Source organism: Adiantum capillus-veneris, chromosome 12 (genome assembly GCF_014529385.1).
Source record: "Adiantum capillus-veneris isolate H3 chromosome 12, ASM1452938v2, whole genome shotgun sequence".
NCBI classification, from domain to species: Eukaryota; Viridiplantae; Streptophyta; class Polypodiopsida; order Polypodiales; family Pteridaceae; genus Adiantum; species Adiantum capillus-veneris.
In genome coordinates, this window is record NC_140942.1 from 161722019 (window position 1) to 161866197 (window position 144179).

General features: G+C 40.6%; 1 pseudogene; it reads left to right on the top strand.

Moving 5' to 3' along the window:
• The first annotated feature begins 65101 nt into the window (after nt 1–65101).
• LOC147446782 (uncharacterized) lies at nt 65102–65927 on the top strand (annotated as a pseudogene).
• Nucleotides 65928–144179: the final 78252 nt, after the last annotated feature.

A 144179-nucleotide genomic window follows, 5' to 3' on the forward strand; every position in this document is an offset into this window, starting at 1 on the left:
TGGTTGCACTTTCAACAAGGGCCAAGGAGGTGCCCATCATCGCCATGTTTGCTTCGAATGTAATGATCCAAACCATGTGATGAGTGGATGTCCTTTCATGCATGAGCATGAGACAACTCAGCAAGCTACAATAGCCAATTGATTATAACAAAATTAAAAAAGAAACAATAATCAACTAGCATGAGTGAATGATGTCACCCTTGTGGAACTAAAAGAACCTGACATTGTTATCTACTGTTAGCTACAACACAAAGCCCAACCTTAGTCACTTGGGCACTCGAGTTACCACAAACGAGGTTTTCCAAATGAACTATTGTCAAGTGGACAAAGTAGAAGGTAGTGAGAACTAAAGTCACCTAGATGGTATGCAATGCTCAAGAAGAAGAAGCAAGAAAAGTGCATACCATCTAGTGCACATCATCAATCTCTCTTTTCCATAAACCAAAGGAGGCAAATGAATTGCTCTGTCTTTTCCATAAACCACATGTACAGGTTATATAGTTGCTTTGATTTGCAACTAAGAGTGCCACACGACAAGGAACCATTTCCAACACTCTTGAACTTGAGAGAAATACCAAAAATCATGCTTGAGAGTTTTTGATTTCTTGCACCTCACACATTTACCGTTAGATAAGTGCTTCTTATTCACGGAGAAACCTAGAGGCAAAGCTCCAACAAGGAGTCTCCATAAGAAAACCTTATGCTTAAACATACATTGTTGTTGCCATAAATGAGCCAGTATATCTTGCCATCATTTAATAGATCGAGAATATCCCTAAGCAGAGTTACATTTGTCCTAGATAGAGGATTGAGGAAGCAAAAACTCATAAAATTGATTTGTCCTTGATGTCCACCAGTTACCAACATAATGAGGGAGAATCCAGTCCCTAAATGTTACCAGTTACCAGCATAATGAGGGAGAATCCAGTCCCTAAATGTGTCATGTAGGTTTACATTAATGGGCACCTCCAGCTTGAAGGTAAGCATACATAATGTGTACCAAGAATTCCGGTATGCTAAAGTAAGCCCATAACATATTCTAGCTGCAAAAAAGAACCAAACAAACCTTGAGAGTCCAACAATTGTTGGATAGAGTGCACCCCCTTCTTGAAAAAAAGCAAGGTTGCTTTTCTACCAATGACTCTGGCAGGTGGAACTCTAAATATAAAATTCCAAAATACATTTTGCAAGAGAATTTCCTATGTATCTCACCCTTCCATTCCATATTAACCATGCACAAGTAAGCTTCCATGAACCAATCAAACATTGTGTGGTTGCAAAATAAAGCTTAAGAGGTGCATGCGAGAATAATGTATCCTAGTCAGACATCAGCCATGCACCCTTAAAGAAGACCAAAACTTTAGAGATACAATACCAAATACACTCCGACCACAAGGTGCTACTATCAAACATGTGCTTCAACAATGTGGCTCTCCTGGCATGCATGTGAGAGACCAAGTTCTAAGACACCCAAGCCCCCTCTCTTTCTATGTTGTGCAATCAAGTCCCACTTTATAGTGGCACAAGGCTTATGGGTAGTTCCCTAGTAGAATCTAAGAAAATTTGTTTGAAAGGTTGACAATTGCTTCTCTTTCCAATCCAAAAGGGGTAGAAAATAGAGCAAATAGGGCACAAGAATGACATGTATGACTTTGAGCCTAACATGTAGAGGCCAGTCATGACAACGCCAAGCAGTGAATTTTGTTTGCATTCTATTAGACCAGCTATTTTTGTGTTACATCTACCTCTAGGGGATACCCTAGATGCCAAAAAACATGACCCTTCAAAAGTATTTTCCCATGCCAAATAATAGTATGGAATTCAAAAGCGGATACATCAATCAATGTTTACTTTTGTATATTCATACCAATACCAACAACCAGTGAGTAAACACCAATACAAGTCAAACATTTTTGTACATTCAAATCATTAACTTTCAAGAAAAGGACAGTATTGTTAGCAAAACCCAGTGCCGGACACAAAATCCCAGTTGACATTATCAAAACCTTTGGCATAATCTAATTGCAGCAACACCATATCCTCTTTAGAGTTTTTAGCATGAGTGATCCCCAATTGCACTGCCAATATATTATCAAAAATTGATATGCATTTAAGGAATCTAAATTGATGAGGATGTATAAACTTGCAAAGCAATGGCTGGACTCTCTTTGCAATTGCTTTGGCCAACAGATTATAAATAAATCCCATATAATAATAGGTCTCTAGTGTTTGAAATTAGTAGAGAACATTTCCTTTGGAATCAATTCAATAATCCCTTGCTTCAAGTATGGATCCATGCATTGAGATAGCCAAATAGCATTGAGAAGTTTAAGAACAATCGGCTTTAATAGTGTCCAAAAGTGCATCATGAATTCTTTGATAATCCCACAAATGCCAAAAGTCTTTTCATTTGCCACACATTTCAGAGGCCAAAAGATTTTTGATTGAAAGACATCCTCAAGCCTACTGGCATCTGCTATCCCAATGCATGGATTCACATGATCCAACATTAGATCCATAACTCTTGCTATTTCAATTGATGTATCCATATGTTTATTCAAATACCCTCAAAGTGTTGGGTATATATATCCATAACTTGTTGGCCATAAGCAATGACAAAGACACCTTCCATTACAAGCTTAGTCCTACTATCCCTTTTTGCTTTGGATTTAAGATTTTAAAAGAAAGCCTTTGAGAAGTCATTAGGATCAGAGAGTCCCCTTTGCCTAGCTAGAAATATTCATTTACACATCTTAAGAACCTCATCTTCTTTAAGAGTACATCTTGATTTTTTCAAGATATTAGACTCCTCTTTTGTGAAATTTTCCCTAGGTTCCTTATGCATAATACTGTGTATGTCATTTTGAGCATCCAACACATATTGTCTTTGCTAAGATGCACCCTCCATGCTACACAGTCTAATACATGTTTGAAGACTATAACAAAATGCAATCCACTACTATAAAGGATTAGAAAATTGACTATAGACATTAACATATAGTTCTTGAACCGGGGAGTTGAACAAAGTGTTAGCAAGCAATAGATTATTAACCATGAGAGGTCTTTTGAATCCAAAAGATGCCATATTGGGAATAGAACAATCATGAAGATCAAGAATAACAAGCCAGTGGTTAGAGAGTGTGGCAATATAATTCATAGACTTATCAGCTTGAGTAGGTAACCAATAACTACCAATGTAATAAATTTGATCCAATCTAGACATTGACTACTTATATGCAGTAGAATAAAATGTTTCCATAGGATCCATAATCCCCCATTTTCCAAGCACCAGACAAATAAAGTTGTTATCTCATTGCACTCCACAATATATGCTCATTTGCTGAATATACAATAGCAGTAGAGGTGGGATGAGTACAATCAGTCTTAAAGTCTCTAGCTACAAAGGCTTGAGTGAGATGTGGAGTGGAAAGCCAATCCCATAATAGACATCTATTCCTACTACTTAATAGACATCTATCCCTACTGTCATTAGGAGCATAGACATAAACAAGACGCAATCTCCCCCGAGAAGTACATTGAATAATATGACATTGGCCAGAGTCATGCTCTTTCAATAGGGAGGGTTGTACTGAGATCTAAGAAGAGTACGCACTCCAAAATAAGCAAAGCTTTCTTGTCCCTCATAGAAACATCAAAAACCTTTAAAGTACATACATTGACCAGACCATTTATGGAGCTTATGCTCTTGCACAAAGCAAACATCTTTTTTTTTGGTCCAAAAGCCATCTATTAAATGCTAAAAGTTTGTTCGGGTCACCCAAACCCTGCCCATTGATAGTAATTACTTTCATTGAGGAGTAGACATAACCACTTGTGTACCTTTAGTTGTGTCATAACATCTAATATCTAACCAACCCAAATGACTTTCTCATAGTAAACCGATCATTAAATGTGGGAGAATAAACAGGAACAAGGGTTAGGATATAGACATGTGCTTGTAGACCTATCTCAACACGGAGCCAATGGTAAAGGGGCCCAAATGAGAGATGGTATATCAAAGAGCAAGGATAACCAATGGAGCATAAAGACCTTAGGGTGAGCTTCATTGAATACCTCCAATACTTGGTGTTAAAAGTCCTTTGACCTTAGGTAAGCTAGCTAGGGCTGTGCTTGAGACAGGAACCCGGCCCAAGCTTGAGGTGCTTGTCATGCCCGATGACTGAGATGCTTGAAGTGCTTGATGATTGATATGCTTGAGGTGCTTGTCATGCTTGAGATGCTAGGGCTGTACTTGAGGTGGGAACCTAGCCCAAGCTTGAGGGGCTTAAGGACCAAGCTTGTGGTGAGAACTAGGCCCAAGGTCGAGGGGGCTTGAGGTGGCACAGAAGTCAAAGAAAATCCCTACAAGGAGGGGGCAAGCCATGCAAGAAGGGGAGGGTGGTTTCTTGACTACTCTCTCTCTCCCAAAGGGCACCCCTTGCCCAAGTGGCAAGTAGGACACATGTCAAGCCCCTAGCTAGGTTACCCTCATAGTGTGCCTAAAGCCTATTGGTTGCCCACCCAAGGGGTCCAATGATAATTTAGTGGATTTAATAAATTGTTTTAGCATTTATCAAGACCTCACACTCAAAGGGGAAAGGGGGACACTTGTCCCAAGGCTACCCTTGTTGCTTGGTATGACTATTGCTTGTGATTGGCTAGTCTTGGAAGGGTCCAATGACCTTCAAGCATGAGCTACAAGGGGGTGTCAATCAAAGATAGTAGGGGGCCTACTTGAGGGGTATACTCCCCCCCCCCCCCCCCCCCCCCACACACACACACACACACACTCATTGTGTGAAGTGCAAAGTGCAAGAGCTCCCTCTCCTTCTCCAAGCAAGTAGAGAGGTTGAGAGCCTACACCAACTCTCTTGGTTATGGAATGGAAATCCAACCAAGAGCCATGATTCAATGCTTAATCTTTCCATCTTCTCCATGTTCATTACTATGCTATTATGTATGCTAGCAAGAAGAGTGATGATAAGTGCGAACTAGTTCTTTCTCCTATGAAATGTATCTTCTTCCTCTTCCCTATCCTCATTCCCTGCTAGCTCTCTCCACCTTCGAAGGTGTTTGAGGGCTTGGGACTGAGACTTGGAATAGTTAATGCTTTCCACAAAGTTTATGTTATGCTCATGATGCATGAAGATTTCCATCTTCATTGCATCACCTAGGTCACAAGGAACACAAAAGATTATATTGTAACAAGTCTCTCTTGATGGGAGAAACTATAATACAAATGCCTATTGGAGGGCGGACCGGCTCCACATAAATCCATTCCTCAACTATTTTCATGTTCTCTAAACTCTCTCTCTTGCAAAAGTATTGTTCATGCCAAGTTAACTAAATGCTATGTTTATGTTGCTACCATCAATTATGTTCACCTGCTATGCTCACAAAGTAATTTCTCAAAATACTCTCTCTAATTTCCGCTACTCTCAAGTTAATAGGCTAATTCCATTACATCGGTTTGAGAGAATTTGGTTTCTCTTTTCTTGCTTAAGAAGAGAGGTCCTTAAGTAGCCTATAAATGGTTGATTTTGTTAATTATATTAGGACAAGTGGGACTGGGATCTATTATCGGTTTTTTTGAGTCCACTATGTGGGATATGGTGCACTCCTCGAGAGCTTTGGACTTAATAATGGAGTCTTTTTAGACTCCATTGCAAGTCTTTTTAGTCGTAGGCAAGTATTTTTAGACTTGCCTACGACTTTACCATTATTGAGCCAAAAGAAGTCCAAAAGGAGCTAGCTCTCGGCAATTCTGCAATATTAGACCCACTCCACTACTCTCTATAATTAACCACTTCAAGCCGTGGGTGTAGATACTTAAGAGCCAATTTTCAAAGGCTAAGAGGAGTGGCAACTAAGGTTTTGAATTGCCAAAGCATACACTAAGTACGTACAAAAATTTTGTTAACATGGATGAAAATAACCAAGAGAGTAGAATGAACATTGATAGCTTTGATTTAATTTGCACATGGAGGTGCTAATGATAATGATCCCATGTTTGTTAATTATCTCATTACTAGGTTGCAGCAAGCTATGGGCAACTCTGCTTTGCAAGCCGAAGTTACTCAACAACTTCGCGCTTATGGGATTTTCCTTCCTCTCCAAGAGGAGAGAGAGATTAGGAGGCCTCTTGAAGACCCCCCCAAAAGAAGACTCTCCCCCATATGAGAGGAGGAATCCCAAAGAGCAAGAAAGCAATGAAACTTTAGGTTCCTCTGAAGATGTGGCTCCACGAAGACAGTGGTCTAGACGATTGCCAACTCCTCCCAAGAGGAAAAGATCAACACACAGTCCTTCTCCTCGTCATTTCAAAAGGAAAGATAGGAAACAAAGGAAGAAAAGGACAAAAAAGAGGTCACCCTCTTCTCCTTATTCTTCACCTTCATCTTCTTCTGATGAAAGCTATGGCTATTCTCCTAGAGAATACAAGAGGGGAGGACATCGTAAATCATACCGTGCATGGTGAAGGTCACAAAAGCTAAAGAAGTTCAAGGAGGGAGGAAAGAGTATCTCTTTTCTCACCTATGATGGCACCTTTGGTGCTACCGACAAAGTGTTGGCCTTCGTCCATCAATTTGATCTGGCCTTTGGAAATGAGGGCTTCACAGAGTCCTCCAAGATATGTCATATAGCTATGCACTTCCAAAGATCGTCTCATCAATGGTGGGCTAGCCTTCATGGAAACAACGAAGCCCCAAAAACATGGAAAACTCTATGGTTTCCATCATGAAGGAACTCCTTTCAAGCAATGCAAAGGACAAAGTGCTTACCGAATGGCGCATCTTGAAGCTTCTCTCTCGTGAGTCTATCCACAAGTATGTAAAAAAGTTTTGGGATTTACATCTCAAGACTACTATCTTCCAAAAGATAGACTTTGCCGAGAAAAAGCAAGAGTTTTGTGTGGGATTACCTGAAGAGATGACCGAGTATGTCAACTCTCAATGACCTGGTTCTATCACTGAAGTAATCCACCACACCATGGTTGCTTCGCGCATCGACTTCCAAAAAGGGGCTAGATAGAATTTCAAGCCCATGGAAAATAAAGACAAAGGTGATGCCAAGAGAACAACCAATGCCCAAATATTCTTCCCAAGGCACTTCCAACAACAACAACAACAACAACAACCGGTCCAAGGAGAAGGGAGTTTATAAAGGTAAAAAGAAACTCTCTCCTGAAGAGCTTGAAGCTTTTTGCAAGGACTATAAGTGCTTTAAGTGTGGGGAGCAAGGACATGGTTATCGCTCTTGCCCCAACAAGAATGTTCACAATGAGACTCTTAGAGCTTCCACCATCGAAGCTCCAAAAGAGGATGCTCATTGCAAAGGTGCACCTCTCTCCTATGCTTGGGGAAAGTTAAGAGAGCATGATGCCTTCATCTTGTTTGACCCTGTCTCTACTCATAACTTCATATCAATGGAGTTGGCCACCAAGTTGGGCATTCAAGCTTTCAAGATGGGAGATGCTGTAATGACTAACACTGCTTTCAAGGGATAGCGAACCTCCATTACTCCCTTGATTGGGAGTTGAGGCTCCATGTCCAAAGCTATGTTGACAAAGAAGACTTTTTTATCTCTCCTCTCCAACATGAGGATGTTATCCTAGGGGCGCCATGATTTGATGTGATGGCTGCCAACCTGAACTGAAAGGAGAATCTACTTCACCTGCTGAGGAAAGAACATGTATATAGATAGATGCCAGTGAGTATGGTCGTACTATACCACTTGTAAATCCTCCTGCTTTTGATAAGGCAATGAAGAGCTCTGTTTCTGCGTACATGATTTTTGTCCAAGAGTCTCTAAAAGATCCTAATGTTTTATCAAATGTAAATGATAGGAATCAAGAAGACTTAGACTTGTCTAATTTTCAAAAAGGATTCCAAGATGTATTCATCGATGATATCCCTATGGAATTACCTCCAAAACAAGGGAATGATGACCATAGCATTGAGCTCCTTCCAGGAAGCTCACTGCCTAACAAGCCTCCCTATCGGGTTTCTCAAGATCAATAAGAGGAGATCATGAGGCAAGTACAAGAATTGGTTGACAAAGGGATGGTGAGACCTAGATCTTCTCCCTTTTGTTCTTCAGTCCTTAGTGAAAAAGAAAGATGATACATACTGTATGTGTGTGGACTATCGAGCACTAAATTATATCACTATCAAAAACATATTTCCCGTGCCTCGGGTAGAAGATATGTTTGATAAGCTACAAGGCTCTACCTACTTCAGTAGAATTGACCTTAAAGGTGGCTATCATCAAATAAGGATAGTGAATGAAGATATCCTAAAGACCGCGTTTCGCACAACGTTTGGACCTTATGAATATCTAGTCATTCCTTTTGGCTTGACTAATGCACCGGCCACGTTCAATCGTCTAATGGAGAAAATTTGTAGACCCTACCACAGATTCACTGGAGTGTTCTTTGATGATATCATTATCTACTCCAGGACTTTGGAGGAACATAAGCAACATCTCCAAGTGATTTTTCAAGCATTGAGGGAGAACAAGCTTTTCGTCAAAAAGAAAATTTTTCCTTCAAGAGATTCAATACCTAGGTCATATTATCCCGCAAGATGGTATCCATATGGATCCATCGAAGTTAGAGGTGATAAAAGCATGGCCTAATCCAAGGAATCTACATGAGCTAAGAAGCTTTATTGGTATGTGCGCATACTATAGACGCTTCATAGCAAAATTCTCTCAAGTCATAGGACCACTACATGACTTAACTAAGAAGAACGTTAAGTATATATGGACTGCTAAGGAGAAAAATGCTTTTGATAATCTCAAAGAGAAGCTTACTTCCCAACCCGTCCTCATGCTTCCAGATCTCTCAAATCCATTTGAGGTCCAATGTGATGCTTGTGGTGATGGCCTTGGAGCAGTTTTGCTTCAAGAAGGGCATGCCCTAGCATATGAGAGCCTAAGGCTCAATACGGATGAACGAGTCTTGGGAATTTATGAGAAAGAGATTTTAGCTGTTCTACATGCCCTAGACACATGGATGCACTACTTATTGGGGACTCCATTTATCTCACGAACTGATCACCAAAGTCCCAAGTATTTTATGATGCAAACCAAGCTTTCCAACAAACAATTGAGGTGGGAAAATTTTCTTTCGCAATTTAGTTTCCATATTGCTCACATTGCTAGTAAGCACAATCAAGTGGCCGATGCACTTTCACGATGACTAAAAGTTAATGTGGTGTCTATAGCTACTCACAATAATTTATCTTCTATGATAGATGAGTATGCTACTGACCCTAACTTGAGAGACATAATGTCAGCCCTTGCTTTGGGAAAGAAAGAGGAACCATTCACCTTGCCGGATGGTTATCTTCTCCATGGAATCAGGCTATGTGTTCGCCATTCCCTTCGTGAGAAGGTTATGTATGAATCCCATGCTCCTCTCTATGTGGGGCATAGAGACATTCAACCTACTCTCAAAGGAGTAGAGACGTATTTCAATTGACCTACCATGAAAGTGGACATACAAGAGTATGATTCAAAATGTGTAGTATGCCAAAAGATCAAGTATGATAGAGGGAAGCAACCTGGATTACTCCAGCCATTGCCTATCTCAAATTTACCATGGGAGAGTATATCCATGGATTTCATCTTTGCATTATCCAAGTCTATCCATGGGAATACGGGAATATGGAAAATAGTCGACAGGTTTAGCAAGCAAGCACACTTTATTCATGTCAAAAAGACTATTAAGACACACCAAATGGCAACTCTCTTCATATCACATATTTTCAAACACCATGGATTACCAACATCCAGTGTGTCAGATAGAGATCCTAGAATGATCAGTAATTTTTGGAAAGATCTCTTTGAAAATCTAGGAACAAGGTTGAATTTGTCTTCCACGTATCACCCACAAACGGATGGCCAAAGTGAGATAGCCAATCTTACGATACTTGATCTACTAAAGACTCAGGTCACAAAAGTAGATAAACGCTCACAATAGGAAAAGTAATTACCTCTTGTAGAGTATGCCTACAATAATACTGTACATACGTATATGGGAAAGACACCTTTTAAGGTCATTGAGGGAAGTCCTAAAAGTCCCTTGCTACTCAAAGTACATGGGAAGATCTTCGCTGTTGCCGATGAGTATAGCCTTGACTTACAAAAATCTTTTCAAAAGTTAAGGAGGCTATATCCATCTCTCAAACAAAGGCAAAAAGCTATTGGGCTGACAAGCACAAAAGGGCCTTAACATTCAAAGAAAATGATTGGGTCTTACTTAAGTTTCCTAAGGCTCAATTAAGGTAACGACGGGCAAAATTCATATGGGCCATCAAAAGTATTATGCTAAGCTACCAAAAAGATACTTATGTCCTTTCCAGATTTTGAAGCCTATCAATAAGATGGCTTACCAACTCAAGTTGCCCAATCATTGACTCATACACAATGCTTTTCATGTGAGCCTACTCAAGCCCTACTAAGGAGAGCCACCACGTGAACCAATTATTGAGGTGCTACAATCCGAAGCTATTCTTTGGCATGAAGACAATGTACTGCGACATGGTAAGATTATCCGACGGTATCATATTAAGTTCAAAAATTATCCTTTGAAAATGCTAGATGGATGCAAGGAATACAACTTAAGGATAGTATGAACCTTGTCAATGCTTACAATGCCACATTAGAGTAAGCACATGTACAAATTTCTTTTAAATGACCAATGTTTTTGTCTTATAAGACTAGCTTTCCTTTTATTGTGCACAAATTTAAATACTATGCATTCTTAGAATCGTGTTTGTGATGAGGACGTCTCTCAAAACCAAGTAGAACTGCATAAAGACCTTAGGGTTAGCTTCATTGAAGACCTCCAATAGTTAGTGTTAAAAGTCCTTTGACCTTAGGTAAGCTAGGGCTGTGCTTGAGGTGGGAACCCGGCCCAAGCTTGAGGTGCTTGTCATGCCTGATGACTGAGATGCTTGAAGTGCTTGATGATTGAGATGCTTGAGGTTCTTGTCATGCTTGAGATGCTAGGACTGTACTTGAGGTGGTAACTTAACCCAAGCTTTATGGGCTTAAGGACCAAGCTTGTGGTGAGAACTAGGCCCAAGGTTGAGGGCCTTGAGGTGGCACAAAAGTCAAAGCAAACCCCTACAAGGAGGGGGCAGGCCATGCAAGAAGGGGGGATAGTTACTTGACCATTCTCTCTCCCAAAGGACACCCCTTATCCAAGAGACAAGTAGGACACATGTCAAGCCCCTAGCTAGGTTACCCTCATAGTGTGCCGAAGCCTATTGGTTGCCCACCCAAGGGGTCCAATGATAATTTAGTGTATTTAATCAATTATTTTAGTATTTATCAAGCCCTCTCTCTCAAAGGGAAAAGGGGGACACTTGTCCCAAGGCTACCCTTGTTGCTTGGTATGACTCTTGATTGTGATTGGCTAGGCCTCGAGGGGTCCAATGAGCTTCAAGCATGATCTATAAGGGGGGTTGATCAAAGCTAGTAGGGGGCCTACTTGAGGGGTATACTCTCCCCCTCCCACAAACACACTCTCTCTCATGGTGTGAAGTGCAAAGTGCAAGAGCTCCCTCTCCTTCTCCAAGCAAGTAGAGAGGTTGAGAGCCTACACCAACACTCTTGGCTATCGAATGCAAATCCAACCAAGAGCCATGCTTCAATGCTTAAGCTTGCCATATTCTCCATCTTCATTACTATGCTATTATGTATGCCAGCAAGAAGAGTGATGATAATTGAGGAACTAGTTCTTTCTCCTATGAAACGTTTCTTCTTCCTCTTCCCTATCCTCATTCCCGACTAGCTCTCTCCACCTTCGAAGGTGTTTGACGTCTTGGGACTGAGGCTTGGGATAATGAATGCTTTCCACAAAGTTTATGTTATGCTTGTGATGCATGAAGCTTTCCATCTTCATTGCATCACCTAGGTCACAAGGAACACAAAGATTGTATTGTAACACTAGGGGATTCACTCTCTATAGAAAAGGACATGCCACCTACAAGTGGAGAGTCTTGGAAAACCCCCTATTTACAACTCATGTGAAGTAAAAATGCCCTCTTTCTACACTTATATGACATGTAGTTACTAAAATTAATATGCCCCTAACTTATATATAAGGTTTGGTGGCGTCCTAATACAATCACTCACAGTTGTGAGTTTTTTTTAATAAAAAAACCAAACTTGACGCCATACAAGCTACATTTTTAAAGTCAATATACCTTAATCATGTTTGGTTGCTTTATCTTTATAAAGGGCATGTAATGGGGTAACCACATGTAATTCACTAGAAATAGTTGACTTGTTTACTATTTAAAAGCCTTGATTTGTATGTCTATACGTATATTATCAATCTCTTCCACTATCCCCAAACACCCCTTATTCCCCCTTTGAAGTATATATCAAAACCACCTCCTTTATGTTTTAGTAATGAAAGATAAGTTTTTAGGGGCCTATCCTAATCTATACACTTATCTAAACTCCTAAAGAACCCCCTTCCCTTGTACTTACGTGGTACAATAAGTTTCTCATGATGAATCTACCGGGATTGTAACAAGTCTCTCTTGATGGGAGAAACTATAATACAAATGCCTATTTGCGGCTCCACATAAATCCAGTCCTCAACTATTGTCATGTTCTCTAAACTCTCTCTCTTGCAAAAGTATTGTTCATGCCAAGTTAACTAAGTGATATGTTTATATATGTTGCTACCATCAATTATGTTCACCCGCTATGCTCACAAAGTAATTTCTTAAAATTTCTCTCTCTAATTTTAGCTACTCTCATGTTAATAGACCAATTCCATTACAAGTTGCATGCTCAACATCATTCATTTGCACCTCCAAGTTGATTGCATCAGGATTGCGCTGATATTGAGTTTGCTTAGCCCTATTTAAAGCCTCATCCAATGCTGCAATGGTTTCAGGACACGAAGGGTTATGAAGTACATCAAACATGTAAGGTCTGATGTACCCCCACGATTGGATTTGAGGTTTAAAAGAATTTTGTGCACTAACTTGTTGAAACCCGTCGGCATCCATGGGCCACTTGTCTTTGTCTTGAGGTCTAGGAGATGACCAAGAAGAAGATGCCCCATTGTGGTGATTTGCCTGAGCAAGCAAAGCCTGTCAATCCAAAGGTTTTGAGGGGTAGAAGATGCAGGAGGCCGTGCATATTTTGGAGTTATCAAATTATGGGTATTCTGTGGTACCGCATGAGCATTGGTCTATGGGCTTTGAGGAGTCTTTTCTCCAATAGATCTACCAAAAACTTATTCTTTAGGAACCAAGAATTGGCTACCAGGTGAAAGAGGGATCAAAATGATCTCATTTTGGATGAGAGTAGGGAAAGCTCTAGAGAATTGCACAACTTTTCCATAGTTTAACACTAGAATGGTAACCTAATAGGACATAAAAGTGTCCTTTCAGGGTTTTGGGAAAAAATTCCAAAACCATAGTAAATCCACTCATTTTGAAAAATCCTTTCATGAGCTTATAGTTCAATAGCTACTACATATGGAAAAGATGAGAAACTTGTAATTTTTCTCATCCCTTGGTCACTACAAGCCTCCAAAGTTGATGGACCAGTGCATTTTGCCCAAAACAACAATTTCTTACGGTTGATTGCATATAAATAAGAGTGGAGATTTTTGTAGGACATGAGATAAAATGCCCCGTTAACTTCAATGGGTTGGTGACCAAAACATATGATTGCTTTTACCTCACTAAATTTTTTTGGGCAAAAAAATAGGTACAAAAAAGTTGCATTTTTGCCACTCTCCGGACCTATTATCAAAGTTTCTATAGTCACGCTCAATACAGATACTATATACATGTTTTCTTAGTTCCCTTTGGGCCTCTGGATTCAAAAGGAGCCATGGAGCATGTCAAAAGGATAATGGATCTCTTACAATTGGAACCTTGGGGGCAATGATAAAGTGCTAAATACAGCAAACATGAAAAAACTGGGTTTAGCATTATGACCTCTAGAAACCCATAGAAACTACTCAATATCTAACCAAGTTTGTAGTCTATGATCAGATATGATCACTACCTACAAAATACACACAATTGGCCTAAGAAACTAGCAATATTGAGAAAGTTATACTTGCTACTCTAAAATGTATCATATTCTTCAGCAAATCAAAAAACTCAACCATCATCATATACTATGCTATATAGCATATTAGGTCCCCCAAAACTCAAGGAAGATTAGCTTTATGTTATACATTACACTTACACAATCAAAATTGAATTTGGATATCAAGAAAGCCACCAAAAAAATCATAAAAGTGCTAATTTTGGCCAAAAAACAGGATTATGCAATTCTTGTAAATTGGTCATATAACTTTCAATTTTAACACTTAGCTCTCCCTACAAGCATCAAAACATGTTGAGAACTATGAAGGCCTAACCTCTAGCCATCTAAACCTCACAAACATGAAGTTTAGAGTGGTATAGTTGCCAAAAATTTAAAAAAAGCCAAAAACAGGACCCGTTTTTTCACACAGTTTAGGTTCAAAAATGTTGTGCAATTGTAAGGTTACTGGTGAGATCGATACTCAAAAAAAAATGCTAAGTTTTTTTCAGCTCATAAGGCAACTTTGTGGATATATAGCACCTAGAAATTCATTTTCACACTCTTCAAATAATTCAAGAAAAATGGTCACTTAACAGGACACAAAAGTGTCCAAGGACATAAAAGTGTCCTGTTACCATTCTAGTGTTAAGCACGCCCCTACCAATGTACCCTAGTTTAAGTATGACCCAATCTTTCCAATCTCGAGGAGATTTATTTGTAGAGTCTTAGGAAACTTCTTGTCAATACTCCACATAATGCAATATTTTTTCCTATTGGCTGAATTAATGTAAGGGATAAATAAAGGTTTGCCTAAAGAGGAATCTTGTTGCTGGATACATGGACAAAGCTAGGAAGGAAGATCAATGAACTCAACCTAGATAGGATGGTTGGAGATAAGCTCCTCCTTAATAAACTAAATGGGTTGCCACTGGAAGACATGAACTATCGGATTAAACAAAATAACAGTGGGGGAAGAAACAAAAGCTTGATGGTCCTTTTGATTCTTGAAAAATAGCTCAAAATTGCCATTACTCGAGAAAAAATCTTGTCTGTAATATGATGTTGAAAGCCAGGGTCGATGATGCGGGCAATTTCACTAATAATAGGTATTTTTCCTATGAAATACCACACCACACCCTTTCCATAATGGAGGGTAACCTTATGTGCCCCTTCCACAGCCGAGTCAATGACCACAACATCCTTCAAGGTAGCAACTATAGCCCCTTGTGCAAAAGCCACATGTTAATTTTCAGACAGAAAAGCATGCGCCTCATCCCTAGATTTTGCCTAAAAGCATTGGGCAAAAGGGGGTGGAGAGCATACATATTCTATCCAACAAGAGTGGTTCTGAGAGTGATGTGATGAAGGTCGGGAGCAAGGCATACGAATCTCCTCAAAAGCTAGCTAAAAGGGTCGCCATTGTGGGCTCAACCCACAACAAGGTCATGACATGTATTTTTCCTAAAGGGCCATTATGAGACACCAAATTCTCCTATGATTGTTGATTGCTTTAGTAAGTTTTTTATACATATTCTTTGAAGGGCTAGCAATTAGACAAAAGAAGTTACTTGATTGTCTTTCAAGCATCGACATCCTGTTTATTTAATCTATTATATTTAATTGTGATACTCACATTATTGAATATCTTACAGAAAATTATATTCTTTAAGTGAATTTTGTTCACCATGTGATGGTCACACTGATCAAAACTATAACCAATTGGTCTTTGATGTTCACAGTGTTTTTGTATGTTCAAGTTCTTAAAGAATTAAGCTTTGTCTTAGCAAGGCTCAAGAGTAAAATATATTTCTCATTCTACTACCCTATTAACAATGTTTGTGAAGCTACACTCATGATAATATCTATGTATGGAGTCTAAAAAAATATAGTATTGTCAACTATGTAAGATTATTCTCCATTAGATTAGGACTTTGTCAATCAAATTCCACTTGGCCAAATTCATTTTTATATGTGTTTGACCAATGTTGTCAAACTTTGGTGGGTATTGATATTGGAAATTATGTAAGCTTGTCTGCATCGGAAGATGTAACAACACGTAAATAAACACTCATATTCTAGTCTAATCAATAGGCCAGAGTTCATGTTTCTCTACATGCAACTTTACTATGTGCACACATTGAAGAAGAAGATACCATAGTTGTTAGAGGTAAGGGACATTTCGGCTTTAACCCTAAACTTAATTTTTCCATTGAAAGAGAGAGTTTTCATTCCATCCTTAGAAAGATTTCATCATTATTTCATAGATAGAGACTAAAAAATGGAGACGTATTTCTCTATGATTGTAACACAAAGGACAATGTTGCTGATAGATTCACTACATAGCTTGGGTAAGAAATCTTCTTCAAGCATAGAGCTTCACTTGGTATGATGAAGCTTCCCTTAAGGGGGGAGTTTGAGTAAGAAAAGGATTATCATGGAATTAGGAAAGGCTAATCATGGAATAAGGTGTTAAAGTATACAACTCCATGCCTTCTTTGGTCAAGAACTGTGAACAAGCCCTTGCGATGATGGCACAATGAAGCTATGTCAAGACAACCTTATGGTGATGCGATGAGAAGTGCCCCTACATATTCAAATAATTTTAAGGAAATACTACATCTTTCTTCTAGATTGTTTTGGTATAGTAAATTTATCTCTTTCTCTCAATGAGGCATATAAAGAAAAAGTGATATGCTAAGTATGGACTACCATATAGTAAGAGTAATCATCACTAGATGACCTCTACAATATTTGGTGAAGCCGCCAAGCTAGACACTTGGATATATAGACTACATCCACAAAGAAGACACCTACCAAAATATTGTTATTTTGTAAGATAAATAGATGGAGCTACTTTCATTATCTCAAGATAAAGTGTGAAAATAATTTGATCCTTATATCATGAAGAGCATCCATATATGGAAAATCTACCTACATTACTTGGAGTCTTGAGGTACATCTATACAAAGAAGAGCTACAAAAAAATCTATAGAAAGGATAGGGAGACAACAAGGATAGAGAGACAACAAGGCAGTGTAGTATGCACATACATTGAGTGGTGTTTGAACTTGGCCACAATTTACATTTATCAAGTGTATAGCTAATCTATGAGGGAAGATGATTAGCCTTGTATCTAGCTTGGGGATTAATCCACACATCAATCATTAATTGGATTTATTTTCTATCATACCACTTATCATTGGAGCATCCATCAAGTGTATATGCCTCATCCATTGGATGCAAGAATCCAAGATGTTTTTCTTGGTTGTCTTGTAGTTTATATCAATCATCGTCATTGGTAGCCTCACTAGTATCTCTGTGAGATACCACAATCATTCTAGTTGAACAATTTCATAAACCAGTTAATACCAATTATACCATTGTTATACTGGTAGCATATATCACCAACTCTAAACTTTTTGCTTTGTATCAAAATTCTATTTTAGCTTGGTTCATGATCCCACCTAATCTTTCCAAGCTCCAAAAATTCTAGCTTACTCTTAAAACATTAAAGAAAGGATTTTTTTTTTTGAAATTCAAAGCAACTTAGTAATTACTGGCCCTAAAACTATCAATTTTAAGGAGCAAAGTAGTTAATAAATAAGAGAACATTCTTCACCTCCTACTATTAGCTCACAAAAGAGCTGATCAGCTCACAAGTTTGTAAAAAGGGTGTACCAATAAGAAAGTCGGTAGAATATAGTGGACATATAAAAATTAATTCATGGCGAATGTAGTGAAATGAGATACACTATTTGGGAATTAGCTAGACGAGAAAGTAACATAATTGACCTGGGTGCATTGAAATTAAGTGTGAAGAAACTACACAAAAGCAAGAAAGGGATATGCAGACCAACCGTGGGATATGGCCACTTTGAATGAGTGTCCCACCACGTTTTGAGTGCTGTTATGTCTCCAGGAAGCTTGCCAGCCTGCCGCTTTCGAAGAATCTCTTCCTGCATTGCGATGATGCTCCCTTTGTAGCTCTGAATAGCAAAGATTTGCAGAGATTTAGAAGCTAATCATAAGATGAGAACAACATTAAAAGGTACTATGCTGGAAAATTGCCTCTTTGAGCTTGTGCTTGAGCTCCAGGCGAATGTGTTCAAGAAGAGCTTGGTCTATATCGCATTTAGAGTGGTCCGTCTCTCCCTCTGACAGATCGCCCATCTCATATGCAGCCACAGCTTCCTCCAGGTTGAGAGCGACTCCTGCGCCAGCGCTACCACATTAACAAATACATATATCCTCCCTTCAATTGCTGTATTAGCGACGTTATGAATAGCAGGCATGCGTATCTATACTCACCCGTCAGATCCCTAAAGGATTGCTCCATTCCTGCTAACGTAGCTAAGGCATCCATTGTTGCCGGCAGAAACCGCTTTCTCCATACCATCAGCAGCTGCAAGTAGCTTTCCTTCTCCACCCACATGCAGTCATGAAACAGCACAACAACATTAGCCTTTGTACCTAGTACCCTCGTGCCCATCATAAACAAGCTTGCCAATATTGAGGTAACCGTCTGTTACATCATTCGGGTATGTTCTCCACGCCCATCACATGCATGCACACCATCTATGCTAAAACAAACTTGCCAATATTGAGGTAACCCACTGTTACATCATTCATGTACACATAAAGACCCTCAACGTCCCTTGTTTGCATACTTTTGGGTACCTCTTTGCTATGGGATTCAAGCTTGTGGTTTCTCACCCTTGTTTGCTTTCTCCATCTAAACTCTACTTGTACTGATTTTGGGCAATGCTTACCTTGCAACTTCAAAAAGATTGAGATAGTACATTTTTGCATTAAAGGAAAAAAGAACTCTCAATGAACTCCATATGCTTCGGTAAACCTCAATCTCCATGGTGGCCATCTAAATCTCCATGGTGGCCATGTTAATCTCCATGATGGCCAAGTCCATGTGATATTCCTGCACTCCCATAGGTTAAAGTTCCTTTGTTTAGCCATATAAAATCTCCATGATGGCCAAGGCCATGTGATATGCACTCTCATAGGTCAAAGTTCACCTAGAATTGATGATATATACCATGGTTTGGTAAACCTCAATCTATTAAACCTTCTTTATCCATGAAGATCGCCATGATGGCCAATTCCATGTCATATTCATGCACTCACATACGTTAAAGTTCACCTAGAATTGATGACATATACCATGGATGTACCTTCCCATAATGTAAGAAAGAATGCCTCTACTATGCCTATATAACTGATAAGAAGCCATATTGTTATTAAGTTGCTTCACTCAAGTATGTCAATCACAATTTTCTCTTTTAACTTATAAATGGCTCATTAGGTTATCCACCATAACCATTCGCCTAATATGAAAGCTTTATTACTCATCCTCTTGTTTCTAGTTAGCCCTAATCCAATTAAAATCACAATGAATATTATCTAATTTCTCTAGCTTTGGGATATGTTCTTGGAAACTTTCTTTAACCACTATTCTTCCTTGAGCATTAGTAACTAGGAGTAAACAAGTGTGGTGATTTTCAAGAAAGTATATAGTACATATTTCTTCACTTGCACCAATATTACAATTTACTATTCTGCTCATGGTATGATGATATAATAGCCGAAAAGGTTCTTCATGCGAGATGCCTCCTCTCTAGAAACTAAGTTTTAGTATTCCCAATAATCAAGGCAAATAAAAAGCTCTATCTTTTTGAATATATTCATAGCTCCTTAGCAACTTTCAAAATATCAACATTGTCATCAAGCACAATGGAGGTTACTATAGCAACATTATCTATATGTGGTTGGATGCATGAATAGGTGGCCTAGTTTCAACTAGTGTGGTGGTCCTCATGGAGGCCTCGAATTGGAAGGAGTAGGATTCTAGTTTAGAATTGTTTTTAGGTGGGAATTGCCAATTGATGGCATTTTATAATGTGAAATTCTCTGTCTATGGTGAACTCATAATTAATTAGATAGTTGTTGTACTTTAGAATCCGACTTTGCATGTGAGGTTGAGCAAGTTGCCATTCCTACCAACTCAATGTGTGCAAAGTCGACCTTCCTCCCCCCTTTAAACTATTCTTCCTTTCAAATGCTTTGCGTCAACTACTGTGCATCCCTATTCCTTTTGTTATAGAGCCTCTTCCCACATAGAGCCCAAGGCAAAAGACAAAAGAGTCCATCGTAGTGATAGATCCGTAATCCCTCAAAAAGATATGTTTTCATGAGCTCCATCCCACTAATTGCATGGAGCACGTGTGGAGCATCTATGATTAAACTGCTATTAATAAGTCATGTAGCAAGGACAAAAAAAAATGAATCACTGAATCACCCACTTTGCTTACCTGAGAGATGTCAATCAATCACTGAAAGCTTTTTGCACTACAAAGGAGGAAGTCTAGAGGGAGTATTTACTATTGATTGAGCAGTGAAGGGATGGATGTCATGAAGTTGACTTACATAGATGCTCTCGGGTCTGGTTGGTTGCAAGTTTTCATGGAATAGAATATGAAAAATAAAGACGTTTTATTGAACATACTAAAGCTAGAGCAATGCACATCCCTCTATTAGCTCAACAAATGGGTGTATTGGTAGGGAACAACATCAAAATATCAAACAAGAGTGAAGTTTGCACATGGATATTTCTATTCCACATTACCAAGTCCTATAAACATGGTAGAATTTACAACATGGGTCATGATAAATGTTATAATGAAGGTTACTTGGACCATAAGATAGAGCATTGGAAGTTATAACCTTGTCTACTATCTAAAAGCACCAAAATTTCTTTGTTGGCTACGAGTATAGAGGATGAGTGATAGAACTAAAACTACGTACATTGAGTGATCGTGCTTGACCTCAAGGAACCTCTTTGCTGAAGACTCAAAGGTATATCACACTTTATATGCCAAGTATCGAAAGGTCAAGGATGCATCAAACACACCAACATGTGCATTGGGCAGAGGAAGCTCTTGGGCAAAATCACCTAGCTGCATGGTGATTTTTCTTTGGGAGGTTTGCTTGAGCGTCTCTAGGCAAAAGTTGACCACACGTACACAACTCACCCCCAACTCACTAATAGAAAGCACATGTATTTTAAAATGTAATTAATCAAGCTTCAAAATGATATCAAATATATGCATTATAGAACGTGCCTGGGTATTATGCTATAATAATACCTATATGATAGATATTCAATGTTCTACCTCAATGATTCTAGTGTTCTTGAGTACAAGAAGAGCCACAAAGAGGTTTGAACCTTGAGAAAAAATATAGCCCCTTGGAGCTTATGTTAGGGATGAGGGATTGACCTACATTTCCTTTAGCTTGGGTACTACTTGCAAGAGTTGCAATTGCAGGACATAGTCGTGTAATACTTGATGTATGGAATGCCTTCGGGTAAAAATTCATGAGCACAATCATGTAAGCCAAGTTGCTCTACTGCCAGCACACATGTGTATCATGCCTTTTGCTATGCAAAATTGGATTTATAATGGGAAAGTGCCTGATTAAGGTTGCACTAGCATGATCTCTAAAGACACCCAATCCTTGGCTCACCAAATCCTTGTTATGTCTACATTATACCCAAATATAGGTGACATTTTTAGAGTCAAGCTAGTGCAAATCACCCAAGTGAGTATTTTGGATAGCTTTATGCATATAATATGAAATTTCATAGCGAAAGTGGTTCAAGAAACCAAGTTGACAAAATTCAAGAGAACTAGATGTATCTCACACACCCAAGGTAGTAGCCACTGATACACCTTTGAAAGAAACCCCATGCTATTGTCAAAAAACCCTTGACCAAAGTGGATCACATATTCTCCAAGGAACAAAAGGCTTCATGATGAATAAGGATTCAATGGAACACGCCACCCTCAGAGTGTGTACTTATAAGATACCATCTATATCACATGGGTTCAAATGGTATTAAAATTATAAACCCTCTTCTTCCATATTATGGGATAGTAAGATGACCCTTTTTTCTTGTTAAAATTACTAGTTTTTTATAATTTCTAAATGAAAACACTTGTTGTAAGTAAAATAATCCAAAATAAAATAAAATTTATCAATTCAAAATACCCCACCTTTGGAACACATGTTATGCACTAATTTTTATTTGAGGTGGACCACCTGCGAGGTCATGTACCCAAGAGTGATACTGAACACATGTAGGACTGACACTAATGACGAAAGAAAAGAAGTTTCAAGGGAAAGCAAGTAAGTGAGAAGGTCTAGGAAAAGGAAGAAACTCAGTGCAAAAGGTATGTGCACTGCTTTAACTTTGTTCCGTGATTGTGATAAATTCTTGTGTATTAGTAGTATGATAATGAAGGTTTTAATATCCGATATGGTATTGGTTCATACCGATATGATATCATTAAACCCAATATGGTACCATCTAATACCAAAATGATATCATTTAATTTTAAAATGATATTGTTTCATACAATTATGATATTCTTTCATATCAATACAATTGGCTTTAATTTTGGTATGATATCATTTCTTATTGGTGCGATATCTAGTATGGTATCATATGATACCAAAGTGACACCATCTATACCTGATATGATATCCTTTAATCTCAATATGCTATTCTTTCATAGAGGCATGATATCATTTAATGTCCACATTGAACAATTTAATACCATCATGGTGCTATCTAATACCGGTATGATACGATCACTCTCACACACACACACACACACACACACACACACACACACACACACACACACAGTACTGGTACTGATTCTACTACTGATACGGTTACTGCTATATTGCTATACTAGTATTGGTAGTACTGGTACAATATATATTGGCAATTATTGGTACTACTAGACGATATTGGTACTGATACTGGCACTATACACTATTATTACTGATACTCCTATACTGCTACTAGTAGTACTGGTTGTACTAGTACAATATATACTGGTACTGATACTGGCACTATACACTACTATTACTGAGATTACTATACTCCTATTGGTAGTACTAATACAATATATACTAGTACTAGTACTGTTACTTACTGGTACTACAAGACTATATTGGTACTGATACTAGTACTAGTACTATTACTTACTGGTACTACAAGACTATATTGGTACTGATACTAGCACTATACACTACTGGTATTGATACTCCTATACTGCTACTGGTAATATTGGAGTTGTAATGGTACTGTAAACTGGTACTGATAGTGATACCTATTTGTACTACTGAATTATACTGGTACTGGTACTGTTACTTACTGGTACTACAAGACTATATTGGTACTGATACTAGCACTATACACTACTGGTATTGATACTCCTTTACTGCTACTGGTAATATTGGAGTTGTAATGGTACTGTAAACTGGTACTGATACTGATACCTATTTGTACTACTGAATTATACTGGTACTGGTACTGGTATACACACATGAATTGTTTTAGTGTGTTGCTATTTCCCTTGTTATTTTTACCAGAACTGTTGGCTTGGGGTACTTTTATTGAATAACTCTCTTAAATTCACTACGTAATTTTTGTAGGCAATCTCCTCGTGCTTGGTATGAGAAAGCTGTCACTCATTTGGTTAAACGAGGCTTTTGTAACAGTCCAACAGAAAGCACATTGTATGTAAATCGTGAAGGTGATGCACTTCTCATTGTGGTTCTTTATGTCGATGATTTGTTGATCACTGGATCAATTGAGAGACATATTGCTGAATTTAAGGCTGATTTGAATGCTACTTTCAAGATGAAAGATTTGGGGCTGTTGCATCATTACTTGGGTATACAATTTAAGCAGTGTGCTGGTGGTATTTCCTTGTGTCAAAAAAGTTACATAGAGACATTGCTATGTAAGTTTGGACTTGAGGATTTCAAACCTATTGCCACTCCCATGGAAACAGGTTTGAAGTTGAGTCTACATGATGCTGGCGATCCTGCTAATGTCATCCTTTACCAAACTGCTGTTCGATGCCTCATTATGTATGCAACACAAGGCCAGATATTCAGTTTGCAGTCTCACAAGTCAGCAGATTTATGCATAGCCCAGGGTCTAAGCATTGGCAGGCTGTCAAGAGGATTTTCCGCTATCTTAGATGGCACTTTACATCTTGGCTTGTTTTATCCCAAGGGGGGATCATTGCCGCCAGACTTACATGCTTTTTTGGACTCATATTGGGCTGGTTGTTCTGACACGTGAGTGTCCACAAGTGGTTTTTGTTTCATGCGCGCTTGGCAGTTCATGTATATCATGGTTGAGTAAGAAGCAACCTGCTATGGCCACTTCGAGTTGTGAGGCTGAGTACAGGGAAATCTTCATAGCTACGGTTGAGTGTGTATGGCTCAGACTCCTTATGGATGATTTGGGTGTTGGACAGGACACTGCCAACACTATCTACACTGACAGTCAGACCGCATTGGCAGTTGTGAGGAACCCAATTTTTCATGCTCGCACAAAGCACATTGAGGTGCATTACCACTATGTGAGGGAGAGGCTCTCAGCAGGAGAGATAAGCTTGGCTTATGTGCCAACACAGGACAACCTTGCAGATCTTTTCACAAAGGCATTGTCTCGTGAGAAGCTTGAAGCTTTCCGCAAAACTTTGGGCTTACTCCCCTTTGTGGATTGATCATGTCCTTAGGGCATGGCACTTCCCTTTATTCATGTGCCAGCTCTCGTTCACTGCATCACTCCAGGGGGGATTTGACATGCGGTAGTGATGTGTGTGAACACACTAGGACCGCGCCGGGGCATTTTTTCCCTCTTTAGGAGGTTTTTTCCCCCGTGCAGTGTATATACGCCCATCACTCTAGGGCTATCTATATTTCCATTGCACACTAAGTAATACACTCTCTATTGTGTGCCTTGAGCTTCCTTCGTCTTCTCCAAGCTGTGTGCATTTCTCTGCAACTGTAATTCCAATAAGATCTGTTTGATAAGCTACAAGGCTCTACCTACTTCAGTATTGACCTTAAAAGTGGCTATCATCAAATAAGGATAGTAGATGAAGATATCCTAAAGACCGCATTTCTCACAATGTTTGTTCTTTATGAATATCTAGTCATGCCTTTTGGCTTGACTAATGCACCAGCTATGTTCAATCGTCTAATGGAGACAATTCTTATACCTTATCGCAAATTCACTGGAGTGTTCTTTGATGATATCATCATTTATTCCAAGTCTTTGGAGGAACATAAGAAACATCTACAAGTGATTTTTCAAGCATTGAGGGAGAACAAGCTTTTTCTCAACCAAAAGAAAAGCAAATTTTTCCTTTAAGTGATTCAATACCTAGGTCCTTTAATCTCTCAAGATGGTATCCCTATGGTCCATCAAAGTTAGAGGTAATAAAAGCATGCCCTAATCCAAGGAATCTACATGAGCTAAGAAGATTTATTGGTATGTGCACATACTATAGACACTTCATAGCAAAATTCTCTCAAATAGCAGGACCACTACATGACTTAACTACGAAGAACGCTAAGTATGTATGGTCTGCTAAGGAGCAAAATGCTTTTGATAAGCTCAAAGAAATGCTTACCTCTCAACAAGTCCTCATGCCTTCGGATCTTTCAAAGCCATTTGAGGTCCAATGTGATGCTTGTGGTGATTGCGTTGGAGTAGTTTTGCTTGAAGAAGGGCATGACATAGCATATGAGAGCCGAAGGCTCAATACCAATGAACGAGCCTTGGGAATTTATGAGAAAGAGCTTTTAGATGTTCTACATGCCCTAGACACATGGAAGCACTATTTATTGGGAAGTCCATTTATTCTACAAATTGACCACCAAAGTCTCAAGTATTTCATGACGCAAACCAAGCTTTCCGACAAACAAATGAGGTGGGAAAATTTTATTTCGCAATTTAATTTCCATATTGCTCACGTTGCTGGTAAGCACAATCAAGTGGTCAATGCACTTTCACGATGACCAAAAGTTAATGCGGTGTCTATAGCTACTCACAATGATCTATCCTCTATAATAGATGTGCATCTCGGTTGTCTTTTGATATTGCCAAATTTCGTCACAATTTTGCAACAACAATGGGGTTGTCTTGGGGACACTTGCACATTTGCTAATGGACGGTGCTTGAGCTTCTTAAAAGAGTCAGATTTGTAGCAATTTACATGCTTTTCTACTAGTGGTGCCGCCTCCTTTGGCTCCTCATCGTTCTCTATCCTCTGTGACAGATGTGCATCTCTGTTGTCTTTTGATATTCCACTACAAGAGGCTCTTCATATTAGCGACGCTCACACAGCGACGCTCAAAAAAAAACGTCGCTATTCCGTCGCTATAAGCGTCGCTATGAGCGTCGCAAATTTACAAATAAATTTGCGACGCTCATAGCGACGCTTATAGCGACGCTCATAGCGACGCCGGCTGGGGTAAAAAAAATAACCGAGCGCGCCCAAAAACTCAGATCTCAGATCTGAGTTTTTCGGCGCCCTCAAGCAAGGAGCAGGTAACGCTCTCCCTCACTCTCTCTCTCTCTCTCTCTCTCTCTCTCTTTTTCTTCTCCACACACACACACACACACACACACACACACACACACGCACGAGGAGAGGAAGGAGAGCCAGGTATGCTCCTTCCCTCTCCTCATTCTCATGTTCCCTTCCCCTCTTTCTCTCTCCCTCTCTCTCTCTCTCACACACACACATACAGACACACACATAGTGTTTTTGAGAGAGAGAGAGAGAGAGAGAGAGAGAGAGAGTACAAACAAAAACAAAAACGCACACACACATACATAAACAAAGAATGCACACACACATTGAGAGAGAAAAAGAGAGAGAGAGCATGCATAAACAAAAAACGCACGCATTGAGAGAGGAAAAGAGAGAGAGAACATGCATAAACAAAAAACGCACACATTGAGAGAGGAAAAGAGAGAGAAAACATGCATACGATCCAAAAAAACGCACACACATTGAGAGAAAAGAGAGAGAAACTAATTTAACGTCGTAGGAAACTAATTAAAATTAAAAGACCTAAAGATCTAGCCGACGAGGAGTTGAACTGAAGACCTATTATTCAAGAGGGAAATGGCATAATCAATCTATCATACTTGGCATGGGTGATAGAAAGGTTATACCATTTATCTCTTTTTATTGGCACACACATCCACACACGCGCACACACACAAGAAGAAGAGAGTTATAACGTCGTAGGAAACTATCTTAAAAGACGTTAAAGATTAGGTTATATGTAGACTTACATTAAATTAGATTTAGGTTTATTTTTAACTCGATTTACGTTTATTTAAGCTAGATTTAGATTTACGTTATATTAGATTAGATTTAGGTCTCCATAGACTGCGATGCCTGCATGAAGCGGGTGAAGAAAGCCCTCAATGGAATATAGGGTATTGTTGCCTTCACTCATGGTGGGCTCCGTCGATCCAAAAGTACTGGTGAAATGTCTTCAGAAGATAGGAAAGAAGGTGGATCTTCAGGGCGGCAAGAGTCACTACATCCCCGACACAATGACCATCTAGACAACCTCTAGTCATTAGACTTACGTTAAATTAGATTTAGCTTTATTTTTAGTTAGATTTACGTTTATTTAGATTTATGCTTATTTACGTTAGATCGAGTCCACGCAAGAATTACTTACGGTTTAGGGTTTAGAGTTAGACGAACAGTGAAAAGATCTACTGTGAAAAGATGTTAAGATGAAGTGAAGTGCTACAGCTAGAGAAGAGGCAAAGGGATTTTGTCCACTACATGCAGTATCATGTAGACGTGGGTGTGTAGATTTCTTGTACCCACAAATATAGGTATTGACCAATAAAGACGAGATTATAACCCGGTGGTTCTGATCTCCGTGCACCTCTAGACCGAGGTGTGCGGGGATTGGACATGACTAGAGAATGTGAGGTAGAGAGAGAGAGAGAGAGAGAGAGAGAGAGAGAGATAAGACGAAGAATGCCAATAGAATATTAAATTTGTTGTCCAGGTTATAAGTTTTTTATCCTCATTATGAGTAGCGACGAGGATGTGGGACCGTCCAACCGAAACACCTATCTCTCAACGAGGGTCTTATGTCCTTGTAATCAATGCAAGCATGCTGTGCGACGGACAAGACGTGTTTCTTTGCAGCACGTTCGCGAATTTGGCGAGTTCGATCCATCTATTATAGATCGAGTTGTTGCCAATTATAACTCGTCGGACTCTGACGCTGGCCAACAAGCAGCAATCTTGCAACCCAATAGACGTGTTCGCAGGCGCTTTGGTCAAGCAGCATATGTGAGGCCACAAGATGTAGCCTCTGACAGCTCGGGGGATGATCATGCAGAGCACATTCCCAACGAGGCAATGTTTGAGCCCGAGATTGATGAAATGATCGAGACGATCATGGATTCAGAAAGGCTTATCTATGATGATATGAAAAGTGAAGCCGATACGTCATTGTATAATGGAGCACGTATGTCTAGATTGAAAGCACTCCTGGTTCTTCTCAACATGCAGGCAAAGTTTGGATGGAGTGACACTAGCGTCACAGCGCTTTTCAGGTGATCTATTACAATTAGTTTACTTTAATAGAACTCTAAATGTATAATGATCTGATAGATTTTTACACGACTGTATCATATTTTTATGTTGTGTAGATTGCTGAAAGAGCACATACTACCAGCTGACAATGTGATGCCAGATTCCCGAGATGAAGCAAGAAATATTTTGCAAAACTTGGGGATGGATTACAATTCTATCCACGCTTGTCCTAATGACTGCATTCTTTTCAGAGGGGAATACACAGACATGGAGAAGTGTCCGAAATGTGATTCCGAAAGATATCGAGTAGATCTCCACGGGACAAAAATTCCACAAAAGGTTTTGCGACATTTTCCTTTGCTTCCTCGCATCAAGCATTTCTTCGAATGTAAGTCCATGGCCGCCCTAGCATCATGGCATGAGGAGAATAAATCTTCGGATGGTGTGCTACGAATTCCTGCAGATTGCGCAGCCTGGAAACATATAGATGGAACATGGTCGGATTTTGCCAGGGAAGCTCGAAATTTGCGCTTAGGCCTGGCTATGGATGGCGTAAATCCATTTGGTCAAAGATCAACATCTTACAGTGTATGGCCCGTTGTCATCGTCAACTACAACATTCCCCCGTGGTTGACTACGAAGAAGGGGCACCTATGGCTAAGCTTGATTGTGCCAGGGCGATATAAAGTGGGGAATATGGATGTGTATCTTCGTCCACTATTGGAAGAGCTACAACAATTGTGGATTGGCATAGAGGTGGTGGATATGAGCCGACACACAGGACGACGGAATGCTTTGATCAGAGGTATTCTAATGTGGACCATGCATGACTATCCCGGGCTAACAGAATGCTCAGGTGATCTATTGACACTCCTCACTCAGACACTGTAAATCTTGTTTTTTCCCATAGTTGATCTATTATCATGTGTATACATGCAGGGCTTCAAACAAGCGGATACAGAGCATGTGTCACATGTGGACCTAGACTGAATGCACGTAGGGCACCCTCACTGAAGAAGCAAATCTACGAAGGTCATCAAGCGTATCTTCCAGAGAATCATGTGTTACGCGACGGCTTTTTGGGAAGAGAGCCACCAAGGATGTCTGCACAAGCATGGTTAGAGCAAAAGGAGATGTGCGATGACGGATTGCCTCCAGGGATGAAGAGACTATCTCTATGGTACGAGTTACCATACTGGCCCCGACTCGTGATCAATCACTTGCTCGATCCAATGCACATATTCAAGAATGTAGGTAATCTACTATGGGACCATTTGACCGGCAAGAAAGATACTTTGGGAGCCAGAGTTGACCTTAGAAATGTGGATCGTATGGAGCAATATTGTCCGCAAACAGCGCCTGATGGATCGATAAAACTCCCTAAAGCACCATGGATTTTCACAGGAGCCCAAGAACGCAAAGTAAAAGAGGCCATTCGATCTTTGCGGACCCCCACTGGCGTAATGCACTCGCTCCGAACGTGTTTTACTAAAGAAGGAAAGCTTACCGGTTTGAAGTCACACGATTGGTATAAAATGTGTCAGGTACGTTCATAGTGGACTTTAATATCATTGCATAAAATGTGGACTTTAATATCATTGCTACACATACTTTACAGTTTATTTTATCGGTTGCCATTGAGGGATGTTTGTCTCTCGACATCCGTAACACAATCTACAAACTTGCAAAGCTGGTGCAATGGATCTCACAAAAGGAGATCAACATAGACTCCATACCATTCGCCAAACTAAATGCTGCGGAGCTTGTGTGCATGTTTGAGAAACATTTTCCTACTACAATGCTAACCATTCAGGTGCATCTTCTTGTTCACATAGTTGATGAGGTGGAAATAGCTGGCACAGTTCATTCCAGATGGATGTTCTTCTTAGAGCGTTTCATGAAAACGCTTAAGGGATAAGTGCGTCAAAAGGCACGTCCGGAGGGTAGCATGGCAGAAGGTTGGTTGGTATCAGAGTCCCTAGTGTACATTGGAGAGTGGCTAGACGGATTTGATAAATCCCGGGACACGCTATGGCGAACCATAGATGATGAGCGCATATCTGGGATTGTCATGTGCAATCTCGGTGTTGAGAAGAAGATGACGGAAGATCTAGAGGCTAAAATCAACCGATTTTGCATGCTTCACAATCCAGTGATGCAAAAGTGGATTTCACAATATGAGGATGCAAAGCAAGAGCGAAAAAGGGCACGAATCGAGTGGAGACGGGGAAGACGACCACCGATGCACTATCCAGCGGTTCTGGAGAGCCTACCAACCTTCATGAGCTTAAGATGGTTGCACAACCAATTGAAAAGCGCACAACAATGCGGTGACGAAGTGACTGAAGAAGAGTGGGAGTACTCTCGGGGTTGCGCGACCAAGGTAAGTTTGCAATGTACGACTAGCAAGTGACTTTATTTATAAACGTTTGAACGGCCACTCATAATCTTTGTTCGTTGTAGTATAAGTCATACACAGCAGCATGGTGTAAAGGTCGACATTTTAGGGTGGAACGAATCGACAAAAAGCGTTTTACTCAAGATTGTGGAATCATGGAAAAATTTGAACAGTCTAGTCGACGACGTTCCTCTGATGCAGATCCTGTGGTGGCGGAACTCACTTACTTCGGCACGCTGCAAGAGATTTTGAGGATCGATTACAGAGGATTTTTTGTCGACTTATTCGACGTGCAATGGTTCAAGATAATCATGGAGGGTCGCAACGCTACTGTGCGTAGAGGAGAGTCTGGTTTTCTTGAGGTGGATTCTACTAAGAAATGGACTGACCTAAGAGACACTTTCGTACTACCCGAGCATTGTGAACAAGTAAGTATATAAATAGTTAACATCCCCCTTTTACAAGTTATGTGCTTGAAAGCTCTCATGTAAGTTATGTGGCTCTGGCAGGTAGTATTTCATCCTACAAAGTCTACATCAAACTGGTGGTACGTCATAGAGGTAGCCCCTCGTAGTGCAAGGACGTATGAAGGCTACCATGTGCCAATCACAACGACATCAATGGAGGAGATCAGAGAAGATGCTCAATCAGAAGCCGCTGCGGTGGTGCCAGACGAGCATCAAGATGCTACTACTCTATATGGGGTGCATGCAGAGGAGCTACAAAATGAAACAGAGGATATGTGTTTAAACGGAGAGCTCTATATAGATATAGGAAGTTATGCTGAGTTATGCGAGGATGAGAGAGAGATCTCTTAAAGCCACAAATATTGTATTTGAACAATTTTGCTCCGTGTTGTAAAAGCTCTGGCTCTCTAAGTACCTTCCATGGTGTATAACGCTCTTTTCTACTCGCGCTCACATCTTTTGATTGAAAATTCTGAGTTTTCGACTTGCCTCTTCTATCACTCGATTCATTGCGTCATTGTATTTATATGCGTCATTACGTCATTGTATTTAATGGTCTTTGCGTCATTGTCTACTCTATTCATTCAATATTAAGTTTAAATATTCGTGTGTTTAATGCAGGTATGGATGATGAGGAGTTTCTTTCTTCTTTGTCACCGCAGCAGAGACAGTGGTACGTGGAGCGTCATCGCTCTGGCGCATCATCGCGCGTTCCTACACCATCCGCATCTCCCTCTCTTTCGGAGCATTCGGCGCGCTCCGAAGCTTCGGCGTCGACGAGACGAGCGTCACACTCGTCTAGACACCGGCGCTCTAGTGGTGGCGGTGGCGGTTGTGGGGGGGATTCCGCCACCGATGCCTCCACACCGCCTCGTGTTCGACGAGGCTCTTTACCCTCCCCTTCTTTGCCCGCCCCCACACCAGCCACAGCATCGCCATCTACGCCAGGTTTTGCACGGCTGACTGTTCCTAGAAGCTACACACCTCTACCTACTCCGCCAGGAGCCACCCCACTCGACACTCCTCGCTTCGGGGCCCAGACGCCGATGGAGACACCTGACGTCCGTACCCCCATCGACACGCCGCTAGAGACCCCTGCCGAGACACCCAGGTTCACGCGTCACCGGCCAGAGGGCTTGCCTTACTCCGTCGACATCAGCGGCGGCATCATCATGGATGATGACGGCAAGAAGGTGATCTTGCGCATGCGTGGTCTTTGCTCTCAGCTGTTTAGACACTATATACTAAACAAATGGAGTGAAGTACCAAGTGATTTAAAAAACAGAGTCATCAGCATACTTCATGATGAGTTTCCCGTTCCAACACGGGATCAGCGCTTCAATGAAGACCTGATGAAGATTCGAATGCGCGAATACTGCAAACACAAGCGTTCCGAAGTGCAAAAAGCAATCAAGAATGGGTGGAATAGGCCAGATTGGCTGGCCAAAGAAGATTGGAAGAATGCGAAGAAAGCAGCGCGCAAGAATCCCGACAAGTGGAAGCAACAAAAGGATGCAGCCAGAGCACGAGTAGAGGCAGGGAGCTCGCACCACTTGGGGAGCGGTGGATGGGCATCATTTGAGGCCGATTTTGTAAGTCTTTTCACATTGCTCTTTATGCATGTTCGATAGTTTAGGGTTTATGAGATTTTTAGTTCTAACATAATGAAATCTTTGTATGTTTTGACAGTGGTCGATGACAGGACGTGATCCCACACCGTACGAGCGCGAGTACGCAGGCAGGAAGGGCTTAAACGCCCTGATGGACATTCTCAGTTCTCGCGGCGGCATGGTTAGTATTAGGGTTTACTCTTTTTTATTTTTTGTATTGTTTTATAAATGTCGTTATATGTTTATATTTACTGAAAACTGTCTTATTGTCTTTTTTTGCAGAATCCGACAGATACGCCGCTTGGACGCGATGAGACGTCTGACTAGACGACGTCAGTTTAGCCGTAGCTAGATAGCATTAGTTTAGGGTTTCTCATAGCTTATGTATCATGAGACGGATTTTATACGTCTTTTTGAACCATGTATATTATTACATTTGTCACCGCAGTTCCTTTTGCCAATCAATTCTTTATGCCTATGATGTTGTACAATTGTCATTATTACATTTGCCAATCAATTCATTTTGCCTATGATGTGTACAATTGTCAATTTTGCAAACAATGCGTCTTGTGGGTGACTATTTTGGGTCTATTATCTACCTTTGCACTTTTTTTAAAAAGTGAATCAAGTACAATATGGTTGATGGGTGGCAGGGCATTGAATGCCCTGCCACCAAAAAAATATTCTCTCGGGCGTCGCTATAAGCGTCGCTATTTATGGCTCTGTAGCGTCGCTATGAGCGTCGCTATAGTCTTCTGTGAGAGCGTCGCTATATGCGGCGCTATATAGCGACGCTGATAGCGACGCCTATAGCGACGCTCGTAGCGACGGTTTTAGCGACGCCGGGGGTTATAAAAACCCAATGTATTTCCGTCGCTAACAGCGTCACAAGAGCACACAACCTCTTGTAGTGTTCCCAAATTTCCTCACAATTTTGCAACAACAATGGGGTTGTCTTGGGGACACTTGCACATTTGCTAATGGACGGTGCTTGAGCTTCTTCAAAAAGTTAAATTTGTAGAAATTTACATGCTTTTCTACTGGTGGTGCCGCCTCCTTTGGCTCCTCATCATTCTCCTCTCTTGCTGCCTCCCAATCTTGTGTTATAGGGAGAGCTCCTTGCCCATGGGGTAGTGTCTTTCCCGTCACTAGCACCCTATGTGTGTGTGGGATCTTAGCACGCTCCCATGCATGGGGGATTTGTCTTTAACTCGTTATCTCTATGCACCACTCAAGCTTGAGACCCCATGCTTGCACTTGTTGGCATGTTGGCTACTCCCTTTCACTTGAGGATGATGATTCCTCTTCTTCTTTCTGTCATCCTTTAACGCACTACTTGAATCCTCAATGTGGTGCCTGCTATGCTTGTTGTTGTTGTGATTTTTGCTCCTATGCATGCCCCTCATCAGCCCGCAATGACCCCACTCCCCGTCTACCTTGACCAGAAGAGCGCCAAGAACAGCCAAGTGTTCGTGAGTGTTTTCTTGTGTTTTTAAGCCATGCCGGATTCTTGCAACGTTGGAGAGTGTTTTTGTTAGCACGGGGATGCTCTTTGCTGGATTTGGTGCGTGCCATGGGGTATGGTGGGAGATCACCTTGGAGAAAAACCAAGTGATAAGTGAGTGGATCTTATATTTATAATGACTCATTCTAAAAGGGCCCATTCTAGAAGGGACTTTCACACAATAATTTTCTTTAAAAGGTATCATTTTCTAACTGGATGCCCCCAAACTTTAACAAAAAAATATGTAAAGAAGAGTAGCTATTAGCTCTGAATCTACCTTGACCCTTGTAGTACCTTGCATTGGTGTGTACTTAATGGCATTGAATGCACCTCGAGCCTTGTCAAGCCCTACATTTGCACCATGCTGCATGCTTGGCAGGGCCTTGTGACGATAATAAATGGTCCTACAAAACAAGGGGAGAGAGGAGTATGCCGTGTATTTGCAACACACCCTGCTCAAACTATCCCCGCCATCGCACCTGCTCTCCCAAGCATCTCTCTCTCTCTCTCTCTCTCTCTCTCTCTCTCTCTCTCTCTCTCTCTCACATACACACGCACACACACACTAACACGCAAACACACACACAAGGACCCCTTCACACACACACACAAAATAAATAAAAAAGTGAGAGAAAGTACGCATACCTCATCCATTTGCCTGTATGATTAAATTAGGATTAGGGTTTATGGTTTTTTGTTGTAGGGTGTTTGGGTAGAGTAGATTAATCTCCCCGCAATTGTTGTAAACTTCAAACTGTTCCTTTGTTTGTAAATGGAGAGTAGAGATAGAGAGAAAAAGAGAGAATGAAATAATAATAGAGAGGGAGAGAAAAAGAGGAAAGAGAGTGGACGGGATAGAGAGGGAGAGAGGGTAGGAAGAGAGGGATAGAGAAAGAGAGGGAGAGAAAGAGAGAAAGACATAGTAGAAATAGAGAGAAAGAGCAGGAGAGAGGGGTAGAGAAAGAGGAATAGAGAGGGAGAAAAAAAGCGAAGAGAGGGAGAGAGGGAAAGGGATAGAGAGGGAGAAAAATAGAGAGGAGTGATAGAGAGAAAGAGAGAGGGAAAGAGAGATACAGAGTAGAGAGGGAGAGAAATAGATGGAAAGGGATAGAGAGGGAGAGATAGAGAGACGGAAAGAGAGGGAGAGGAAGAGAGAAAGAGGGATAGAGAGGTAGAGATAGAGAGTAGAGAGGGAGAGAAATATAGGAAAAGGGATAGAGAGGCAAAGAGAAAGAGAAATAGGAATAGATAAATCCCTTATTGCTCTCCCTTTACTCTATTGCCCGCGTCTTATCCCTCTCTACATCTCTGTGTAAAGAGAGTGTAGAGATAGATAGTTAGTGATTAAAGCTTAGGTTTCTTTCTTCTCTATTGAAGAAGAGATGCACTCTTCTAATCTATGAAAAGTTGGACTTGCTCATTGCAATAGGGTAAGTGGGATGGAGATTTATTATCTCAGTTGGCATGCCTGTTTACAGGGTGCGGGGGACACCATCATTAGACTTTCCTATGGCTTAACCATTATTGAGCTATAACCAAGCTTGATAGGAACCAGTGCCAACTGGGCACTATTAAACCCACTCCGTTTCTATTTGCAATAAAAAATAATCTAAACCACGGGTGTATGTAATGGAATTTGCCTATTCAATTTGAGAGTAGCGGAATTTAATGAGAGTACTTTCAAGAAATGATTTTGTGAGCATAGCGGGTAGACATAATTGAAGATAGCAACATAATTATAGCAATTAGTTAACTTGGCATGGACAATACTTTTGCAAGAGAGAGAATTTAGAGAACATGACAACACTTGAGGACCAGATTTATGTGGAGCCGGTCCCGCCTCCAATAGGCATTTGTATTATGATTTCTCCCATAAAGAGAGACTTGTTACAATACATTCTTTGTGTTACTTGTGACCTAGGTGAAGCAATGAAGATGGAAAGCTTCATGCATCACCATCATAGCATAACCTAAACTTGAAGAAAGCTTTAACTATACCAAGCCTCAGTCCCAAGACCTCAAACACCTTCGAAGGTGGAGAGAGCTAGCAGGGAATGAGGGTAGGGAAGAGGAAGAAGAAACATTTCATACGAGAAAGAGCTAGTTCCTCACTTATCATAACTCTTGTGCTAGCATACATAATAACATAGTAATGAAGAAGAAATATATGGCAAGCTCAAGCATTGAAGCATGGCTCTTGGATGGATTTGCACTCCATAGCCAAGAGTGTTGGTGTAGGCTCTCAACCTCTACTTGCTTGGAGAAGGAGAGGGAGTTCTTGCACTTTGCATAGTACACAATGAGAGTGTTTGTGAGTGTGTGTGGGTGAGTATACCCCCTAAGCACCCCCCTAGCTTGCTTGGGTCGACCCCCCCCTTGTAGCTCATGCTTGAAGCTCATTGGACCCCTCCAGGCCTAGCCAATCACAAGCAGGAGCCATTACAAGCAACATGGGTAGCCTTGGGACAAGTGTCCCCCTTTCCCCTTTGAGAGAGAGGACTTGATAAATGCAAAATCAATTAATTAAATATCCTAAATTATCATCGGACCCCTTGGGTGGCCAACCAATAGGCTTCAGGCACACCATGAGGGCAACATGGGGAGGAACTTGACAAGTGTCCTTGCTGCCTCTTCAAGCTGGGGCTTCCCTTGTGTGTGTGTGTGTGTGTGTGTGTGTGTGTGTGTGTGTGTGTGTGTGTGTGTGTGTGTGTGTGTGTGTGTGTGTGTGTGTGTGTGTGTGTGTGTGTGTGTGTGTGTCTTCTCTCTCATCCCCCCCCCCCTTGTAGGCTCGCCCCCCTCCTTGTAGGGATATTTTTGACTTTTGATGAGCAAGCCCCTTAGTCATCAAGCATGACTAAGCACTTGAAGTAGGAGGTGTTCCCACAAGCATCTCAGGCAAGCTTCTCAAGGCACCTCAAGCACCTTAATCATGCACCAAATCAAGGACCTCAAGCATGGAGCCAGTCAAGCACCTCAAGCAACTTAATCAAGCACCTCACGCATGACAAGCACCTCCAGCACGACAAGCACCTTGAGCTTGGGCCGGGTTCCCACCTCAAGCTCAGCCCTAGCTTACCTAAGGTCAAAGGACTTTTACACACATTATTGGAGGTCTTCAATGAAGCTAACCCTAAGGTCTTATGCTCCATTGGTTAGCCTTGCTCTTGATAGACCATCTCCCATTTGGGCCCCTTTACTATTGGCCCCGTGTTGAGATAGATCTATAAGCACATATCTATATCTTAACACTTGTTCCCATTTATTCTCCCACATTAAGTGATCAATTTAATATGAGAAAATCATTTGGGTTGGTTAGATATTAGATTTTATGACATTACCTCTCTCTTGAAATCATAGTCGTCCTCGACTATGAGGTAGAAGAGATAAAGCCTTAGTTATTAGTCAATCGCACTTAGCGGGTAGAGGATCCCTTTTTTACCATACGACATCTTTCCAAGATGGATGACTAATCCATTTGGTGCTTGGGAGACATAGCTGCCGCAAGAATGTCTGCTCTTTAGTCCATTTCATTCTCCCAAAGTAGAGTGACAAATTCTTGGTGTTTGAGAGACGTCGTCATCACAAACATGATTCTAAGCATGCATACTAGTTAAATTTGTGCACAATTAAAAAGAGGATTAGTCTTATAAGACAAAAACATGAGTCATTTAAAAGAGAGTTGTACATTTGCTTACTCTAATGTAGCATTGTAAGCATTGACAAGGTTCATACTATCCTTAAGTTGTACTCCTTGCATCCATTTAGCATCTTCAAAAGGATAATTTTTGAACTTAATAAGATACCGTCGGATTATCTTACCATGTCGTAGTACCTTGTCTTCATGCCGAAGGACAGCTTCGGGTTGTAGCACCTCTTCTTGGTCTTCAACTTCGGGAGGGTCTTCAATAATTGGTTCAGTTGGTGGCTCTCCTTTGTAGGGCTTAAGTAGGCTTACATGAAAGGCATTGTGTATAAGCCAATGGTTGGGCAACTTGAGTTGATAAGCCGTCTCATTGATGGGCTTCAAGATTTGGAAAGGACCATAGTATCTTTTTGCTAGTTTAGCATAATACTTTTGATGGCCCGTAGGATTTTTGCCCGTCGTTTGCCTTAATCGAGCCTTAGGAAACTTGATTAAGACCCAATCATTTTCTTTGAACATTAAGGCTCTTCTGTGCTTATCAGCAGCAGCTTTTTGCCTTTGTTGAGAGATGGCTATAGCCTCCCTAATCTTTTGAAAAGATTCTTGTAGGTCACGGCTATACTCATCGGCGGCGAAGATCTTCCCATGTACTTTGAGTAGCAAGGGACTTTTAGGTCTTCCCTCTATGATCTCGAAAGGTGCTTTCCCCGTAGAAGTATGTACAGTATTATTGTAGGCATACTCTACTAGAGGTAAATACTTTTCCCATTGTGAGCGTTGATCTACTTCGGTAACATAAGTCTTGAGTAGATCGAGTATCGTAAGATTGGCTATCTCCCTTTGGCCATCCGTTTGTGGATGATAGGCCGAAGAGAAATTCAATCTTGTTCCTAGATTTTCAAAGAGACCTTTCCAGAAATTACTGGTCATTCTAGGATCTCTATCTGACACGATGGATGTGGGTAATCCATGGTGCTTGAAAATCTGAGATATGAAGAGAGTTGCCATTTGATGTGCCTTAATAGTCTTTTTGACAGGAATAAAATGTGCTTGCTTGCTAAACCTGTCGACTATTGTCCATATTCCTGTATTCCCATGGATAGACTTGGGTAATCCAAAGATGAAATCCATGGATATACTCTCCCATGGTAAATTTGGAATAGGCAATGGCTGGAGTAATCCAGGTTGCTTCCCTCTATCATACTTGGTCTTTTGGCATACTACACATTTTGAAACATACTCTTGTATGTCCACTTTCATGGTAGGCCAATAGAAATACGTCTCTACTCCTCGGAGGGTAGGTTGAATACCTCTATGCCCTGCATATGGAGGAGCATGGGATTCATACATAACCTTCTCACGAAGGGAATGGGTAACACATAGCCTATTGCCATGGAGAAGATAACCATCCTGCAAGGTGAATGGTTCCTCTTTCTTCCCCAAAGCAAGGGCTGACATTATGTCTCTAAAGTCAGGGTCAGTAGCATACTCATCTATCATAGAGGATAGATCATTGTGAGTAGCTATAGACACCGCATTAACTTTTGGTCATCGTGAAAGTGCATCGGCAACTTGATTGTGCTTACCAGCTATGTGAGCAATATGGAAATTAAATTGCGAAAGAAAATTTGCCCACCTCATTTGTTTGTCGGAAAGTTTGGTTTGCGTCATGAAATACTTGAGACTTTGGTGGTCGGTTCGTAGGATAAATGGAGTTCCCAATAGGTAGTGCTTCCATGTATCTAGAGCATGTAGAACAGCTAAAAGCTCTTTCTCATAAATGCCCAAGACTCGTTCATCACTATTGAGCCTTCGGCTCTCATATGCTATGGCATGCCCTTCTTGAAGCAAAACCGCTCCAAGGCAATCACCACAAGCATCACATTGGACCTCAAATGGTTTTGAGAGATCCGGAAGCACGAGGACTGGTTGGGAAGTAAGCTTCTCTTTGAGTTTTTCAAAAGCATTTTGCTCCTTAGCAGTCCATACAAACTTAACGTTCTTCTTTGTTAAGTCGTGTAGTGGTCCTGCTACTTGAGAGAATTTTGCTATGAAGCGTCTATAGTATGCACACATACCAATAAAGCTTCTTAGCTCATGTAGATTCCTTGGGTTAGGCCATGATTTTATTACCTCTAAATTTGATGGATCCATATGAATACCATCGTGAGAGATAATATGACCTAGATATTGAATCTCTTGAAGGAAGAATTCACTTTTCTTTTGGTTGAGAAAAAGTTTGTTTTCCCTCAAGGCTTGAAAAATCACTTGGAGATGTTGCTTATGTTCCTCTAAATATTTGGAGTAGATGATGATATCATCAAAGAACACTCCAGTGAATTTACGATATGGTCTAAAAATTTTATCCATGAGACGATTGAAAGTAGCTGGTGCATTAGTCAAGCCAAAAGGCATGACTAGATATTCATAAAGACCAAATGTTGTGCGAAACGCAGTCTTTAGGATATCTTCATCCACTATCCTTATTTGATGATAGCCACTCTTAAGGTCAATCCTACTGAAGTAGGTAGAGCATTGTAGCTTATCAAACAGATCTTCTACCCGAGGCACGAGAAATCTGTTTTTGATAGTGATATGTTTTAGTGCTCGATAGTCCACACACATACGGTATGTACCATCTTTCTTTTGCACTAAAAAGACTGGAGAACAAAAGGGAGAGGAACTAGGCCTCACCATCCCTTTGTCTACCAATTCCTGTACTTGCCTCATAATCTCCTCTTGTTGAGCTTGTGAGACTCGATAAGGAGGTTTGTTAGGCGGTGAGATTCCTGGAAGGAGCTCAATACGATGGTCATCATCCCCTCATTTTGGAGGTAGGTCCATAGGGATATCATCGATGAACACATCTTGGAATCCTTTTAGAAAAGTAGACAAGTCTAACTCTTCTTGATTCCTATCATTTTCATTTGATGAAACATTATTAGCTTTTAGAGACTCTTTGACATAAATCATGTACGCAGAAACTGAGCTCTTCATTGATTTATCAAAAGAAAGATGATTTACAAGTGGAATAGTGCGACCACACTCACTAGCATCTATATACATGTTCTTTCCCCTGTAGGTGAAGTAAATTCTCCTTTCAGGGAACTTCATGTTGGCAGCCATGCGATCAAACCATGGTGCCCCTAGGATAACATCCTGATGTTGGAGAGGAGAGATGAAGAAGTCTTCTTTGTCGACATAGATTTGGACATGAAGCCTCAACTTCCCAATCAAGGGAGTAACGGAGGCTTGTTGTCCCTTGAAAGCTGCATCATCTGTTACTATATCTCCCATCTCAAAAGCTTGAATGCCCAACTTGGTGGCCAACTCTATTGATATGAAGTTGAGAGTAGAGCCAGGGTCAAACAAGATGAAGGCATCATGCTCTCTTACCTTTCCCCAAGCATAGGAGAGTGATGATCCTTTGCAATGAGCATCCTCTTTTGGAGCTTCGATGGTGGAATCCCTAGGAGTCTCATTGCGAGTATTCTTCTTGGGGCAAGAACGATAGCCATGTCCTTGCTCCCCACACTTGAAACATTTATGGTCCTTGCGAAAAGCTTCAAGCTCTTCAGGAGAGAGTTTGTTTTTACCTTTGTAAACTCCCTTCTCCTTGGACCGATTGTTGTTGTTGTTATTGTTGTTGTTGGAAGTGCCTTGGGAATTATTTTGAGCATTGGATTTCCCCTTTGCATCATTTTTATCTTTGTTTTCCATGGGCTTGACATTACGTCTAGCCCCTTGATGGAAATTGATGCGTGAAGCAACCATGGTGTGATGGATTACTTCGGTAATAGTACCAGGCCGTTGAGAGTTGATGTATTCGGCCATCTCTTCAGGTAATCCCGCACAGAATTGTTGTCTTTGCTCAGCAAAGTCTATCTTTTGAAAGACAGTAGCTTTGAGATGTAAATCCCAAAAATTGTATACATACTTGTTGATAGACTCATGAGAGAGAAGCTTCAAGCCGCGCCATTCGGTAAGAACTTTATCTTTAGTATCGCTTGGAAGAAATTGCTTCATGATGGAAACTCGTAGAGTTTTCCATGTCTTTGGGGCTTCTCCATTGCCACGAAGGCTAGCCCACCATTGACGAGCTGATTTTTGGAAGTGCATAGCTACATGGCGTAGCTTGGAGGACTCTGTGAAGCCCTCGTCCCCAAAGGCTGCATCAAATTGCTGGATGAAGGCCAACACTTTGTCGGTAGCACCAAAGGTGCCATCGTAGGTGAGAAAAGAGATACTCTTTCCTCCCTCCTTGAACTTCTTTAGCTTTTGTGACCTTCGCCATGCAGGAAATGATTTGCGATGTCCTCCCCTCTTGTATTCTCTAGGAGAATAGCCAAACCTTTCATCGGAAGAGGAGGAAGGTGAAGAAGAAGGAGAAGAGGGTGACCTCTTCCTAGCCCTTTTCTTCCTTTGTTTACTCTCTTGCCTTTCAGAGTGATGAGGAGAAGGACTATAGGTTTCTCTTTTCCTCTTGGGAGGAGTAGGCGATCGTCTAGACCGCCGTCTTCATGGAGCCACCTCTTCAGAAGAGCTTAGACTTTCATTGCTTTCTTTCTCTTTGGATTCCTCCTCTCGAATGGGAGAGAGTCTTCTTTTGGGGGTATCTTCAAGAGGCCTCCTAAGCTCTCTCTCCTCTGGGAGAGGAAGAGAAATTCCATAAGCACGAAGTTGTTGAGTAACTTCGGCTTGCAAAGCAGGGTTGCCCATAGCTTGCTGCAACCTAGCGATGAGATAGTTCACAAACATGGGAGCATCATCATTAGCACCTTCATGTGCAAAATCAAAGCTATCAATGTTCATTCTACTCTCTTGATTATTGTCAGCCATGTTAACAAAATTTATGTTTATACTTAGTGTATGCTTTGGCAGTTCAAAACCTTAGTTGCCACTCCTCTTAGCCTTTGAAAATCGGCTCTTAAGTATCTACACCCACGGCTCAAAGTGGTTAATTATAGAGAGTAGAGGAGTAGGTCTAACATAGCAGAGTTGCCAAGGGCTAGCTTCTTTCGGACTTCTTATGGCTCAATAATGGTAAAGCCGTAGGCAAGTCTAAAAAGACTCCATTATTAAGTCCAAATCTCCCGAGGTGTGCACCATCCCCCACATAGTGGGATTAACAAAACCGATATTAGATCCAAGTTCCACTTACTCTATTATAATTAACAACATCAACCATTTATAGGCTACTTAAGGACCTCTCTTCTTAAGCAAGAAAAGAGAAACCAAATGCTCTGATACCAATGTAATGGAATTTGCCTATTCAATTTGAGAGTAGCGGAATTTAATGAGAGTACTTTCAAGAAATGATTTTGTGAGCATAGCGGGTAGACATAATTGAAGATAGAAACATAATTATAGCAATTAGTTAACTTGGCATGGACAATACTTTTGCAAGAGAGAGAATTTAGAGAACATGACAACAGTTGAGGACCGGATTTATGTGGAGACGGTCCCCCCTCCAATAGGCATTTGTATTATGATTTCTCCCATAAAGAGAGACTTGTTACAATACATTCTTTGTGTTCCTTGTGACCTAGGTGAAGCAATGAAGATGGAAAGCTTCATGCATCACCATCATAGCATAACCTAAACTTGAAGAAAGCTTTAACTATACCAAGCCTCAGTCCCAAGACCTCAAACACCTTCGAAGGTGGAGAGAGCTAGCAGGGAATGAGGGTAGAGAAGAGGAAGAAGAAGCATTTCATACGAGAAAGAGCTAGTTCCTCACTTATCATAACTCTTGTGCTAGCATACATAATAGCATAGTAATGAAGAAGAAATAGATGGCAAGCTCAAGCATTGAAGCATGGCTCTTGGATGGATTTGCACTCCATAGCCAAGAGTGTTGGTGTAGGCTCTCAACCTCTACTTGCTTGGAGAAGGAGAGGGAGTTCTTGCACTTTGCATAGTACACAATGAGAGTGTTTGTGAGTGTGTGTGGGTGAGTATACCCCCTAAGCACCCCCCTAGCTTGCTTGGGTCGACCCCCCCCTTGTAGCTCATGCTTGAAGCTCATTGGACCCCTCCAGGCCTAGCCAATCACAAGCAGGAGCCATTACAAGCAACATGGGTAGCCTTGGGACAAGTGTCCCCCTTTCCCCTTTGAGAGAGAGGACTTGATAAATGCAAAATCAATTAATTAAATATCCTAAATATCATCGGACCCCTTGGGTGGCCAACCAATAGGCTTCAGGCACACCATGAGGGCAACATGGGGAGGAACTTGACAAGTGTCCTTGCTGCCTCTTCAAGCTGGGGCTTCCCTTGTGTGTGTGTGTGTGTGTGTGTGTGTGTGTGTTCTCTCTCATCCCCCCCCCCCCCCTTGTAGGCTCGCCCCCCTCCTTGTAGGGATATTTTTGACTTTGGATGAGCAAGCCCCTTAGTCATCAAGCGTGACTAAGCACTTGAAGTAGGAGGTGTTCCCACAAGTATCTCAGGCAAGCTTCTCAAGGCACCTCAAGCACCTTAATCATGCACCAAGTCAAGCACCTCAAGCATGGAGCCAGTCAAGCACCTCAAGCATCTTAATCAAGCACCTTGAGCTTGGGCCGGGTTCCCACCTCAAGCTCAGCCCTAGCTTACCTAAGGTCAAAGGACTTTTACACACATTATTGGAGGTCTTCAATGAAGCTAACCCTAAGGTCTTATGCTCCATTGGTTAGCCTTGCTCTTGATAGACCATCTCCCATTGGGCCCCTTTACTATTGGCCCCGTGTTGAGATAGATCTATAAGCACATATGTATATCTAACACTTGGTCCCATTTATTATCTCCCACATTAAGTGATCAATTTAATATGAGAAAATCATTTGGTTGTTAGATATTAGATTTTATGACAGTGTAGTTACTTGAGTGCATTTTTTTGAAGGCTAAGTTAAGTAGTAACCAAAGCTTTAATCTCTATCTATCTCTACTCTCTCTATACATTAGAGAGAGAGAGGAGGGGGGGGGGAAGGGGTGGATATAGAGAGATATATAAAGGGGTAGATATATATGTATGTTTAGGTGTAGGTATACGTATGTTTAGGTATAGAGAGAGGATTGGAATCTGATGTAGACATGTAGAGGCCTTATGCAGATTAGATATAGTGATAGGTTCTGATACTTATCAACCTTAATGTAGATGTCAAACAAGAGACCAGATGGTGGGGAGCAACCATTGCATTCTTCTTGTGGTTTGTTCACATCCCATATGGGCTTTCATCTAGGTTGGACGTCGCCTCCAGTGGACCCGAGTCTTGAGGCAGTAAGTCCAAGCATTAAAATTAAGCTTATATGTACCTAGTTTTTCATGAGCATGAGTGTAGGTTTCTCTTTGTTATTTGTAGGCATGACCCTCCTACACCTACGGATGTGTCAGTCCATCTACCCAGGTTCCTCTGATTGTGGTAGATCCACATCTCTAGTGGGCACTCTCTTTACAAGACGGGTACCTTCATTCGATGAAAAGGTTGTTTGGCTGCTACACTCACAACAACTTGTGTCTTCTGGTCTTTCTCAGCAGACCACGCCATGGGGGAGCCAGGGAGGGAACTCCCTACATCTAGGGCCTCGCACCAACAACACCTCCTTCTAGAGTCCCTTCTTACCGACCTAGCTTGCTTGGGTCGACCCCCCCCTTGTAGCTCATGCTTGAAGCTCATTGGACCCCTCCAGGCCTAGCCAATCACAAGCAGGAGCCATTACAAGCAACATGGGTAGCCTTGGGACAAGTGTCCCCCTTTCCCCTTTGAGAGAGAGGACTTGATAAATGCAAAATCAATTAATTAAATATCCTAAATTATCATCGGACCCCTTGGGTGGCCAACCAATAGGCTTCAGGCACACCATGAGGGCAACATGGGGAGGAACTTGACAAGTGTCCTTGCTGCCTCTTCAAGCTGGGGCTTCCCTTGTGTGTGTGTGTGTGTGTGTGTGTGTGTGTTCTCTCTCATCCCCCCCCCCCCCTTGTAGGCTCGCCCCCCTCCTTGTAGGGATATTTTTGACTTTGGATGAGCAAGCCCCTTAGTCATCAAGCGTGACTAAGCACTTGAAGTAGGAGGTGTTCCCACAAGTATCTCAGGCAAGCTTCTCAAGGCACCTCAAGCACCTTAATCATGCACCAAGTCAAGCACCTCAAGCATGGAGCCAGTCAAGCACCTCAAGCATCTTAATCAAGCACCTTGAGCTTGGGCCGGGTTCCCACCTCAAGCTCAGCCCTAGCTTACCTAAGGTCAAAGGACTTTTACACACATTATTGGAGGTCTTCAATGAAGCTAACCCTAAGGTCTTATGCTCCATTGGTTAGCCTTGCTCTTGATAGACCATCTCCCATTGGGCCCCTTTACTATTGGCCCCGTGTTGAGATAGATCTATAAGCACATATGTATATCTTAACACTTGGTCCCATTTATTATCTCCCACATTAAGTGATCAATTTAATATGAGAAAATCATTTGGGTTGGTTAGATATTAGATTTTATGACAGTGTAGTTACTTGAGTGCATTTTTTTGAAGGCTAAGTTAAGTAGTAACCAAAGCTTTAATCTCTATCTATCTCTACTCTCTCTATACATTAGAGAGAGAGAGAGGGGGGGGGGGAAGGGGTGGATATAGAGAGATATATAAAGGGGTAGATATATATGTATGTTTAGGTGTAGGTATACGTATGTTTAGGTATAGAGAGAGGATTGGAATCTGATGTAGACATGTAGAGGCCTTATGCAGATTAGATATAGTGATAGGTTCTGATACTTATCAACCTTTAATGTAGATGTCAAACAAGAGACCAGATGGTGGGGAGCAACCATTGCATTCTTCTTGTGGTTTGTTCACATCCCATATGGGCTTTCATCTAGGTTGGACGTCGCCTCCAGTGGACCCGAGTCTTGAGGCAGTAAGTCCAAGCATTAAAATTAAGCTTATATGTACCTAGTTTTTCATGAGCATGAGTGTAGGTTTCTCTTTGTTATTTGTAGGCATGACCCTCCTACACCTACGGATGTGTCAGTCCATCTACCCAGGTTCCTCTGATTGTGGTAGATCCACATCTCTAGTGGGCACTCTCTTTACAAGACGGGTACCTTCAAGTCAACTTCCCATCCCCTTGTCACAAAAACTTGTGGACATCGATCGGTAAAGCCGCTAATGATGTCGTAGCAAGACCATTTTTTTCCTTAGATTCAGTGGCACTCAATCGGTAACGCGGCTATTATGAGTGTACGTTTGTTAGAAGCATCTATTTTTCATAAATGTGGCATTCAGGTCGTTAACCCGACCGTATGAACGTCATATAATTTGTATGTGCATGTGCAGTTAATTTTTTAAGTATTAAGTATATGAAATACTTGGTCAGTAACGCGGTTGTGAAGAGTATTTCATATACAAAATGTATGAATTATTTGATTCTGTTTTTTTAACTGTCCGTTTGAGATTATATACTACCTAATCATATTCAAAAGAATACTTTATTCGTCAATCATCGCTATTTTAAATACTCCATTTATTAAATTATATGTAAAAAAGTATTTCCACACAAATTGCATGTTAAATATTATATTCTTTTTTTATCTTTTTAAAGGATTCTCAAGCATTATCGCTATTTTTAAATGACATTTACATAAATTCTCTGTAAATAATCTACATGCACAATTTGTATGTTAAATATTCTTTTATCTTTTTAAAGAGCATCAATTATCATCGCTTTTTTTTTCTTTCTACATCTACATAAACTCTATGTAAAAAAGTGTGCGAACACAATTTTCTAGTCCAATTTGTATACTTTCAATGTTTTAAATGTTTTTGAAGTTTTCAATTCGGTGTGTGCTTTGTTTGAATTAGTATGTGTGCACGGAGAAAAATATAAGTTAAAAATTCAATATATGCTAAAATGTGCCAGACTGTTTTAACATGTATTCTTTGATCTGAATTAAGTTCTTATAAACCACTTGTTTTATCTGCATTTTATACGTGTAACAGATTGCAATTTTAAGTGAAGATTGTTTTCAATTTTTATCAATATTTTCTTGCACATTTCTTAAAGTCTTCAAGTGGTGGTTAAGGGTTTACCTGAATAGTGTGAGAGTGTTAGTGTCATTGGCAACCATGAATTTGTATTTGATATGTTGTTTTTTATTGTCCAGTGCAAATATGATGCCAGATCAAAAGAAAAGTATTATGCGTGCCATTCGTAAGGAATGTATTTTGGCAATCTCATCATGTGCAGCTGATCGCACACAATAGATTCGTGAAAGCGATGTCTACATCAAAGACCTCACTAGCGCTATATGGGAGAACACATAGCGCACGTTGCGACTTGAATGCCAATACGAGTTGCTACTTCCAGCAGGGATTCAAGAATTTGACCCCCACCACAAGGTTAGGACAGTGTTGGGCAATATGAAAGTATGGCAGAGACTTAAAGGAAGATATCCCACCTGCCTGCGACATGCCAAAATTAGAGCTCTGGGATAAATTATGGAAAGAACAGAAGTAAAGATGAAGCATGTGAAAGCGTAGGACCAAGCAGCCTTACTCAAGAGATTGAAGATGGCCCAAGTTGTGCAAGCAACTTTGGGAGGTTGATCTCTTTGAATGCAAAGTGTGCTCATCTTGTCGGCATCCCTCATGAAGCCTTGGTAGAAGGTATGAGGATTGGAGCAGGCTCCTTCGGTGTACGTGTGCACATTGTACACCATCAAAGGCATCTCATTTTTTCCAGACCACATTACATATGTGGGAAAATGTTACAAGGGAGGGAGTGAGGTGAAATTTGATAGCTTTCAGACAGAGCAAGGAATGCAAACGCTTCACCCCTCCATTGTAAGGTGCATTGGGTTTACTACTGAAGCTCCTTGGATCACGATATTTCCATACTACAATGGGGGTACCGTGGGCGACATGATGTGGCGCTTACCATTCGCTCATGGATTTTTCAGACGACACATGCACAAGCTACAACACGGTTGGAGGTAGTTGCCTGTAGCAAATCTTCCTGTAAGGGAGATAGACAAGGTGTGGATCAAAGCAATGATTGAGCATATGCTAGCCATTTTTCATGCCTTAATCGACGATGTTGCGGTTGCCCACTCAGTCGGTATTTGCACAGTGACCTGCACTCGTTCAACATAATGTTAGACTTTACTCGTGCCAATAAACCCATGTCGACATCATTGATTGGGGTATGATACTGAGAACACGAGCTAAGGACGCAGCAATTAATTATATGCATCCAAGCACACAGTCGGATGAAGCAGTTTTGGATGCACCGAGAGTAGGGAATGCCGAGATGGCTAAGCGACCATGAATTGCTCCCAAACTATACAATCCACGGTGTGTAGATGCATACACAAAAGCGAGCAACATTTATGCATTGAGCTACCTATTCGACATGCCGGTAGATTTTTGTAGTGCAGCCAGAAAAGTTTATTTTCTAGAAGAAGTTTTTCACCAGTACCGGGACAAAGATGTTATGAGGGCTATTTCAATTAAAGTAGATTGTTTGATGAAGTTAAAAGAGCGGGAACAAAGAAGGAATGCTTCTGACATGTTGATATTTTTCAAGAACATTTAAAGACTAACCCTGTCCAACGTCCCCTTGTTGGATTTGCACCATCATTTTATCCGATTTAAACATATGTCTTGTCCAGGGTATTCTATTTTTTATTGAAGTGTATTATCTGGTTTGAAGTGGTTCACCTAATTGAGTCAATTATCTTTAGTCATTTCAAATTTATCATTTAACTATCAGTATTTCAAATTTTCCTTGTGGTTCAATTAGTCGCATTTGTTGTGGTTTGATTTAGTGGATTCCGCGCACTTTTTCTGTGAACGAGAAGTTGCTATATTTTGTATCTGTGAGACTGTTGAATCGTGAGAATATATATTTGCCAATGATATTGAATATTTGTCTATCTATTGACTATAGCTCTAAGAGAAAATGACCGATGAAGAACAAGATATTGTACCCAATCACTGCCCGATGATCAACAACAAGCGGCTATTAATGCATTTCAGCGGATGAAGTCTCTGGCACACGGCATGTTGGTACAACAAGCGACGCGTACTGCTCAACGACTCTCAAAATGGGCAAATCCAAACCACATGCAATGGAAAGAGATCAACAAAGAAGTGACAAAGGACATGATCAAGATAATATGGCCATGTGAGGACGCAAAGATCAAGAAAGGAAGGTGGAAGGTTTCGAAGTGCAACCATGATACGATCAAAGAAAACGCTGAGAGGATTTATTTGGAGGTTTATGGCCATCCCTTGAAGAATGCAGATTGTGCGCTATATTTTGCAAAAATGTTATATGTTCACTTCGTGCAATAGCAACGAGTAGAATTCTCGTCAAAGGAGACAACAGTTGCCACTCATGACTTAAGGGAGAGTTGTGTCACTTTCACCCGAGATGAGCTGGCATTGATACTGGAAGGCACCAACCTACAGTTAAAAAGAGAGAAGAATATTTACACGACACAGTTGACAGAGAAATGCAAAAATAACACGGTTTTCTATAGCCATCCAGACACCCCAACCCTCACAAGTCCGGATGGAGAAAAGCATTCACCGCTTAAGTCAGAACGTTCAAAATCTGACACAGCGACTGAATCCAACACCTCTACAAGAGACACACATCACCCACCTTGTCATGCATCCGGATTTGGTCCCCTCGTCTACTTCAAATGCATCCTCATCTTCCTAATGTCCAGTTTTCTACAAGAATTTTGATGGATGGAGTGGATATTATACATTGACGTGTGGTCATTATTATCATTTAGTTTGTCTTATTCGTTTATAATAGTCGATGTGCAATCTGTTCACACGATATTCCACAAAGAATATATATTATGTTTGGCATGGCAAACAAATATAAATTCAATCAAGCACACCAAGATACCCCTAGCACTTAGAAATCTGTTTGATGAGCAAGATGCTGCTTCAGGGCAACACGATTGAGATCGATACACTATGTACTATCGTGAATATGAAGCATTGTAATTACTCAAAACACATTTGAATACAATGTCTTTTACAATGGTTTTTAACATTTACTTGTTCTACTCTCAATCTATATTGAATCTATTGAGTTATTATTTGGTTCTAAGTCTGAGTGTTGTGGTTCTCCTTGTAATTCAACCTCCACATCTATTATCAAATTCTCTTCTATTTCATCTACAGTACATTGAGATACACCAACATTGAACTCTTCTTTATCTTCATTTTGACAATTATACAACCAAGTTGGCATTTCCTTCTCGTAGCCAACACTTTCGATGTGATTCAATATCTTTTCGCTGCAAAACATATACACTAATTTTTATGCTCTGTCTGCTAATAGTCTGTTGGTGCGAATAGTGTTGTGAACATACTTATACATACTCCAGTTTCTCTCCGAACTTGAGTTTGTTGCACATTGTGCGAATACTTTCATTGCAAGGGGACGTAAGGTAGAGTAATTCTCTCCACCATTCATCATCCACCACTTCCGTGCAGGTTGCTCTTTTGCCATTACCTGCACAAAATCATTTGCAAAAGGATCTTCTTTTAATCTAAATGCACTCATTTCTTTGATGCAATCAATTCGGTCCTGAATGTTGGAGTAGAACGTGTTGACCACGTGATAGAAATCTCTTACCACCTCTGTATTGGACATTAGATCTAAATTCCAATACTCTGGATCGAGCATGTAAGCAACGCTATGGAGTGGACTATGAGCGCTCGTCCACATTTCATGAAAATACTTAGCCAAAATTTTTGATGTTTGCCAAAGAATGATAATTACCACTCCTTCACTACTACAGACTCTTTCAGCTCTTCAGGATTTTCAAGACACTGTTGGATTGACCACCATGTCATCCACACTTTGCCCAAGTTTGGCACCCTTTGATCAAGATTGTGGATCATGAACATAACGGGCATCATTACATGGTATGCATCCATTACACTCCTCCACCAAGAAGCTTTGTTTACATTGTCACGTAGACATGCAATTTTATCTTTCACTTTTTCTTTTGCTCAAGCTGTCATTCATCAAAGGCCGCGCAATTGAATGTGTCAATCACAACGCATTTATTACAGAGAAGTGATTCCAAGGTATAAAAGTGTGTGCAGATCCAAGTTTCAGCAGGAAGTTTCAACATCACTGACATGTGCATCCTATACAAATCGAGCACTCTTTGTCCTTTCAAGATAAATTTCACAACCTGACGTGCTGTATCAACTATTTTGGCAAACCATGTGGTTTCTTCTTAGTGTACCAATCTTTCAGCACCAAGTTTAAGCTGTGCGTATTACAATCATTGGCAAAAATGTGTGGAAATTAGCACTTCTTTATTAACACCTTGCATTGCTTCCTTCAATTGTTGATTGAATAAAATGCGACCGGCTGTTGTAAGTACATACATACTAGAGATAGATCCATCCCTACATTTTCTAATTCGGCAATTTTCGTAGAAGTGAAAAGAAGTTCCTGACTGGCATTTTTACAATTCTTTGTGTTTTCCATGACTACTTGAACGACATATTCAGTACCAAATTCTTTCATTACACTAATCAGGACCTCAAAAATGTATTTTCCACTTTTAATTGCACCAGAACTAACAATCACCTTTATAAATGTTTCTCCCCTTGGACAAACTAGCATTACATTGATCAACGGTCTTCTCTGAACATTTGACCAACCATCACTAACAATCCTACATCCTGAAAGCGAAATATTCCCAAGTATTATTTTGCCAACACGCTCTTTGACTTCGATGTAACATTTGTCCAAGAAAACATTTCTTATTGTGTGATAACAAGGAGCTGAAACATCCTGGACCAAACTCACCGATTATCTTCCAAGCAGCCTTCCAATGATTGTTGTCTACCATGACCAAAGCACTTCCAGTAAAGAATATTTCTTTGGCGAGTCACAGTTTATGCTTCTTCTAGAGACTGCACTCGAAAGCTTTGATGTATTGATTTTTGACGCATTTGACAAAGTCCATCTTCATTGTGATGTTTAAAAGAAACACTGTCTGGACTTTCCTCTCCTTGCGCAGGTTGTTCTCCAAGGTTAGTTGGTGTCACTACAGAATTTTCAGAGTTAATATTTGGCTATGGGAACTCTTGACTCGAAGCCACATATCTATATATTTGTTGTCTCTTGCCACCCTTTTTGGCGAGCTCTTCTCTCAAACGCTTTGCAACTGCAGGTGCCTGAGGATGTTCACATTTCTTACAACTTTTTTAGCACTACCCAGAAAATGATTCCTAATACGTGGTGCGCCGCCTGATTTTGTTGTGTGACAAAATTTACATTGCCACTCCATATATCGGCTGCATATATTGTGAGCATAATCCCACTCTTTGCCAGGAGCCTTTTTATTCTTTGGCTTCTTCGTACCACTTGTGCCCACATTTTGCTCCATTGCTTCTAAATTAAAACTGAAGACAAAAGAAACAAGTGTTCAGTTTTTGAAACATTTTTCTTATTTTTAATATATATTAAAATTTAAAAACCATTCAATATGAAAGTAGCCATGATGCACAATATGAGATTTTTAATGCACGCTAGTCAATCCACATATCAATCACCTATATTGTGAGCAACCATACACATTGCAATGAAGTCTATGCATGGCATAATAACTATAACAATGCTATGAATCTCTCTATGCAATTATTATTATAATGATTATTTATATGTCCACTTTGATTTGCAAACAGTAAGACACATCTAATTTCAATTGTTATAAAAAAACAAACAAAAGCAATAAAATATATGATTGGTCATTTCATACACTAATAATCTATCGTAATACATAATGCACTCTCTGTATAAACCAATGCATGAACTAACGCAAATAAATATTCAATATAACCACTCAATTGAGGACTACTTGTACCCAGTGAAGGATTGTAGCCCACCCATGCAACCAAGTTAATATATAAAAGCTATGTTAACCCAATTAAAGATTATAGCTCTAATATTGTGGAGTGACAAGTGTAAATCAGCTCAAATGCAAGACTTTAAAGATCTTTATATGTCCAATACACTAGTATAGGACATCCGACCCTTGACTATCGACTCGTTATTTACATATGCTCATCTTCTAAAATTAATTACAGCCCTCATTTGGACCAATGGCTTCTTCGCAATGAGCATAATTCTCCAAGTTTTCAGTTGTTTTGGTTTTGTACCTTTATGTCGATAAAACGAATTAAAAAAATTTAGAAGTGGTTACCGAATTAAGAATTACGTTTGGCCCAAAAAAAGGACCTGTGACTTTGTAACCTTAGGTCAATTCACAAGGAGATGACTATACCCGGCACTCGGATACACTCCCCAAGGATTTGCCTAGCTAAAAGTACGCGGTTAGCACACTATTTACTATATATAATTATTCCCTCTTGGCTTTTTCATTTTCTCGGCAGGCCCGTCGGGAAATGAAAAAGCCCGACGGGCCCCGCAAGGAAAAATGGAAAACCCGGAGGGCTAACCGGCTCTATAGGTTTTTGCAGGTCATAATCAAATTCAAATTAATAATTAACGTGATCACGTGATGATTTTGTGTAAATACTAAAGTTATTGACGTAATCACCCGATCGTGATTACGTTCATGAAATCCCTGGGCAGGGGTTTTGACGCCATCTTCAGATTCTTATACACTCGACGTATAAGATTTTTTTTTTGCAAAGTTCAAAGATCTACAGTCCAATCATGTATGCTACATCGAGGAAGCATTGCATGCTTGATTCCCAAATGCCCCCAATGAGCATTTTTCAGGACAGTGGTTAGAGGGCTGCATTAAAATATTTTTAAAAATAAGCAAGCATTTGTACGGTGCACAACGGCCAACCATGTCGCAAATTCATATAGGAGCTATCAAGAAGGCAACATGGCAAATGCAGAGTGGGAGTGGGCCATGCAAGAAAAGGGCAAACAAGCTGCAACAGGCTCATCCTATAGACAACACCGCAAAGCTCGAGCCAGACAAACTCCCACACACTATGGTTCGGGAGGCAAAGAAACTTGAAAGGACAAATACGTAAGTTTTCTTACATTAGAGCCTAAAAGGTTCAAAAAAGGTTTTAGTTTATGAATCGATTTTGTTTTTGCTAACTTAGGAAAATATCACTCTGAGTCACCCGACCAGAGAGATGGTCAAGTATCGAGAGTGGCACAAAGAATTCAATACTTAGCAATGGTTGTTGGAGAATCATCACATCGCTTGTGAGAAATTGGACTCAGCAATTGGATATCTACAAGCAGTAAGTCTAAACAAACCATATTTTATTAATTGTTTTGAATTGCTAATCACTATTTAATTTGGTTTTGGTTAATGTAGAGTTAGGTGATCAAACGTATGAACCTATAGATGATGACAAGGAGGAGGAGGACTTGGACAGATAGAAAATTATTTGTAGTCCTCTCTTAAAGTCCCAATGTGGTATAAGAAAAACTCTATGATCATATGTATATACAACTGAACTAAAATCATCATCTTATTTGTAATTCTTTGAAATTATTGGTCTTTTTCATTTTAACTTGTTGGTATATTTAAACTCTATTGTTTATTTTTTATGTACATTTTTTCAAATTGCAATTGATGTTTAGATTGTTTTATGCAGGTCAAAAATAAAGGTGCTCATTTGGGCCACCCAAAATTTGATGGCCCAATTGAGCACCTTTATTTTTGAATAGGCGCATAGCGATAATATCCGTGATAATAGACGCGGTAATAAATGCGAGGGTATATATCCGTGACTATTGTTGTGCATATTTTTGAAAAATTATTGCTGCTACTATTACTGCCAATGCAATTTTTTCTCTCTCCTTTTTCATTTGTTCCACGGTAATAGCAGCGGTTCTCAATTTCTCCTCTTATAAGAAATGAAATTATATCATCAAAGGAGAGTTGTACATTAAGAGGTTTCTTTAGAGGAGAACTATAGATTGTGCAAGGTTGATTTCATTGAATCATTTACACATTAGAACATCAAAATCATGCACATAAATTGGAGGGAATAACATGATCAAGATTGACAGCTTGTGGAGGACTAGATTTTTTTAGAGTCAATCCTCCCTTCAAAAGGACTTTGCATTATAATTCCCTCAATGAGAGCTTTGATTACGATACAAGCTTGTGCTCTTGTAGAGGTTTCCTTGAACCAATACGATGATGAGCTTCATGATTCTATGGTGTAACCCTCCTTTTTGATCCCTAAGCAGCCCAGCGGAGAGAAAGAACTATCAGAATGGAGGTAGATAAAGTGAAAAGAAAAAGTAGTAACTTATTGTATTCCTACTCCATGAGCTAGCTCCTAGCATAGCTAGAATAATAGAGAAGAAAAGGATGATGAGCTCGCTTGCTTGGATTTGCATCCATCTCAGAACTTGAGCATAGGGGCCGTCTCTTGAGCTCCCATGTGTGTGTGTGTGTGTGTGTGTGTGTGTGTGTGAGAGAGAGAGAGAGAGAGGGGGGGGGGGGGGGGGGGGGGGGTTGCTTGGCCACCATGGGCACTTGTGTGTGTGTGTGTGTGTGTGTGTGTGTGTGTGAGAGAGAGAGAGAGAGAGAGAGAGAGAGAGGAGAATCATCCATGAATCCTCTCTTTTAACCTTTCTTGCACTTGCCAAAATTCCTAAATGGAATGCATTGCTTGGATCAGTCACAACTAAATACTTAAGATGTAACTAAGTGCATGCTTTGACACTTTTCCCCCTTGCTATCTGAAAAAGAACTCCCCCGTCCCCTTCTCTTTTGACTTGTCTTGACAAGTACACACACACACACACACACACACAAACTCACTTGTCCAACTTTCTATAAAGGAAATGCAAGCTACCTTAGACATGTGGCCCAACCAAAATTAGAAGAGACAAACTAAAGTCAGCTTTCTTAATAAGGAAGGGCTGATCTAACCTTAGACTTTAGCTTTAGCCTTTTATTAATTAAAATACCTAGTCTTACCTTCAATTCTACTAGCTCATGTGCAAGACCTTTGCACTATGCTTTGGAGACTCTATGAATGAGAACAGACTCTGGTAAAATCAAACTTGTCCTTGGGCTTTGAACCTTTATTTCTTGTGCAAATTCTTTAGCACAGTCCTTGCCTAAGGTTCTATATATGAAGCTGGTCTCAAAATGTGCTAAATTTAGACTATCTTTGGAAAGTTAAAATTTTATCATAAGGCTTTCAAGACTTCATACTTGGAGTCTAATGAGTAAATTTAAATACTTAAAATTTAGTCTCCTATAATTCTAATTAGTCTCCTCTGCCTTCTACCTCTGATCAAGATTCTCGACAAAGACTTATCCTTCTGTGACCTATACCTTTGACTTGGGATAATTAAATAGAAGTTATTCTTGCTTTTCTATGGACTTGTTTCCTTTGGTTCTAAGCCCAGCCTTGACCTAAATAAGTCTATAAGAACTTTAATCAATTTTGCTTGTTCTCTTTTGCTTTTTGGGGACTTAAAAAGCTAATTTAAGAAACACTTTTAGAAGGTTAGAGTTAATTTTTGTGACATAACCTCTCCCTTGACATCATGGTCATTCTTGACTATGGAGTACGGAAAATAAAGTCATAGCTAGCCTTTTACTTTGGGCGTAGAGGATCCCTTTTTACCTATGGATATCCTTTCACAGTAGGGATTAGTTCCACTTCGTGTGTGGAAGACTTTGCTATTGCAAACATGTCTTTACTTAGCTCTTATTATCTTCCATAGTAGATTGGCAAGTATTATTCATTGCATGCATACATTTGAAAACTTATGAATATCTAAAAGAAATCTTAGCGTCAAGAGAAGAAAATGTTTGTTCATACCTCATTCTTACCTTTGACATGAGTCATTGTAAGCGTTTACAAGGTTTACGTTAGCCTTTAACTCGATGTCTTGCATCCAACTTGCATCTTCAAAAGGATAATTTTTAAACTTAATAAGTTATCGTCAGATAGTCTTACCACTTCTTGAAACTATCATAATAATTAATATCTAATTCTCCTAAATGATTTTCTCATGTTAAACTTATCATTTAATATGGGGAAGTGCCAGGGGAGAAAAAGCTAGAATATTGGTTAAGCTGGCAAATCGGCCACAGTAGGGATCCAAAGGAGGGAAAATAGAGATCCAAAGGGGGGTCCATCTGCAAAAGAGCAATGTGCAACAATGGGCTTCAAAGACCCTAAGGCTCATCCCATTAAGACTTCCAAAATACTAAGGTTCCAAAATTCAAAGCTTATGTCAAATGGTCACCATGGGCACTTGTGTGTGTGTGTGTGTGTGTGTGTGTGTGTGTGAGAGAGAGAGAGAGAGAGAGAGAGAGAGAGGAGAATCATCCATGAATCCTCTCTTTTAACCTTTCTTGCACTTGCCAAAATTCCTAAATGGAATGCATTGCTTGGATCAGTCACAACTAAATACTTAAGATGTAACTAAGTGCATGCTTTGACACTTTTCCCCCTTGCTATCTGAAAAAGAACTCCCCCGTCCCCTTCTCTTTTGACTTGTCTTGACAAGTACACACACACACACACACACACACACAAACTCACTTGTCCAACTTTCTATAAAGGAAATGCAAGCTACCTTAGACATGTGGCCCAACCAAAATTAGAAGAGACAAACTAAAGTCAGCTTTCTTAATAAGGAAGGGCTGATCTAACCTTAGACTTTAGCTTTAGCCTTTTATTAATTAAAATACCTAGTCTTACCTTCAATTCTACTAGCTCATGTGCAAGACCTTTGCACTATGCTTTGGAGACTCTATGAATGAGAACAGACTCTGGTAAAATCAAACTTGTCCTTGGGCTTTGAACCTTTATTTCTTGTGCAAATTCTTTAGCACAGTCCTTGCCTAAGGTTCTATATATGAAGCTGGTCTCAAAATGTGCTAAATTTAGACTATCTTTGGAAAGTTAAAATTTTATCATAAGGCTTTCAAGACTTCATACTTGGAGTCTAATGAGTAAATTTAAATACTTAAAATTTAGTCTCCTATAATTCTAATTAGTCTCCTCTGCCTTCTACCTCTGATCAAGATTTCTCGACAAAGACTTATCCTTCTGTGACCTATACCTTTGACTTGGGATAATTAAATAGAAGTTATTCTTGCTTTTCTATGGACTTGTTTCCTTTGGTTCTAAGCCCAGCCTTGACCTAAATAAGTCTATAAGAACTTTAATCAATTTTGCTTGTTCTCTTTTGCTTTTTGGGGACTTAAAAAGCTAATTTAAGAAACACTTTTAGAAGGTTAGAGTTAATTTTTGTGACATAACCTCTCCCTTGACATCATGGTCATTCTTGACTATGGAGTACGGAAAATAAAGTCATAGCTAGCCTTTTACTTTGGGCGTAGAGGATCCCTTTTTACCTATGGATATCCTTTCACAGTAGGGATTAGTTCCACTTCGTGTGTGGAAGACTTTGCTATTGCAAACATGTCTTTACTTAGCTCTTATTATCTTCCATAGTAGATTGGCAAGTATTATTCATTGCATGCATACATTTGAAAACTTATGAATATCTAAAAGAAATCTTAGCGTCAAGAGAAGAAAATGTTTGTTCATACCTCATTCTTACCTTTGACATGAGTCATTGTAAGCGTTTACAAGGTTTACGTTAGCCTTTAACTCGATGTCTTGCATCCAACTTGCATCTTCAAAAGGATAATTTTTAAACTTAATAAGTTATCGTCAGATAGTCTTACCACTTCTTGAAACTATCATAATAATTAATATCTAATTCTCCTAAATGATTTTCTCATGTTAAACTTATCATTTAATATGGGGAAGTGCCAGGGGAGAAAAAGCTAGAATATTGGTTAAGCTGGCAAATCGGCCACAGTAGGGATCCAAAGGAGGGAAAATAGAGATCCAAAGGGGGGTCCATCTGCAAAAGAGCAATGTGCAACAATGGGCTTCAAAGACCCTAAGGCTCATCCCATTAAGACTTCCAAAATACTAAGGTTCCAAAATTCAAAGCTTATGTCAAATGGTCCAACCTTAGGGAAATTTGGATGCTTTGAGTGTACACAAAAGTCTTTGCAAGCTCCTACATAGGAGGAGGCAAGCCCTTTTAGTAGGGGATGGGAGAGAAACACACACACACACACACTCATGCAAGCCCCTCTACACAAAGGGCATAGTCGACACATATCAGCTCCCTAGGCAAATTGCCCACAAGGTGCACTCAAATCCTATTGGATGGCCATAGAGGTGGACCAATGAGAATTAGGCTAGGGTAAATCTAGTTTAATTCATTTAAAAACACTTGATAAAAGAACCAATAAGAATTAAACTCTCTAGAGGACTATTGGACAGTCTCCCAAGGGGTCCAATGAGCATTCAGGAGCCCAATGGCTTGCCTGCTTCCTATTGGCCAAAAGAAAAAGGGATCCAATGAGAGATTACTTTATTAATTTAATTACCTAAAGCTCTCACAAAAGGGGAAAGGGGGACATATGTCACAAGGCTATCACTTATGCTTCTCAATTTTCATATATTGGCTAAGCTTTGCAGGGTCCAACGAGGTGCCAGCAAGAGTATTTTGCAAGAGGGGTCGACCAAGAGGGAGAGGGGGTTGATTTTGGCAAGGAATTATCACACACACACTCACACAATCTCATGTGTGAAGCAAGAAGACTCTCTCTCTCTCTCCTTCTCAAGCTGTAATGGAAAGCTCATCATCTACTCCAAGCTTGTGAGAAGGGAGGCCTACACCAACAACTCTTGGCTTTGTGATGCAAATCCAACCAAGATCCAAGCTTCAATGCATGCTCATCTCCTCTACCATACTAATTACTAAGCTATTCTAATCTATTATGAGTGATTATGTGAGTAGATATACTTCTTTCTCGTACGACTACTCCTTCCTCTCAATCTACCCTCATACCCCGCTAGCTCTCACCATCTTCGAAGGTGTGTGAGGTCTTGGGTCTGACACAATGAGGGACTTGGTGTTGTGTTTTATAAGTGTTTTCTTAGTGCTTGAAGATTCCATCTTCATTGCAATAGCTAGTTATCGAAGGATCACAAAGAAAAGTATTGTAGAATGTCTCTCTTGATGGGGGAAACCTATAATACAAAGCCTTTTGGAGGGGGATCGGCTCCATATAAATCCGATTCTCAACTATTATCAATAGCTTAATTTCTCTCTCTTTTGAAGTATTGTTCATGCCTATCTAACTAGGTGTTATGCTTTTTGTTGCTCTCTCCATCCAAGCACTCGATCTTGCTATGCTCATTAGGAATCTATTCTAATGAAATGCTCACTATGTTTATGCTATTTTCCGCTACACACAAGTTACTAGGCCATTAAATGTTACAGAAACATTCTCTTAATGTTGCAGGATACTATCGGACTGCAGGATATCTTCTTGACCTTCAAACTCGAGTGGATCTTAAATCACTAGGTCTTTTGGCGGCTCGCACTTATAAGTTTTAAAAGGCTCACATGAGAGGCATTTTGAATGAGCCAAGTGCTAGGTAAGCTTAACTTATTACACAATTCATTGTTTAGCTTAAGAATCTAAAATGGACCATATTAATATATTTTTTCTAGCTTAGCATAATTTTTCTCATGACCCGTTGGGCATCTATGAACTTCCCTTTTCCTATTGTATGGTTTAAACATGCTTTGTGAAATATGAGCAATACCGAATCATTCTCTTTGAAGGTCAGTACTCTTTTATGCTTGTAAGCATTAGCCTTTTGCTTCTGTTATGTGATGAATATAGCTTTCTTAATCTTATCAAAAGATTCTTTAAGGTCTCTAGTATAGTCATTAGCATCAACAAAGATCAATGGAATCTTGGGTCTTCCTTCAATTACTTTGAAGGGTGCCTTTCCTATACAAATATGGAGAATGTTATTGTACGCATACTCTACAAAGGGTAGATACTTTTTCAATCGATCTCTTTGATCTATCTATATAACATAGGCTTTGAGTAGATCAATAATAGTTCAATTTCCTATTTCACTTTGGCCATCTGTTTGAGGATGATAGGCCGAGGAGAAATTCACTTAGTATCTAGATTTTCAAAAAGACCTTTCCAAAAATTACTAATCATTCTTGGGTCTCTGTCAAATACTATGGATGCTGGTAAGCCATGATACTGAAAGAATTGGGATATGAAGAGGATTGCAATATGGTGTGCTTTAATGGAATTTCTAATCGATATAAAATATGCAAGAAATAGCCAAAGCATAGCAATTTGAGACATAAGATGCATGGCAAGAACCTGAATGAGTATGACTAGACAAAGATGCATCCTAAATCGGTCTACTACTGTCCATGTTCTCGTACTTTCGTGAATAGATCTTGACAAGATAAAATCCATGGATTAACTCTCCCACTGGAAATTGGGTATAGGCAATATTTGAAGCAAGCCATGCTACTTCCCTCTATCCTACTTTGTCTTTTGACATACAATGCATTTGGAAACATAGTCCTTTATGTTTTCCTTCATTGTTGGCCTACGTACCAAATTAGGACAGATGCTGGTGAAATTAAACTTATCCTTGGGCTTTGGAGCTTTCCCTCTTGTGTAAAATCATCAACACAATCCTTGGAAGGGTCTATAAAGTTGGTTTTGAAACTTGCTAAATTTAAACTATCTCTGGCAAGTCAAAATTCATACTTGGAGTCTAATGAGCAAATTTAATTACTTAAATTTAACATAGCTAGTTTCTATTTTTGAACTTCTATAATTTCTCTAATTAGCCCCCTTTGCCGTGTACCTTTGATAAAGGTTGCTCGAGATAGATTTATTCTTCCTTGATATATACCTTTGACTTGTGATAATTAAATAGCAATCATCCTTGCTCTTTTATAGACTTGTTTCTTTTGGTCCCAAGCTCTTAACTTAAATAAGTATATAAGCACTTTAATCAATTTCACTTGTTTTCTTTTATTTATCCTAGACTTAAGTGGTCAATTTAAGATGGAAAATATTAGGAGATTTCGGAGGTCTTTTAGAGGGCCTTTTAGAAGAGAGAGAAAAAGCGCTCCTCCCATGAAAGAAGAGCTTACATTACGTAGAAAAATAGATTGATATTAAGAAAATAAATAAAAAGTGTCAATGGTCCTTGAAAACGGGTGCCTTTTCATTCAATGCGAATGTCTTTTTCATGAGGTAGGCGACGCTCATTTAATATGGCTTTCGTCATCATTGAAATTTAAAAAAATCACAAAACTGTCAATTGATGTTAGAATTTGAAACTTTTGACACCGTCAATGCGTCCAGAACGTCCAAAAAAACCTAAAAAACATCTATCTATTTGCCTCAATCTGAAACCCGGAGAGGGAGAAATCACAAAAAACTCCTAAAAAGGGGATTTTGGATCTGCATGGCGCGCGAGGGACCATCTAGAGAATTTTAGATGACCCTCTACGTGTCGTGATCCAAATTTTTTTATTTTTTGCCTCACAGCGTGCGGAGGGCCATTTGGAATTTTCCAGATGGCCCTCCGCGCGTCGTGAGGCAAAATCTCCTTTTTAGGGGTATTTTGACAATTTCTCCCTCTCTGGGTGTCAGATTGAGGCAAGTAGATAGATGTTTTTAAAATTTTTGGTCATTTTAAACGCATTGGCAATGTCAAAAATTTTAAATTCTAACACCAACTGATAATTTTGTGATTTTTTTAATTTCAATGATGACGAAAGCTATATTGAATGAACGTCGTGTAATTCATGAAAACGACACATGCATTGAATGAAAAACGGACCGTTTTCAAGGATTTTTGGAAAGCTTTTCAGAGTGTTAAGTTGTCTTTTTGAATGTACGCAACAAGTGCAAGTATATTTTAAGAACATTTTCTAGAGAGAGAAATAGAATTTCTTAGAAGGCCCTCCAAATGACTTCCGAAATCTCATAATGCTTTTAAAATGTTAGAAATTAATTTTCGTGACATATAGTGATGTGACTAACAATGTTAAAGAGGAAAGTGGATATGTGTTGTGAGCATGATGGGAAAACAGAGAGTGGGTTCGATTAGATTCTTGTCCAAGTTGGAGCTCCACTGCTTATAGGTTCACGCCATATTTGAGCTCATTATGGTGGCCTAGTAAGGCTCGAAATTGCTCTAAGTAGGCTTTCATAGAGGTGATCTGCGATTAGCCTAGAAGCATCCAAGTTGTTTTCCCTGCTAATCGCAAATCACCTCTCTCAAAGCCTACTTAGGCCCGTGTCAGATGCATCCGGATGGACATGCTTCCTCCTGAGATTGGTGGATCAACCTCGGTGCATCGGGCCTTGCCTATCACACCCATCCGATAGACACAAGAGCAGTGTCCAAGCTGGCTACTAGGTCATGGCCATCTAGCTCTTGTCCGTGGGGGGCCTCTACAAGCCTCCCTTCCCTCGCCCGTATGAAGAAAATAGCACGTGATTGGTTGAGGGCATTGCAGATGACCAGACGGATACCACCCTCTATGAAGTGTGTGCGATTGTGTTGATCAGAAATGGCTTGAGTAGTAAAAAATGTATCCGTCCATAATTAGCAGCCATCTCACTTGTCCGCACCGCCTGTAAGACGTGTGTGATAGGGGCCTTAGGCTTTCCACCCCTCTCTAAACTACAGGAAGAAGACCATGTTCACCAGGTCAAAATATCCATCTTGCCGTCTGAACCGGTCTGAACGCCATTGTGTGAGGAATAATAGTGTAGGTACTACGAATTTACACCATTGAGGAGATCAAAGTACCAACAGACAGCCAAACTGCAAACCCAACCCTCTCATTGTAAGGTAGCTTTCAAGCGCGGCAAAAGAAACAATCAGGGTGTAGCTTTCAAGAAACACTGTCCCCTGGAGGCTGGGATGTATGTGTGACATTGTGTGTGTATGGGGACGAGTCGGAAGAGAGAGAGAGAGAGAGAGAGAGTTTATTATATGCTATCATCATCGACCTTGTCCTGCTAATTTACGGTGGGAGGGAGAAGAACACAAACTAAGGGGAGGAAGAGAAAGCGCTGTCGTCGACGTTCGTGGAAAAGTTTCCACTGTTGCTTGCTCAACGTTGCTGTGCAAAAAGAGTCGAAATCTCAGCTCTTTGTGTGCGCGCGTGACGAGCAGAGAGAGAGTCAGCCAGCTGGGGTCACCACCTGCAAAGCTGCTGGCTGAATAATAGACTGAGCTGAAGCATGGCAGAGCATGGCTTTCTCGGGCGTACGCCCCTGCAACAAAGGGAAAATGGAAGAGCTGAGCAGCTGGCCACCAGGCCACCATGGCAGTACAGCTCGTCGACATATGCAGAGCATTCATCACACACATCATCATCATACTCTAGTCCACCATCACCTATATCAGAGGCACTACTTCAGCCTGCGTGCCTGCCAATATCATCGTCGTCGTCATCATGGCAGGGAAATGCCGCTCGCCTTCCGTCCTCATCAGATACGCACAGTACTGCAGCAGATGAGAGAACTGACAATATTCATCAGCAACGGGGACAACATCGTGGACGCTACGAGTATTTGCAGCTCATCGACGAGCTTCGCGCGAGTGCAAAAGTGAAAGCAGAGATTGTCGCACACCCGCTCTTTCACAACCTGATGCAGGCGCACGTGGAATGCGTGAGTGTCGGCGTGCCCTGGCAGCAGCTGCCGGCTCTCGACGCAGTACAGCTGGCCAGAATGCGTAGCGTTATGCACAAGTACGTGACGCTCGGCAGCGTCGACCCCAGTACGTCATCCCGTGCTCCTGCAGCCCAGGCGCTGATCAGGCCAGCTGAGATCGATGCCTTCATGGTCAGTTCAGCTCCTTTCCTCTTCTGCTAAAGCTCTCTTAATCACTGTTCATTAGGAGGTTGTATATATTGTCTATTTTTCTTTGAGATAGGCTTTCTTGCCCATGTAGTTCACGGCTGTCTGATCACGGCTTTCGGTATTGATTAGCTAATCTTAGGACAAGGCCCTTCCCTCCTATATAGGGTTAATTCGTCTTGGCCTTACTTCCAATCAAAGCTTCACTTCAAGTGCTGATGGATAAAATTAACTATTCACAAATAAGGGTAATGATGTATCTTGGATAATCCCTTTGATTATTTAGTGGGTAAAGATCTACCATATAGTGCCGGGTTTCAACATTATGATAGATGCTTGAGTGATAATATACAACCATATAGTTGAGTGCAAAGCTAACCCATTACTCTTCAACACTCCCTCATGATCGGTATAGAATCTTCCTTACTTACAAAAAATGTACTTTTTCTTTTTTTAAGCAAAACTCACAATTGTGAGTGAATTATATTGATCAACCTAAAAAATCACAAGGTTTTGTCATGCTCGTGATGAGCCGGCCATGAGATCATACAGGGACCAAAATCACAACGGCTATCAAGGCAGCAAAGTCCATTGTCATGTTCTTCTGATATCTTTTAATTACCGATGGCTAGTATTTTCCCTCGTCCTAGGCATGTCAACTGCTGACAACAAGGCACAAGTAGTCCTAGACCAATCCTCCGAGTGTTGCTTGCGTCCAAGTGTCCATATTAGCACTTTGCTTTCTTGTATAATTTCTGCGAAGCTTGCCACCTCGAAACCTCCTTCAAACACACGACGGTTCCTTGTCTGCCATACATTATGTAAGAAGAAGTATCGGACGATTTGAGTGCTGATGAGGAGGGCAGGACTACTTGAATTCTTCCCTCCAAGGAATAGATGAGTCTTGAAGAAACAAATTTTCCATGTTCTTTGGACCCACTTGCATATTTTCCCTGCTAGGCCTTTGATAGTTGGGAAATCCATAAAGAGGTGGGCTAGATCTTCACTAGCGAGCCTGCACGACCCAATCCCTCTCTCCTGAATCTTCACCCCCGTCGGTAGAGCACCCCAGATTACCTTCCATAAAAATACCTTCATGTGCTGCAGAACCTTAGGCTTCCAGATGTTCTCTATTACTTGCTCCCACCTTTCCTCCGGCCATTGTTTTTTCCATATCTTGTTAAGGGTTCTAGACCAATTCTTCTTATGCATCATTGTATGATAAATGTCTTTAGGATGGGGTTTCCATAAGAGACTGCTTCCGGGCCATTTATAGGCATTCCAGTCCAACTCCGAGTCACAAATCGGCATCACCATATTGTCAAGCTCTTTCATCACTTTGTGGACAAGCAAGACCTCCAAGCTATTAAGTTGGTACTGGCCAACCAGAAGATCAATGGTTTTCCAACTCTTGTTGTCCCTGTCCCAGAAGTGCCTAAGTCGATTCAGACCCTTGTTATTCAGTTTTCTGGCTGTCTCTATCCAATAGGTAATTTGTGGTGGATCTACAACTTTGGACAGCCAGGGGGACCAATGCAAAATGGAGTTCTTGAAGTATCTGGTTTCTTCACCCACTTTAAGACTCTTGCTGCCCTATTGCATTTTCTTACCAATTCTCCTGAGCTGCCCCCCAGTCTAAGGGTAGACCATGCCGGGGCTAATAGTTTGTCATGGAACTCCACCCCTCTCCATTTACCTCCTTTCGAGCCAAGTTTAGCCACTTCCATCATATCTTTGATCATGACAGCCCAAACTTGATCCTGTTTAACCAAGGAAACGACAAATTTGGCGCAACAAGCTTCTGCATGGGCCATCCGGTTGAGAATTCCGAGGCCTCCTTGATTCACCGGCCGAGCAAGTGATTCCCAACGGGCCCATTGCCAAGGCCTGGTGGATTTCGTGTTGTTTTTCCATAAAAACATTTTTGCTGGGGTTTTAAGAACTCCTTCTAGTGACACTTAGCCATCTTGAGAAGCGGGCTAGTGAAGGCAACATAAGGAATCATGAAGGCATTTATCACTTTTACCCGACTTTGGAATGGGAGAAGAGCATACTCCCACCTACTCATTTTTGTTTTGATTTTTTCAAGAACCCACTCAAATCTTTGCTTGTGAGTTACGTCCACCCCCAAGGGTGCTCCCAGATGTCTGAAGATATTCCCTTTTGTGACAATCTCCCTTGACCAGTCAGAAGGGTCAATTGAGTCATTTTCCGATAGGGAGATCAGCCTTGACTTCTCTATATTACACTTGGACCTCGAAGCTACCGCGAATATTTGAACAATCTCTAGAGTTTTCCTAATGACCTGGGGGCACGCCTTCAAGAAGAGGAGAGAATCGTCTGCAAAAAGTTTTGCTAGGAGTTGGATATTTCTTGGTAAAGCCAGGACTTGCAACCCCCCTCGTTCTGCACTAGCTTCAAGTGTCATGATTAAAGGATGCGATCCTATGGCAAAAATCAGGGGGGCCAAGGGGCATCCCTACTTAATAGACCTTTTGACCTCAAAAGAGCCCACAATTCTATCGTTGAATAGGAGCTCTGACTGGCTTCCAGCCCCCAGACGACATAGGCGAGGCCCAAAGCCCAAAGCTTCCATGACGGCTTCTATATATGACCATGTTATTCTGTCATAAGCCTTATCCAGGTCCAACTGTAGCAGAATGCACTCTTGCTTTGTGACAATTGCGTATTCGATGCCCACCATTGCTACCAAGATGTTATCGTAGATGGACCTTCCTTTGATGAATCCATGTTGATGGGGAGAGATGATCTTGTTTAGTAAGGGGGCAAGTCTGAGGGCTACTGCTTTAGCAATAATTTTGTAGGCCACCGACATCATCGTTATAGGGCGCCAATGTTTAAGTTGAGAACAACAGATCTGCTTTGGGATGGGTTTGATAAGCCCTCTCTTTACACGTATCTCCATCGACCCTTCGACAATGGCTTTATTGGCCAACCTTGTGATTGGGCCCTTGAGACCATCCCAAAATTCTCTAAAGAATTCTACCGTCATCCCATCCCAACCAGGGGACTTTTCCTTGCCAAGGGCTTGCAATGCAAGAGAACATTCGTCTTCAGAAAATGCCCTTTCCAAGCTATTAGCTTCTGAGTGGGGAATCTTGTTCTTGGCACTCTGAAGTAAGGTCCCTCTGACTTCTTCCACTTCTTGGGACTGGATCTCTGGCTGTCCAATGATTTGACTAAGATAGCTCAACATCAGACCATCCATGCATCTCATCTTGGTTATGAACTGTTGTCCCTTTCTCATCATAGATCGAGCGGACGTGGCCCCGACTCTTCTTGATTTTTAAAGCCCTAAAAAACTGAGCTTGATTAGAGGCTTCCGGTTGAAGGAAAGTCTCCCTGGAGAGAAGCCTTGCCTTTCTGATATCTTTTAACTGCTCATTAGCAAGGTTAGATTTGGCTTCGAGCCATCATTTGTGCTCATCCTCAGTAGCAAGCCCATTGGCTTTTTTGGAGATAAGCAGTTGTAACTCCGCTGCAAGATGCATAAGGTGTCCCTCCCTAAATTTCTTGATTCAGGGGCCTGAGGTTTTGATTGCTTTCTGGATGCTCCGAGAAAACAGGTCCCACGCATTGTGTTTGTTGAGGTCAACATCTTTTCTGAGCTTACCCAGTGCTTTCTTAATTAGATTCCTGAAAAGAGGGTTTTTGAATATGTGTGCACCTGTTACCAATAGTTTTTTCCCACCTCTTGGGGTCTACTCCTCCCCTGTATTCTTCTTAATATGTATGTGTAGAGGTATGTGATCCGAAAGGCTTTTTTTTGGGACTACCTTCATCTCCATCAACGGCAGAATCCTCTCAGCTTGGTGTGAGCAATAGCATATGTCCAGCCTGGAGGCAGTGCGGGCATACTGCAGGCTTGCATAGATGAAACCAGGCGTGTTGTTCCATGGTCCGATTTCCCATTAGTTGATCATCACCCACTTTTCGCACAAACTTTGCCATTTAGACCTTTCCTAGCCAACCAACATACTGGAGGACCCTGTTCTATCCCTGCTCTTTTCTACAATTTTGAAGTCGCCAACCAACAACCACTCACCTTCAATAGGAGTATCTCTAAGATGCATCCATAGTTTAGCTCTATATTTTGCATTGCAAGGGCCTTACACATTCACAATGGTGAAGGAATGCCCTTCCCATTTGATTCTAATCCCCAAGATTCTGCCGGAAGGGTGGTTTAGAACCAACTTTGGCTCCAATTCTCTATCCGCAATGCTGAGGATGCCACTGAAACAATTACTTCCTTCCCCATAAAATACAACTTTCTTTCCTAGCACCTACTTTCTCTTGCTATGAGCATCTAAGTGGTGTTCCTGGATGGCCCAATAGTTGACTGCCTTCTCCTTTTTTATTTCCTCCTAGAATAGGATACTCTCCTTATGGGTTTTCAGCCCCTTTACGTTCCAAGATTGGATAGTGAGAGACTCCATCATTAATGAGGGGTTCATTGGGATAGAGGAACGAACTCTTCAGCATCTGAATCATTCTCCCCCCCCCCCCTCTCCTTGGTCTCCGGAGAATCCCGGGGTTCCAAGTCAATGGATTTCTTTTCTTGCAACGCTGCAAATAGATTGTGCAGTGGGATAGTGAAACCTCCTCCTTTCAAAGGGGTGGAGGATGGATTAGATCCTTTCACCTCAAGTGTTCTCATGACTTGAGGCACTTTGGAGTCTCTTGCCACTACCTTCACTCTTTTGGCTCTTTTTAGACCAGGGATTTTAACAGCCATCACTGTTGTCACTATCATAAATTTTGGGGTAGCAGCGGGAGTAATGATTATATTATTATTGCATGCACTTTCAGAAGTTCGTTGTATGGGAATCGATTCCTCCATAATCTTTTCCTGCATTTTTGTATCCATTATACCTTCTTTATCCTTCCCTGCATTTGCCTCTTCGTTACTGCCTCCTTGCCTCTCCAGCCCTTCCATCGGGGTTTCCATTTCACTGGGGGCCTGTGCTGATGGAGCTGCAGTACCTTTAGACTTCAAGGGGCAATCCTTGGCGAAGTGTCCAAAGTTGTTGCATTCAAAACATGCTCCAAAATATGTTCCAAAGTTAAGCGGAATAGTAACAAGCCCAGCACCGACATTGATAACCATGCTCTTAGGTGGCGTTTTAGACACATCCCAGCCTATACAAACCCTATTTGAGGTTCTGCCAAACCCTCTCTTGCTAGGTATAAATAAGGGAGTGCCCAGTTGACTAGCAAGAATCCTAAGATTTTCCCACAGCCAGCTAGGCAGTCCCACAAACTCAACCCAGACCGGATGAAATCCTTGTAGAGATTCAGCTGAGTCGAACGCTGGCTCCCAAGGCACCACACAAACCGTAGTCCTATTAAATACTAGGAGCCCTTTGTCAAGAATCTTTTCCACATTGGAGGCCTCTTTGAATCTCACTGAACAAAATCCTTTAGCTAGGTAGAAAGTACTTTCAACTGCTCCTCCATGACCAAGAATTTGAGGGCACTAAAGCCATTGTATCATCTCAAACCTGTTTGGGATTCTTCCAATGAACCCAAATACAAGCGTTAGCTTGGCTTGCCTGGCTTACTGTTTTTTATCAACGTTGGTGGAATCGCTACAGTAATAGCCTCGACAACCTACACCTGCTGTGGCAAAGACTTTTTTTGAGTAGAAAAGGCCCGATCTGCCAGCCCGTCTTTAATCAGCCCACTGCAATCTATTTGGGTGCAAGTTCTCTTGTTGTTGTTAGGGCCAGACTCAATCATTTTGATGACTTCCTTGAGCTCTTGCTGAAGTCTAGCCCTTGTATTCTGCAGCTTTTGACATCTCCTTCACTCAACAACTCTTCTGTTGAGCCTTTCCACCATCCTTAGAGTTAGGCCCCTTGAGTATGCTAGCAAACGAGATGCCTGGCCTGCGAGCTGCAGATACACTTGATGCCTTATTTACATTGGTACAAATGGGACTCTGAGGAACCCCGTCTTTGAGGGTTTTAACCTTGAATTTGAACCCTTGAGCTAAGCCCATTTTCTCTCTTGTTTCCTCAGAAGGAACTTTTTCAATCGATACAGTTTTGTCCACTTTCATGGTTGCAGCCTTTGGCAAGTTGGGACTCGACATTTCCATGTCATATACCGGTTTCAAGACCGAACCGTCGCTTTCATCCATCGGCACTGCTAACCCCATTTCAGGTACTTTACCCGTCCCTAACATCTGTGAGAATTTTACGATATCCTCGCTTACTATTAGAGCGTCGGGTTCCATGACTAAATGACTCACAAAAAGGAAAGAAAGAAAGAACCCCTTCCAAAAGCAATAAGCTAAGGCATATGTTCCCGAAAAAAAAACGATTATTTGCTAGGCAGAAGCTTGCAAGAAACGATTATTGTGAAACAAAATGTAACGAGTATTAACTAGGGAAAAGCTAAACAAAGATCATTATGCAGCAAATAATCGTGATGGCAAAAAAAAACGATGGTGTTTCGTTCAGAGCAGGAGGCAAAACACTAGCTCGCCAAGGTTGTCCCCACTTTGTAACAGCACACTGAGTTAAAGCCTAGTGCTCGTCGGACTGCTGCGAACTCTTGCTGAACTCTCAAGCTACTGCGGTCTCCTCAGATTACTGAGTAAGCACTCGCTTGTGACCTAAGGCAAGGGAAGGTGGCCCTCAGAGGCTCTACACAGCCCTGTTGAAATCCCTGCGCTATCTTCATGTGCATCAACGTTGTTGACGACCCGCCATGTTCAGAGCTTGCCTTGAGCTTGCCTTGGGCTTTTGAGATCAAAATAAATCAATGTACTTTTTCTTAAGGACATGAAACTTCTCAAATATTCTAGATGCATTGTTGTTCATGTGTGAAGAAGTAAATAAGATTAACGTCTTCTATAGGAAACCTTCTCCCTAGTGAAACAATGACAAATCTCTATATGTTGGCCTCTACTTTGTTGGTAATGAAATGATGGTGATTCTATATGTATTTTTCTTACCATGTGGAATTGGGTTGTTTCCAAGACAAAAGTGGATATTTGATTGCAAAAGATATTTATATGGCTTGAGATGTCACACCCACACTCTTCAAGCATTATATCGGTTAGCCATATTACCTCACAAATAACATTGTTTGCTCCTTTAAACTCAAGTTGTAATGAGGAAAGTGCAAATTCTTGCTAGACCAGTTGATGATGCCACCCCTAAATTGGAAACAGTAACTTGATGTCGACCTTCTACCATATGAGGACAATGCAACTACGGGTCGCTTCTTGATCGACTCATTGATGATGCCCCTCCCAAGTACTGAGTAATGGAAACTTGATGTAGACCTTCTACAACTCTTGCTAAATAAACATGTATGTTCATCTTGCTTCAGATTAGAGCTAGTATAAATGAGACAATGATCAGACTCCCTTTATATTACTGGAGAATCCTCTTGCTTGTAATGAATGTGATCAATTTGGCTCTTGCCTGAATTAGCTTATAAAGCTTACGTCATAAGACATGCTTTTACAAGTAATCAATCAATTATTATGTAACATTGAGCATAACAATTGCAAAGCATGCATTAACTTGGATTCAATCACACATCACATACAAATACCAAAACTACAAGAAAGAGGGAGAGCAAAGAATTTGACATCAGTTGAGGGTCAGACTTTTTGGAGCTAACCCCCCCCCCCCCCCCCCCCTCTCTCCTGAAAGGAATTTGTATAGATAAATTCTTGTTCTTGAGAAGAGCTTTTGATCAGTACAACCGGCTAATCGCACTTTGAACTGCACAAATTGAAGAGATGAAAGTTCTGAAATTTGGCGGAGTTTGCGGTTAGACTTGTCACTTAAAGGACCTCATTGAACTCAATCCCAAGACCCTAAACACCTCCTGGGTGATAAGATCTACGGAGATTTAGCAAGAATGAGGTTGAAAAGAAGATATGTAAGCATTAAGAAGTAGTAACCTCCATAGTTAATCATGTATAAATTTCAGTAGCCATAACTAATATAGAGACTTGTGTGTGTGTGTGTGTGTGTGTGTGTGTGTGTGTGTGTGTGAGAGAGAGAGAGAGAGAGAGAGAGAGAGAGAGAGAGAGAGAGAGAGAAGATAATATAATATAGAATCTTTCCCAAAAAGAGAGAGAGAGAGAGAGAGAGAGAAGATAATGTTCCTTGAGAAGAGCATGGAGAGCATCTTTTTGGTTGAGGATTGCATGGAGCTTCACGAGACAGGAAGATAGAAGTTTCCCTGCTCTCTCCAATATAGCCCTATAGAAAACAAAGAAAACTCCCACTTGAAGTCCTCAAATGAAACAACTTTTGAACCACAAAGTTGTTCATCTTGCCGTTTCTAATAAGAATTTATAGAAACGCCTTTTTTTTAACTTATTCCAAAATACTCAACCTAGGTCTTGTAAAAACAGTTTTTTATTTTTAGAGCTACTCCTCTCACTTTCTCTTTTGCATGGGAGACTTGTGGACCACATCCCTTATCTCCACATAGCTTTAGGTTTACAAATGTGGATAAGAACATCTTAGCTCCCATTTCCACCTTTTGGTTATCATTCTCGCTTTGGACTCTTTTGGACTCTGTAATACCGCATCTTTGTCCCATATGATCCCGATTGAATCCTTATTGAATTCTATTGGTACTTGTGAAGCATACGTTCAAATCTTGAAACTCTCTAATTGACGAGCAAGTTCCTCTACCCATTGTACATAATTGACCCTTCTACTATTTTTATTTTCTCTTGGTAGAATGGTCAATTCTAGTGAGAGAAAGTTCATTTAAGTAGACCAAAAATGAAATTTGGTGACAATATTATCCCACCCTTGAAATCATAGTTTTCCTTGACTATGCTTCTATTTAAGAGAGGTATCTTTGGTCCATTCGCTTTTTGTTCAAGATCCACTTTTAGCACATTCGACATTGTTCCAGAGTAGATGATCAATCTACTTGGCACTTGGACAAAAATCTGTTGCAAGTATGTCCACCCTATTAGCACCAGCACCTTCTGTAGTAGATTGCAAGTCTACTTGGTACCTAGGAGAAATTGTGTCGCGAGTGTGAAAAATTTGGTATGCATACACATTACATTTAACCATTAATGAGGAACTTTAGACAACATAGTTCAAAAGCAAGAATCACATTTTTCTTCATTACATTTTAATTGAACACATCGATGTACATTAGGGCTTTGTAGGAAATTCATTGTAGGTAAGCTGCCAATGCACATAGAAAATGCACAGTAGTCATAGGACAAGTGGGATAAAAAGTATCTTCATAATCTATGCCTTTTTGCTGTGCATAACCCTTTGCAACAAGTCAAGCCTTATGGTGATCGATCTCACCATTTGGCTTGCGTTTCAACTTGTAGACCCACTTCGTACCAATGGCCTTTTTGCCAGGAGGCAAATCACATAAAGTCCATGTGTCATTTTTTATAAGTGCATCGTATTCTGATTGCATGGCAGCCATCCAATTTTCTAAATTCTGTGCTTCATCAAAAGATAGAGGCTCCTCAACATCATGTAAGCTAGACACAGCCAAAGCATAACAATCTGATGCAAAAGATGCATGGAAAGAGCCCTAACGAGTACGACTAGACAAAGGTGCATCCAATTTACTGTCACGCAAAGTGTGCACCAACCATTTTGGCATACCTCTAGCCTGCTCATTTTCAGCCCTTTCCTCATCAAGTACATCATGTACATCTGCATCAGTAATAGGCTGATCTGTAACATTTCAAAAACCCCCATAGGCTGTACATTTGACTCATTGGAAATTACATTCATATTTCCACCACTGAAAAGAGGCAACAAAGTGTGATAAATGTCCTGTGAGCTTACATTATTGTATCTAGTACATGACAGCAAGGGCTGAATAGAATCTTCCACAAACACTACATCCCGTGAAACCAGAATACACTTTGTTTGCGGATGATATAACCTGTAGCCTTTGCTTTTAGCACTATTAGCAACAAAAATACATTTGACAGCCTTATCATCCAATTTTCTGCAATGTGTTTGTGGCACCAAAGCATATGCCAAACAGCCAAAAACACGCATGTGCTCAATAGAAGGCTTTCTATCATGCCATGCTTCCTATGGAGTAATAGACTGCAAAGATTTTGTAGGACACCTGTTAAGTACATAAGTGGCACACATGATGGCCTCAAGCCAAAAAGAATGCGGCAAAGCTTGACTTTTTACGATACATCGTGCCATTTTTGTAAGCGACATGTTTTTCCTCTCAGCAACACCATTTTGCTGAGGTGTATAAGGCACTGTACATTGGTGTTTTATCACACGACTAGCCAGAAATGCATTAAATTCATGAGACATATACTCCCCCCCTCGATTGGAACGGAGGGTGCCCATAGTACATTTCGAGACATTTTCAGCCATACCCAAAAAAAATTTGAAGCACAACGAAATTTTGGACTTTGATTTAAGTGGAAATACCCATGCATGTCTGGAGTAATCATCAATGAAAGTCACTAAGTAAAGGAAATTGCCCAAGGACGGAGTTTGCATGGGCCCACAAACATCACTATGCACAAGATGCAACCTGCATGTGGCCCGAACTGAACCATCCTTTGGAAACTTAGAACGCTGCATCTTACCCAAAATACAGCCTTCACAAACATGTTTGACAGGTGCTTCAAGAGGCGGCAAAGAAGCAACCATATCAGATTTCTACAAACGCAACAAACTGGAAAAATTCAGATGACCATAACGTGGATGCCAAATTTTTTCATCTAAAATAACCCTTGAATCTGCAACAACAACATTTGCAAAATTTGGTCCACACTTGTCATACAAAGTGAGCTTATACAGCCCATGGCACAAAAGGCCAGATGCAACAATTTCATCACCAAAATTGAGATCATGAACTGTACATCTGTCATCCACAAATTTGACTACAAGTCCAAGTCTAGCAAGTGCGGATACAGACAAGAGATTCTTCTTGATCCCAGGTACATAAAGTGCATCAACAAGTGTGAAGGAACTGCCATTTGCAATAGTAAGCACAATCTTTCCAACTCCCTGAACCGGATAAGAGGCATTGTTGGCACAAGTGACTGAATTCCCATGAGGGACAGACTCGAGAGAGGATGTGAGGTAATGTGGTTTGTAGCACCACTGTCAAAATACCACACATGTGAATCTACAGCACAACTACCAAGCATGCATCATGGACAACAGAATTGTAAGTGCACTCTGCACTAAAAGCCCATTCTGCATCAACATCAACATCAAAGTCTCCTTTTACAGAAGACTCAACAATGGCTGCATTTGCAGTGGAACCACCCTCTTTCTTCTTAGCCTCTTTGGCCTTCAACTTAGGACACTGCTTGATCAAGTGATCATTATCTTCATAATAGTGGAAACGCATCTTCTTTTTTCCCTTATCACCAGAGTTGCTAGATGAATTGCTGCCAACAGAAGCATTAGGAACATAAGTTTTGCCACTCATAGAAGAACCATAAGAAGTGGTTGCATTGCTGCTACTACCCTTTCTTTGAAAAGCAATAAAAGCCTGTTCAACTGCACGCTGTCTAGTCCTGTTTTTTTTGAAAGGTGACTCTTGCAACAGCAATGTGCATAATGCATCAAACTTGACAACTTCTGGATTTCCTTGGGTCATAAGTCTCCAAGTACAAGCAAAAGTCTGGTAAGAATCTGTTAAGGCATCAAGAACAGTCTGCACAAGGGAACTGTCTGAAATGACTTCACCTGCACAAATAAGTTTCTCATTGATATCCTTGACACTAGCAAGGAAAGTGTCAATATCATCTTCCTCATGCATACTTTTTGAATCCAGCTCTTTACGCAGCAAAGAAATTTTAGCCTCATTGCGGCTTGCATAAAGACCAGCCTGTTTTGCAGATTTTGCTGAACGGATGTGAGGAACAATGGTGCGCTTCACAGACAACGCAATCAATGCATCAGCGTGCGCATCCTTTACATCCCAACAAGCTTGTTCTACCGTAGGAAAAACAACTCTAATCGCAACAATCCTTGCAGCAAGACCTGCAATATCCTCAACATCGCCTACATCCTCAGAACCAAGATGTACATCAATGCCCTGCACAATGTTCCCGACGCCTTTTGACACAAGAACATGTTCCATCATATAAGCCCACATAGGGTAGTTGTCCCCATCCAACCTGTCCTTAGCAACAAACATCTTGAACACATCTGTGTTGTTGTCAGCCATGGTAAATGTTGCACCTGATGTGAAAACTGCTCGAAAATAGGAGAAACGAAGTGGGAACAACACGTGCTATATAGCAAAAACCATAGAGGACTACGAGGCACCTGTTATGCAAAAAAAACACTGACAGAGATTCTACACAAATTGATGAAATAGCCTATGCAGTACTTCTTGTAGTGGAAATGGAGGCCGAAATGTGCCCGAATTAGAAATCTGAGCGGACTGAGCTGTACAAGCTTGCCCGAAATATTTGTTGACTTGCAAACGCAGCTTGGAGAAGACGAAGGAAGCTCAAGGCACACAACTTGGAGAAGATGAAGGAAGCTGAAGGCACACAATAGAGAGTGTATTACTTAGTGTGCAATGGAAAGATAGATAGCCCTAGAGTGATGGGCGTATATACAATGCACGGGGGAAAAAACCTCCTAAAGAGGGAAAAAATGTCCCGGCGGTCCTAGTGTGTTCACACACATAACTACCACATGTATATGGTAACAGATCTTCTACCCAAGGCACGAGAAATCTGTTTTTGATAGTGATATGGTTCAGTGCTCGATAGTCCACATACATATGGTATGTTTTCTTTTGCACTAAAAGGACTGGAGAACAAAAGGGAGAGGAACTAGGCCTCACCATCCCTTTGTCTACCAATACTTGTCCTTGCGGCCTCATGATCTCCTCTTGTTGAGCTTGACAAACTCGATAAGGAGGCTTGTTAGCGATGAGATTCCTGGAAGGAGCTCAATGCGATGGTCATCATCCCCTCGTTTTGGAGGTAAGTCCATAGGGATATCATCGATGAACACATCTTGGAATCCTTTAGAAAATTAGACAAGTCTAATACTTCTTGATTCCTACCATTTACATTTGATGAAACAGTAGGATCTTTTAGAGACTCTTTGAAAAAAATCATGTACGCAAAAACTAAGCTCTTCATTGATTTATCAAAAGCAGGAGGATTTAAAAGTGTAATAGTGCAACCAGGCTCACTAGCATCTATATACATGTTCTTTCCCCTGTAGGTGAAGTAGATTCTCCTTTCAAGGAGCTTCATATTGGTAGCCATGCGATCAAACCATGGCGCCCCTAGGATAGCATCCTCCTGTTGGAGAGGAGAGATGACAAAATCTTCTTTGTTGACATAGCTTTGGACATGAAGCCTCAACTTCGCACTCAAGGGAGTAACGGAGGCTTGCTATCCCTTGAAATCTATGTCGGCCATATTACCATATCTCCCATCTCAAAATCTTGAATGCCCAACTTGGTGGCCAACTCCATTGATATGAAGTTGTGAGTAGAGCTAGGGTCAAACAAGATAAAGGCATCATGCTCTCTTACCTTTCCCCAAGCACAGGAAAGTGATGATCCTTTGCAATCAACATCCTCTTTTGGAGCTTCGATGGTGGAAGCCCTAGGAGTCGCATTGCGAGCATTCTTTTTGGGGCAAGAACGATAGCCATGTCCTTGCTTCCCACACTTGAAACAATTATGTTCCTTGCAAAAAGCTTCAAGCTCTTCATGAGAGTTCTTTTTTGCCTTTGTAAACTGCCTTCTCCTTGGACTGATTGTTGTTGCTGTTGTTGAAAGTGCCTTGGGAAGAATTTTGAGTATTGGTTTTCCCCTTTGCATCATTTTTGTCTTTGTTTTCCATGGGCTTGACATTCCGTCTAGCCCCTTGATGGAAATTGATGCGTGAAGCAACCATGGTGTGATGGATTACTTCGATGATAGAACCAAGCCGTTGAGAGTTGATGTATTCGGCCATCTATTCAGATAAACCCGCACAAAATTGCTGATTTTGCTCTGTAAAGTCTATCTTTTGAAAGAAAGTAGCCTTGAGATGTAAATCCCAATTTTTGCTACATACTTGTGGATAGACTCATGAAGCTTCAACCTGCACCATTCGGTAAGAACTTTGTCCTTTGCATTGCGCTTGCAAGGAATTGCTTCATGATGGAAATTCGTAAAGTTTTCCATGTCTTTCGGGCTTTGCCGTTGCCATGAAGGCTAGCCTACTATTGACGAGTTGATTTTTCAAAGTGCATAGCTACATGGTGTAGCTTGGAGGACTCTGTGAAGCCCTCATCTCCAAAGGCCGCATCAAATTGCTGGATTGAAGGCCAACACTTTGTCAGTAGCACCAAAGGTGCCATCATAGGTGAGAAAAGAGATACTCTTTCCTTCCTTTTTGAACTTATTTAGCTATTGCGACCTTTGCCATGCAGGGTATGATTTGTGATGTCCTCCCCCCATGTATACGTATTCTCTAGGAGAATATCCATAGCTTTTGTTGGAAGATGAGGAAGGTGAAGAAGAAGGAGAAGAGGGTGACCTCTTTCTTGCCCTTTTCTTCCTTTGTTTCCTCTCTTCCCTTTCGGAGTGACGAGGAGAAGGACTGTGTGTTGATATTTTACTCTTGGGAGGGGGCAATCGTCTAGACCGCTATCATATATCATGGAGCCACATCTCCAGAGGATCTAAACGTTTCATTTCTTTCTTGCTCTTTGGATTCCTCCTCTCGTATGGGAGAGAGTCTTCCTTTGGGGGTCTCTTCAAGAGGCCTTCTAAGCTCTCTCTTCTCTTGGAGAGGAAGGGAAATTCAATAAGCATGAAGTTGATGGGTAACTTCGGCTTGCAAAGCAGGGTTTCCCATAGCTTGTTGCAACCTAATTACAAGATAATTGACCAACATGGGGGCATCATCATTAGCACCTTCATGTGCAAAATCAAAGCTATCAACATTCATTCTACTTTCTTGGTTATTGTCAGCCATGTTAACAAAATTTGTGTACGTACTTAGTGTATGCTTTGGCGATTCAAAACCTTAGTTGCCACTCCTCTTAGCCTTTGAAAATTGGCTATTAAATATCTACACCCACGGCTCGAAGTGGTTAATTATAGAGAGTAGTGGAGTAGGTCTGACATAGTAGAGTTGCCAAGGGCTAGATCCTTTTGGACTTATTATGGCTCAATAATGGTAAATCCATAGGCAAGTCTAAAAAGAATCCATTATTAAGTCCAAATCTCCCAAGGTGTGCACCATATCCCACATAATGGGCTAAAAGAAACCGATAATAGATCCCAGTTCCACTTACCCTAATATAATTAACAAAATCAACCATTATAGGCTACTTAAGGACCTCTCTTCTTAAGCAAGAAAAGAGAAACCAAATGCTTTGATACCAATGTAATGGAAGTGGCCTATTAGCTTGAGACAGAGAGTACTTTTGTGAAAATACTTTGTGAGCATAGCGGGTGAACATAATTGATGGTAGCAACATAAACATAGCATTTATTTAACTTGGTATGAACAACAATTTTGCAAGAGAGAGAATTGAGAGAACATGACAACAGTTGAGGACCGGATTTATGTGGAGCCGGTCCCCCCTCCAATTAATAGGCATTTGTATTGTGATTTCTACCATCAAAAGAGACTTGTTACAATACAATCTATGTGTTCCTTGTGACCTAGGTGATGCAATGAAGATGGAAAGCTTCATGCATCATGAGCATAACATAAACTTTGAGGAAAGCATTAACTATCCCAAGCCTTAGTCCCCAGACCTCAAACACCTTTGAAGGTGGAGAGAGCTAGTGGGGAATGAGGGTAGGGAAGAGGAAGAAGAAACATTTCATAGGAGAAAGAATTTGTTCCTCACTTATCATCACTCTTCTTGCTAGCATACATAATAGCATAGTAATGAAGATGGAAAACGTAAGCATTGAAGCATGGCTCTTGGTTGGATTTTCACTCCACAGCTAAGAGTATTGGTGTAGGCTCTCAACCTCTTTACTTTCTTGGAGAAGGAGTGGGAGATCTTGCACTTTGCACTTCACAATGAGAGTGTGCGTGAGTGTGTGTGGGACATTATACCCTCAAACCTTAGGCCTAGATCTCACCATTAGCTTGGCCCTTAAGCCCCTCAAGCTTGGGCTGGGTTCTCACCTCAAGTAAAACCCTAGCATCTCAATCATCAATCACCTCAAGCATCTCAAGAATCTCCATCATCAGGCACCTCAAGCACCTTAGTCACCAAGCTCGTCAAGCACCTCAAGCACCTTAGTCATCAAGCACGTCAAGCACCTTAAGCTTGGTCCGGGTTCCCACCTCAAGCTCAGCCCTAGCTTACGTAAGGTCAAAGGAATTTTACACTAATTATTAGAGGTCTTCAAGGAAGCTAACCTCGAGGTCTTATGCTCCATTGGTGAGCCTTGCTCTTTGATAGACCATCTCTCATTTGGGTCCCTTTACCATTGGCCCCGTGTTGAGATAGATCTATAAGCACAAGTCTACATCTTAACCCTTGTTCTCGTTTATTCTCCCACATTAAATGATCAATTTAATATGAGAAAATCATTTGGGTTGGTTAGATATTAGATTTTATGACATTACCTCTCTCTTGAAATCATAGTCGTCCTCGACTATGAGGTAGAAGAGATAAAGCCTTAGTCATTAGTCAATCTTACTTAGTGGGTAGAGGATCCCTTTTTACCGTACGACATCTTTTCAAGATGGATGATCAATCCATTTGGTGCTTGGGAGACATGGCTACCACAAGCATGTCTGCTCTTTAGTCCATTTCATTCTTTCAAAGTAGAGTGACAAATTCTACTTGGTGTTTAAGAGACGTCGTCATCACAAACATGATTCTAAGCATGCATACTATTTGAATTTGTGCACAGTTAAAAAGAGAACTAGTCTTATAAGGAAAAAATATGGGTCATTTCAAAGAAATTGCCCTCTAACAAAACGTTAACGTGCTCAATCAATTTATGCACAACCAGCTGAAATGAGGAATGCTTCACCAAAGTATTATTAACCATTAGGGGTCTTGCAAGAACTACATTTTTCATGCTATAAATAGAAGATGCATGAGATAGAGACATAAACACGCAAAAGTGATCAAACATGGAACATTGAATATCAATTGTCAGCTCAACAATGTCAGATAACTAAGTACTCCCCATAAAGTAGAGCCTATCTAGAATGGAGCACAAGGAAAAATGAGACTAAGAAGGATATGTGAAACTTGATTCTGATGTGAAGTCGATAACCAATCATCGTGCAATTCCCCAACCTCAACAAAAGTTTTCAAAATTTTGTTTCTAGCTTAGTAATGATTGTACCTAAAGAAGTAGTATCATGGGCCCCACAAACCATGTTAAAATCTCATCCCACTATGCCAAAAACCAAAGGAATAGTGGACAACCATTGCCATAACTCTGCTCTTAATATAGGATTGTGATATGCATAAATATTAATTACCAACAAATATGTCATTCTTTGTATATAGTAAAGACAAAGCAACTCCACTTGGATAATCCAATATCCATTGTGGATTGAGTGAAGCTTTAATACAAGTGAACAGCCAAGGTCTCCACCCCCATAAAAACAATTCATCCCCCTATAATGAAGATTTTTGCTTGATTTATCACGCCTTTTATTCTTTTGCATCATACAAATATCAAGGTTACTAGAAAGCATCCATTTGCTGAAGGGTTGAAGATATACAATTGGTCATTGAGACCCTTGACATGGAAGGTGATAGTTTTCATAGGAGAGTGCTATGCACCACCTATGTCTCAACATTATCACTATGTATCTCATGCATATGCACTTCAAGTTGGAAAACTGGTGGGTTGAACTCCTCATAAGTGAGTTTAGATCTTTTAGTAGAGCCATGAAATTCCACAATGTTATCTATAGCAGATAAGGTCCCAAGAGAGGGTGTATCCTCCATATTGACTCATAATCACCTCACAATAGTTTTGTGAACTATACCCTAATGAAAATCCTCTTGTCTTGGAGGTTCCACAACTCGCTTACCTTTTTCAGCAGCTTTGGGATTAGCAAAAGTGGAGGCCATGGTATTACTAGTGGTGGGATTGAAAAATGGTCTAGGGTTAGAGGGGATTCTATAGCCTGTAGCTCTTGCATAAGCAGGTGAAGTATTGACATGTCTTACATTAGCACTAAGAGAGTTCCCTTTTTCTCCCCTAGCAATGTTTTTACCATAAATTTTCTCTTTGGGCACAAGATTCTTTCTACCAATATAAGAAGGGATTGGATTAGCTGCTTAGGTAACAATTGGACAATTTTTAGAGAAGTGCCCAAGATTACCATAGTGGAAACATGATCCAACTAGTTTCCCCCACTTAAGGTAAATAGCTAGTCTCCCTACAGTCTCCAACTTAAGTTTTAGGATTCCTAGAAACTTTTGATCTGTTTGCAACATAATGCATGCTTTGCTCATATTGGGAAAATGTATGGTAGGGGTCAATAGATCTTTACCAAGAGCTCAAATAATTCTCCAATACAAGGCCACAAGAAGGTAGGTAGATCAACAAATTCCGCCCAAACATGGCATTTTGTCACTAATTCACTCTTGATCATCTTAATGGGCTACCACAAGATAATGTGGACTATCTCTCCACACAGAACAATAGAAGAGGCCGATAGAAACACCAATTTATCCTTAGACTTGAAAAAAAAGATTTCAGATACTCGAAAACCGAGATAAAATATTTATCAACTACTAGGAGCTAAAACTCCTTATCAAGTTTAACAAAAATTCTAGGTATGTGGGGAAATTTTCCAGTAAAGAACATAACCATGTTACCATATACATAGGACGGTCGCGGTAAACTTTCCCTCCCTAGGAGGTTTTTTCCTATTTGCATTGTCTATATGCCCATCACTCTAGGCTAACGTATCTTTCCATTGTACACTAAGAAATGCTACTCTTTGCTATGTGCCTTGAGCTTCTTCATCTTCTCCAAGTTGTGTGTGTTTCCCAGCAACTCTATTTCCACCAATTGGTATGAGAGCAAGTTGAATCCTTCCGAGCATAATTGATAGCATTGCCAGTGCTGCATGCCTACTCACTTTCTCCAATTTGGGTGAGCTTTGGTGAGTGTCAACAGGTCAAAAACAACTTTGACATAGCTTGTAGAGACCGATCTGCTAAGAATTTTGATTGGGGCTCATTTTAGCCTCCTTTTACACTATAAACATAGTACTATGCAAGCAATTTTTTCCTTTCATGCAATGTTTTTGACAATGCTATTTTTTGCAAAACAAGTCTTTTAGAGTCTTCTTTGGGTTGTGCTATATAGCACATGTTAGTGCCCCTTCCTTTCTCCTCTTTTTGGCTAGTTTTCACATTAGGTACAGGTACTTTCCATGACTAACAACAATAAAGATGTGTTCAAGATGTTTATTGCTGAGGATAAGTTGGATGGGGACAATTACCAAATGTGGGTTTTCATGATGCAGCATGTTCTTGTGTCAAGGGGCATTTGGAATGCTGTATAGGGTAGTGATGTAAGTCTTGACTCTATGGATACATGCTCTATTGAGGATATTGCAAGTTTTGGTGGTAGGATTGCTGCTGCTAGAGCTATTTTGCCTATGGCTGAGTAGATGTATCGGATGTTAGAGATGCACAAGGTCATGCATTAATTACACTATCTATGAAATGCACTATTACTCCTCTCATTTTCTCAGATAAACAGGCTTGGGATATTCTAGCTGGTCTGTATGCAAATCGCAATCATGCTAAAGTTACATTGCTATGTAAAGATCTAGAGTCAAAGATTATGCATGATGAGGATGACATGGAAAATTTCCTTGCTGGTATCAAGGATATGAGAAACTCATTTATCTAGGTGAAGTCATTTTTGACACTTCCCTTGTGGAGACTGTTCTTGATGCATTGCCAGGTTCTTACCAGACTTTTGCTGGTACTTGGAGACTTATGACTCAAGAAAATCTTGAAGTTGTCAAGTTTGATGCATTACCCACATTGTTGTTGGAAGAGTCACTTTCAAGAAAGAACAGGACTAAACAATGCACAATAAAAATAAAGTGGTAACAACAATGTAGCCACTTCTCATGGCTTTTTTGCAAGTAGAAAATCACATGTTCCTAATGGTTTTATTGGTAGCACTTTGCCTAGGAATTCTGGTGAAAAGGGAAAACAGAATATACATTGTCATTATTGCAAGGCTAATGATCACTTAATTAAGCAATGTCCTAAATTGAAGGCAAAAGAGGCCAAGAAGAAAGACACTGGCTCCACTACAAGTGCATCTATTATAGAATCTTCTCTAAAAGGATATTGTGGTGATGATGATGTAGATGCAGTCTGAGAGTTTTCATTTAGTGTAGAGTGCACTTATGATCCTTCTCTCCATGATGCATGTATGTTAGGTGGTGCAGATTCACATTGTGGTACTTTGATAGTGGTGCTACAAAGCACATTACATCACATCGTGACTTGTTTACCTATCTCAAGGATGTCCCACATGGGAATACAATCACTTGTGCCACCAATGCCTCTTATTAGGTCCAGGGATTTTGAAAGATTGTGCTAACTAATGCAAATGGAAATGTGTTGATGCACTTTATGTACTTGGGATCAAAAGGGACATTCTGTCTATATCTACACTTTCTAGACTTGGTCTTGTTGAAATTTATGGATGACAAATTTTCATTTCATGATCTCAGATTTGGTGATGAAATTATTGCATCTAGCATTTTATGCCATGTGTTGTATCAACTCAATTTGTATGACAAGTGTGGGAAGAATTTCGCAAATGCAATTGTGGATTCAAAGGCTGTTTCAGATGCAAAACTTTGGCATGCACATTTTGGGCCTCTCAATTTTGCTAGTTTGCTGCGTTTGCAAAAATCTGATATGGTTTCTTCTTTGATGCCTCTTCAAGCACCTGTGAAGCATGTTTGTGAAGGTTGTATTTTGAGTAAGATGCAATGTTCAAAGTTTTTCATGAGATGTTGTGTTTATGGAAGATTCTATTCAGCCCTTGTTTTCATGTATTAGAGACAACAATATAAGCTCATAGGACATTTGTGACAGTTTGTTGCCTCCTTTCAGTTGTGAAAACTTGAATGTAAATTCCAATGAAGCAAATGTACAACATGTGGGGGTTTTAGAACATGCTACATATCAACCTATTTTTGAGGCCGGTGCATGCTTTGCAAGACAATCAAGGGATGCACCCTTGTCTAGTCGTACTTGTTCACATTCTTTCCATGCATCTTATGCATCAGATTGTTAACCTTTGGCTATTTCTAGATTATCTAATGTAGAAGAACCTCTATCTTTTGATGAAGCACAAAATTTTGAAAATTGGATCGCTGCCATGGAATCAAAAATATGATGCACTTGTAAAAAATGACACATGGGTTTTATGTGATTTGCCTCCTGGCAAAATGGCCATTTGTACAAAGTGGGTTTACAAGTTGAAATGTAAGTCGAATGGTGATATTGATCATTAAAAGGCTCGAATTGCTGTAAAAGGCTATGCACAACAAAAAAGACATATATTATGAAGAGACTTTTGCTCCCACTTGTCGTACTACTACTATGCATTTTCTAAGTGCATTGGCAGTTCATTTTGGTTGGATGTACATTAATCAAACATTGTTACTACTGCTTTCTTGAATAGTGACATATTTGAGGAAGTTTATGTAACGCAACCTTGCGGTTTTGTCATAAAAAGACAAGAAGACAAAGTGTGCAAATGTAAGAATTATTTGTGTGGGTTGAAGAAATCTCCTTGTGCTTGGTATGAGAAAGCTAAAACTTATTTGGCTAAAAAAGGCTTTTGTAATAGTCCAAAAAAAGCACTTTGTATGTAAAGCATGAGGGTGATGCACTTATGATTGTCATTCTTTATATTGATGATTTGCTGATCATTGGCCCAACTGAGACACATATTCCTGAATCTAAGGCTGATTTGAATGCTATTTTCAAGATGAAAATTTTGGGGCTATTGCATCATTACTTGGGCATATATCTTAAGTAGTGTGGTGGTGGTATTGCCTTATGTCAAACAAGCTACATAGATATATTGCTATGTAAGTTTGGACTTGAGGACTGCAAACCTATTGCTCCTCCCATGGAAATAGGTTTTAAATTGAGGCTTCATGATGCTGATTATCCTACAGAAGTCACTCTTTACCAAACTATTGCTGGATGACTTATTTATATATGCAACATGAGGCCTGATATTTAATTTGCAATCTCACAAGTCAACAAATGTATGTGTAGCGCAAGGTCTAAGCATTGGAAGGCTATCAAGATGATTTTTTTCTAAATTATGTGGCACTTTGCATCTTGGCTTGTTTTATCCCAAGGGGGGATCATTGCCACCAGATTTACATGCTTTTTTAGGCTTAGATTGGGTTGGTTGTTTTGACATACGACTGTCTACAAGTAGTTTTTGTCTCATGCTCGGTAGTTCATGCGTATCATGGTTGAGCAAGAAGCAGGCTACTGTGGCCACTTATAGTTCTGAGACTGAGTACATGGTAGTGTGTATGGCTCAGATGCCATATGGCTAAATCTGGATGTTGGAGAGGAAATTGCCAACATCATTTACTCTGACAATTAGAGCGCAATGGCAGTTTTGAGGAACCTTGTTTTTCATGCTCACACAAAGCACATTGAGGTTCATTATCACTATGTTAGGAAGAGACCCTCAACGGGAGAGATCATCTTGGCCTATGTGACAACACATGACAGCCTTGCAGGTCTGTTCACAAAGGCATTGCCTCGTGAAAAGTTTTAAGCTTTTTGCAAAGCTTTGGGTTTACTCCCCTTTGTGGATTGATCATGCACTAAGGGCATGAAACTTCCCTATACATCATGTGCAAGCTCTTGTTCACGACACCATTCTGAAGGGGCATTTGTTACCATATACATGTGGTAGTGATGTGTGTGAACACATTTAGGACCTTCGGGGCATTTTTTTTCACACTAGAACGTTTGTTCCCCCCTTGCATTGTATATACGTACACCCATCACTCTAGGGATAACTTATTTTTCCATTATGCACTAAAAAATACTACACTTTGCTGTGTGCCTTGAGCTTCTTCATCTTCTCCAAACTTACTTTGTGTCCAATGTGAGCTCTATTGCTTGCACTCTATTGAAGCCAAGGAAGTTGCAGGAGGAGAAAATGGCTCCCCATGGCTTCTTGCACAAATATTTTGAAGTTTAGGGAATTTCTTATGAGATGCCATTACTTAAGTGACAGAAAATAGTTTGTAGATGTCACTAAAATAACTGAAAAATTTGCAATGATTCAATTTGCAATGCCATTAGCGACGTCTGTAGGGAAGCTTTTATAATCTTGGTACTAAATTATTGGGAGTTTCATAAGAAACGCCCGCTAGTTTTTACAAGCATCACAACCACAAAAGGATTCTTCTGGTGAAGTTGTAAAAAATAAAATAGTCTTGGTAGATATTTGATGGCTAATAGCTATTGAGAAAGCTACCTGTATCTTTTGAAGAGGTACTACGAGCTATTAGTTCTAGCTATAATATCTGTTATATTATCGTCCTCAATTTTTTTCCTATAAATAAGTAGTACTATATGTATTGGACAACTATCACTACCTAATAGCTATTCGATAACTAACAACTATCACTACCTAATAGCTCATCAAATACTCATATGGTGAGATGCTAGTAGCTATAAGTTGCTAGTAGCTATTGAATGCATGTTAATAGCTATTAGGCTTCTATCTAATAACTATTAGTCATAGCCCCCTTAATTCTAAATAACTATATTACACCTAAAAGATAATACATATTTTTTACCTACTAGGTAGATAATGCATATGCTACATATCTATTTTCTATGTGGTAAGTATCCAATGGATCTCTGAGAGCCTTGTCATCAAAGCTAGAAATATTTGGTACATACCTAGTGGGGTAGCATTTTCTATATAGTGAGGCGGTCCCAGGAGGGAAACAAGAGCAGTGACCTCTAAACACTCCTCAAGGCTTCCATGCTACTCAATGGGACTGGGGCAACTACAAGCACACAAGACAATAGCAAAACCCACAGCCAATCCTAGATAAGATAGGGGCTTAGTTTTTGATACGAACTAGGACGCAAATAATATGTAGCCAAATATGCAAAGAGAGGAATGCAAAACTGTCACACAAACACACACCAAACACACTCCTTCACAACCATAGGGATTTGAAAGAAAGTGAGGTAGAGAGCACAAATCAACTTGAACAACTAGATCCTGGCCTAAAAGATTAGATTCATCTAAGGTTAGAAAAATTAAAGAGACAACACAAGACTTGTTATTTCCGTTATACCATTGTCTTAGGGTTATGGGAGCCCTCTCACTGTATCACCCTCTTACAATTAGGCCTAGGCAAAAAATTCAACAAGCCCCTTAAAATCACAAAGCATGAAAGGACACAAATAATCTTAAGGACAAGTTCACCTTATACAAGCCATTGAGCCAATTTTTTGAGCTGATTTTGGAGAGAAGAGTCCTAGCGTTGTACACAATTGCACCCCAAACTATCAATCTTATATATGAGCAAGTGGAAGCTACAAATGTGATGAAGAGTAGGGCATCACTTAATTCCTCTCAATAGCCTCAAAGCATCTCTATGCACATATGAGTATAATGTGATAGAGAGCTCTCAAAGCTTACAATGTCCTCACACAACTAGGGCTGGAGAGTGCTATGTTATGTGTGAAATGGATCCCCTTTACAAAGAAGAGAAGGGGTCTATTTATAGGTTTTTGGAAGCCTTGATTAGGAGTAATCCTAATCAATTTTATTAAGAGAAACACAGTGTCGTGCAGCTCCGCTTCCATGATGAAAAAAGAGCAAAGAAATGCAAGCTAAGCTTCTTTGAAGCCTACAAATTAATTGAGCAGTGCTAAGGGCTTGTTAACAGGCCAAGTTTAATGCTAAATGTATGCCAGATGCGGCTTTAAGGGGCCATAACTTATTTTTTATTCTAAAAGTGGCTATGTTTGAGGTGACTAAAAATGAAAGTCTATGGGATATAACTGTAATGCTCGAGGTGCTCTACGACCCAATTCATCAATTAGAGCTATGGTGAGGAAGTTATGTCAGCTTGAAGTTTGAGTCGATGCAAATTCATACTGGGCTGGGCAACTACAACTAAGGGGACATAAATGAAGTGAATGCATGGGCATGAAGTGAATGCATGGGCATGAAGTGGTCATTTTTTGGAGCACATTGGTCTTTTTAGATCAGCAACAATCAAAGATCTGGGTGCCAAGTTATTACCTATTTAAGTTTCCCTGGGGTCCAGTTCTGTGCCAGGTCTGTCGCCTCGATCAGTGTGCCATCTGGGAATTTTATAGCCTCATCAAGGTTTGTAAGCGTTCTATGCATCATGAGAAGTCTATAGTAATCTACGGCTCTTAAGATAGAGTTCGGGTTGATGAGATAATATGGCTTGAGGCTGGTTTTCAATTGCTGGCACTACTAAGATGTATAATTTTTGGCATCATCCGAGAAGCTGATACAAACAACCGCGTGCGAAGGGAATGCCTTTCGGCAAATGCTATCACCTATACGTGCATCTTAAAAGCATGTGGCATTATCCGAGATGATGATATGGGCAATAGAATTCATGACAATATTGTCATTTAAGGACAAATGTTGTACCATTGAATGCTTTGGCCAAAATGTATACCCAATGCCATTGAATGTGCCTGGCCAAAATGTATACCAAATGTTGTGCTTAGCCATGCTTTGCCCAATGTATGTCAAATGTGGTGCCCTTACAAAAGCACATAAAGTTCTTGATGAGATTTCAATTCAAAACATCATCTATTGGAACACATTGATTGGTGGATATGCCCATTATGGTTGTGGCAAGGAAGCTTTGTCTTTGTTAACCGAATGCAAAGGGAAGGCCTTTCATGAAATGAATTTGCCTATGCTTGCATTATGAAGACATGTGGCTATCTGGGAGACACTCAGATGGGCAAAAGATCTCACAAGATATCATGTCAAGGGCTATTGACGTTATGCTTGGGATCACCTTGGATAACATTTAACCAAATCTGGGAGGCCATCCAAGGACCAAAGTTAAAGGCCACCCAAAGGCAACCAAATGAGGGCCGCCGTTTTTTTTTAATAATGTGAGAGGGGGAGGAAAAATCATGGCGATGGGCATCGACTAGCAAGAAATGCAGGCTGAGAGGGGAAATGAGCTCGTGGCAGGCACTCTGGTGCTTGGATGGCGATGCACATGATGACAAAATTGCTCAGCATGCCATGGCGGCGGGCGCCTTGGTTCGGCATCTGTCCCAATGATTTTGCGCTACTCCAATCGAGTCACTGCCATGTCATCAAATAAGCTTCCCACCTAGCAACGACGGTGCCGTCCTTGCTTAGCGGGAAGAGGGGGTCTAATAAAAAAGCATGCGGTGTGGAAGAAAAAGGTAACTAGCAGGGGGGATAAGGTGTAGAAGAGGAGCGAAGGAGAGTAGGAGGAGAAGAAAGAGGAGCTCGGGCTATCTCGGGGAGTTTGAGCTCAACAAGGAGGGTTAGAAGAGGAACGAAGGGAGGGAGCCCTGGAGGTGAAGAAGGAAGAACTTCGACAAATATCTCTCTCTCAAGACCTTGGAGGGAAGGAGGCAAGGGAGGAAGGATAACAGGGAAGAATCAATAATCTCTCTTTTGGTCTCTCTCAATCAAGAAAAGCATGAGGGAGAATCTCTCTCTCTCTCTCTCTCTCTCTCTCTCTCTCTCTCTTTCTCTCTCTCTCTCTCTCTCTCTCTCTCTCTCCTCTCTCTCTCTCCTCTCTCTCTCTCTCTCTCGGCAAGCATAACAAAGCTAGGCAAGATCTCGCTCTTGCCCTCAGTCTTGATTGAAGCAAGCAAAGTTCAATAAGCTCAGCAAGGGACCAAGGGCATAAAGGAGTGAGGAGGATGCAGGAAAATCAAGGTGGCTATCTCATTCTCAAAGAGGACCATGGACAAATTAAGAAGCTCTCTCGACCTTGAAGATTTCAAACAAGCACGATTGCTTTTGACTTTGGTGGATAAGGAAGTAATAACGCCGTGTCAGCATGAGGGTAAAAAACAAAGGAAAGAGGTTTTTATGGAAAGAGGAGCAGTAACGCAAGAAGAAGAGAGTAAAACCTCTCTCTACCGTATTTGGGAGATAGAAGGGCATCATGCAAGGAATTTTTGCCAGATACTTCCTTCATGATTAGCTTCAAAAATCTCTAATGGTAGGCATAAGTGGGAAATTTGCAGTCTTGGTCAAATTAGGGAGCATTAAACTTTCTTAACTCTACGAGTGCTATTAGCAACAAACATTTGTAATGTAATTCCACCTCCGCTAATCATTAGCAGCTCAAAACATTCCAGTTGTCAATCTTAAGCATTTAAGGTGTCGTTAGAGTCTTTTGCTTTGTGTCGTGGATCTTATCTCTCGTATTTCTCACAATGAGCAACCCGGTGCTAACACGACTCACTTTGCGAGCCCATTATACCCGACGTCTTTGGTGAATCCGACTCAAAATTGAGCCGGGGTGGAAAATTTTGTAGAGAAAGATGACTACACCACAAGAGGCGGCAATGCAATAGATGATGCAGCAATTTTCTACCTACATGTAGCAGCAACAACAGACTGCACAACAACAATTTAACTTGCATGAGTGGTTATAAGAGAAAGTTCTGTTGGAGCTATATATGGCTCACTCTACCCAACTTGGTCTCACCTATATATTTGTATCTTGTCCTCAATATGAATCAGTCTTTGGGAGCGTATATGGTGTGTCTCTTGTCTCGTCTCTCTCTCTTTCTCTCTACATCTCAACATGGTATCAGAGCAGAAAGAATATACCGACGAGATTCTTTATCACGTCGTTGCCAATCCGTATAGGAAACATTCCAATCTTCAAATATAGGTCCTTCAGTGATAAGCACGTGATCATTATCCGTATCAACAGCCTGAGGCGGACAAACACGATTTCCAAGAACAACATCCGAGAGTTCATCGCCTTCAAGAATTAACAACATCTTTGCTTTCCAGCCTGGAAAACCTTGACCTTGGAAAGGAGGAACAGAACGCTGGCCAGAAGGAAAGCCGTTGACGAGAATATTCATAGCCATATCTTGTTGTGAGAAGACGTATAAGATAAGATCGCAGAATTTGCACACCATATATGGTGAAGGCCGCAATTGAGAATGAGAGACATATGAATGCGGTCTGTCAACGATAAACGTAAGAAGGATGCTCAAGGAACGTCCAAAGATGTGAGAGACGTCACCCAAAAAAAGGCAGGGTAAAGGAGACGTTAATAATAAACGAGTCCTCAAAATAGAGTGGCGTGAGACGCAAGATTGACGACCACAATACGAATAGCAAAAAGCTAAATCTTCTCGAAAAAGTTAACGCCAAAATAAGAAAAACGATCGCGGACGCTTCACGAAGAAGTAGGACGAAGAAAGCTGCGTCAAGCTCAATTGCAGTAAAAACAACATAACTTTTGCTGCGAACTCCGATTGACGCAAACCTAGAACTCAAATCGAAGAGCTCGAGGAGACAAACAAGTTTTGGATGAAAAGTGCCATTGCACTACGATCCATTGTGCTTTTTCCGTTTCTCCAAATTTTGAGCAGAACAGCAAGAAAAATTGAGATGAAGTTCAGGGTGTCATCAACAAGAAAACGTAATCAACGATTAGATTGATTAGCAATAAACGCCACACAAAACACTAATCATATTCTTCTTAACACAAAACAACCACAGTTAATAATAATCAATGCTCAAAAATAAAATTTTGTACCAATTTTTAAATCTTACATGCAAATCGCATACACATACTGCTTTGACACCATGAATTGAGACAACGTTGCATTGTAGTTTCTACGACTGAGTCAGAATATGTTGCGGCATCACTTGCAGCTCGTGAGTTGATTTGGCTTTGACAAATGTTGGTTGATATTGGTCACTCTCCTCTTTCTAGCACACCCTTGCGGTGTGACAACCAAAGTGCTATTAGTCTTGCAAAAGACTATGTTCAACATAATAAGTCAAAGCACATTGCTGTCCATTATCATTATGTCAGGTATGAAGTACGCAAAGAAATCATTATGGTTGAACACTGTCGAAGTGACCAGATGATTGCAGACATTTTGACCAAAGGCCTCAACGAGTCATGTTTCATCCTCTTGCGCTCGGAGCTTGGATTTGCTTCGACCTCACTCTTTCTAGATTAGCTTCTTTGCTATTGTAATAGCTTTGTACATATGACATTGTAATCTTTTAGGTACCATGCACTATGCACACTCCACATTTGCACATTGTGATCTCTAAGTCACTTGAATATTTGTACATAGATGCACAATTCACTTTCACATCATCATCGCTGGTTCATATTTTCACATTGTATAGGGGCTTGGGTTTTTCCCTTAAACTCCCCAAGGGTTTTTTCATCCAAAGCTAGAGACCTTTGTTTGAGTGGGGGTGTTGGAGCTATATATGGCTCACTCTACCCAACTTGGTCTCACCTATATATTTGTATCTTGTCCTCAATATGAATCAGTCTTTGGGAGCATATATGGTGTGTCTCTTGTCTCGTCACCTGAATTTACAATGAGAGTGCTATTCTTTCCTTCTTTTTTTTTGTACATTTTTGGTGGTAGGTGGAAGTTGTGAAGAAGTTTGTGCTTCTGTAGAAGAACTACATGAAGATCAAGAAGCTTCATTTGTTTTTTCTATGTTGTGTATCTGTGCACATATTACATGTATTCTATGTTGAGAAGATTGTATAATATATATGTGGGTTTAATCTTGATTTAATATATTTTGTGTGAATCAAATTTGAGGCGTTGTACAGACCCTCTCCAAAATCATTATGTCTATGTATTTTTGTAACATTGATATGATTTATATCTTGTGCTCGTTGAGTAGATCTTGGGTGTGCACGGTCACTGGTTAGCAAATTGGTGAGAGATTAGCACCATTGTTGTTTAAATTGTGAGACTGAGTGACTCATATAGTAGGTTATGTATATGTGTCTGTAGAGTTTCTCTCTCTTACTAGTTTCTTCATTAGCATCTTTACCTTCTCATGAGCACAGGCTCTTCTCACACCATTCATGGTTCCATGCCCTCATGCCCTTACTAGGTTGTTATCCTTTGGATGGACATTATGTCGACACTATGCTACAACTACTAAACAAGGACTTTACTATGTAGGCTACAATACCACCTTGAGATTAAAAAGGTAAAAGTCTTCTGAATTCTTCCTCATGGGGGTTTCACCTTGTAATTATCTAAGTGACTTCATGTATGCTCAAGCGCTCCGACAAATCCAAAGGGAAAAGGGTGTTAAGATTCATGTGACTTCATGTATGGTCACAGGATTCGACAAAGCAGAAGGGCAAAGCGTGTTTGAGAGGTGACCATTGGTGGACATGTGCTTGATAGGGCTATGGAACAACTACCAGGCTTCACCTATACAAGTGTTCAATTTGCTCAGACACACAAGAAAATTTCAATATGCTCAGATAGACAAGAAAAATTCAATATTCTTTGACAGACTGACGGTTTGATAGGTGCTACTACTCCCATCAAGCCGATTAGATCCCTTCTTCATCAAAGATGAAGATAGACACTTTGCAAAGCATTTTGGATCACCTTCCTCTTTCCATTTAGCTTAGAAAATCCAAGGGAATGATTTCTACCCCAAAAGAACAAAGAACAAGCTAGTCATGGAGACACGTCTCTTCAAAAACCCACTCTTCCAAAGTTTGGCCAAAAAAGCACTAAGAAAACTACGTAAAGGCATAGAACCAAAGAGTTATAAAGCTTGGGGTGCCTTTTGTCTAAACATACAAACAACGGTTAAAACAATAGGCCTAAGAATGAATAAGGTTTGCAAGGAAAACAAAAAACAAGCTAAAGAGATAGTAGGAATGCTGACAACAAAAAAGGTGAGGGATGCCTCCAAAGGAAAACAAAGGAGGTGACTCCAAGAAAAAGCAGATATGGCAGCACACCAATTGGAGGAGGTAGAGGAAGACAAGACTTTTATCAAGAGGAGATATCTAGATCCAATGTGAGGCTATCAATGAAGCACATTTCTTCAAATCACTCAGCGTTAAAAAACATCAAGAAACAATAAACACAATCATGTGGACAATAGTGCAAGAACTCGATGATATAGATAAACTAATTCTCAATAGCTCGAGTCAAATTAAAGGACAACCAAAAGCTTAGTCAAAAGTTTTAGAAGAATCAAGAGACGTACTCCTCAAATGAATAATAAGACCCGTAGAAGCTAGTAGACTTAATAGAGAAGACCTTAAACAAAGACAAATGCTGGTTGGCGGTGCATTGACTTGGCAAGGAGAAGTCTCCAAGAAGAGATGGAATGAAAACCAAGTTACTTATATTACTTGTTTGGCCAACAAAGCCCTAGTAAAAGGGATATTGGATACAAGCGTAAAACGAAGTCTCAATAAATCTATCCCAAAGCTTTTTCTTTATCACAATATGTGAAACATTGGTGACCCCTGACAATGATGATAGTAGTATAAAAAACTATTGCTAATGCTATCACCCTTAGGATTTCTTCAATCTTCAATAAACCTATCACCCACCGATAGAATGGCTTTATCAACAGAAGATCAATTTATAATAACATTCTGGCACAAATGGTTGGCATCGAGTACACAATATTCATCGATCAAGAATGTATCCTCTTACAATTTTACCTAGACAAAGCATACGACTAGATCCTTTGGTCATGTATAAAAGACTTCATGAAAGCGTTGGGTTTTGGTTCTCGGCTCTCTCAAATCATACACACCCTAGGAGTAGGCAACCACTCACAATTGTTTAATATTACAATTGTGGATGTCTTTGAAATTAAAAGACCAATCAAACAAGTCTATCCATTATCCCCACTGTTATTCGCAATTGGATTTCTCATTCGGACAAAGGTGGCATCTATACCTTTCAATGTAGCTTGCCACATTGCATTAAACCATACCATTTAAATGCTAATCATACCATTTGAGTGCTTTGAAGCTTTGGGTTGTAGGTTCTGGTTGAGGTTGTGTGCCACGCATAGCATTTTGTGACCGTTAACTTCTCAAGTTGTAGTTCAGACAAGGCTTCTATGCAAATGCATCATTAATTACGTTTTCCATCCATGCTTGCTCAATATGCAATTATCGTGGAAAGCCTTCCAAACCTTCATTTCCCTTGGGTTCTTTGTCTGTACCTAGAATGCAAAGTAGTTGTCTCCTTTTTGTAAAAGTTAGTAATGCATAAGTATCCCCTTCAACCTTCAAACTACCACCAAAGGTGGTTGAGTGGGAGAGACAGAACGGTTTGGACCACTATGACTTTGTATCTACTTCTTTTTAAGTTCTTGTTGTGGAAGGTAGTACCGTCGCCGGAGGCGGTAGGAATCCCACTTGTTTCTATGGAGAAGAACACAAAATAATATTCTTTTACAATATTCTAGATTTCACAACCTCTAGCCTTCACGTAAATCACTCCATTTTAATTTGACTTTTATAACCTACATGGCCCTTTATTCGAAGAAATATATTTCCTAGGGTAATCCCTTTTATATCCTTTGCCAAGCTCTGGCATGGTTTAAGATAATGGTGAAGGGATCTTAGCCATCATGTCTACTTTGGGTTTTCACAGAAGAGTAATGATCCTAGCTTGCTAGCACAAATGAACTATTTTCATCTCTTGGCTTTTCAAACTTGTCATTCTACATATGTTAGGTAATTTTTGCCATTCTATGCCTCTCTACATTGATGTGTATATCTTGGCCATTCCTAGGGATGGTGAGACACAGAGACAAATGAATCATTGATAGAAATGCTCCATTTGGATTCTGGGAGTAGTTGTTGAGCTCCCCCTTGCCATCCCCTAACTAGGGGTTGGTCCATTGTGGCTCTACTTCTAGAGAAGAGGAAGGACCTAAACTATAGAGAGAGAATATAGTGACTTGCATGTGTGCTCATTGCTTCAGCATGAACAAACCACAGCCCTAAAAAATGTGTTTTCATTTTGCACCTCCAATCACTACTAACAGGGGCTTTAACGTTGCATTGCTTTAGTAGCACTATCAGTTAGCCAATCACTATTGACAAGGGCTTTAACATTCCATTGCTTTAGTAGCACTATCAACCCTAGGGGAAAGTTCTCCCCTAGACAACCATGTTTCCTCTTGAAGATGCAAGCCAGATGTTCTAGTAAAAATTTTCATAATTGGCAAGATCTTTGAAGTAATTCCTTGTATTTTTTACTGGTTTTTTTTTTCCTTTTTCTTCGGTTTCAAACCCGCTAATCTAGATTTGAGGCAACCGCAGTGGTTCATAGTAGTAGTTCGGAGTGATATTGATAATGCATGCGTTGGCCGAGGGGGCAGTTAAGTGGTCTTCCGCCTTGATGTTGAATATAGACAATATAGCTAGCTACCAGTGTGCCGTACGAGCGTTGAAAGGGACCTCTCACTGTTTGGGCGTACTTTCAAAGAGCGAGAGCCGCCAGGCTCCAGCGGCCATACAAGATCTTTTGACCAATTGGCAAGGCATATTCACTCCGCGGACCACACAGTCTTCTACAGGACAACAGTCTACGACGGTAGCTCTAAGCTAGCCCGCAGTTGCAGAGAGACAGAGAGAGGTACGGAAGAGCTTACCTGAGGTTGCATGGGGTCGCAACGCGTGGCATCCTGGAGTTGCGTCGTACTCCCCTCGTCGGCTGTATCAGAAGGGATTCATGCCTCAAAATCTATTTCTTCAGAATGAATCGCGACTACTGCGACTACTAGGCCAACTTTCTCAACCTTGATCTTTGTATTGAGATGGAGTGATTCTTATTATTCCATGGCTCAATTAGGTCTCCCCAATCTCAGAAAAAAATAAAAATTCTTTCAAAACATTTGAAGTGCATAAGTGAAGGGTGAGTTTAGTAAATGTAAAGACACATGAAGGTGCAAAGTCAAAAGACTAATGAAGGTGGAGAAAATGGAAAATTGGGGTCATTAAGTGGGTTGCAAAAGCAGAAGGGTAAGTAGGGGGTACTCAATTGGAGAAAACAAAAAATTGGGTTCATTAATTGGGTTGCAAAAGTCAAAGGGTAATTATGATAGTAAGCTAAAGGTGAATGGTGATGGGGGCCTATAGCACGCATGGAGGAGGCAGATGACAAGAATGGAGCAAGTGGGCCAGCTACACATCGAGGAGGCAAGCGCGACCGTGAGCAGGTGGTGTCTTTCTCGCCACCTTCCTCTAAGTAGGGTTAACACGTCGCTTTTCGCCTTATAAATCCAAGGGGACCAATGAGACATCGAGTTGTGAAAGTATCTAGTTACCTCTCTCCATTCCAAGGCCTCCGCTGCTCTCGTGCACTTTTGAGTCAGCTCGCCAGTTGAGCCCCCAAGCTTCAAGTTAGACCATCGAGGGGCAAGCAACTTGTTGTGCAGATCTAGCTCTTTCCATTGGCCACTTTGCGAGCATAGTTTTGCATTGTCCGTCACGGTCGTTGTCATAAGAGCCTAGGCTTGATCTTGCTTCTTGATTGCAACCACAAACTTGGCACATTGGGCCTCCACGTGAGTACTAGGGTTTAGAATTCTAAGACCCCCTTGCTCCACCGGTCTCGCTATCGCCTCCCAAGTTGCCCATTGCCAAGGCCGATTGTTGTTTTTCCAGAGGAATCATTTCACCGGTTTTAAGGACTCCTTTCAATTGCATTTGGCTATCTTAAGCAGTGGGCCATTAAATGATGTATATAGGAGAAGCATAAACGAATTGATCACTTTCAACCTGCTCGTGAAGGGAAAGCACATACTTCTATCTATGAAATTTTCTCCTTATCTTATCCAACACCTATGAGAATCTTTGCTTGGGGTTATCTCCCCCAGAGGGAGTCCCAGGTGCCTAAAAACGTCCCTGGACACAATCTCCCCGGACCACATGCCCGAGGGTTCACCGTACATAGTATGTAACCTATCACGTGAGTTCAACAGAAGGGTATTTAAATCCCTTAAACCTTACAGAAATAAATTTACATAAGGATATGTCTTTTACAAATCTCAAAAAATTTACAGAACTTAAAAGAAAAGGATTCATTATATTTTCTATAAAATTCACAGTATAGGGATTTCAAAAAAAAGAGCCCGGACGCATGTGATATAATGGTCTTAAATATCGTGAACCCCCTGGGACCACATGGCCGGATTGAACGAGTCATCTTCTGAGACAGAGATCAATCTAAATTTTTCAATATTTCACTTTGACCCTGACGTAATGGCATTTGTTTGCAAAATCTCTACAGCCTTCCCGATCACTTTAGGACAAGATCTTTCCTCTTGTAGCATTGTCTTTGATCATTGTCGTCAAGGGATCAGATCCAATGTGAAAACAAAAGAGGAGCTAGTGGATGCTCATTATTAAATAAGAGCTCAGATTGGCTACCAACACCCAATGTGCTAACCAACCGACACTTCCGTGGCCCAAAGCCCAGTGATTCATGACCTCTTTGATAAAAGACCATGTGATCCTATCATACACTTTATCTAAATCCAATTGAAGTAATACACACTTTTGCTTATTGAATGATGAAAACTCTATGCCGACCATTCCTACCAGGATGTTGTCGTAGATTGATCTTCCTTTTATAAATATCCATGTTGGTGGTTGATGATGATCTTGTCCAATAGGGGAGAGAGCATGAGAGCAACAATTTTGGTGATTATTTTGTATGCCACTACATCAAACAAGTTTCCTTTCAAAACATCTTAAGTGCATAAGTGAAGGGTGAGTTTAGGAACTGAAAAGACCCATGGAAATGGTCAAGTATACATTGATACATATATGTTTTTTTTTTGCTTACTTTTTATTTAGCATTTTCTTCTCTTTAGAATGTGTCCTTGCACTATATAGGTAGCAAATATATATTTTTTGAAGCCATTAGGAGAGCGAGTAGGTAATATTCATGCGACAATTAAGTAACATACATCAGATGCTTATGCCAACCTTTATAGAAAGCTTGAGATAATCATAACTATCCTTGCTTAGTTGGCCTTGTCATAGTAATTGATGTGTGTATCAGTGATAGTAGTTAATGCGTAATTAGGATACTATGGATAAATTGTTTGATAATTTGTTTTTGAACAAAAGAGAAAAACCAAAATAAACATAGAAGAGTAATGCCTTCGCTTGAACAAGTTTGTAAAGGATACACCAATTAGACTTTTTGTACTAAGAAAATTTGAAAAGGATATCAAAATCGTAGATAGTGCACAATCTATGTGATTGCCATATGCATGCCATATAGGGGTATGGTGGAGAGTAGGCAACGTGTCTCTTTGAAACTTATAAGAAACAAAAGTCATGCCCTAGCCCATAGTCCACTTCCTACTACATATTCATGGTATTCAAGAACAAGATAACAAACTTGAATTGATCGACGATAATTTGGTATGCAAGTTCATGAATGTTGGAATTAGGGTTGCAGGAAAACACACACTGCATCTTGCAAAAGACGAAGGAATCTCAAGGCACACCACAAAGAGTGTATTACTTAGTGTGCAATGGAAAGATTAGTTAGCCCTAGAGTGATGGGCATATATATAATGCTCGGGGGAAAAAAACATCCTAGTGAGGAAAAAATGCGCAGAAAGTCCTAAGTGTGTTCACACACATCACTACCACATGTATATGGTAACAAATCCCCTGGGAGTGATGTGGTGAATGAGAGCTCGCACATAGAGTATAGAGAAGTGCCATGCCCTGAGGACATGATCAGCCCACAAAGGGGAGTAAGCTCAAAGCTTTGCAAAAAGCTTTAAACTTCTCACGAGACAAGGTGTTTGTGAAAATATCTGCAAGATTGTCTTTTGTTGGCACAGAATCCAAGTTGATTTCTCTTGATAAGAGCCTCTCCCTGACATAATGGTAATGCACCTCAATGTGATTTGTGTGAACATGAAAAATTGGGTTCCTCGCAATTGCCAATGGGCTCTGATTGTCAGTGTAGATAGTCAGTATAAGAGGAAAAATCCAGAACCACTATCATTGTCGCGGATTAACAAAGGAAAATAGAAAGAGAAAATATTGTGTGTGCGGCAATAGCAGCGGCAAAGGATGAGGTAGTGGTTGAATAGTAATATAGCAATAATAGATGTGGGAATATACCCGCGACTATTACCATGTGCATTGACCCAACTATTATCGTCGCTATTACCGCTAAACGCCTATTCAAAAATGAAGGTGCTCATTTGGACACCGAATTTTGGGTGGCCCAAATGAGCACCTTTATTTTTGACCTGCATAAAACATATGAAACATCAACTGTTTTTGGAAAGAGTATAAAGAGAAAACAAGAAATTCAAATTGAATATATTGCACCTTGACAACTTCATGTGCTGAAGATGAGATTTATAAATAAGTAACAAATAAATTGAAAATAGTTGTATATACATTGTGCCACATTGGGACTTTATGAGAGGTTAGACAAATAATTTTCTATTTAATCCTCCTCCTCATCATCGTCGTCTGATGTGATGCATATTACATATATGTGTAGTCATTTGAAAAGGCACCTGGAGATATGAGCTACTGTATACTGGCTATGAGACCTTTTGTACATAAACCCTTCCTTTTTTATATGAGTGATAACATATGTTGTAAATATATTGAATGTACATTATAGTCTATAGAGTGTGAGTCTCTCTCTCTCTCTCTCTCTCTCTCTCTCTCTCTCTCTCTCTCTCTATTGTGTGCAACCATGGTTGTTCCAAGCTTCAAACCACCTTGAGCTCAGTGTATCAATCCACCCATCCAATCCTAACAACTGGTATCAGAGCTTTGGCACCAACCACTTGTTTCCTTGCGTGTGAGACGACCACAACCAAACTTGAGAGTCAAAGTGCAAGGAAGAGAAGCAGCAAAAATGAGAGCTTCATTTTACAGCTTGGGAGAGAAAGTGGTGGTGATCTAAAGGCTGGGAAGCTCAGCCTAGAAGATTTTCATAATTAGCAATCATTGTCGAAGATGTGGAGCACTATAAAGGGTAGATAGCAATGCTCGGTTCTACCTCACCATTGACCTCTATCGAGGGGATACCACAGTAGCTTCAATTAGTGCCACATGGCAACTACAACCAACAAGATGGGTGTCATAACAATTAGTAAGAGAAAGCGCAGACACAGGTTTCCATAGCAGCTCGGCAACACATACACACACACATGGAGCTCAGTAATTCATTGGCCACATCCACGTGTAATACAGTTGATGGCATCCTTGATGGCATTGATAGCCCCATGAACACGCCAGTCATTTGGTCCCTTGCAGCCACGGAAACGTTTTTCACATAGCAAACAGCAGCACCAAGCCTCTTTAATTGCATACTGCAGCACCAATGTGTGGTGTAGAGTGTACCACACACACACACACGCAATCGTACAATCCAAGGCCCCTCTCATTCGTGCCTACTACTCTCGGCTACCCTTCCAATCCCGCATTCCAGCACAAGAGTCATCATCACTTGCTGCACGTTTTGGCATTTACGGGCCCCACCGCCTGCAGTCAGAACTTTTTGCAGAGAATTGAAACTCAAATTTTTAAGTTGTCATTCACACACACACACACACACACCCTGTCTCATGGCCATATTGAAAATGTGTTCCCACACATGTGATGGCCATATCCAAAGCTCTTCTATATTCCCGCACATTTGTCAATTTGATCTTCATAAGATCACATCTCTTTGTTTTAGCGGCCATCCCCAAGAGCTTCTACAAGGTAAAATCCAAAGCCTCTCAAGAAAACCCTATCTAGAGGGACTTCTCCACCCTCACTGAATCCGAGAACCAAAGAGAAAAAGGTGTTTTCCTCCTCCATAGAGGCTTCTCCCGAGATAGGTGCTCTCTCAAAACTAAAACAAATTCTAAGCGTGACTTTCAAGGGCATTGCTTTCGTGTGAAGAGGTGCTTCATGATTCTTATTCATGAAGAGTGACTTCATGAAGCATAGTTATTAAGCTCGCACTTGCACTATTTTGTAAACTGGGCAAGACACTGCCATAGAGAGAGTCTCTCTGTTGGTAAAACCAAGTCCCTGGCATCTTCCACGACCGCTTGCACCATGGAAGAGAAAGGAATCATAAAATTTAATGGGGATGGTTTCCGTACTTGGCAAACTAAGCGGGATACTTAATGAAGAAAACGTTATGGGTGTAGTAAAAACATCTCTCAGTGATGACAAAGGCACACAAACTAGGGCTTCTACTGCACCAAATCAAGAAAATGATGAACAAGCACTTGGCATCATAATTACTACACTCCATGATAATTATATACATTTTATATATGAGTGCACATATGCATATGAGGCCTGGCAAGTTATATAGGAGAATTTTGGAGCTAAAGCAAAATGAAGTAAAGTTAGCTTGAAAAGGAAACTTTACAAACTCACTATGATCGAGGGGGAAGACATAGCTAGTTTGGTCAATAGGCTTAAAAGCGTGATTACACAATTGACCTACATCCAATGCGAAGTAGAAGAAGGCGACAAAGTTGTAGTCCTCCTTAGTGCACTTCCCTCCAACTACGACCATATAGTCACTATTCTTGAATAAAAGGAGCCAACTCGATCACTTCAAGATGTGGTAAGCTCGTTGTAGGCAGAGGAAAAGAAGCAGAAAATTTCATTTACACCGACAAACGGAGCTTTTGTATCAAAGGCAGGTGAGTTGTCCATAGATTTCATATCATCTTCCAATGTTCGAAAGTGCTACGAGTGTGGTAAAATGGGACGTATAGCTAAGGTCTGCTATATTAATAAATTTTGTAGCAATTGCAAAAAGAAGGGACATTCTCCTTCTAAGTGCTATTCAAAAGATCAAGGTAGCACCAACAACAGTAATAACAAAGCCAAAAATCCAGCAAGAGGAGCAGCTCATGTAGTCAATGAAGAAGAATCTGAGGACGAAGGGGAAGTTAATTTTGTTACATATGTACTTTGAAGATCCGTTTCTACTTTCTCTAGTTCAAGGGAGGTATTATCATCATGCTGTGTGGATAGTTCATGTCATCTTGTGTGAATAGTTATTGTCATCCTGTGTGGATAGTGTCATCCTGTGTGGATAATTGGGTCTTTAGTATGTACTATATGCCCAAGGGGAGGACACTATCCACACTACCTTGTGTGGATAACTTGGTCTTCAATATGTACTAGATGCCCAACAGGAGGACACTGTCCACACTATTCTGTGTGGATAGTGTCATCCTGTGTGGATAATTGGGACTTCAGTATGTACTAGATGCCCAAGGGGAGGATTGAAAGGTGGGCATGGGAGCTCCTTTGATACCTAGTTCAAGTTTTGATGTGACACATATTACATATATGTGTGTAGTCATTTGAAAAGGCACCTGGAGATATGAGTTGTCGGGTGCTAGCTATGAGACCTTTTGTACATAAACCCTTCCTTTTGTATATGAATGAGCTCTAAATATATTGAATATATGTACATTATATTCTATAGAGTGTGGATCTCTCTCTCTCTCTCTCTCTCTCTCTCTCTCTCTCTCTCTCTCTCTCTCTCTCTCTCTCTCTCTCTCTCTACTATGTGCAACCATGGTTGTCCCAAGCTTCAAACCACCTTGAGCTCATTGTATCAATCCACCCTTCCAATCCTAACATCGTCCACATGCACGTATGTTTGATCACCCTGACTCTACATTAACCGAAACCAAATCAAACAATTATCAACAGCTTAAAACAATAATAGATACAATATTATTTATTTATACTTACCGCTTGTAGTGATCCAACCGTTTCATCGTATTGCTCGCAAGAGATGTGGTTGTTCTCCAATCAAAGAGGTAGAAACCTATTGATAGCCAATTTTTGGCTCTCCATATTTTCCATAGTGAGTCACTCCACCCAACAAAATCACCTTAATACCATGGCTATCTTCACTCTTATATTGTATTTAGGCATGTGTGCATTAGAGTATTTTTTCTCTAAAATTTTATCTAGACAACCTTTTGGCGAGGTGAGCAAAAAAATATAAATAAAAAAGTATTATGGTCTATTTTTGTGTAAATAGTACACCTCCTATAAGGGCCTAAACCTAATTTCTTTATTTCTATATTTTATAATTTTTGGTATTTTTGTAAATATTTACATCTAAGTGTGTGCATTAGGAAAATTTTGAACTCATTTTTGGGCCTTTTAAGAGTGCCACATCATCAAAGTTGTACAAAAGAAAGCAACTCGGTAGACCCCTCTAAATATTTCTTAGAACCCCATGATATGACCTATCATTGGAAAGTTCTTGAAAAATGGATTCTAAAGAGCCAAGGTCCGAAAAGTTTGGATGACTTCTATGAAAGTTATGCCATTTTTTTTTCAATCAGCCAGGTTTTGTTACCGTTACGGTAATCTAAAATCACCTTTTTCTAGATCTACATGAAGGCAATGTCCGATACATGCATGCTATATATCAATAGATACAATTTGAAGAGTAGATTCTAAATATCCAACCTCCGACAAGTTTGGATCTTATTTGCAAGAAATTTACCAATCCCCACTTTTTGAAAGCTATGCCACATCAACAATTCTTACAAGGCCCATTTTTGAGTCCAAACTTTTCCTAATGTTTACATTAGACCTATGTTTGCCCCTTTTCATCCTCTTACACCATAAAGTATATTTTTTCTCTAAAAATTTATTTAGCTAATCTTTTGGCTAGGTGAGCAAAAATATATAACTAAATAATTATTATGGTCCATTTTTGCGTAAATAATACACCTGCTATAAGGGCCTAAACCTAAGTGTTTTATTTCTATTTTTTATAGCTTTTTGTATTTTGTGATTATTTACATCTAAGTGTCTATTTACATTAGACATGTGTATGCCTCTTTTCATCCTCTCGCACCATAAAGTATATATTTTTTCCAATGTGTGTATCCTCTAATCTCATAATATTTTGTTGCTTTACAAGTGTGACCCACATTTCTATACTCACTCTTGTCAAAACAAAAAACCATTTTCTACTCTCTTACTCACTTTTCATTATATAATTTTTATTTATTTGCAAACTTTTTCTCATTGGCCCAAAATAATACAAAATATGAATCATATTATATGATTCCAATATTTTTTTCGTATCCATAATTATTTCATACCTTTTATATCTTGTGTTCATAATTCAAATACCATGTGCTCATTAAGCTAAAGTCCATGAACCTGGGGAGTCCACCATGTAAAAATTGCATATAGCTGAGACCAAAAGGTATTTAACTAATCCCTTTACTGTATATTTTCAAGTATTATATGTACCCCTTATGTATGCATTTTTTGTTAAAAAATATCCCTATGTATGAATATTTCCACTTTCTCAATTAAAAAACCTTTTATGTAAGTACATTTTTCTACAAATGTACCTAATTATAAATCCCTTATTTTGTTCACACATGTTATCTTACATATTTCCTAGTGGACACCCCGAGTCCATGAATAAGTCCATGCACTAGTCCCACCATATATATTTTCTTTAAACACCAATGATCCTCCTCCATGCATGTATAAAGTCAACTTGGATGCCTTATGTCATGGTATGATCCATGGAGGGCTCACTCTTGGATGCATTATGCAAATTCAACGAATAGGGAGCCACTAGAAGACTCTTGTAGGCATAAAAATAGGCATTTTTGTAAAAATTTTAGCGTCTATCTCCACTCCGAATTTGAAGAAGTGATCAACATGAAAACTGCAGCCCACAAGCTGAATAACCACCTCAAAATGTTTTATAATTTTTGAGATACCACTGATGAGATATGATATTTTTGGTGGAACCCAATCTGTCCACACTCTCACACATGAGTCACCCTGGTTTTTTCTTACCTGTCCTTACGCTTCTACACACACACATATTCCTCTCTATCCCTTAGTCAAGCCTGCACCTTCCATGGCCTCTCCAAACCTTTTCACCATTACTCTTCCCTCTCACCTCCACAGCCCTCATGTGAACCCTACATACTTTCACCATCTATATGCCTCTCTCTATCACTTCTATGTTATAATTTCATCTTACCTCTTCGCTATGTACGTACAATTCAGCATGTAGACCATGCTTACCCTCTGCAAAATTGGGGGATCTCATCACCAACTCGTCATTTTCAATATCATCGGTGATATACATCGGCAACGAAGGCGTAAACAAGAGAAGAAGAAGAAGAAGAAGAAGAGGATTGGGAGTCATTCGTGACAATCTACACAAGGTAAGTCCAAGCTTCTTCAAAGATTCACCATCTCAAGGATTCCCACGTCATTCACTATCTACTTTAACCATCCAGCTCATTCTACCCATTATAAATTGTAACACTAACTTTTGGTGATTACTCACACTAACCACTAATCTTGTTGTAAAAAATGCACCCTCTACTATCCACTAAAGTAGGCACTCCCAAGTTATTCACTCAAACCTCTCCTATTTCAACCTCAATAAAACTCTCTCCTTGAGCCCACATTCATGTGACTCAAAGGATAAGAGAGACCCACTCTCATTTGAAATTCAGAAAATAAAATATGTTGTCAGGGATAATGGGCTCGCGAGGTGAGGCAGGTCAGCCTTAGGCTGCTCGCTGTGAGATATAAGAGAGATAAGATGCACGACACAAAGCAAAAGACTCTGACAACACCTTAAATGCTTAAAATTGACAATTGGAATGTTTGAAGCTGCAAATGATTAGTCCTAAATGCTTAAAATTGATAATTGGAATGTTTGAAGCTACAAATGATTAGTCTTAAATGCTTAAAATTGACAATTGGAATATTTTAAAGGCATTGCTAATGATTAGATGAAGTGGAATTTGATTACAAATGTTTGTTGTTAACGGCGCTGATAGAGTTAAGAGAGTTTAATGCTCCCTAGTTTGACCAAGACTGCAAATTTCCCACTTATGCCTGCCATTAGAGCTTTTTGAAGCTAATTAAGAAAGAAGTATGTGGAAGAAATTCCATGCCTAATGCCCTTGTATCTCCCAAGTATAGCAGAGAGAGGTTATCCTCTCTCCTTCTTGCCTTACTGCTCCTCTTTCCATAAACACCTCTTCCCTTTGCTATTTACACTCATGTTGACATGTCGTTATTACTTCCTTATCCACCAAAGTTAAAAGCAATCGTGCTTGTTTGAAACCCTCAAGGTCGAGAGAGCTTCTTTGTCCATGGTCCTCTTTAAGAATGAGATAGACGCCATGATTTTTATGCGTCCTCCTCACTCCTTTATGCCCTTGGTCCATTGCCGAGCTTATTGACCTTTGCTTGCTTCAATCGAGACTTAGGGCGAGAGAGAGATCTTTCCCGGGTTCCTTATGCTTGCCGAAAGAGAGAGAGAGAGATTTTCCCTCATTATTTTCTTGATCAAGAGAGAGCAAAAGAGAGATTAGCTTAGACTTCCCTCCCTTGCGGTGCCCTCCTTCCCTCCAAGATCGAGAGAGAGAGACTTTTGTTGAAGTCCTTCCTTCTCCGCCTCCAGGGCTCCCTCCCTTTGTTCCTCGTATACCCCTCCTTGTTGAGCTCAAACTCCCCGAGATAGCTGGAGCTCCTCTTTCTTCTCCTCCTACTCTCCTTTGCTCGTCTTCTACACCTTCCCCCCCCCCCCCCCCCCCCCTAGTTACCTTTTTCTTCCACACCTCATGCTTTTTCATTAAACCCCCCTCTTCCCCCTAAGCAACGACAGAGCCGTCGTTGCTAGGGGGGAAACTTATTTGATGATGTGGAAACGAGTCAATTGGAGCAGCACAAAATCATCGGGATAGATGCCAAACTAGGGCACCTTCCACCCCATGGCGTGCTGAGCAATTTTGTCTTCATGTGCATCGCTATCCAAGCATCAGAGTGCGTACCATAAGCTCATCTCCCCTCTCACCCTACACTGCTCTCTGGTCAATGCCCATCACCATGCTTTGCCCCCCCCCCCCCCCCCTCACAATTAAAAAAAAAACCCTTTGTAATATATTCAAATGAGCGGCCCTATTTGATTGCCTTTGGGCGGCCTTTAACTTTGTTCCTTGGACGGCCTCCCACATTCAGTTAAATGTCATCCAAGGTAATCCCAAGCATAATGTCAATAGCCCTTGACTAATGATATCATCGTGAGATCTTTTGCCCATTTGAGTGTCTCCCAAATAGCCACATGTCTTCATGATGCAAGCATAGGAGAATGCATTTCATGAAAGGACCTCCCTTCGCATTTAGTTAACAAAGACAAACCTTCTTCACCACAACCATAATGGGCATATCCACCCATCAACATGTTCCAATAGACAACTTTTTGAATTGAAATCTCATCAAGAACTTTATGTGATTTTGTAAGGGCACCACATTTGACATACATCGGGCAAAGCATGGCTAAGCACAACATTTGGTATACATTCCGGCCAACCACATTCAAAGGCACCACATTGGGTACGTATACATTCTGGAAAAAGATTTCAATGGCATAACATTTTTCCTTAAATGACAATATCATCCTGAATTCTACTACCCATATCAGCATCTTGGATAATGCCACATGATTTTAAGATGCACTATAGGTGATTACATTTGTCAAAAGGCATTCCCTTCACACTCGGTTTTTTATTGCTTGTATCAGCTTCTCGGATGATGCCAAAAATTATCCAGCTTAGCTGTGCCGACAATTGACACCGACCTCAAGCCATATTATCTCATCAACCCAGACTATCTGTGACGAGCCGTATATTCCTATAGACTTCTCAAGCTGCATAGAACAAATACAAACCCTGTTGAGGCTATAAAATTTCCAGTAGGAGAAACAACATTTGGATCTACACATCCAATCTCACTTGGCTTAAAAGCAAAGTCTTTACCATGATTTCCAAGCATCTCTCAAAATTATTTGATCTCCTCTTCATTGAGAAAATACTCCTCTCCAATCTTCAATTTATTCAATGTCTTTCAATTAACTTATGCCCAATGTTCTTTGGATCTCTCAATATAGGCTCGCGAGAAGCTTTCTCCATCACTCCATTACTTCCTTCTGGCAAAGGTGTAGCCACAGGCCTCACCTTCTTTGCAACAGATTTATATTCTATATCTACCTGGACTTCAACTGCTTCACCCAAATCGTCTTTTATATGTGTAAGTGCTTCATAAAAATCGAATCCTTCATACATGTCCATTGAATGCACTTTAACAATGTCAGTTCCACTTTGTAACCTATATTGCATGATCTCCTCTAGCTCTAACAAAGTATCCACATAAGAGACCACTTCCAAGATCCTTGAAATCACATCATCTAGTTCAAGCACATCACTCCCTTCCATTCACTTTGAATACCTGACACATATTGATTTTCCCATTTAGGTAGATCATTAAACTTTGTATATGACACCAAACCCTCATATGTTAATCCCAAAAACCCCGAAGAGAAAGTCTCTCTTTGCGAGAGATTTCCCACCTCCGTACCACCATAGTCTCACCTTATAGTCAAGAAAATCCTATGTTCTTTGAACTCTTTGCGTATCTTCGGCAATGAATGATCACGTAGCTATCTTTGTTTCTGGCATGATCTACACACACAATCAAAAATTGAACATCCCTTTTACTATCCCTACTCTGGATCCTTGCATAGGTTGAGACATCATCTAGCACCTTTGTTTACATGCTCACATCCATAATGTAGGGTTGTCCCAATATGAGTGGATTTGACACGCGCTCTGGTATAAAAAAAGTTTTGTGCCTCACAAACATCCCCAATAGTTACCTTAACATTTGCACATGCACCATAAAGATCCCCTGGAAGCATATTGGAAGCTTGAATCCGCCAACCGTTATCAACATCAATAGGCCATTTCCCTTTCTTGTGCAAGTTCTTTGCCGTAAGATTGATTTTTGACCCATGGTCCACAAGTGCTAAAACTAGTTCTTCGATGCCCCCAAGCTTCACAATGGTTTCTGTCGTTGCTCTGGCCCAATGATTCCTAGAAAAGTGACTCTTGAAGAGACATTTCAAGATGAAAAGTCAAAGGCTATGGTCGTTTCAAATCCAGTTATATTTGAGGTAACGCATGTTCATTTTAATGACGATGGAGATGAGGAAGTTGTGCCCAAGAGTCACTTTTCTAGGACTCATTGGGCCAGATAATCGAAGCACTAGAAACCATTGTGAATCTTGGGGACATTGACTCAATGTGATGAATCATTTTACTTTTAACTGCATCAGGTTCCTGCTCACTTGGTATTTGACGTTTCCTCTTGATAATGTCTATAATCTCCTCATGAAACTCACGCCTGGAAATTCCCAAGATGTCACCCAACGTGAGCTCCACCTTGCTATTGAGAATGAGCTCTTCAAAAATCTTCTTTAGATCTATAGCCAAATCAATGTCAGATTTCATCTTATAGGAAGGTCCCTTGGGTTTACGTTGCTTCTTATCTTTTGATGCCTCTTCCATTACCACTTCTGGAGTAGGTTTAGGAATAGGCCCTTCATCTTGCTTACTACTAGATTTGGTTGCTCTTTTTGATGTCCTCCTGCAATCAATGCATATACCAAAAGTGAATCTACAGGATCTGCCCATCTTGTAGTTTCCCTAATTAATGCAATTCCCAACCTGACATAATTTTCCATGAGTCACCTTGCCTGCTTCTGCAGTCTTCAAGGCATAAGGCCACAAACAACCTTTAGTGCTTGCACCTTCATCATCTTCAGTATTGTATACTTGCAACCCATATGTAGCTGCTTCTACCATAGCAAAATTATGTTGTATTTCCTCCGCTAACTTCTTCATACCACCCCTCCCAAAATTCAAGCGGAGCGGCTCACCTGTTGCTTTGAGATGAATCTTCTTGTCATTCCAAAAAACCACATTTTTCTTGTAAGCTTCATTAAAATCTTCACAGTCTTTGCATTCATGGTCTTTACTATCACACCACATGCAGTGGTCATCCCAATCCTTGCGCGAAATTCATTGCCTGGGCTCTCAAGTGGAACCCTTGGTACCTACCCCTTCAAGCTTAATTGCTTTTAAATTTGGATTTAATTATTGTATACCTTTGATCGGCTCGTTAAGAACAAGATCCTCTATTTTTTGTTTTCCATAGGCTGACTTTTCCTTAATTTCTTCATCCGTTGTCTCCATGGGCTAAACCACAATCAGCTTATCCACCGTTATATGCTACTTCACTATCATGATGATTGCTTTAGAAACCATCTTCCAATGATATGTAAATCCCAGTTCACCGGTTGAATCCTGAAGTAGCTGCACCAAGCTCTTTTGAAGCCGTGGGACAGCAGTTTGGACAAATAACTTTACCCATTATTCTAGTTTCAATGATCGTTGCTCTCCTATCGATAGCTGCTCAAGTTTCTTTTCAAATTCTCATAGTAGCTCTCATGCAGATAAATCCTTGTTTTTTTGCTGGATCCACTTCATAAAACTCTGCTTAGTTACCCTTTGAGAATCTTCAAGGAAATACTCCTCCTATAATGCCTTTTTAAAATTCTTCCAGGCCGGTTGGTCCTTGTGAAACCTGTATCTCCCGAATTCGAGCCCTAAGCTCTGGCATGACAATCAAGTGAAAACCTTCAACTGCATCATGATCATCAATCCCATTATCCTCCATGGGTTGCTCATAAACTTGACAACATTTTAAAAGATCTCGACCTTCAAATCGCTGCAATTTTTCTTTTACTACTTGTCGAACTTGTTGAGATGTAGAGAGAAAGAGAGAGAGACGAGACAAGAGACACACCATATATGCTCCCAAAGACTGATTCATATTGAGGACAAGATACAAATATATAGGTGAGACCAAGTTGGGTAGAGTGAGCCATATATAGCTCCAACACCCCCACTCAAACAAAGGTCTCTAGCTTTGGATGAAAAAACCCTTGGGGAGTTTAAGGGAAAAACCCAAGCCCCTATACAATGTGAAAATATGAACCAGCGATGATGATGTGAAAGTGAATTGTGCATCTATGTACAAATATTCAAGTGACTTAGAGATCACAATGTGCAAATGTGGAGTGTGCATAGTGCATGGTACCTAAAAGATTACAATGTCATATGTACAAAGCTATTACAATAGCAAAGAAGCTAATCTAGAAAGAGTGAGGTCGAAGCAAATCCAAGCTCCGAGCGCAAGAGGATGAAACATGACTCGTTGAGGCCTTTGGTCAAAATGTCTGCAATCATCTGGTCACTTCGACAGTGTTCAACCATAATGATTTCTTTGCGTACTTCATACCTGACATAATGATAATGGACAGCAATGTGCTTTGACTTATTATGTTGAACATAGTCTTTTGCAAGACTAATAGCACTTTGGTTGTCACACCGCAAGGGTGTGCTAGAAAGAGGAGAGTGACCAATATCAACCAACATTTGTCAAAGCCAAATCAACTCACGAGCTGCAAGTGATGCCGCAACATATTCTGACTCAGTCGTAGAAACTACAATGCAACGTTGTCTCAATTCATGGTGTCAAAGCAGTATGTGTATGCGATTTGCATGTAAGATTTAAAAATTGGTACAAAATTTTATTTTTGAGCATTGATTATTATTAACTGTGGTTGTTTTGTGTTAAGAAGAATATGATTAGTGTTTTGTGTGGCGTTTATTGCTAATCAATCTAATCGTTGATTACGTTTTCTTGTTGATGACACCCTGAACTTCATCTCAATTTTTCTTGCTGTTCTGCTCAAAATTTGGAGAAACGGAAAAAGCACAATGGATCGTAGTGCAATGGCACTTTTCATCCAAAACTTGTTTGTCTCCTCGAGCTCTTCGATTTGAGTTCTAGGTTTGCGTCAATCGGAGTTCGCAGCAGAAAGTTATGTTGTTTTTACTGCAATTGAGCTTGACGCAGCTTTCTTCGTCCTACTTCTTCGTGAAGCGTCCGCGATCGTTTTTCTTATTTTGGCGTTAACTTTTTCGAGAAGATTTAGCTTTTTGCTATTCGTATTGTGGTCGTCAATCTTGCGTCTCACGCCACTCTATTTTGAGGACTCGTTTATTATTAACGTCTCCTTTACCCTGCCTTTTTTTGGGTGACGTCTCTCACATCTTTGGACGTTCCTTGAGCATCCTTCTTACGTTTATCGTTGACAGACCGCATTCATATGTCTCTCATTCTCAATTGCGGCCTTCACCATATATGGTGTGCAAATTCTGCGATCTTATCTTATACGTCTTCTCACAACAAGATATGGCTATGAATATTCTCGTCAACGGCTTTCCTTCTGGCCAGCGTTCTGTTCCTCCTTTCCAAGGTCAAGGTTTTCCAGGCTGGAAAGCAAAGATGTTGTTAATTCTTGAAGGCGATGAACTCTCGGATGTTGTTCTTGGAAATCGTGTTTGTCCGCCTCAGGCTGTTGATACGGATAATGATCACGTGCTTATCACTGAAGGACCTATATTTGAAGATTGGAATGTTTCCTATACGGATTGGCAACGACGTGATAAAGAATCTCGTCGGTATATTTTTTCTGCTCTGATACCATGTTGAGATGTAGAGAGAAAGAGAGAGAGACGAGACAAGAGACACACCATATACGCTCCCAAAGACTGATTCATATTGAGGACAAGATACAAATATATAGGTGAGACCAAGTTGGGTAGAGTGAGCCATATATAGCTCCAACAGAACTTTCTCTTATAACCACTCATGCAAGTTAAATTGTTGTTGTGCAGTCTGTTGTTGCTGCTACATGTAGGTAGAAAATTGCTGCATCATCTATTGCATTGCCGCCTCTTGTGGTGTAGTCATCTTTCTCTACAAAATTTTCCACCCGGCTCAATTTTGAGTCGGATTCACCAAAGACGTCGGGTATAATGGGCTCGCAAAGTGAGTCGTGTTAGCACCGGGTTGCTCATTGTGAGAAATACGAGAGATAAGATCCACGACACAAAGCAAAAGACTCTAACGACACCTTAAATGCTTAAGATTGACAACTGGAATGTTTTGAGCTGCTAATGATTAGCGGAGGTGGAATTACATTACAAATGTTTGTTGCTAATAGCACTCGTAGAGTTAAGAAAGTTTAATGCTCCCTAATTTGACCAAGACTGCAAATTTCCCACTTATGCCTACCATTAGAGATTTTTGAAGCTAATCATGAAGGAAGTATCTGGCAAAAATTCCTTGCATGATGCCCTTCTATCTCCCAAATACGGTAGAGAGAGGTTTTACTCTCTTCTTCTTGCGTTACTGCTCCTCTTTCCATAAACACCTCTTTCCTTTGTTTTTTACCCTCATGCTGACACGGCGTTATTACTTCCTTATCCACCAAAGTCAAAAGCAATCGTGCTTGTTTGAAATCTTCAAGGTCGAGAGAGCTTCTTTGTCCATGGTCCTCTTTGAGAATGAGATAGCCACCTTGATTTTCCTGCATCCTCCTCACTCCTTTATGCCCTTGGTCCCTTGCTGAGCTTATTGAACTTTGCTTGCTTCAATCAAGACTGAGGGCAAGAGCGAGATCTTGCCTAGCTTTGTTATGCTTGCCGAGAGAGAGAGAGAGAGAGAGAGAGAGAGAGAGAGAGAGAGAGAGAGAGAGAGAGAGAGAGAGAGAGAGAGAGAGAGAGAGAGAGAGAGAGAGAGAGAGAGAGAGAGAGAGAGAGAGAGAGAGAGAGAGAGATTAATTCTCCCTCATGCTTTTCTTGATTGAGAGAGACCAAAAGAGAGATTATCTTTGACTTCCTTCCCTGCCTCCTTCCCTCCAAGGTCTTGAGAGAGAGATATTTGTCGAAGTTCTTCCTCTTCACCTCCAGGGCTCCCTCCCTTCGTTCCTCTTCTAACCCTCCTTGTTGAGCTCAAACTCCCGAGATAGCCCGAGCTCCTCTTTTTCTCCTCCTACTCTCCTTCGCTCCTCTTCTACACCTTATCCCCCCCTGCTAGTTACCTTTTTCTTCCACACCGCATGCTTTTTTATTAGACCCCCTCTTCCCGCTAAGCAAGGACGGCACCGTCGTTGCTAGGTGGGAAGCTTATTTGATGACATGGCAGTGACTCGATTGGAGTAGCGCAAAATCATTGGGACAGATGCCGAACCAAGGCGCCCGCCGCCATGGCATGCTGAGCAATTTTGTCATCATGTGCATCGCCATCCAAGCACCAGAGTGCCTGCCACGAGCTCATTTCCCCTCTCAGCCTGCATTTCTTGCTAGTCGATGCCCATCGCCATGATTTTTCCTCCCCTCTCACATTATTAAAAAAAAACGGCGGCCCTCATTTGGTTGCCTTTGGGTGGCCTTTAACTTTGGTCCTTGGATGGCCTCCCAGATTTGGTTAAATGTTATCCAAGGTGATCCCAAGCATAACGTCAATAGCCCTTGACATGATATCTTGTGAGATCTTTTGCCCATCTGAGTGTCTCCCAAATAGCCACATGTCTTCATAATGCAAGCATAGGCAAATTCATTTCATGAAAGGCCTTCCCTTTGCATTCGGTTAACAAAGACAAAGCTTCCTTGCCACAACCATAATGGGCATATCCACCAATCAATGTGTTCCAATAGATGATGTTTTGAATTGAAATCTCATCAAGAACTTTATGTGCTTTTGTAAGGGCACCACATTTGACATACATTGGGCAAAGCATGGCTAAGCACAACATTTGGTATACATTTTGGCCAGGCACATTCAATGGCATTGGGTATACATTTTGGCCAAAGCATTCAATGGTACAACATTTGTCCTTAAATGACAATATTGTCATGAATTCTATTGCCCATATCATCATCTCGGATAATGCCACATGCTTTTAAGATGCACGTATAGGTGATAGCATTTGCCGAAAGGCATTCCCTTCGCACGCGGTTGTTTGTATCAGCTTCTCGGATGATGCCAAAAATTATACATCTTAGTAGTGCCAGCAATTGAAAACCAGCCTCAAGCCATATTATCTCATCAACCCGAACTCTATCTTAAGAGCCGTAGATTACTATAGACTTCTCATGATGCATAGAACGCTTACAAACCTTGATGAGGCTATAAAATTCCCAGATGGCACACTGATCGAGGCGACAGACCTGGCACAGAACTGGACCCCAGGGAAACTTAAATAGGTAATAACTTGGCACCCAGATCTTTGATTGTTGCTGATCTAAAAAGACCAATGTGCTCCAAAAAATGACCACTTCATGCCCATGCATTCACTTCATGCCCATGCATTCACTTCATTTATGTCCCCTTAGTTGTAGTTGCCCAGCCCAGTATGAATTTGCATCGACTCAAACTTCAAGCTGACATAACTTCCTCACCATAGCTCTAATTGATGAATTGGGTCGTAGAGCACCTCGAGCATTACAGTTATATCCCATAGACTTTCATTTTTAGTCACCTCAAACATAGCCACTTTTAGAATAAAAAATAAGTTATGGCCCCTTAAAGCCGCATCTGGCATACATTTAGCATTAAACTTGGCCTGTTAACAAGCCCTTAGCACTGCTCAATTAATTTGTAGGCTTCAAAGAAGCTTAGCTTGCATTTCTTTGCTCTTTTTTCATCATGGAAGCGGAGCTGCACGACACTGTGTTTCTCTTAATAAAATTGATTAGGATTACTCCTAATCAAGGCTTCCAAAAACCTATAAATAGAGCCCTTCTCTTCTTTGTAAAGGGGATCCATTTCACACATAACATAGCACTCTCCAGCCCTAGTTGTGTGAGGACATTGTAAGCTTTGAGAGCTCTCTATCACATTATACTCATATGTGCATAGAGATGCTTTGAGGCTATTGAGAGGAATTAAGTGATGCCCTACTCTTCATCACATTTGTAGCTTCCACTTGCTCATATATAAGATTGATAGTTTGGGGTGCAATTGTGTACAACGGCTAGGACTCTCTCTCCAAAATCAGCTCAAAAAATTGGCTCAATGGCTTGTATAAGGTGAACTTGTCCTTAAGATTATTTGTGTCCTTTCATGCTTTGTGATTTTAAGGGGCTTGTTGAATTTTTTGCCTAGGCCTAATTGTAAGAGGGTGATACAGTGAGAGGGCTCCCATAACCCTAAGACAATGGTATAACGGAAATAACAAGTCTTGTGTTGTCTCTTTAATTTTTCTAACCTTAGATGAATCTAATCTTTTAGGCCAGGATCTAGTTGTTCAAGTTGATTTGTGCTCTCTACCTCACTTTCTTTCAAATCCCTATGGTTGTGAAGGAGTGTGTTTGGTGTGTGTTTGTGTGACAGTTTTGCATTCCTCTCTTTGCATATTTGGCTACATATTATTTGCGTCCTAGTTCGTATCAAAAACTAAGCCCCTATCTTATCTAGGATTGGCTGTGGGTTTTGCTATTGTCTTGTGTGCTTGTAGTTGCCCCAGTCCCATTGAGTAGCATGGAAGCCTTGAGGAGTGTTTAGAGGTCACTGCTCTTGTTTCCCTCCTGGGACCGCCTCACTATATAGAAAATGCTACCCCACTAGGTATGTACCAAATATTTCTAGCTTTGATGACAAGGCTCTCAGAGATCCATTGGATACTTACCACATAGAAAATAGATATGTAGCATATGCATTATCTACCTAGTAGGTAAAAAATATGTATTATCTTTTAGGTGTAATATAGTTATTTAGAATTAAGGGGGCTATGACTAATAGTTATTAGATAGAAGCCTAATAGCTATTAACATGCATTCAATAGCTACTAGCAACTTATAGCTACTAGCATCTCACCATATGAGTATTTGATGAGCTATTAGGTAGTGATAGTTGTTAGTTATCGAATAGCTATTAGGTAGTGATAGTTGTCCAATACATATAGTACTACTTATTTATAGGAAAAAAATTGAGGACGATAATATAACAGATATTATAGCTAGAACTAATAGCTCGTAGTACCTCTTCAAAAGATACAGGTAGCTTTCTCAATAGCTATTAGCCATCAAATATCTACCAAGACTATTTATTTTTTACAACTTCACCAGAAGAATCCTTTTGTGGTTGTGATGCTTGTAAAAACTAGCGGGCGTTTCTTATGAAACTCCCAATAATTTAGTACCAAGATTATAAAAGCTTCCCTACAGACGTCGCTAATGGCATTGCAAATTGAATCATTGCAAATTTTTCAGTTATTTTAGTGACATCTACAAACTATTTTCTGTCACTTAAGTAATGGCATCTCATAAGAAATTCCCTAAACTTCAAAATATTTGTGCAAGAAGCCATGGGGAGCCATTTTCTCCTCCTGCAACTTCCTTGGCTTCAATAGAGTGCAAGCAATAGAGCTCACATTGGACACAAAGTAAGTTTGGAGAAGATGAAGAAGCTCAAGGCACACAGCAAAGTGTAGTATTTTTTAGTGCATAATGGAAAAATAAGTTATCCCTAGAGTGATGGGTGTACGTATATACAATGCAAGGGGGGAACAAACGTTCTAGTGTGAAAAAAAATGCCCCGAAGGTCCTAAATGTGTTCACACACATCACTACCACATGTATATGGTAACAAATGCCCCTTCAGAATGGTGTCGTGAACAAGAGCTTGCACATGATGTATAGGGAAGTTTCATGCCCTTAGTGCATGATCAATCCACAAAGGGGAGTAAACCCAAAGCTTTGCAAAAAGCTTAAAACTTTTCACGAGGCAATGCCTTTGTGAACAGACCTGCAAGGCTGTCATGTGTTGTCACATAGGCCAAGATGATCTCTCCCGTTGAGGGTCTCTTCCTAACATAGTGATAATGAACCTCAATGTGCTTTGTGTGAGCATGAAAAACAAGGTTCCTCAAAACTGCCATTGCGCTCTAATTGTCAGAGTAAATGATGTTGGCAATTTCCTCTCCAACATCCAGATTTAGCCATATGGCATCTGAGCCATACACACTACCATGTACTCAGTCTCAGAACTATAAGTGGCCACAGTAGCCTGCTTCTTGCTCAACCATGATACGCATGAACTACCGAGCATGAGACAAAAACTACTTGTAGACAGTCGTATGTCAAAACAACCAACCCAATCTAAGCCTAAAAAAGCATGTAAATCTGGTGGCAATGATCCCCCCTTGGGATAAAACAAGCCAAGATGCAAAGTGCCACATAATTTAGAAAAAAATCATCTTGATAGCCTTCCAATGCTTAGACCTTGCGCTACACATACATTTGTTGACTTGTGAGATTGCAAATTAAATATCAGGCCTCATGTTGCATATATAAATAAGTCATCCAGCAATAGTTTGGTAAAGAGTGACTTCTGTAGGATAATCAGCATCATGAAGCCTCAATTTAAAACCTATTTCCATGGGAGGAGCAATAGGTTTGCAGTCCTCAAGTCCAAACTTACATAGCAATATATCTATGTAGCTTGTTTGACATAAGGCAATACCACCACCACACTACTTAAGATATATGCCCAAGTAATGATGCAATAGCCCCAAAATTTTCATCTTGAAAATAGCATTCAAATCAGCCTTAGATTCAGGAATATGTGTCTCAGTTGGGCCAATGATCAGCAAATCATCAATATAAAGAATGACAATCATAAGTGCATCACCCTCATGCTTTACATACAAAGTGCTTTTTTTGGACTATTACAAAAGCCTTTTTTAGCCAAATAAGTTTTAGCTTTCTCATACCAAGCACAAGGAGATTTCTTCAACCCACACAAATAATTCTTACATTTGCACACTTTGTCTTCTTGTCTTTTTATGACAAAACCGCAAGGTTGCGTTACATAAACTTCCTCAAATATGTCACTATTCAAGAAAGCAGTAACAATGTTTGATTAATGTACATCCAACCAAAATGAACTGCCAATGCACTTAGAAAATGCATAGTAGTAGTACGACAAGTGGGAGCAAAAGTCTCTTCATAATATATGTCTTTTTTGTTGTGCATAGCCTTTTACAGCAATTCGAGCCTTTTAATGATCAATATCACCATTCGACTTACATTTCAACTTGTAAACCCACTTTGTACAAATGGCCATTTTGCCAGGAGGCAAATCACATAAAACCCATGTGTCATTTTTTACAAGTGCATCATATTTTTGATTCCATGGCAGCGATCCAATTTTCAAAATTTTGTGCTTCATCAAAAGATAGAGGTTCTTCTACATTAGATAATCTAGAAATAGCCAAAGGTTAACAATCTGATGCATAAGATGCATGGAAAGAATGTGAACAAGTACGACTAGACAAGGGTGCATCCCTTGATTGTCTTGCAAAGCATGCACCGGCCTCAAAAATAGGTTGATATGTAGCATGTTCTAAAACCCCCACATGTTGTACATTTGCTTCATTGGAATTTACATTCAAGTTTTCACAACTGAAAGGAGGCAACAAACTGTCACAAATGTCCTATGAGCTTATATTGTTGTCTCTAATACATGAAAACAAGGGCTGAATAGAATCTTCCATAAACACAACATCTCATGAAAAACTTTGAACATTGCATCTTACTCAAAATACAACCTTCACAAACATGCTTCACAGGTGCTTGAAGAGGCATCAAAGAAGAAACCATATCAGATTTTTGCAAACGCAGCAAACTAGCAAAATTGAGAGGCCCAAAATGTGCATGCCAAAGTTTTGCATCTGAAACAGCCTTTGAATCCACAATTGCATTTGCGAAATTCTTCCCACACTTGTCATACAAATTGAGTTGATACAACACATGGCATAAAATGCTAGATGCAATAATTTCATCACCAAATCTGAGATCATGAAATGAAAATTTGTCATCCATAAATTTCAACAAGACCAAGTCTAGAAAGTGTAGATATAGACAGAATGTCCCTTTTGATCCCAAGTACATAAAGTGCATCAACACATTTCCATTTGCATTAGTTAGCACAATCTTTCAAAATCCCTGGACCTAATAAGAGGCATTGGTGGCACAAGTGATTGTATTCCCATGTGGGACATCCTTGAGATAGGTAAACAAGTCACGATGTGATGTAATGTGCTTTGTAGCACCACTATCAAAGTACCACAATGTGAATCTGCACCACCTAACATACATGCATCATGGAGAGAAGGATCATAAGTGCACTCTACACTAAATGAAAACTCTCAGACTGCATCTACATCATCATCACCACAATATCCTTTTAGAGAAGATTCTATAATAGATGCACTTGTAGTGGAGCCAGTGTCTTTCTTCTTGGCCTCTTTTGCCTTCAATTTAGGACATTGCTTAATTAAGTGATCATTAGCCTTGCAATAATGACAATGTATATTCTGTTTTCCCTTTTCACCAGAATTCCTAGGCAAAGTGCTACCAATAAAACCATTAGGAACATGTGATTTTCTACTTGCAAAAAAGCCATGAGAAGTGGCTACATTGTTGTTACCACTTTATTTTTATTGTGCATTGTTTAGTCCTGTTCTTTCTTGAAAGTGACTCTTCCAACAACAATGTGGGTAATGCATCAAACTTGACAACTTCAAGATTTTCTTGAGTCATAAGTCTCCAAGTACCAGCAAAAGTCTGGTAAGAACCTGGCAATGCATCAAGAACAGTCTCCACAAGGGAAGTGTCAAAAATGACTTCACCTAGATAAATGAGTTTCTCATATCCTTGATACCAGCAAGGAAATTTTCCATGTCATCCTCATCATGCATAATCTTTGACTCTAGATCTTTACATAGCAATGTAACTTTAGCATGATTGCGATTTGCATACAGACCAGCTAGAATATCCCAAGCCTGTTTATCTGAGAAAATGAGAGGAGTAATAGTGCATTTCATAGATAGTGTAATTAATGCATGACCTTGTGCATCTCTAACATCCGATACATCTACTCAGCCATAGGCAAAATAGCTCTAGCAGCAGCAATCCTACCACCAAAACTTGCAATATCCTCAATAGAGCATGTATCCATAGAGTCAAGACTTACATCACTACCCTATACAGCATTCCAAATGCCCCTTGACACAAGAACATGCTGCATCATGAAAACCCACATTTGGTAATTGTCCCCATCCAACTTATCCTCAGCAATAAACATCTTGAACACATCTTTATTGTTGTTAGTCATGGAAAGTACCTGTACCTAATGTGAAAACTAGCCAAAAAGAGGAGAAAGGAAGGGGCACTAACATGTGCTATATAGCACAACCCAAAGAAGACTCTAAAAGACTTGTTTTGCAAAAAATAGCATTGTCAAAAACATTGCATGAAAGGAAAAAATTGCTTGCTTGCATAGTACTATGTTTATAGTGTAAAAGGAGGCTAAAATGAGCCCCAATCAAAATTCTTAGCAGATCGGTCTCTACAAGCTATGTCAAAGTTGTTTTTGACCTGTTGACACTCACCAAAGCTCACCCAAATTGGAGAAAGTGAGTAGGCATGCAGCACTGGCAATGCTATCAATTATGCTCGGAAGGATTCAACTTGCTCTCATACCAATTGGTGGAAATAGAGTTGCTGGGAAACACACACAACTTGGAGAAGATGAAGAAGCTCAAGGCACATAGCAAAGAGTAGCATTTCTTAGTGTACAATGGAAAGATACGTTAGCCTAGAGTGATGGGCATATAGACAATGCAAATAGGAAAAAACCTCCTAGGGAGGGAAAGTTTACCGCGACCGTCCTATGTATATGGTAACATGGTTATGTTCTTTACTGGAAAATTTCCCCACATACCTAGAATTTTTGTTAAACTTGATAAGGAGTTTTAGCTCCTAGTAGTTGATAAAATATTTTATCTCGGTTTTCGAGTATCTGAAATCTTTTTTTTCAAGTCTAAGGATAAATTGGTGTTTCTATCGGCCTCTTCTATTGTTCTGTGTGGAGAGATAGTCCACATTATCTTGTGGTAGCCCATTAAGATGATCAAGAGTGAATTAGTGACAAAATGCCATGTTTGGGCGGAATTTGTTGATCTACCTACCTTCTTGTGGCCTTGTATTGGAGAATTATTTGAGCTCTTGGTAAAGATCTATTGACCCCTACCATACATTTTCCCAATATGAGCAAAGCATGCATTATGTTGCAAACAGATCAAAAGTTTCTAGGAATCCTAAAACTTAAGTTGGAGACTGTAGGGAGACTAGCTATTTACCTTAAGTGGGGGAAACTAGTTGGATCATGTTTCCACTATGGTAATCTTGGGCACTTCTCTAAAAATTGTCCAATTGTTACCTAAGCAGCTAATCCAATCCCTTCTTATATTGGTAGAAAGAATCTTGTGCCCAAAGAGAAAATTTATGGTAAAAACATTGCTAGGGGAGAAAAAGGGAACTCTCTTAGTGCTAATGTAAGACATGTCAATACTTCACCTGCTTATGCAAGAGCTACAGGCTATAGAATCCCCTCTAACCCTAGACCATTTTTCAATCCCACCACTAGTAATACCATGGCCTCCACTTTTGCTAATCCCAAAGCTGCTGAAAAAGGTAAGCGAGTTATTCTAGATAGGCTCTACTTTATGGGGAGTACTTAGTTATCTGACATTGTTGAGCTGACAATTGATATTCAATGTTCCATGTTTGATCACTTTTTCGTGTTTATGTCTCTATCTCATGCATCTTCTATTTATAGCATGAAAAATGTAGTTCTTGCAAGACCCCTAATGGTTAATAATACTTTGGTGAAGCATTCCTCATTTCAGCTGGTTGTGCATAAATTGATTGAGCACGTTAACGTTTTGTTAGAGGGCAATTTCTTTGAAATGACCCATATTTTTTCCTTATAAGACTAGTTCTCTTTTTAACTGTGCACAAATTCAAATAGTATGCACGCTTAGAATCATGTTTGTGATGACGACGTCTCTTAAACACCAAGTAGAATTTGTCACTCTACTTTGAAAGAATGAAATGGACTAAAGAGCAGACATGCTTGTGGTAGCCATGTCTCCCAAGCACCAAATGGATTGATCATCCATCTTGAAAAGATGTCGTACGGTAAAAAGGGATCCTCTACCCACTAAGTAAGATTGACTAATGACTAAGGCTTTATCTCTTCTACCTCATAGTCGAGGACGACTATGATTTCAAGAGAGAGGTAATGTCATAAAATCTAATATCTAACCAACCCAAATGATTTTCTCATATTAAATTGATCATTTAATGTGGGAGAATAAACGAGAACAAGGGTTAAGATGTAGACTTGTGCTTATAGATCTATCTCAACACGGGGCCAATGGTAAAGGGACCCAAATGAGAGATGGTCTATCAAAGAGCAAGGCTCACCAATGGAGCATAAGACCTCGAGGTTAGCTTCCTTGAAGACCTCTAATAATTAGTGTAAAATTCCTTTGACCTTACGTAAGCTAGGGCTGAGCTTGAGGTGGGAACCCGGACCAAGCTTAAGGTGCTTGACGTGCTTGATGACTAAGGTGCTTGAGGTGCTTGACGAGCTTGGTGACTAAGGTGCTTGAGGTGCCTGATGATGGAGATTCTTGAGATGCTTGAGGTGATTGATGATTGAGATGCTTGAGATGCTAGGGTTTTACTTGAGGTGAGAACCCAGCCCAAGCTTGAGGGGCTTAAGGGCCAAGCTAATGGTGAGATCTAGGCCTAAGGTTTGAGGGTATAATGTCCCACACACACTCACGCACACTCTCATTGTGAAGTGCAAAGTGCAAGATCTCCCACTCCTTCTCCAAGAAAGTAAAGAGGTTGAGAGCCTACACCAATACTCTTAGCTGTGGAGTGAAAATCCAACCAAGAGCCATGCTTCAATGCTTACGTTTTCCATCTTCATTACTATGCTATTATGTATGCTAGCAAGAAGAGTGATGATAAGTGAGGAACAAATTCTTTCTCCTATGAAATGTTTCTTCTTCCTCTTCCCTACCCTCATTCCCACTAGCTCTCTCCACCTTCAAAGGTGTTTGAGGTCTGGGGACTAAGGCTTGGGATAGTTAATGCTTTCCTCAAAGTTTATGTTATGCTCATGATGCATGAAGCTTTCCATCTTCATTGCATCACCTAGGTCACAAGGAACACATAGATTGTATTGTAACAAGTCTCTTTTGATGGTAGAAATCACAATACAAATGCCTATTAATTGGAGGGGGGACCAGCTCCACATAAATCCGGTCCTCAACTGTTGTCATGTTCTCTAAATTCTCTCTCTTGCAAAATTGTTGTTCATACCAAGTTAAATAAATGCTATGTTTATGTTGCTACCATCAATTATGTTCACCCGCTATGCTCACAAAGTATTTTCACAAAAGTACTCTCTGTCTCAAGCTAATAGGCCACTTCCATTACATTGGTATCAAAGCATTTGGTTTCTCTTTTCTTGCTTAAGAAGAGAGGTCCTTAAGTAGCCTATAATGGTTGATTTTGTTAATTATATTAGGGTAAGTGGAACTGGGATCTATTATCGGTTTCTTTTAGCCCATTATGTGGGATATGGTGCACACCTTGGGAGATTTGGACTTAATAATGGATTCTTTTTAGACTTGCCTATGGATTTACCATTATTGAGCCATAATAAGTCCAAAAGGATCTAGCCCTTGGCAACTCTACTATGTCAGACCTACTCCACTACTCTCTATAATTAACCACTTCGAGCCGTGGGTGTAGATATTTAATAGCCAATTTTCAAAGGCTAAGAGGAGTGGCAACTAAGGTTTTGAATCGCCAAAGCATACACTAAGTACGTACACAAATTTTGTTAACATGGCTGACAATAACCAAGAAAGTAGAATGAATGTTGATAGCTTTGATTTTGCACATGAAGGTGCTAATGATGATGCCCCCATGTTGGTCAATTATCTTGTAATTAGGTTGCAACAAGCTATGGGAAACCCTGCTTTGCAAGCCGAAGTTACCCATCAACTTCATGCTTATTGAATTTCCCTTCCTCTCCAAGAGAAGAGAGAGCTTAGAAGGCCTCTTGAAGAGACCCCCAAAGGAAGACTCTCTCCCATACGAGAGGAGGAATCCAAAGAGCAAGAAAGAAATGAAACGTTTAGATCCTCTGGAGATGTGGCTCCATGATATATGATAGCGGTCTAGACGATTGCCCCCCCCAAGAGTAAAATATCAACACACAGTCCTTCTCCTCGTCACTCCGAAAGGGAAGAGAGGAAACAAAGGAAGAAAAGGGCAAGAAAGAGGTCACCCTCTTCTCCTTCTTCTTCACCTTCCTCATCTTCCAACAAAAGCTATGGATATTCTCCTAGAGAATACGTATACATGGGGGGAGGACATCACAAATCATACCCTGCATGGCAAAGGTCGCAATAGCTAAATAAGTTCAAAAAGGAAGGAAAGAGTATCTCTTTTCTCACCTATGATGGCACCTTTGGTGCTACTGACAAAGTGTTGGCCTTCAATCCAGCAATTTGATGCGGCCTTTGGAGATGAGGGCTTCACAGAGTCCTCCAAGCTACACCATGTAGCTATGCACTTTGAAAAATCAACTCGTCAATAGTAGGCTAGCCTTCATGGCAACGGCAAAGCCCGAAAGACATGGAAAACTTTACGAATTTCCATCATGAAGCAATTCCTTGCAAGCGCAATGCAAAGGACAAAGTTCTTACCGAATGGTGCAGGTTGAAGCTTCATGAGTCTATCCACAAGTATGTAGCAAAAATTGGGATTTACATCTCAAGGCTACTTTCTTTCAAAAGATAGACTTTACAGAGCAAAATCAGCAATTTTGTGCGGGTTTATCTGAATAGATGGCCGAATACATCAACTCTCAACGGCTTGGTTCTATCATCGAAGTAATCCATCACACCATGGTTGCTTCACGCATCAATTTCCATCAAGGGGCTAGACGGAATGTCAAGCCCATGGAAAACAAAGACAAAAATGATGCAAAGGGGAAAACCAATACTCAAAATTCTTCCCAAGGCACTTTCAACAACAGCAACAACAATCAGTCCAAGGAGAAGGCAGTTTACAAAGGCAAAAAAGAACTCTCATGAAGAGCTTGAAGCTTTTTGCAAGGAACATAATTGTTTCAAGTGTGGGAAGCAAGGACATGGCTATCGTTCTTGCCCCAAAAAGAATGCTCGCAATGCGACTCCTAGGGCTTCCACCATCGAAGCTCCAAAAGAGGATGTTCATTGCAAAGGATCATCACTTTCCTGTGCTTGGGGAAAGGTAAGAGAGCATGATGCCTTTATCTTGTTTGACCCTAGCTCTACTCACAACTTCATATCAATGGAGTTGGCCACCAAGTTGGGCATATCAAGATTTTGAGATGTGGAGATTATGGTAATAATGGCCGACATAGATTTCAAGGGATTAGCAAGCCTCCGTTATTCCCTGAGTGCGAAGTTGAGGCTTCATGTCCAAAGCTATGTCAACAAAGAAGATTTGGTCATCTCTCCTCTCCAACAGGAGGATGCTATCCTAGGGGCGCCATGGTTTGATCGCATGGCTACCAATATGAAGCTCCTTGAAAGGAGAATCTACTTCACCTACAGGGGAAAGAACATGTATATAGATGCTAGTGAGCCTGGTTGCACTATTACACTTTTAAATCCTCCTGCTTTTGATAAATCAATGAAGAGCTTAGTTTTTGCGTACATGATTTTTTTCAAAGAGTCTCTAAAAATCCTACTGTTTCATCAAATGTAAATGGTAGGAATCAAGAAGTATTAGACTTGTCTAATTTTCTAAAGGATTCCAAGATGTGTTCATCGATGATATCCCTATGGACTTACCTCCAAAACGAGGGGATGATGACCATCGCATTGAGCTCCTTCCAGGAATCTCATCGCTAACAAGCCTCCTTATCGAGTTTGTCAAGCTCAACAAGAGGAGATCATGAGGCCGCAAGGACAAGTATTGGTAGACAAAGGGATGGTGAGGCCTAGTTCCTCTCCCTTTTGTTCTCCAGTCCTTTTAGTGCAAAAGAAAACATACCATATGTATGTGGACTATCGAGCACTGAACCATATCACTATCAAAAACAGATTTCTCGTGCCTTGGGTAGAAGATCTGTTACCATATACATGTGGTAGTTATGTGTGTGAACACACTAGGACCGCCGGGACATTTTTTCCCTCTTTAGGAGGTTTTTTCCCCCGTGCATTGTATATACGCCCATCACTCTAGGGCTATCTATCTTTCCATTGCACACTAAGTAATACACTCTCTATTGTGTGCCTTCAGCTTCCTTCATCTTCTCCAAGTTGTGTGCCTTGAGCTTCCTTCGTCTTCTCCAAGCTGCGTTTGCAAGTCAACAAATATTTCGGGCAAGCTTGTACAGCTCAGTCCGCTCAGATTTCTAATTCGGGCACATTTCGGCCTCCATTTCCACTACAAGAAGTACTGCATAGGCTATTTCATCAATTTGTGTAGAATCTCTGTCAGTGTTTTTTTTGCATAACAGGTGCCTCGTAGTCCTCTATGGTTTTTGCTATATAGCACGTGTTGTTCCCACTTCGTTTCTCCTATTTTCGAGCAGTTTTCACATCAGGTGCAACATTTACCATGGCTGACAACAACACAGATGTGTTCAAGATGTTTGTTGCTAAGGACAGGTTGGATGGGGACAACTACCCTATGTGGGCTTATATGATGGAACATGTTCTTGTGTCAAAAGGCGTCGGGAACATTGTGCAGGGCATTGATGTACATCTTGGTTCTGAGGATGTAGGCGATGTTGAGGATATTGCAGGTCTTGCTGCAAGGATTGTTGCTATTAGAGTTGTTTTTCCTACGGTAGAACAAGCTCGTTGGGATGTAAAGGATGCGAACGTTGATGCATTGATTGCGTTGTCTGTGAAGCGCACCATTGTTCCTCACATCCGTTCAGCAAAATCTGCAAAACAGGCTAGTCTTTATGCAAGCCGCAATGAGGCTAAAATTTCTTTGCTGCGTAAAGAGCTGGATTCAAAAAAAGTATGCATGAGGAAGATGATATTGACACTTTCCTTGCTAGTGTCAAGGATATCAATGAGAAACTTATTTGTGCAGGTGAAGTCATTTCAGACAGTTCCCTTGTGCAGACTGTTCTTGATGCCTTAACAGATTCTTACCAGACTTTTGCTTGTACTTGGAGACTTATGACCCAAGGAAATCCAGAAGTTGTCAAGTTTGATGCATTATGCACATTGCTGTTGCAAGAGTCACCTTTCAAAAAAAACAGGACTAGACAGCGTGCAGTTGAACAGGCTTTTATTGCTTTTCAAAGAAAGGGTAGTAGCAGCAATGCAACCACTTCTTATGGTTCTTCTATGAGTGGCAAAACTTATGTTCCTAATGCTTCTGTTGGCAGCAATTCATCTAGCAACTCTGGTGATAAGGGAAAAAAGAAGATGCGTTTCCACTATTATGAAGATAATGATCACTTGATCAAGCAGTGTCCTAAGTTGAAGGCCAAAGAGGCTAAGAAGAAAGAGGGTGGTTCCACTGCAAATGCAGCCATTGTTGAGTCTTCTGTAAAAGGAGACTTTGATGTTGATGTTGATGCAGAATGGGCTTTTAGTGCAGAGTGCACTTACAATTCTGTTGTCCATGATGCATGCTTGGTAGTTGTGCTGTAGATTCACATGTGTGGTATTTTGACAGTGGTGCTACAAACCACATTACCTCACATCCTCTCTCGAGTCTGTCCCTCATGGGAATTCAGTCACTTGTGCCAACAATGCCTCTTATCCGGTTCAGGGAGTTGGAAAGATTGTGCTTACTATTGCAAATGGCAGTTCCTTCACACTTGTTGATGCACTTTATGTACCTGGGATCAAGAAGAATCTCTTGTCTGTATCCGCACTTGCTAGACTTGGACTTGTAGTCAAATTTGTGGATGACAGATGTACAGTTCATGATCTCAATTTTGGTGATGAAATTGTTGCATCTGGCCTTTTGTGCCATGGGCTGTATAAGCTCACTTTGTATGACAAGTGTGGACCAAATTTTGCAAATGTTGTTGTTGCAGATTCAAGGGTTATTTTAGATGAAAAAATTTGGCATCCACGTTATGGTCATCTGAATTTTTCCAGTTTGTTGCGTTTGTAGAAATCTGATATGGTTGCTTCTTTGCCGCCTCTTGAAGCACCTGTCAAACATGTTTGTGAAGGCTGTATTTTGGGTAAGATGCAGCGTTCTAAGTTTCCAAAGGATGGTTCAGTTCGGGCCACATGCAGGTTGCATCTTGTGCATAGTGATGTTTGTGGGCCCATGCAAACTCCGTCCTTGGGCAATTTCCTTTACTTAGTGACTTTCATTGATGATTACTCCAGACATGCATGGGTATTTCCACTTAAATCAAAGTCCAAAATTTCGTTGTGCTTCAAATTTTTTTTGGGTATGGCTGAAAATGTCTCGAAATGTACTATGGGCACCCTCCGTTCCAATCGAGGGGGGGTATATGTCTCATGAATTTAATGCATTTCTGGCTAGTCGTGTGATAAAACACCAATGTACAGTGCCTTATACACCTCAGCAAAATGGTGTCTGAGAGGAAAAACATGTCAAAATGCACGTGTATCAAAAAAGTGAAGCTTTGCACGCATTCTTTTCATTCGGCTTTGAGTTGAGTGCATGTGTGCCACTTATGTACTTAACAGGTGTCCTACAAAATCTTTGCAGTCTATTACTCCATAGGACATGGTGCATAGAAGTATTAAGTTATCTACATGCAGTCTACTATGCATGCTTTGTGTTGTTGGCTGTTTTGATGCTTTGGCTACATATGCACAAAAACACATTGCAGAAAATTGGATGATAAGGCTGTCAAATGTATTTTTGTTGCTAATAGTGCTAAAAGCAAAGGCTACAGGTTATATCATCCGCAAACAAAGTGTATTCTGGTTTCACGGGATGTAGTGTTTGTGGAAGATTCTATTCAGCCCTTGCTGTCATGTACTAGATACAATAATGTAAGCTCACAGGACATTTATCACACTTTGTTGCCTCTTTTTCAGTGGTGGAAATATGAATGTAATTTCCAATGAGTCAAATGTACAGCCTATGGGGGTTTTTGAAATGTTACAGATCAGCCTATTACTGATGCAGATGTACATGATGTACTTGATGAGGAAAGGGCTGAAAATGAGCAGGCTAGAGGTATGCCAAAATGGTTGGTGCACACTTTGCGTGACAGTAAATTGGATGCACCTTTGTCTAGTCGTACTCGTTAGGGCTCTTTCCATGCATCTTTTGCATCAGATTGTTATGCTTTGGCTGTGTCTAGCTTACATGATGTTGAGGAGCCTCTATCTTTTGATGAAGCACAGAATTTAGAAAATTGGATGGCTGCCATGCAATCAGAATACGATGCACTTATAAAAAATGACACATGGACTTTATGTGATTTGCCTCCTGGCAAAAAGGCCATTGGTACGAAGTGGGTCTACAAGTTGAAACGCAAGCCAAATGGTGAGATCGATCACCATAAGGCTTGACTTGTTGCAAAGGGTTATGCACAGCAAAAAGGCATAGATTATGAAGATACTTTTTATCCCACTTGTCCTATGACTACTGTGCATTTTCTATGTGCATTGGCAGCTTACCTACAATGAATTTCCTACAAAGCCCTAATGTACATCGATGTGTTCAATTAAAATGTAATGAAGAAAAATGTGATTCTTGCTTTTGAACTATGTTGTCTAAAGTTCCTCATTAATGGTTAAATGTAATGTGTATGCATACCAAATTTTTCACACTCGCGACACAATTTCTCCTAGGTACCAAGTAGACTTGCAATCTACTACAGAAGGTGCTGGTGCTAATAGGGTGGACATACTTGCAACAGATTTTTGTCCAAGTGCCAAGTAGATTGATCATCTACTCTGGAACAATGTCGAATGTGCTAAAAGTGGATCTTGAACAAAAAGCGAATGGACCAAAGATACCTCTCTTAAATAGAAGCATAGTCAAGGAAAACTATGATTTCAAGGGTGGGATAATATTGTCACCAAATTTCATTTTTGGTCTACTTAAATGAACTTTCTCTCACTAGAATTGACCATTCTACCAAGAGAAAATAAAAATAGTAGAAGGGTCAATTATGTACAATGGGTAGAGGAACTTGCTCGTCAATTAGAGAGTTTCAAGATTTGAACGTATGCTTCACAAGTACCAATAGAATTCAATAAGGATTCAATCGGGATCATATGGGACAAAGATGCGGTATTACAGAGTCCAAAAGAGTCCAAAGCGGATCCAGAAAGCCTCCAAAGCGAGAATGATAACCAAAAGGTGGAAATGGGAGCTAAGATGTTCTTATCCACATTTGTAAACCTAAAGCTATGTGGAGATAAGGGATGTGGTCCACAAGTCTCCCATGCAAAAGAGAAAGTGAGAGGAGTAGCTCTAAAAATAAAAAACTGTTTTTACAAGACCTAGGTTGAGTATTTTGGAATAAGTTAAAAAAAAGGCGTTTCTATAAATTCTTATTAGAAACGGCAAGATGAACAACTTTGTGGTTCAAAAGTTGTTTCATTTGAGGACTTCAAGTGGGAGTTTTCTTTGTTTTCTATAGGGCTATATTGGAGAGAGCAGGGAAACTTCTATCTTCCTGTCTCGTGAAGCTCCATGCAATCCTCAACCAAAAAGATGCTCTCCATGCTCTTCTCAAGGAACATTATCTCTCTCTCTCTCTCTCTCTCTCTCTTTTTGGGAAAGATTCTATATTATATTATCTTCTCTCTCTCTCTCTCTCTCTCTCTCTCTCTCTCTCTCTCTCTCTCACACACACACACACACACACACACACACACACACACACACAAGTCTCTATATTAGTTATGGCTACTGAAATTTATACATGATTAACTATGGAGGTTACTACTTCTTAATGCTTACATATCTTCTTTTCAACCTCATTCTTGCTAAATCTCCGTAGATCTTATCACCCAGGAGGTGTTTAGGGTCTTGGGATTGAGTTCAATGAGGTCCTTTAAGTGACAAGTCTAACCGCAAACTCCGCCAAATTTCAGAACTTTCATCTCTTCAATTTGTGCAGTTCAAAGTGCGATTAGCCGGTTGTACTGATCAAAAGCTCTTCTCAAGAACAAGAATTTATCTATACAAATTCCTTTCAGGAGAGAGGGGGGGGGGGGGGGGGGGGGTTAGCTCCAAAAAGTCTGACCCTCAACTGATGTCAAATTCTTTGCTCTCCCTCTTTCTTGTAGTTTTGGTATTTGTATGTGATGTGTGATTGAATCCAAGTTAATGCATGCTTTGCAATTGTTATGCTCAATGTTACATAATTGATTGATTACTTGTAAAAGCATGTCTTATGACGTAAGCTTTATAAGCTAATTCAGGCAAGAGCCAAATTGATCACATTCATTACAAGCAAGAGGATTCTCCAGTAATATAAAGGGAGTCTGATCATTGTCTCATTTATACTAGCTCTAATCTGAAGCAAGATGAACATACATGTTTATTTAGCAAGAGTTGTAGAAGGTCTACATCAAGTTTCCATTACTCAGTACTTGGGAGGGGCATCATCAATGAGTCGATCAAGAAGCGACCCGTAGTTGCATTGTCCTCATATGGTAGAAGGTCGACATCAAGTTACTGTTTCCAATTTAGGGGTGGCATCATCAACTGGTCTAGCAAGAATTTGCACTTTCCTCATTACAACTTGAGTTTAAAGGAGCAAACAATGTTATTTGTGAGGTAATATGGCTAACCGATATAATGCTTGAAGAGTGTGGGTGTGACATCTCAAGCCATATAAATATCTTTTGCAATCAAATATCCACTTTTGTCTTGGAAACAACCCAATTCCACATGGTAAGAAAAATACATATAGAATCACCATCATTTCATTACCAACAAAGTAGAGGCCAACATATAGAGATTTGTCATTGTTTCACTAGGGAGAAGGTTTCCTATAGAAGACGTTAATCTTATTTACTTCTTCACACATGAACAACAATGCATCTAGAATATTTGAGAAGTTTCATGTCCTTAAGAAAAAGTACATTGATTTATTTTGATCTCAAAAGCCCAAGGCAAGCTCAAGGCAAGCTCTGAACATGGCGGGTCGTCAACAACGTTGATGCACATGAAGATAGCGCAGGGATTTCAACAGGGCTGTGTAGAGCCTCTGAGGGCCACCTTCCCTTGCCTTAGGTCACAAGCGAGTGCTTACTCAGTAATCTGAGGAGACCGCAGTAGCTTGAGAGTTCAGCAAGAGTTCGCAGCAGTCCGACGAGCACTAGGCTTTAACTCAGTGTGCTGTTACAAAGTGGGGACAACCTTGGCGAGCTAGTGTTTTGCCTCCTGCTCTGAACGAAACACCATCGTTTTTTTTTGCCATCACGATTATTTGCTGCATAATGATCTTTGTTTAGCTTTTCCCTAGTTAATACTCGTTACATTTTGTTTCACAATAATCGTTTCTTGCAAGCTTCTGCCTAGCAAATAATCGTTTTTTTTTCGGGAACATATGCCTTAGCTTATTGCTTTTGGAAGGGGTTCTTTCTTTCTTTCCTTTTTGTGAGTCATTTAGTCATGGAACCCGACGCTCTAATAGTAAGCGAGGATATCGTAAAATTCTCACAGATGTTAGGGACGGGTAAAGTACCTGAAATGGGGTTAGCAGTGCCGATGGATGAAAGCGACGGTTCGGTCTTGAAACCGGTATATGACATGGAAATGTCGAGTCCCAACTTGCCAAAGGCTGCAACCATGAAAGTGGACAAAACTGTATCGATTGAAAAAGTTCCTTCTGAGGAAACAAGAGAGAAAATGGGCTTAGCTCAAGGGTTCAAATTCAAGGTTAAAACCCTCAAAGACGGGGTTCCTCAGAGTCCCATTTGTACCAATGTAAATAAGGCATCAAGTGTATCTGCAGCTCGCAGGCCAGGCATCTCGTTTGCTAGCATACTCAAGGGGCCTAACTCTAAGGATGGTGGAAAGGCTCAACAGAAGAGTTGTTGAGTGAAGGAGATGTCAAAAGCTGCAGAATACAAGGGCTAGACTTCAGCAAGAGCTCAAGGAAGTCATCAAAATGATTGAGTCTGGCCCTAACAACAACAAGAGAACTTGCACCCAAATAGATTGCAGTGGGCTGATTAAAGACGGGCTGGCAGATCGGGCCTTTTCTACTCAAAAAAAGTCTTTGCCACAGCAGGTGTAGGTTGTCGAGGCTATTACTGTAGCGATTCCACCAACGTTGATAAAAAACAGTAAGCCAGGCAAGCCAAGCTAACGCTTGTATTTGGGTTCATTGGAAGAATCCCAAACAGGTTTGAGATGATACAATGGCTTTAGTGCCCTCAAATTCTTGGTCATGGAGGAGCAGTTGAAAGTACTTTCTACCTAGCTAAAGGATTTTGTTCAGTGAGATTCAAAGAGGCCTCCAATGTGGAAAAGATTCTTGACAAAGGGCTCCTAGTATTTAATAGGACTACGGTTTGTGTGGTGCCTTGGGAGCCAGCGTTCGACTCAGCTGAATCTCTACAAGGATTTCATCCGGTCTGGGTTGAGTTTGTGGGACTGCCTAGCTGGCTGTGGGAAAATCTTAGGATTCTTGCTAGTCAACTGGGCACTCCCTTATTTATACCTAGCAAGAGAGGGTTTGGCAGAACCTCAAATAGGGTTTGTATAGGCTGGGATGTGTCTAAAACGCCACCTAAGAGCATGGTTATCAATGTCGGTGCTGGGCTTGTTACTATTCCGCTTAACTTTGGAACATATTTTGGAGCATGTTTTGAATGCAACAACTTTGGACACTTCGCCAAGGATTGCCCCTTGAAGTCTAAAGGTACTGCAGCTCCATCAGCACAGGCCCCCAGTGAAATGGAAACCCCGATGGAAGGGCTGGAGAGGCAAGGAGGCAGTAACGAAGAGGCAAATGCAGGGAAGGATAAAGAAGGTATAATGGATACAAAAATGCAGGAAAAGATTATGGAGGAATCGATTCCCATACAACGAACTTCTGAAAGTGCATGCAATAATAATATAATCATTACTCCCGCTGCTACCCCAAAATTTATGATAGTGACAACAGTGATGGCTGTTAAAATCCCTGGTCTAAAAAGAGCCAAAAGAGTGAAGGTAGTGGCAAGAGACTCCAAAGTGCCTCAAGTCATGAGAACACTTGAGGTGAAAGGATCTAATCCATCCTCCACCCCTTTGAAAGGAGGAGGTTTCACTATCCCACTGCACAATCTATTTGCAGCGTTGCAAGAAAAGAAATCCATTGACTTGGAACCCCGGGATTCTCCGGAGACCAAGGAGAGGGGGGGGGGGAGAATGATTCAGATGCTGAAGAGTTCGTTCCTCTATCCCAATGAACCCCTCATTAATGATGGAGTCTCTCACTATCCAATCTTGGAACGTAAAGGGGCTGAAAACCATAAGGAGAGTATCTCTATTCTAGGAGGAAATAAAAAAGGAGAAGGCAGTCAACTATTGGGCCATCCAGGAACACCACTTAGATGCTCATAGCAAGAGAAAGTAGGTGCTAGGAAAGAAAGTTGTATTTTATGGGGAAGGAAGTAATTGTTTCAGTGGCATCCTCAGCATTGCGGATAGAGAATTGGAGCCAAAGTTGGTTCTAAACCACCCTTCCGGCAGAATCTTGGGGATTAGAATCAAATGGGAAGGGCATTCCTTCACCATTGTGAATGTGTAAGGCCCTTGCAATGCAAAATATAGAGCTAAACTATGGATGCATCTTAGAGATACTCCTATTGAAGGTGAGTGGTTGTTGGTTGGCGACTTCAAAATTGTAGAAAAGAGCAGGGATAGAACAGGGTCCTCCAGTATGTTGGTTGGCTAGGAAAGGTCTAAATGGCAAAGTTTGTGCGAAAAGTGGGTGATGATCAACTAATGGGAAATCGGACCATGGAACAACACGCCTGGTTTCATCTATGCAAGCCTGCAGTATGCCCGCACTGCCTCCAGGCTGGACATATGCTATTGCTCACACCAAGCTGAGAGGATTCTGCCGTTGATGGAGATGAAGGTAGTCCCAAAAAAAAGCCTTTCGGATCACATACCTCTACACATACATATTAAGAAGAATACAGGGGAGGAGTAGACCCCAAGAGGTGGGAAAAAACTATTGGTAACAGGTGCACACATATTCAAAAACCCTCTTTTCAGGAATCTAATTAAGAAAGCACTGGGTAAGCTCAGAAAAGATGTTGACCTCAACAAACACAATGCGTGGGACCTGTTTTCTCGGAGCATCCAGAAAGCAATCAAAACCTCAGGCCCCTGAATCAAGAAATTTAGGGAGGGACACCTTATGCATCTTGCAGCGGAGTTACAACTGCTTATCTCCAAAAAAGCCAATGGGCTTGCTACTGAGGATGAGCACAAATGATGGCTCGAAGCCAAATCTAACCTTGCTAATGAGCAGTTAAAAGATATCAGAAAGGCAAGGCTTCTCTCCAGGGAGACTTTCCTTCAACCGGAAGCCTCTAATCAAGCTCAGTTTTTTAGGGCTTTAAAAATCAAGAAGAGTCGGGGCCACGTCCGCTCGATCTATGATGAGAAAGGGACAACAGTTCATAACCAAGATGAGATGCATGGATGGTCTGATGTTGAGCTATCTTAGTCAAATCATTGGACAGCCAGAGATCCAGTCCCAAGAAGTGGAAGAAGTCAGAGGGACCTTACTTCAGAGTGCCAAGAACAAGATTCCCCACTCAGAAGCTAATAGCTTGGAAAGGGCATTTTCTGAAGACGAATGTTCTCTTGCATTGCAAGCCCTTGGCAAGGAAAAGTCCCCTGGTTGGGATGGGATGACGGTAGAATTCTTTAGAGAATTTTGGGATGGTCTCAAGGGCCCAATCACAAGGTTGGCCAATAAAGCCATTGTCGAAGGGTCGATGGAGATACGTGTAAAGAGAGGGCTTATCAAACCCATCCCAAAGCAGATCTGTTGTTCTCAACTTAAACATTGGCGCCCTATAACGATGATGTCGGTGGCCTACAAAATTATTGCTAAAGCAGTAGCCCTCAGACTTGCCCCCTTACTAAACAAGATCATCTCTCCCCATCAACATGGATTCATCAAAGGAAGGTCCATCTACGATAACATCTTGGTAGCAATGGTGGGCATCGAATACGCAATTGTCACAAAGCAAGAGTGCATTCTGCTACAGTTGGACCTGGATAAGGCTTATGACAGAATAACATGGTCATATATAGAAGCCGTCATGGAAGCTTTGGGCTTTGGGCCTCGCCTATGTCGTCTGGGGGCTGGAAGCCAGTCAGAGCTCCTATTCAACGATAGAATTGTGGGCTCTTTTGAGGTCAAAAGGTCTATTAAGCAGGGATGCCCCTTGGCCCCCCTGATTTTTGCCATAGGATCGCATCCTTTAATCATGACACTTGAAGCTAGTGCAGAACGAGGGGGTTGCAAGTCCTGGCTTTACCAAGAAATATCCAACTCCTAGCAAAACTTTTTGCAGACGATTCTCTCCTCTTCTTGAAGGCGTGCCCCCAGGTCATTAGGAAAACTCTAGAGATTGTTCAAATATTCGCGGTAGCTTCGAGGTCCAAGTGTAATATAGAGAAGTCAAGGCTGATCTCCCTATCGGAAAATGACTCAATTGACCCTTCTGACTGGTCAAGGGAGATTGTCACAAAAGGGAATATCTTCAGACATCTGGGAGCACCCTTGGGGGTGGACGTAACTCACAAGCAAAGATTTGAGTGGGTTCTTGAAAAAATCAAAACAAAAATGAGTAGGTGGGAGTATGCTCTTCTCCCATTCCAAAGTCGGGTAAAAGTGATAAATGCCTTCATGATTCCTTATGTTGCCTTCACTAGCCCGCTTCTCAAGATGGCTAAGTGTCACTAGAAGGAGTTCTTAAAACCCCAGCAAAAATGTTTTTATGGAAAAACAACACGAAATCCACCAGGCCTTGGCAATGGGCCCGTTGGGAATCACTTGCTCGGCCGGTGAATCAAGGAGGCCTCGGAATTCTCAACCGGATGGCCCATGCAGAAGCTTGTTGCGCCAAATTTGTCGTCTCCTTGGTTAAACAGGATCAAGTTTGGGCTGTCATGATCAAAGATATGATGGAAGTGGCTAAACTTGGCTCGAAAGGAGGTAAATGGAGAGGGGTGGAGTTCCATGACAAACTATTAGCCCCGGCATGGTCTACCCTTAGACTGGGGGGCAGCTCAGGAGAATTGGTAAGAAAATGCAATAGGGCAGCAAGAGTCTTAAAGTGGGTGAAGAAACCAGATACTTCAAGAACTCCATTTTGCATTGGTCCCCCTGGCTGTCCAAAGTTGTAGATCCACCACAAATTACCTATTGGATAGAGACAGCCAGAAAACTGAATAACAAGGGTCTGAATCGACTTAGGCACTTCTGGGACAGGGACAACAAGAGTTGGAAAACCATTGATCTTCTGGTTGGCCAGTACCAACTTAATAGCTTGGAGGTCTTGCTTGTCCACAAAGTGATGAAAGAGCTTGACAATATGGTGATGCCGATTTGTGACTCGGAGTTGGACTGGAATGCCTATAAATGGCCCGGAAGCAGTCTCTTATGGAAACCCCATCCTAAAGACATTTATCATACAATGATGCATAAGAAGAATTGGTCTAGAACCCTTAACAAGATATGGAAAAAACAATGGCCGGAGGAAAGGTGGGAGCAAGTAATAGAGAACATCTGGAAGCCTAAGGTTCTGCAGCACATGAAGGTATTTTTATGGAAGGTAATCTGGGGTGCTCTACCGACGGGGGTGAAGATTCAGGAGAGAGGGATTGGGTCGTGCAGGCTCGCTAGTGAAGATCTAGCCCACCTCTTTATGGATTTCCCAACTATCAAAGGCCTAGCAGGGAAAATATGCAAGTGGGTCCAAAGAACATGGAAAATTTGTTTCTTCAAGACTCATCTATTCCTTGGAGGGAAGAATTCAAGTAGTCCTGCCCTCCTCATCAGCACTCAAATCGTCCGATACTTCTTCTTACATAATGTATGGCAGACAAGAGAACCGTCGTGTTTGAAGGAGGTTTCGAGGTGGCAAGCTTCGCAGAAATTATACAAGAAAGCAAAGTGCTAATATGGACACTTGGACGCAAGCAACACTCGGAGGATTGGTCTAGGACTACTTGTGCCTTGTTGTCAGCAGTTGACATGCCTAGGACGAGGGAAAATACTAGCCATCGGTAATTAAAAGATATCAGAAGAACATGACAATGGACTTTGCTGCCTTGATAGCCGTTGTGATTTTGGTCCCTGTATGATCTCATGGCCGGCTCATCACGAGCATGACAAAACCTTGTGATTTTTTAGGTTGATCAATATAATTCACTCACAATTGTGAGTTTTGCTTAAAAAAAGAAAAAGTACATTTTTTGTAAGTAAGGAAGATTCTATACCGATCATGAGGGAGTGTTGAAGAGTAATGGTTAGCTTTGCACTCAACTATATGGTTGTATATTATCACTCAAGCATCTATCATAATGTTGAAACCCGGCACTATATGGTAGATCTTTACCCACTAAATAATCAAAGGGATTATCCAAGATACATCATTACCCTTATTTGTGAATAGTTAATTTTATCCATCAGCACTTGAAGTGAAGCTTTGATTGGAAGTAAGGCCAAGACGAATTAACCCTATATAGGAGGGAAGGGCCTTGTCCTAAGATTAGCTAATCAATACCGAAAGCCGTGATCAGACAGCCGTGAACTACATGGGCAAGAAAGCCTATCTCAAAGAAAAATAGACAATATATACAACCTCCTAATGAACAGTGATTAAGAGAGCTTTAGCAGAAGAGGAAAGGAGCTGAACTGACCATGAAGGCATCGATCTCAGCTGGCCTGATCAGCGCCTGGGCTGCAGGAGCACGGGATGACGTACTGGGGTCGACGCTGCCGAGCGTCACGTACTTGTGCATAACGCTACGCATTCTGGCCAGCTGTACTGCGTCGAGAGCCGGCAGCTGCTGCCAGGGCACGCCGACACTCACGCATTCCACGTGCGCCTGCATCAGGTTGTGAAAGAGCGGGTGTGCGACAATCTCTGCTTTCACTTTTGCACTCGCGCGAAGATCGTCGATGAGCTGCAAATACTCGTAGCGTCCACGATGTTGTCCCCGTTGCTGATGAATATTGTCAGTTCTCTCATCTGCTGCAGTACTGTGCGTATCTGATGAGGACGGAAGGCGAGCGGCATTTCCCTGCCATGATGACGACGACGATGATATTGGCAGGCACGCAGGCTGAAGTAGTGCCTCTGATATAGGTGATGGTGGACTAGAGTATGATGATGATGTGTGATGAATGCTCTGCATATGTCGACGAGCTGTACTGCCATGGTGGCCTGGTGGCCAGCTGCTCAGCTCTTCCATTTTCCCTTTGTTGCAGGGGCGTACGCCCGAGAAAGCCATGCTCTGCCATGCTTCAGCTCAGTCTAT